This window comes from Eucalyptus grandis, chromosome 2 (genome assembly GCF_016545825.1).
Source record: "Eucalyptus grandis isolate ANBG69807.140 chromosome 2, ASM1654582v1, whole genome shotgun sequence".
Classification (NCBI taxonomy): Eukaryota; Viridiplantae; Streptophyta; class Magnoliopsida; order Myrtales; family Myrtaceae; genus Eucalyptus; species Eucalyptus grandis.
The window spans coordinates 57805929-57950107 of NC_052613.1; the positions used below are offsets into that span (position 1 = coordinate 57805929).

The 144179-nt window shown below is 38.4% G+C and overlaps 5 protein-coding genes, 1 long non-coding RNA gene and 6 pseudogenes across 6 annotated transcripts; 3 read left to right on the plus strand and 9 right to left on the minus strand.

The window, feature by feature from the left end:
- Window positions 1–381: 381 nt before the first annotated feature.
- LOC120290395 (putative disease resistance RPP13-like protein 1) lies at window positions 382–5469 on the minus strand. Its single transcript, XM_039306511.1, has one exon. It carries the CDS (start codon window positions 4895–4897, stop codon window positions 659–661), a length of 4239 nt encoding a protein of 1412 aa, XP_039162445.1. The 5' UTR covers window positions 4898–5469; the 3' UTR covers window positions 382–658.
- A 10784-nt stretch (window positions 5470–16253) lies between these two features.
- LOC120289662 lies at window positions 16254–17968 on the minus strand (annotated as a pseudogene).
- Window positions 17969–18874: 906 nt separating this feature from the next.
- On the plus strand, window positions 18875–22226 carry LOC104429259 (annotated as a pseudogene).
- Window positions 22227–22694: 468 nt separating this feature from the next.
- Window positions 22695–27251, minus strand: LOC104429258 (annotated as a pseudogene).
- On the minus strand, window positions 24414–33076 carry LOC104432250 (putative disease resistance RPP13-like protein 1). The gene is made up of 10 exons (XM_039306449.1): window positions 28377–33076; window positions 27799–28141; window positions 27347–27583; window positions 27125–27245; window positions 26732–26787; window positions 26304–26364; window positions 25485–25610; window positions 25298–25382; window positions 24762–24824; window positions 24414–24670 (listed from the first exon to the last, which is right to left on the minus strand). The coding sequence occupies exon 1, from the start codon at window positions 32849–32851 to the stop codon at window positions 28634–28636; it is 4218 nt and encodes a 1405-aa protein (XP_039162383.1). The 5' UTR covers window positions 32852–33076; the 3' UTR covers window positions 24414–24670; window positions 24762–24824; window positions 25298–25382; window positions 25485–25610; window positions 26304–26364; window positions 26732–26787; window positions 27125–27245; window positions 27347–27583; window positions 27799–28141; window positions 28377–28633.
- A 9291-nt stretch (window positions 33077–42367) lies between these two features.
- Window positions 42368–45042, minus strand: LOC120290379. The gene is made up of 2 exons (XR_005548319.1): window positions 42622–45042; window positions 42368–42534 (listed from the first exon to the last, which is right to left on the minus strand). It is a non-coding gene; the product is annotated as an uncharacterized LOC120290379 (long non-coding RNA).
- Window positions 45043–53199: 8157 nt separating this feature from the next.
- Window positions 53200–55666, minus strand: LOC108956240 (annotated as a pseudogene).
- A 2420-nt stretch (window positions 55667–58086) lies between these two features.
- LOC104432246 lies at window positions 58087–60824 on the plus strand (annotated as a pseudogene).
- Window positions 60825–62054: 1230 nt separating this feature from the next.
- Window positions 62055–97580, plus strand: LOC108957596 (meiotic recombination protein DMC1 homolog). The gene is made up of 8 exons (XM_039307256.1): window positions 62055–62059; window positions 62237–62286; window positions 62644–62704; window positions 62822–62888; window positions 94885–94977; window positions 95058–95126; window positions 95208–95286; window positions 97217–97580. Exons 1-8 carry the CDS (start codon window positions 62055–62057, stop codon window positions 97471–97473), a joined length of 681 nt encoding a protein of 226 aa, XP_039163190.1. The 3' UTR covers window positions 97474–97580.
- On the minus strand, window positions 63811–65228 carry LOC104431173 (annotated as a pseudogene).
- Window positions 65319–103755, minus strand: LOC108953936 (probable ATP-binding protein YheS). Its single transcript, XM_039306450.1, has 5 exons — window positions 103666–103755; window positions 73982–73985; window positions 66922–67048; window positions 66260–66322; window positions 65319–66167 (listed from the first exon to the last, which is right to left on the minus strand). Exons 3-5 carry the CDS (start codon window positions 66937–66939, stop codon window positions 65859–65861), a joined length of 390 nt encoding a protein of 129 aa, XP_039162384.1. The 5' UTR covers window positions 66940–67048; window positions 73982–73985; window positions 103666–103755; the 3' UTR covers window positions 65319–65858.
- A 31434-nt stretch (window positions 103756–135189) lies between these two features.
- On the minus strand, window positions 135190–139213 carry LOC120289756 (structural maintenance of chromosomes flexible hinge domain-containing protein GMI1-like). The gene is made up of 7 exons (XM_039305100.1): window positions 139147–139213; window positions 138515–138570; window positions 138317–138422; window positions 138133–138201; window positions 137074–137160; window positions 136124–136174; window positions 135190–135252 (listed from the first exon to the last, which is right to left on the minus strand). Exons 1-7 carry the CDS (start codon window positions 139210–139212, stop codon window positions 135217–135219), a joined length of 471 nt encoding a protein of 156 aa, XP_039161034.1. The 5' UTR covers window position 139213; the 3' UTR covers window positions 135190–135216.
- Between the last annotated feature and the right edge of the window lie 4966 nt (window positions 139214–144179).

Consider the following 144179-nt stretch of genomic DNA (forward strand, 5'->3'; position numbering starts at 1 on the left):
CAAGATTATCAATTGTCATTACACGCTACTTATACTTTAGGGTTTTCATATTTAGAGCCATGCGTGGTTAGTTTCATGATGCATATAGATTTAGAGTATATTAATCTAGAAAGCACATAGATTTCATTAGGATTTCATAAAGATTGCATGTAGGCTTAGGGTTAACTGCTCTCACATCATATAATATACGTCATGTCACACGGATAGTCTTAGTTTACTCGCATTACATATTTCATATAGTATAATATATATAGGAGTTAGCGTTGCATCATATAATTGTTAGTCATGCAGCTAAGTCATTCGAGTGCTAAGATTTAAATTTATTATTTTGGTTAAAAAATATAAAATAGCACATCATGATTGGATACATTTATAATGTCCCATCTTGCATATAGAATGGAAAATGCACGCACATATAATTTATGGACTTTAGGGACATTTGTCTTTTTGTTAAGTAATGAAAGAAAAAGGACAAAATTGAAATTGAGGAAGCATAATTGATATTGATGCTTTCAAAACCAAAAACTTACTCAAAACCTAGAAAATTGACTGTAGATTGAAGAATCAATTCATTGGATCTGAATGCCATCAATGTAGACGATAGGGATCTCTTCGATGAGGGGCCAATACTCGCCGGTGAGTTTTGAGCATCGAAGTTTCAGAATCTCGCATTTGTATATGTATAGATTTTGGAGGGAAGGAGGGAGGCCATCTTCGGCAAGTACCTCAACTTCGGGCAATCTCTAATCCATAACTGTTGGAGAGAGGAGAGATGGCTGCGAAGACCGCTTGATAGACTTTCCACATTCCTCATATTTCTCAAGTAAAGTTCGGTTAGAGAGGAAGGAAAGAGAAGACTCCATGCATCCTTGTCCTCCCAAGGAAACCACTCCCCCTCTCCCTCCCCTCCCTTGCCAAAGTCGATTTGGAGCAACTCAAGGGATGCCAGCAGGTGTAAGCCCCATTCTCTCATTGGGGACTTCAAATTCTCGCACCCTAAAATTTCAAGGCTCTGTAAATTGGGAGGCAATCCTCCTTCGGGGAAGCATTTAATATTTTGGCAATACCAAATTTGTAGCGAATGGAGGGATGTAAGATTATGCCATTGATTTGGTAGAAACTTTATCTTCGGACACTTACAAAGCGTAAGCTTTGACAGGGTGATGGGAAGGGGAGGGAAGTCATCTATGTCCAATGCTGGACAGTTCCATATTTCCAATTTAGTGAGATGGGAGAGCGTGTGAAGGCACCGGGGTAGGCTTCCTAGTTTCACACAAGTAGAAATATCCAAAGATTTCAACGATTCTACAATGATCTCTTCCAGCGACTCCACTCCTTCACACTCCGAAATATGAAGTGTCTTTAGAGCAGCAAGTCTAGCCTTGGCAAGCGGAAAGAATGTCATAGAATCACATTTACTTATCTTCAGAGATTCAAGTTGTGAAATTAGGTTATTGCTGCTAAGGTCATCTGGAGGAATGGTTTGTCCCATGATTTTTGGACAATTCCGAATGCTCAAATCTCTAAGTGTGTGCATCTTGCTTGGAAGCTTTTCTAAACTCGTGCAATTCTTTAATTCCATCTTTTCAAGGTTGCAGGGCAGCTCTATCTCTCCTTCTCCACCCACAAAAGATGTGAATTGAGGACAGCTTTCGATGGCTAAACTCTGGAGGCAAGTAAGATTTTGAGTTTCATTTCCATCTTGCCATAAGTATGTTAACTTGTCACAACTTATTATTTCAAGCTCCTTTAGCTTGACCAAGCTACTCATAAACCCATGATCAAAGCAAACAAGCTTTGGTAGATGTTGAATTTTGAGAACGGTTAAAGAAGGTATGTTGACCACGATCTTTAAAATCTCTCCTTCTCCAACCACAAAAGATGTGAATTGAGGACAACTTCTGATGGCTAATTCCTGGAGGCAAATAAGATTTCGCGTTCCATCTCCATCTTGCCACAAGTATGTTAGCTTGTCACAGCTTCTTATATGAAGCTCCTTTAGCTTGACCAAATGGCTTATAAACCCCTTATCAAAGCATATGAGCTCCGAAAGATTCTCAATTTTGAGAATGGTTAAGGAAGTTAGGTTGACCAAGCTCTTTAAGATCTCCTTGTTACAATCCCTAAGGTGTAAATCACAGAGAGATGGAAGATGAATGACACTGGTTGAGTTATTCAAATGCGAGCATGAATGAATTTCCAACTTTATGAGATGATCAAGTTGACAAGGCAATGTCCCCATCAACTTTGGACATCTTCGAACAACAAGATGCTGAAGACAGGAGAATGGTACTTCTTCTTCTTGGCCACCAACGTAAATAGACCAATCTTTCCATGCTGACATCTCTTCAAACTTCAAAGTTGTTAAGGATGGGAAAGGCCTTTTAGTCCCACAAAATTCGGAGCCTATCATGCTTACTACATGCAGACCTTCAATAGATAATTCTCTAAGTGAAGGGAGCTGTCCAAGTGATGGCAGCGATCTAACATTAGGACAACCACGCAAGCACAAAGACACTATCTTAGAATAGGATGGACCATTTAACCATGACGGAAATATTCCACCACCATAATATGAGATAGTGAGACTTTCAAGATTAGTATGAGGTCGCAGGGAGTGAAGAACCCGTGCTTCGTGCTCTATATTCCGGAAATTTCCAAAATTTTTATTCCAAGACAAGAATAAGTTACTAAGGCCTTGCTTTCTAAACAAATTAGCATCAATTGCATCTCTAACTTCTTCCACCTTCTGCAATTCAGATATGAAGAATTCTCCTTGAAGATTTTGCAAGTTCTTTAACTCCTTTAACTTTGACCCTTTCTCTGGTTCTACCACAAACTTAGACAAGATAATTATATTCTTCAAATTACCAATACCCAATGGCATCTTTTTTAGACTTGATGTATCTCTAAGGTCAAGAAATTGTAAATTGACCAATTTTGTGATACCTGGAGGCAACATTGAAAGCTTTTGACAACCTCTTAAGATCAAAGCTTGTAATTTGCACAAGGCATCAATTGACTCGGGTAACCTTTCAATATCAGTATAAGAGAAATTGAGATATCGAAGATGATTTAAATCACTAACACATTCCGGTACCTCTATGATGGAACAATAGCATAATGAGAACACCTTCAAGTACTTCAATTTTGTTAGCAAGTCATACAGCACCTTGTTGGAGATAGAGAATTTTCTTGAGCCCCCACCAATCCCATCACGCAATATTATTAAACTTCTTAGTACCTTCATTCCATCATATGCTCTCAAGCATCTTGATGTAACATACCATGATGAGATGAATGATGCATAAAGAGCTTTCTTATCAAGAGAGGCGTCATCTTCCTCATCCACCTGTTGAGACTCCCTAGAAGTAAAGCATATTCCGCCCGCAATCGACTTTGCTAGGTCATTCAAAAGATCGTGCATCAAAAACTTCGATGTGTTAACACTGGATTGTTGCAAAAAGGATCTGGATACTAACTCATCGAAGTAATTCCATCCTAAGCTCAAGATATTCTCCTTTGCTTTTCGTCCATCTAAAAAGCCCTCTGCTATCCATAAGAGTACTAGCTCATGCCTCTCAATTTCATAGTCCTTTGGAAATATTGCGCAATAAGCAAAACATCTCTTCAAATAAGAAGGAAGATGGACATAGCTCAATTTTAAAGCTGGGAGAACCTCATCATTTTTTTCCATCATGGCATCCCATATTCTATTATTTAAGATAGCTTCCCATTCGTCAAGATTTTCTTTGTTTCGTAGGAGACCACCCAATATTTTTGCTGCTAAAGGTAAACCTTTACATTTTTCAGCTAATTTCTTACCTATTGCTTCAAGATATGCATGCCTCCCAAAATTTCTTTCTCCTAGAGCATGATGGGCTAATAAACTTGTACAATTATCAAGGGACAACTCCTTCAAAGGATACGGTGAAGCACCTGTTATGGAAACAACAGAATGGTTGCGCGTTGTGACAATGATCTTGCTTCCCTTAGCCCCCGCTTCAAATGGCTTTAGGAGGGCAGTCCATTCTCCATACTTCTCATTCCAGACATCGTCTAAAATCACGAGAAACTTCTTTTCAGATAAACTGTCCTTCAACTTAACTTGAAGCCCATTAAGATCTTCACCCTCACAGGGTAACCCGGTGACTGACCGCAAAATAGTTTTTGTTATGTTGAGGACATCAAAAAAATCTGAAACACAAACCCATACTCTCCTCTCGAAATAGCTTTTCACCCTGACATGATTATATAGTTGTTGAACCAAGGCCGTCTTTCCAACACCACCCATCCCAACTATGGGGACTATGCTCAAATTGGCATCGGAATTTTGGACGTCACCAATCAATAGTTCAAGTACTTGTGCTTCTTCCTCCTCCCTGCCAAAAAATTGAAGTTCTGGTAGAGAAGTGCTGGGGAGCCTTTTGTTGGTGTAGTGGGATCTGTGCACAACATTCTCTCTCAAGCTTAGGAAAGCCTTCCTGCTAATAATCTCTTCAAACCTACCCTTCATCTCTTGTGACTTAGTTTCAGACATGAGCGAGCACGATCGGCTAAACAAAGAGAACTTCCTTTTCAACTGACCTCCACTTGTGCTGGATTCTGCCTTCGGCTTGGCTTGACCAGCCTCGATCTCAAACTCATGAAGCAAGTCTTCTATGTCATAGGCCAAGTCCCTAACATCATCGAACCATAGCTTCATTAGACGGTCATCACTCAGTTGCTTGTCCTCTGCATCATCTAGCATTGCATTGATTGTTTCTAGCATCCCCTTCAACATATGGAGCGAGGTGGTGTTGATTCTTTCTTGTAGCACATAGTCCAATCCTAAAGAAGTCAACTTGTCGAGTAGGACCTGACAGAAGGAACCCAAAAAAATTTCTCCAATGGCCATGGGTGAATTAGTCACTATAGTCTGCAGAGAACAAGGGTTATGGAGAAGCAAAGTGATAGTGAGTTAATCGAGAGATAAAACTATAAAGTCTAGGAAATCAAGACTTTCACCTACCAAAAATATGCAACAAATGCCAAGACTTTCAAGGATATGCATCAAAGATTAGGCAAATCAAAGTAAAATACTTTTTGACCTCAAGTGCTTTGTTCTGTATTATTTAGAGAATATTCAGAGACCTTACTAGATATCGTGTACCTTCTTTGTTTAGAGAGTGAAGCAAAAGTGAAAGAGCTAATGGGAAAGAAACTTCAATAAAATCTAGGAAGACCAAGACTTTGCAGGACACAAATTGGAGTTTGTTGATTCACTTTTCACATCCCTCGTCTTCTTTCACAATGTGAATGTCTCTTGTTTCTCTACTAGTAGAATTTCCACGCGTTACATGTCTTGATTGAAATTGACAATACTATAATTTTCGTCCAACTCTTTTCTAGTTCATTTATATTGTGATTTTTCATTCATTAATCTAGAATTATGTCAGAGATTTTCATGTATCTTTTCAAAACTAAGTTCTATAAAAGGAAAAAAAAAAAAAGCAAAGAGAAAAACTAAAAAGAAAATAAAGCAAAAAACTAAAAAAGAAAAAAAATGCAAAGATGGGGGCAAGAGAGAGCACCATCGTCTTGTAATATATAAAGATTTACCTCAGATATTTGTAGTTTTCACAATCATATATTTGTTCATGTATATAAACCATAAACTCATGAAGACCAAGACTTTTCGTTATACAACTACAAGTCATCAATGACAGCTTACTTTCTGAGGATAAGTGCACGAGAAATCCGAAAACTTGTCACCAAAGTGCAAATAACTTCTAAAACTTGCAAAAATTGCAATCAAGTTCTAAAATTTGTCAAATTGATTCAATTAAGCTCTTCCATTAACTTCATTCAATTTGACTAATGAAAGAATTTTCCGTTAGCTAAGTTGGATGGAGTTAATGAAAGAGCTCGATTGCACCAATTTGACGAGTTTTAAGATTTGATTGCACTTTTTGTAAGTTTTAGGACTTCTAGTGCACTTATTCCTATTTAATTTGTTTAATAAGAAAAAAACTAACTTTGTCTGTTCGTCCACATTGAAGGAGGAATTGAGGGACTTCTTATATTTTCATAATATACTCAAATTATTTCGGTTAATAATTTTCTTAAACATATGTGAATCTTTACTCCTATAATTGCCAAGTGAAAGCCTATATTGATCACATATTCACCAATAAAGTAGAAAACAAAGACATTGAAATCACTAGGGTATTCAGAATATATGGAGAAAATATGCATGCACTCAAAGTTGATCATTGAAGAAAAATCACCTCTTCGCCTTTGTTTTGGATGGCCATAAGAAAAGGTCCTCTCTTGCATGCACAAGCCAAAAGTCTCAATCTAAAAAAGAGGTCAAAAGGTGATTTTTCGTCATATGACCAACTTAGAGTGCACACAAATTATCATTAAATAATCTATTACTTACTAGTGTTTTGTCAGCATTTTTTGCATCCGTACATTCTCAGTAACCTTATGATTTCAATATCTTTGTTTTACGCGTTATTGGTGAATATGAAATCAATGTAGGCTTTCGTGTGGTAGTTATGTGGTGAAAATTGGTAGCAAAATGCACAACAATGATTTGTTGAAGGTATTGAAGTAGTAGTTGATGATCACAAATCATTTGATAGGAGAATCGTGGTCCTTTGTACGATTTTCTTGTTCATAAGTGTGATGCCTAGAGTATAATTTCTATTAGATTGTACATTGTTAGTTGGTGATGCTTGACCTTTTTCTTGTTGAGCGATGAATAAGAATCCTTGTGAACTCGCACCGACTAAAATAAACATTGAAGATCCAACTAACAATGGCATCCTTTTTTCTATTCTACATTAACAAGTCATCAAAGACAGCTAACTTTGATTGTTCAATAAGAGAATAGAAACATGTCCTTTGGGACAATAAGAAAAAGAGTCAAGTAGACCAATTGAAGCAAGTTGCTTAATTTTACTATGGAAATAGTAAACGACTCACAGATCACCAACTAATCCATCAAGCAAGTTGGTTTGGGCTAACTTTTTATGTTCAAAGGAGCACGATTCTCCCCTCAAGTGATTCACAATCATCAACAACTACTTCAACACCCTTTAGCATATCATTGCCACATAAAAGCCTATACTAAAAGAAAAACCAATAAAAAATTTGTAAGTTATAAATTTTTTATGAAGATATGCATTCCCTCTAAGTTGCTCAGGTGAAGAAATATCACCTCCTATCCGCTGTTTTGGATGGCCACAAGAAAAAGGTCCTCTCTTTCAAATGACAGCCAAAAGTCTTGACCTGGAGAAAAAGGAGAACAATTGATTTATCTAACTCAAGGAAACAATGAACATTAAAACTATCATGTCCTGAACCCCGAGCACACGCACATCCCTCGGCGGTCGACTTAAAAATTTTGCGACATCCTAGGACGTGTCGCCAACCCTTTTCATTTTATGCACATGCGGAAGCAAATTATACAAACTCTGGACAACCATCAAATACAGGGATAGTAGAAAGACATGCAACCAATTTTCCAAAAACACACTTTATATACATACCCGGTTAAACCTACGGGTTTATAAATGTAAGTCAGTCTCAAAAGAAACCCCTAGGCAACCTAACTCCATTAGTAATAGGGCCCACCACGAGATGTCGCATCTCGCGCCCATCAAATCTGCACTTAGCAGATCTCCATGCCATGGCCTTGAAAAAGGTTAGCCCACGATGGGGTGAGAATAAATCTTAGCGAGTTAAACCTTAAGCCCCAACTAGGGCACAAATTCACTCAGAGGCGGCCCAAGCACACATCACAGAGGACTTATCTCGCCTTAGTTCCTTCTTGCATGTCGGCATAGTTCATATCACAGATGCATATAATAAATGCACACATCAATTGGAACTGTCTCACACAGCTCAATCAATCACAGAGGTCCCGATTATAAGGCCAAATCGTTATGACACGTCCCATTCCGTGTCACACAATTTTGTCCTATAATTAGGCGTACTTATCTCAATTAGTCACGCGTTCCAATTGATTACTGCCCACACAAGCACGATCTACCCGACACACAGCAGTCTTCCGGTGTAACCGAGCGTCGTCTCTCACCATTGAGCATGGCAATGTCTACCTCAAGTCGGCATTCCACATAGGAGCATTGGTCCAGCCTCTACTGCGACCGGCATCAATTGTTAGGGGCATTCCACATAGGAGCATCGTCCACCCGATGCACATTGGGTGACAGGGTTTCATAACTAGCACATGACCATCCAATCCCGGCCAAGGACATCATGCATTGCATTGAAATGCGTCAATTAAAATTATGTACTTGGCCTATTTTCTTTGTATTAAAAACGCCCAATGAAAATAATCGTGTGTGGGTACATGGTCAGATTGAACCAGAAAAATTGATATCCTCCATTTTAAAATCCCACTAGTTAATATAGTATCTTAAAACATTTTCGGTGTCAAAACCCAACACCCAGTATTTTCTAATTAAATACTAAAATTTCACATTTGTGAAATAATAATTCAAGAATCAACACCCAGCATCAAATTGCACAAATTAACAATCAATTGCACAAACTAATTGCACCACAACAATCAGCACAAAATTGTAACAACCGGCTATCCTGATATAATTTACACTAATTAATAAATAATAAAATAAATTATATTTAATTAAATAAATAAATTGCTGTTAATTAAACTGAACCACTTAATTAACTTGACCATGCAGGCACATCATCGACCAAATCAACTCTTAGTATCCATCATATATCTAAAACACCAAAATCTCCTTTTAAAAATAAACTTAGTAACCCGTTTTCTTTTGTTCAAACATTCCGAAATAAATTCGTATGGGGTCCCGTATTTGAAATTAACCTGCCAAACTTTGCACGCACCTCGTATAAAACCTCCTCGTTTTATTGAGCAAATAAAACATAGCGTCCAAACCCGACACCATTTTTCTTTTCTAATTTCTTTTCCAACCCCTTCTTTTGAAAACAAACCTTAGCAACCCCTTTTTTGTTTTTGTTCAAATGTTTAGAAATAAATTCGTAGGTGCTCACTTACTTAAAATTAAACTGTCAAACTTTGCATGCACCTAGTTTAAAACCTTATTGTTTTATTGGACAAATAAGTTTTGGAGTCTGGACCCAACAGCTCATGAGTCCAAGAGGTCACCTTTTATAATAATACTAAATAACCAACATAAAGTAATCCATCTCATCACCTCATACCTAAGTTCTCAGCATTCCAAAGTCAGCCAAATCACTAAATACACCTTATCCAGCAAACCGTTCGTCGCCGCCAGCCACCGCCGTAGCTCCTCCGCCCTTTCGACCCGAACCGGCGCCGGATCTACCATTCCTCGGCCTCAAACCGCCATGGACAGCAGCTGAAAAAAAAATGGGTATGCAGCGGACGTTTGGCCCGTTTTGGCCGCCTTCCCGAGCCCGGATGCTCGGCCCGCTTTGAGGAAAGTTGTTCTCCTCGGCGTCCCCGTCGTTTTGGTCCGCTCGACTCGCTAATCCGGTGAGTTTAACTCACTAAACCTCGCTTAGAGGGTTAATTATGCTTTAGGTGTGCTTAGTTTATGTTGATTGTGATTAGGTGGTTAGTTTAATTTATTTAAGTGTGGATTATATTAATGTGTTTAATTAGCTTAAAGTGAGTTTAATTTAAGGCTAAATGAAGGTTTATATTAATATAAGCCTTGATGTGACATAAAGGAATTTACTTTTTATTTATTTAAATGTTTCGAAATTATTTAATAATTTAATAATATATCATTATTCGAAATTATTAAAATATTATAATTTAATTATTTTCGGAATAAATTTAATTATTTGTTTAATTTCCGAAAATTTTGTCGGGACCCTAAATTCCTGCATTTCGTGCCGGTCGCTGCCTTTGTGTGTTCGGATTTTGAAATTGACGATTGGATATTTTAAATTGAGTGTGGATCGTGAAAAATATGGATATTATTATTATATTAATTTTCGGAATAAATTTAATTATTTAATAAATTCTGAAAATTATTTGGGAACCTTATTTTCTTAGAATTTCATGCCGATCGCTGCTGTGCATTTAGAATTTGAACTTGGTGAATGGATGTGGCAAATTGAGTGTTGATTGTGATAAATATGGATTTTATTCATAAAAACCCAAATGTGGGGCTTTGATGCAAAAATTGGATTTTAATGATTATATTAAATAGTGGGGTTTGAAAAAGTGAGATATTGGCTTTTGATTCGAAATTAGCGTGTCCCCACACACATGAGTAATTTATGGAATATTTTACGACACCACGAATAATCACAAAACCACTACTAGCCCTAACCAGCAGAAACCAGTCCACTCACGTGTCTCTAAGTTTAAATCCAGAAACCTAATCAAAAGAGTTCAGAAAATTCTCAAATTTTAATATGTTATAAAGTACACTTAAAAATAATAATTTGTGAAGACACCTTAGCCCAGATATTTCTGGATTAAAAGTAGTAAATCGTCCAAATCGTTACAAAAACTGTGTCTGTTTCCAGAAATTACGTTTTCAAAAACCAGCTTAGTTCGAGATCCAAAACTTATCCATTTGATCTAAAATTTGAATATGTTAAACTAGAAGATATGAAAAATAACTTTCGTGAAGAAACCATTTCAACATTTGAACCATAATAGTTGATAAAAATCCCTCGAATCCCAAAATGTCACTAATTCCAGCAAAAACAGAGGTTCTGTTTTGTTTTTAACGAAGTTGAAACCATATACTTTTGAATCCATAAAATCTTGGGAAAAATATATGTTATAGTTGAGGATGTCTAAAAATTTCTTAAGAAGGAATTAACCTGAAAATCTCAACACATTTTGATCCACAAAAATGGTAAATGGCGAGGGTCCAGTAAACCTGATTCAAATTTTCACTAATTCAACTTGCTTAACACTAATCCTTCTTAGCACTAATCTAACCATGCTAATTAATACTAATCTAACCCACTAAGCACAATTAATAACCTAATTAAGGATTAGAGAGTTAACTTACCGGATTAGCGAGTCGACGGGTCCACGGTGACGGCGGCGCGAAGGCGACCAAGAGCCGAGCCTACTTCGACTCCAACGGAGATCCGACGGTGGTTGAATAGGCCCTACAAGCCCTCAGCCAAGGCTGGTCGGCGCTTGCTGTGGGTTGGTCGGTGAAGGGCTTGGGCTGGTTGCGGGGGCTAGTGTGTGGCCGCGGGACTGAGCTAGAACGGGCAGCTGTTCGGCTGGAGCTGCTGGGCTCGAGGTGAGCTGGGCTGAGGTTGCCGCTGGAGCTGCAGCGGTGGAGGAGCTGCTGGCTCGGCGTGAGCTTGGCTGTGGTGAGTTGATGATGAAGACGTGAGGTGAGGGTGCAGCAGCGTGAGTGGAGAAGATGGGGTGCTGGATGGTGGGTGGGTAAGGCGTGGGGGTGATAAGATGGTGGGGAGGGGTAACGGCAGCAAAGAAAATTGAAGAGAACAGGACCAAAATTCAGGGGAAAGGGAAAACGTGAGGAAAGGAGGGAAATGGAGAAGAAGAAGGGGAAGTGGGCTGTTTGGTTGGCTGAGCAGGGGAGAAAGCGTGCGTGAGAGAAAGAAAGAAAGGGGGGGGGGGGGAAGAAAGTCCAATGCACAACGCAACCAAAGGAAGCCTAGCTCAAAATATCAACCCATCATCACATTAACCCCAAAGTCTTCATCCCCTTAAGTTAATTGGTCCTCCAATCACCATTTAGCTTCAATTTTCACCCCAAATAAGCCAATATGGGCAGCCAAAATAGCTCCTCCTTCTCCCATCCGAATTTCCACTTTTATTTTCCAAATTTTTCGAATCGATTTTTCTATAAAATTCCATACTCGACGGAATTTCTCCTAAAGATAAGATGACATCATAAAAATAAATCGTGACACATTCAAACGTTTGATTCTCAAAACCAAATTCAATTTCGTGGTTAAAATCAACCGAACGCAGTTTTAGTACAACCTAACCTACCGGGTAGCTTTGAGGGATTTTATCGTGTTTGACTCATGGTCGATAATTTCTAATCCACGTTTGTGCATCTTCGACTCATCGGTGACTCTCGATTGTCGTAAAAATCGCAAGATTTCAATTACAAGTACTGAGTACATAATTGACAGAAAATTGGTTTAGTGCCGTTCGACGCAAATTTTACAATCGTATGGAGTCACCCACAATTTCATTACGCCATTCCATCGAATCGACCTATATCGATCACTAATCGATTATAACAGTGCCGTATTGATCCTTGCTAATTATCACGATGGAGCAGTCGATTTTTGATCGAATTCTCAAGTCTGTCGCGTTTTTATACCTTAACAAAAACATAGTCTCTTCGGTCTAACTCAAATTGCTTGTCGTGACAATATACTGATAAGGACTTTTCATTAGGAAGACTAAGACTTTATCGGATATCATGTACTTTTTTTTTTGTCTAGAAAGTGAAGCAACAATGAAAAAGAGCTAATGGGGAAGAAACTTTAATCAATTTCGGAAAGACCTAGACTTTCCAAGGTGCAAATTGGTTTCATTGCTTCACTATTCACATCCCTTTTGTCACGTCCCAATGTCAATGTCTCTTTTTCCATTTCAAGTAGACTTTCCACACGTTATATGGCTTGCTTAAAATTAACAATACTATAAATTAGTATGAAAAGGAAGCTGAGAAGGAACCAAGAACTTCCAGTGGCCGTGGGTGAATCAATCACCGTATTATTGAAGCAAAGTGATAATGAGGTAATGAGAGAGAAAACTTTAAAGTCCTGGAAGATCAAGACTTTCCCCTACCAAAAAGTTTAAACAGAGACCAAGACTTTCAAGGATGCTTCATGTTCACCTACCAAAAAGTTTAAAGACCAAGACTTTCAAAGATGCTTCATGTCCAAAAGTGCTCTGCTCATGTGAAAAAACCATAAACTCAAAAAGACTAAGACTTTACTAGATATCATGTACCTTCCCTTCTATATAGTGAAGCAGAAGCTAAAGAGAGCAAATGAAAAAGATAGACTTATTTCTTTTTTTTCTATTCTAACTCTCAATTCACTTTCAAACTTTTACCTTAGACTTTGCAGGACGCAAATTGGCATTGTTCCTTCACTTCTCACATCCCTCCTCTTCCATCCCTACATGAATGCCTTTGTTTTTCCAATATTAGTGGAATTTCCCCAGGTGTTAAGAGTCATGCTTAAAATTGACTATTACTATATTTTTCGTCTAACTCTTTTCATGCTTAATCTTACTGTGATTTTTCATTCAGTAATCTCTCTTGTACTTGTCTATTAGAATTATTTCTAGATTTCCATGTATCTTTTCAAATTCAAATTTAATAAAAGAGAAAAAAAAAGGAAAAAAAAATAAAATCAAGAATGGGGCAAGAGAGCACATCACCGTCCCACTACCACTGCCGTGCCGTTGCTATCAGCATCGCTGCTTATAGTCACCTTCATAGACAACATTTCCTTGAGATCTATTCTTAGAGTGGTTTAGGAGTTAAAAGAATAATCAGTAAGTAGTCTAAGCTCTCGTTCAGTTTACAACCTGAACTTCTTTTTTTTCAATCAAGAAGCTCAATTTTTCAAAATTGCCTCAATTTGAGGCATTGGTTAAATAACTTGCCATGCTATATGATTTTGCTTATATGACTCGTTACTCAACAAAAGTTAAACATAATAACTGACATGGCTCCTTACCCTATAGATTGAGTGATGAGGAGAGAAAAAAGTTTGTTGAGTTAAACGATCTTAGCGTCTAATATATCTCGGCTGATGTGACAATATCTCAAGGTACCGTATCAGATGTCAATATGACAGTTAGTGATTATTTAATGGTGTTAGTATCATATCAACATTTTTCGTCGCAATTTTACTAGAGCCCTTAACCTATCAAAAAATTGAGGTACTTGACTAAATCAAAAACATAATTTACGGGCTTGATTACAAAAAGAATAATAAGTCAGATACTTGTCCGGCATTGTCCAAGAATTTATCGTGCGATGATTGGTCTAATTTTAAATCTCAAAGGCACTTTTGTTTACGTGAAACTTATTCTACAAATTCATCCTCTCGATTCATTGCTTGGCCTCACTTTAATGATCTCTTTTTAAAGATTTTTCTTTCTTTCATGTGAAAGCATATTAAATAGTTTTGTTAATTTCAAGCTGTTGCAAAAAGATTGCAGTGGCTTTATGTCAAGCCCATTTGAAGACTATAAAGTTCTCAATGTTGATTTCCTTAAGATCTTCTGGTATCATTCAAACATAAAGTATTGCTCTTGCCCCTTTTTCTTGGCCAATTCCATTGCCTTCCCTTTGTTCTATTCATACAAAACTAATCAAGTATGTGCAAGTAGTTTGGCCAAAATCAGGTCGAACCAGTCTGAATACCAGTTCACTCGCTAAACCAACGAAACATACTGTATTCCAAAATTGGATCCACCTAGTTTTAGAGTCCCATGGGTACAGAACTGGGCTTTTGGCTATAGTTGCACGTGGAGGGACTCGAGAACTCAACTCCTTGGATCACCGGCACTTCACTTTACCACCAGGGCCCAACGATTCATATGTCCACGGCCAATCAACGACATTAAAAATCTATAATCGCTTGCTCATGACATCATCACCGGTTTGCCCGTAGTGCAACCGCTTGGACTGCAAACTGGTAACCTAATTGGTTCTCTGACCGGCCCAAGTTTGAAAAAAAGTAGATTTGACTATCTAATATGAATTGGGCCGTAATGCACGCAATGCTTCTGCCATGTAACGGAAGATGATAGTTAAGTGATTATAACTGATAAACATTGATGCTCCTTTCTCCTTAATCGCATGAGATCTGGAAACCTTCATAGTGCTCCAAATGAGGTTGATGCTCAACCTCCATGGCACATTACTCATGTTGTTGCTCTAGTTGGAGCTATGACTGATGCTTGACCTTTCCTTTAAAAAAATTTGTTTTCAACGGTAAGTCTTTGCATTGGCATCGCACAGACCTCAATTTTAGATGCCAATAAATCTTAGTCAAAAGGGAAAAAAATTAACATCTACCGCTCTTAGGAACCTTATATGCTTTTAGAAACTTAGTCAAGCATGGCATGCTATTGAGGGGTTGGAGGACTTTGTCAAGCTTGAGAAGAGATCTAATTGCTGGAAACAAAAGAAATGAAATCTATCAACCATCGGATTTTGTAATAAAGCAAAAACCATAAAATGATGCAGTGCAATACATTTAGCTATAGAGTGGCAGTTTGATCTGTCACATACATTTTGGATATCATGGTTTTCATGAGCACAAGAAGAAATCTAATCGCAACATTTGGTAGCAAATTACTCAACATCATCTCCGGTGAGTTTGTTAAGAATTTTCTCTCGACAAGCTAAAGAAATTTATTGCACAATGGCATCAAGCATATGCTAGCCCATGTAACAAATCATAAAACGCAATTCATGCTATGAGGTATAAGAAATAATGCACTTAGTAATGTCATTTTCACACAACCAAAAGTTGTGGAAAGCCATCTATCATTCAAATTAAAAAAACCAGTCCTGCTATTTTCAAAGGCTCTCCTATTTCTTTCTTCAAAACGAAACAGTAAGCTAATGAAGTGAATCAACCATGAACATACCCCAACATAAACAAGGAGAAATAAAAACTACTTACTGTTTGATGTTGGGTTCCAAAATCCAACAAAAGGAAGTTCTCTAGTAGAACCCAAAAACAGGAGTGTGCCATAGATTCATAGAGAATTTGAACAAAAATTACAAGGCCTATAGGACAGGCAATCGGATAGAAAGCAAATGAAAGTATGCTGCAGAAGGCAGTCTTATATATTATGGACCTGAATATCCATGCACAGTGATGAACAAGGCATTACTGCAAGGTGAGCTCGGCATCGAATTTGTAACAACAAGAGAGAGAATGTTGATCGTCATAGCAGCAGAGGCTATGTTCTCCATGATAGCTACTACGCAGTCATCTCTTTGACCCAACATTGAGATTCAAATGTAAGGTGGCAAATTCATCTTCAGATTAGCAAATTAGTATGGCCACACTCATTAAGTCAGACCAATAACCAAGAATGAACCAGTCACCGTAAATAGACTACTTCTGATGTCCTTGTTGGCACCAAGGAGAGCTGAGAGTTGCCAAAATCATTATCTGCACATTCTTTCTGAATCATTGATTTCATGAGTTCCGATGGCAATATTTAGGACTAACAAGGAATGAGATGGATCAGTCCGCTATTAATTAACTTGGTTTATAGATGTAAGCAGAGTTTGTCTAATTAAATATGTACAAAGACTCAAAACTTTGAACTTGTGAACAAGAAGACTGGAAAGCAAGTTATCTTGACAACTTGAATAAGAACATATGACCTTAAAATGAATCACGAGGCTTGCATTGATTGTCAATTTCATGTATATCCATGAAGGAGCTGTCTCCAACTGCAATATCCTCCAATTCACCGATGGCTTCTATTTGACTAAGCTGCATAGCAACGCCTCCATCCTCAAAGCTACTCTAGAAAATCATTATCTTCCATATCTGATAAGTCCATAAAAGTTTCTATCTTATTCTTCCTGCCCGTACAACCAATAGGGCTTAGGACCTTTTCCTTCCAAATAACCAGCCAGCATTTCTGAATCAGCTCCACACCTTCATAAGCTCTTGTCAAGGACACACTAAACCTCTTCCCCCTCTCAGAGACATAGAAAATGCAATAATGCTTCAACAAGAGTCTCATCAGCTTCTGAGGCATCACAAATTCTTGTTGAAAGTGCCCTATGTGATCAGTTACCGACCTCTTTTCCATTGTGAAGCCAAGTAACTCGTGCATTGCTGCAATGGCTCTCTTATTGAATTCTTTCAATCCAGCTTGAAGGCCACATGCATCAACATAAGGAGATAAGTATAACCTTTTCTATAAGTGCTCAATCTTCCCTCAATATCTATACACCTTCTTGTAACTGGCGGGAAACTTCAAGGGGAAAGATAGGGAAAGCAACCCTGGAGTATGAAAGGCAAATTCCAATACCCCCAATATGGGTTTCTCCAACTCTGTGATCACTCTATGAGCTCGAGATAGCCAACTGCATTTGGAGCTTTAACCACTTTGAAGTGCTGCAGATACTCGTGTAGCCACTTGCTCCTGAAATCAGCTGGCAAAGCAAACTCTCTCGTGAAATGAGCAATTTTATCCACATGAAGCCATTTATCGACCGGCATCATCAACATCCTAGTCATTTATTCAACAGCCATGCTAGAGTGTCCCTTAACCAATCTCTCCTCTTCCTTGAACTAGTCTTCAGCTTCTTCAGTCAATTCAAAACCACAATACCCCTTTTTGATCCTTATACAACTCAAACAGTTTTGGCGACTTCCGAATAAAATCCACTATACCGTTTGGCTTGATTATAGATCCAGCGACCTCACAAGGATTATCATCTCGGAATCCTTCTTCAACATTTCCATCAAAACCAACACCTTCGACACCACTATATGCTTCTCAGTGGCAATTTCGAGATCATGGACCCTATTGTCCTTGCTCCTATCTTGCACTTTCTTGCTGGTGGTCATGAATCTATGCTGCGGCCACGTAAGTAAAACCTCGCCAAAACTCCAGTTTCTTCTCAGGGTAGGCGAACACACTAGGGAGGTGACAAAGCAACCAAACTCTCTTGCCGCGCTCCATTCATTCGAGGAAGCTACGGCTTTACCAATGATTTGAAGATGGGTCATGTCAAGATGGTAATGCGTCGCTCCAAATTCAAGAAACAAGCCCAAGAAAAGCAAATGCCTCTCACTCAGGACAAACATCAAACGGCTTACGTGCAATGGAACAAGGAACAGCGAAAGCCCAAGACAAAAATATTCGAGAAGATCACCGTAAATGCGCGATTACCATCTCTCTCGGATCACTTGATCAGCATCAGTCTTGACTTCGACAGATTGTCGTTTTGGTTTTTGCGTTTCTCGTCGTGAGAGAGACGATATTTTGATTTAAATAATTAAAAGAGCTTGAGGGTCTTATAAATGGCGATATTCTTGTGTTTTTTTTTTTTTAATAATAAAATTTAGGCGTTTGATATTACATCAAAAATCTAATTTAAAATCATAATAAAGTTTAGTAAAAAAAAAAAAAAAATCAAACCATATCGAAACCAAATATTACATTTCATAATTCGTAAGCAGCTGAACGTTTCCTCTCATTATACATACGTTTAAAAACTTACTTAAAAGAACAAATTTTTTACGAAAAATATGAGGAAAAACATGTTAGAGATTACCAATGGTTCTATATTTTAAATCTGATTTGCCAATTTTATAAATTTGAGTCAAAAGGGGTCGATATTAAAATATGCTCCATGTTCCACAAAAGAAAGCACATGCTCCATGTTCATCATCACCTTTTACCAAATCAACGAGTTACAAAACTTTAGGATGTGTGCCACCTAAGTGTAATATAATCAAACCGATCACGAGCAAGTTCTTACCAAGCCATTTCGAATAACTCAATTGTTCGTTGATATTTTCATGATTCAATGAGCAATAAGCGTGGAGTTTGGACATAATGCAATTAAATCAAGTATTGATTTATATATATATATCTACTTTTTTTTTTTTTTTTTTAAGAAGAACTTAATTTGGTCCAATTTAAGAAAATTATAAGTCGGACATGATTAAGATGAATATAAAACTGAGCTAAATAAATAAAAAAAACTGAGTTATTTAATGTGAAATAAAAGAAAAAATCAAACCAATATTTTCCTCTCCCTCTTTAGGAGTGTATCTGACAGATCCATTAAACCTCAATTTATAAGGATCTATCTCCGAATAACGAAAGAAAAAAGAGAAAAGGAAAATAAGCCAAGAGCCATTCTTCCCCGCTTCCCGCCTCTCTCTCTCTCTCTCTAAGATCCCCTCCAATTTCCGATCGTTTCCAATATCCGCAGAAAAATTCAAAAGTCTCTTCTCCTGCGCAGACGCAGCGAACTTCATCGCCGATCGTCAAACTCCATCGTCGTCGAAGATGCTTTCGTCTCTCAACTGAGTTTCGCGATCTCCGCTTGATTTCGGTTCATGTCCTTTTCCGCAGCGCGATCGCCGGCGACGATGACTCTGAGTTTCGTCTCGTGTTCGCTCGTTGATGTTCGGAGCCGAAGAGCAGAAGATCGTGGAAAGAGAGGACGTCGACGACGAAGCATGAGACCTGCTCGAAACGATCGACAAACAAACGTGAGTTACGGAAAAACAGAGTGTAGGCAACGCTCTCTGTTCATGTCATCGCTTTCCTAATGAGTTTCGGTGCGTCCTTTGATTCTGAGATTGATTATCGTGGTTTTCTGATCCGTGTTCCGAAAGTTAAAATTAAGATGCAAATGGTTCGATGAAGCTATGGCCGTGATTATCATGATTTACATCTCGACCTTTCTCTCGACACCTGTCGTGATTTCCTGCACGTACAATAGTTTTTAGTTTTTGTCTTCTGATCATACAAGAGCAATGTTACGTGACATTGGAATTGCACCATTGTATTGGTGACATAGCTGGATTAATAAGGAATATCCTAAGCTAAATTCATCAATAATCACTGTTGGAAAGCTAGATTGTCATTGATCATCTAGGAAATGCTTTTGTCCTGACATTCTACATTCACCAGGAAACATAAGAGTTTAACGCGATGCTGAGTTGAGGAACGTATTCTTATTTGGCCAAGTGAATTGCTTTTTTTTTGTTTATTTTTGTAGCACTTAACTGGAATAAAAGGATTATCTGAGGCAAAAGTTGAAAAGATATGAGATGGTGGCTCCACTCAATTTGAACTTCTATAAGCATCTCGCATTGACTTCCCTTTGTTTTATCAGAATTTTGGCTATATTATTGGAAGTGATGCTCTGCTCAGAGTAAGTTCTTAATTCTGCAAACTTCAAGCTAAAATGGTTCAGAATACCCTTGAAATAAAGCCTGCAAATTAGCAAATCTGTTGCTCAAAGTACTTTCAATGTCTTCGTTTTTCCAGAGAGAGTCGTCGGTTGTTTGCATCAGAACTGGAAGCCCCCTCGATGAGCTTTTAGGCAGTAAAAGACTTTCTTTTGCAGATTCTGTGTCTTATTCTTCATGCATTTCAACAAATACAAATTTCATCGGTTTGGCAATGTTAACGGGTGGTATTGAAACTCCGGCAATTACAGAAGCATTTGGCGAATCTGGGTGAAAATCACAGTCCAACGACGTTACCTTTGATGAACTTTTAGTTGCTTTTGTTAATTAGCTTTCTCAGAAAATGCTGCTGACGTCACTTCAAGTCTGGGAAAACACAGCTGGCATATACCCTATGTGTTACTTCTCAGGTTGGTCTGAATTGGATATTAGGTTTCTGTCTTGAACTTCTGTTGCATTTTTTTTCTCAGATGAACAATGCCAAATAGTAACATAATGATTGAATTTCTATGGAGTATAAAGATGTGGGTGATCTTGGCATCATAATGTGTGTTAGGTGATTCTAGAAGTATGGCACTCATTTTCTGTAATCTGCAGTCAGTATACTGGAACGCATATATAGTGGCTCAAACCAAGCAGGGAAAAGGCCAGAAGAGTTTGTACTATGTCATAACCGAGTAAAAGCCTTAATCATAGTCGGACTCGGACTTGGGTTGATCATTAGTCGAATGTGATGCTTGAAGATACTCTACTTTATTTGCAAATCCTACAACAGTATTTACCCCTGTTTTCAATCATTCTTTATTAATGGTTTGTGGATTCCATGATCGTAAAATATTTTCAGCTGCCAACTCACATGAGAGGAGGAAATGGCAAGGTAGCTTATATCGACGCAAAAGGAAGCAAAAGGAACTTTGTATCCTATTATAATCTGTCTGTATTTTTCTTGACCTTGACAAAGCTGCTTGTGTTTCATAAACGTTGTCTGTCCATGTAAGCGCATGTGCACTTTCTTAACTTGGTACACCTGCATGTCTTAGATAATGTAAGAAATGCTTTCCTATACTGGTGGCAACTCTTACTTTTCTGGCTAGTGTACTTGCTGTAATCTAGTCTTTCCATGAATTTGAAGATCATTTATGCCCGTGCCTCTACTTCTGAGCATCAGTACAACTTGCTTCTTGGTTTGGCTGCCAAAATGTCTGAAGAACCATTCAAATTACTGGTAAGACACTGCTCGAGAATCAAACCCTACAGATTTTCTGAGGTGTGGATAATTGACCTATGGTGAGTGCCTTCTTCAGATTGTCGATTTGGTGATTGCTCTCTTCCAAGCGGATTTTACTGCAAGAGAACTTGCAGAGCCCCAGGTTGATCCTGAAGCCATCAAATCATGCAAGTTGTTATTCTGCAGCTTATCTGATTTGACACTAATGACTTCCAGATTGCAGCAAAAATTGGCACAAATGTCTTACGTTTAATTAAGATAGCTGAGGAATCTAACGTGGCAGTGTTTGTGGCAGTGTACGTGGCCAATCAAGGTACTGCATCACATCTCATTTCTCCCAGGTAGTCCTGCATCCATTCAAAGTTGTTATTCAATTTAGCCCTTTGATGGTTGCACACTGACAAATAGCATTTTAGGGACTGCACTAAGCTCATACTGATTCTTGTAAATCTCAAGAACCAGCTAATTGGTGTAAATTGGTGATGCATACAGTAGCTGCAGTCCATGACATAGGAAAAGGATTTTATTATTTTTAAGACTTTGTCTTTGATTTATTTGTTTCAGTCGTAGCTGATCCAGGCGGAGCTGTGTTATCAGACCCAATGAAACCTGCAGGCGGGCATGTTCGGGCTCATGCAGCCACAACTAGGTTAATGTTTGGGAAAGTCAGAGGGAATCAGTGTGTCTGCAAGGTGTTCGATGCCCCAAACCTACCCGAAGCTGAAGCTAAGTTGAGATAGCTACATAGATAGGTGGAGACCTGATTTAAGCATGATACTGGTAGTATACTTGATGTTGTATGGAGATCCATGAACACGTTGAATTTTTGTGCAGAGTAATTAAACAAAAAGAAGTGGATATGGAGAATTTTTTTTAAGCACGACTAGTAGGTTAGTTGTGCAGCCTGTGCTATGTAGACGGCCCATCTATCAAAACCATCACTTCCTTATGTAAGAAATTTAGCAGGAGAGCTCATATCGATCAAAGATGAGACTGATGTTGAACTTGACAAACATACGTTTTTCAGATAACAACATATGATGAGGACTAAAGAGGTCTTTTACCAGAGATGGCAGGCCTTCATGCATTAAGATTGTATCAAAACATGACATCAAGGTCCTTTTGACTGCTCTTAAAATTGTACGAGTTTACTGCTTTAGCCTTTAATATCTAACGTGCCACAAGGTATCGTGTAAGCTCGATTCCCATATGAGGACCAGCATGCTCCAAGTTTTTATAGTTCACATTTGTCCTCATATAACAATGTCGTACTGGCCTAATTTACAAATGGAGAGAACAATTTCGCAATAGACATCTAAGTAAAAAAAAAAAACATGACAGTGAATGGACTCTGCGTGATGGCTAAATGAAATGCCAGAAAGATATTACTGCACAAAGCATGATCAGGTTCTCTAAAGGCTTGGTGTCATCCCAAACTCTCAACATAGAGTAACCAACCATTAGAGCTGAAAAATTGTCAATGTATGAGAAAGCGTGAAGGCCCTTCAATAGCTAAAGGCCTGTCCAAAAAAAAGGCCACAAACCATACGACTCAGTAGAATGAGGACCGGTTCGCAGCATTCCCAACTCTAGGCATGCTGGACTCCTTAGTCTCTGCACCACTTCAAAATGTAGCGCTGTGCACTCAGCTCGAGCTATTCATGCTAGGAACTGGCTTCACCTCATTCGGTGCATGCTCGTAACTCCTCAAACATTTAGAGCTGGTAAAGAAGCATCCTGAGTTGGAAAAGAAGGCAATGTTGACAGGTGAACGATTTGGCACTAAAATCATTGGAAGAGCAACATTGTAGGTGAAAAGGTACATTTCAATACATGCATACAGGTAAAGAACACCATTTTAACCTTAGATTATAAATTTATGTTCAAAACCAATTTTTCCAAAATGCTGTTACCCAACAAAACATTCTCCTCTGAACTCTGCTTAATACCAGCAGAGCTCATCCATCCTTACTTTTCACATTGCAATGCATGGACCGAACTCCAGTAGAGCCGCATCAACAAACCCAAAAAATAATTACCTTTAGGGAATGGTGCGAAAGACTTCCCAAAGCCAATCTTCATGACTTCTGCATCATCTAAGAGAACAAAACTGCCTCCAGAATCAATTCCACAAAAGGAAGGAACACCTCCATCAGCATCCTGCATGATTCAGAGAATAGAAAGGATTAGGTATAGATCGCAGGTGGAGGGAGAAATTGAGAGCGATATCTTAGAACAAAACCAATGAACATTATTGTAACTCACAGAAGCCAGAAAAATGGTTTTAGAAGAGCTGTCGAAGAGCACAAAACCAAACTTCCTGCTGATGTCTCTCATGACTTGATCAGCAGGGTAGGCCTCCAATCCCTCAGAGTCCAATAAGCTTCTACGATGATAATGACCTCATTAGCGGTTTTATTCCATCCATATTGCTGCTTAAGAAGAGCAACATTGTCTGTGTCCTTGGAACAAGCAGGAGATATCATCAACAACTGCAAACAATCTGGCACAGAGGGTAAGGCCTGTCAAATCTAGATGTGGGATGAGCTGATTGAGAAGAGAAGACAGTACGGCAATTTCCATCAATTAACAATCCAATAAATTTCATTTTCTTGCTTTCAAAATGAACCAGAGACTTGAGTTCCACTATCTCCTTTAGGCTGATATATGGAACCTTTCATGATATCACAACAAAGTCCAACAAAAATCAGTTTGATCGAATCATTGCCTTCCTAAACAATGAAATCACAATTATTTTTCTTTTTTGGTGGTTAAAGCTACCTTTATCAAGAGATGGAGTGGGAATTTGAATAGAAGAAAGATAAACTTTATTCTTTGACCAAGTAATCAGTTTTTAAATGGGTTTCGGCCTACATAGTTCATTCAAAATTTAGCTGTTTCATTCACATATTCAAACCTCTGTTTTCAATTTATCCTTCCATCTATACAATAACCGTTATGGGAAGAAAGAGAGCTTCTTATTTTGAATATTGACCTGAAAATGTTAAAAGGATATTATCTAACCACTTCACATACAGAAATTCACATTGTATTTTGTGGCTCCTACAATATAGTTACTAAAAGCAATTATGTACTTAGAGTCAAAAGTACAAACTTTTTAAGCTAGTGGCAAATGATACTGCATATTCAATGTTAAAAACTTAGGACTCATCCTTCCATGAGCCCTAATCAAAATGACAAACGAGGGGCCGTTGTTACTGTGAGTACATCCTGTATATCAGCAGCAATCCTCTCTTCATCCTTTTTTGCTTTCTCTATGTAACAAAGCCTCATTTTATGTTTTATAAGGTAATGTGATGTGATCCCATTGAACCACTCTTGGCTGATGACAAGAACTAAACTCACCTGATTCGACGAGGACTGAAGTATCTTATTATGATCCTGAAAATTCCCATAGAAAGGCACCACCTTGCCTTGAGAAACCACCCAAAGCTTGTCCCCGCTTCCAGATATTGGATGCTCATCGTGACTAACCTGCAAATCAAGGTGAAAAGATGGCTATTAGCTGTAAAGACAATCCATCATTGGTCAAATTGAAGTATTCTGGCAAAAAAATCAATCTCACCATCAGACACCTTCCTTGGAACAAGACCAGCCCTCGAATGAGCGCCTCAACCGCATCCAAATCCTGCAGTTTGGGATAGTAAAAAACACAGAATCATACTCATCAATCCTTAGACAAGAAACTAGCAATTTACAAAGATAAAACTTTAGTAGTCATAGGTCATTAAAGCAGAACTTAAAGTCCACATTTACATACAAAGAAATTTCCACATTAATCATGTACAAAACCCAATGCTGCCTATAGGATATCGGAAATACTTGGTATTATAGATTACTGCAATACAAAAACACTAATCATGCTAGCATACATGTTCAATTCCCATTATTTTGCCAGTTGGAACAATGAGATTGGTTCTGTTCCATTATAAGTTAGATGTAAGATGGCAGAGGCTCCCTGTTGTGATCACTAATTGGTTCCATTGTATTTTCAATGTAAAGACCAGATTCCTATAAGTTCAATTAGTGCAAGAACAATATTACAAGCTAACTGAAAAAGTCATCGAAGTCGCAAAATGGAGAAAAATGAGTATAACTTACCAGATGATCGGATGGCTCACAAGCAAAACTATGTATGGTTTCTCGAAATTCATCTTGGCAAATGCAACACTGCTTTTCTGACCACCTATTTATATGGGCAAAGCACCATGTTATATGTGCAATAACATCCAAAAAGCCTCAGAGAAAGTACACAGTGAGCTGCAATTTAGATCACAAATTAACTAACCTCTAACAAAGCTTCACAATCTCACATGAAAATTGCTTCAACCAAAAATTTACATATGCAACAGTAGCATAGAGGGAGGAGATGTATCAGACAAGGTTTGCATTTGTCAAAGTGCAAGATTTCCAGCTACACCAAACAAACACAAGTGAGCTTGAAACTTTTGGTCCGGAACTCCCTATAGAAAGAATGCCACATAAGAAGGTATTTTCAAATTAAATAACATAATGTAAGACAAAGTAATATTCCAGAGTAAACGCACACGACTGATACTTTAAAGAACTAAACAGATTTGCCCCAGAGGTCACTGCTGACAACACAATCACAGAAGCAGGTAGCATATCATTTCAATCTCAACCAAACAAGCATGAGTAAATTGGCTAAAATTTTTTTTACAAGCTTTTAATAATAGTTCCTAACCCACCAGAGATCAAGACCCAAGCAGAAGGTGATTTATGGAATATCAACGCCGTCATGAATTGGTGTGGCATTGAAAGGTTGGAGCCATGAGGTGCCCCAGAAATTTATCCCAGATTGACTGGTTAATACTACGAAGGATCATCATCAACAAAAAGAAGGTTTCAATGATAAAGGAAACCATTGAAAAAAAAAAAAAGTGTGTCCCTTTGCTTGGCAATCATATCACAGCATCCACATAACTAATCAATGTTTTTAGATTTTAGAAAAGATTATTCTTATTTAGATCGTATTCACTAGAAGAAAATTCAGAACATCTCAGTGCACCAAATAAAAGTAAATGCTTCTTTCTCCGTTTATTAAATTGCAAAAAGTGAGACTTAACATCGACAGCATTAGCCCCACCTCAACAGCATTCACAAGTGATCCTTCCAAGAGATTTTTCCAATACAGATCACAGTGGTATCTACAAAATAACCACAGTGAATGAGCTTAAGGGCACAAGAAAAAAGAAGTTGGGAAGAGAACATAAAACAAATGCTGAAAATGCAGAGGAATATGATTGTAGAACACTATGATTCTTGATGATTCTCACGCAGAGCATAGTGCATTTTGATTCACAATTTGTTTGGTGGGTCACTCATGTGCAAAAATAAGCACAGTTTTTGGGCATCAAGAAGAGTTCAAGATATGTCATCAATATAGCAAGACGTAGCTTTGTGAACATTTCATTCTACATATATCAATCTTTCCCCTTCAGTGGCTGGTTTGTGAAAAATTTGAACGAGGAAAATCAGTTTGTATCAAGCATCAAATTGAGGAGCTGGCTTCACCTCATTTGGTGGGTGCTCATAACTCCTCAAACCTCCAGAGCTCGTGAAGCAGCATCCTGAGTTGGAAAAGAAGGCAACGTTTTAAGGTGAATGATTTGGCGCTTGAAAACCACTGGAAGAGCAACATTAAAGGTGAAAAAGCACAAATCGAAACATGCATACAGGTAGAGAACACCATTTTAACCATAAATTATAAATTTAGGTTCGGAACCAATTTGTCCAATATGATATTACCCCACAACAAAACATTCTCTCTTTACCAAAAAAACAACATAACATTCTCCTATGAACTCTGCTTAATATCAGCAGAGCTCATCCATCCTTACTTTTCACATTGCAATGCATGGACCAAACTCCAGTGGAGCCGCATTAACAATCCGAAAAAATAATTACCTTTAGGGAATGGTGCAAAAGATTTCCCACGGCCCATCTTCACGACTTCTGCATCATCCAAGAGAACAAGATTGCCTCCAGAATCACTTCCCCAGAAGAAAGCAACACTTCCATCAACATCCTGCATGATTCAGAGAACAGAAAGGATTAGATATAGATTGCAGGCGGAGGGAGAGATTGAGAGCGACATCCCAGAACGAAACCAATGAACATTATCATTACTCATAGAGGCCACAAAAGTGGTTTTAGAAGAGCTGTCGAAGAGCACCAAACCAAACTTCCTGCTGATATCTCTCACAACTTGATCAGCAGGGTAAGGCCTCTGATCCCTCAGAGTTCTATAAGCTTCTATGACGATGATGACCTCATTAGTGGTTCTGTTCCATCCATATTGCTGGTTAAGAAAAGCTACATTCTCCTTGGAACAAGCAGGAGATATCATTGACAACGGCAAACAATCTGCCACAGAGGGTGAGACATGTCAAATCTTGATGTGGGATGAGCTGATCGAGAAGAGAAGACAGTAGCGCAATTCCCGTCAATTAACAATTCAATAAATTTCATTTTCTGGCTTTCAAAGTGAGCTACAGACTTGGGCTAAAATATCAGTTTGTATTACGCATCGAATTGAGGGAGCAGAATTAAAATTGATGCCTTGAAAACCAGAAACTCACCCGAACCCAAGAAAACTTACTGTACATCAAAGAATGAATCGCGGCGGTTAACAAATCTTTTATCATGGCCCGGGTATGATCGATTTTACTTCATTGGATCTGAATGCTATCAATGCTGATGAAAGGGATCTCTTGGAGGGAGGGAGAGAGAGAAAGGGCCATCCTCTGGCAGGTACCCCAACTTTGCATCCATATATGAACAAAAAATTGTTGGGATTGAGGCCAAAACTGAAACAGGGGAGAGTGTTGCCTGCAGAGGAGGCTGAATTACTTGCCGTTCGAAAGAGCCTTGCGGTGGCTAAAGAGAAAATCCGGCCCAAGGCAGTAGCGGACATGGATGCAGCTGTGGCATACAAGAATATCATCATCAACTTCCGCAAGCAGTGCAATCGGAGACTAAAGGAAGCTCTTGCTGGATATTCAAGAAGCCAATTATCAATTTTTCAGCTCTAAATTTCAGTCGTACTTCAACACGAGAAGCAAACGTTTGCGCGCATTGGAAGAAATTACTTCGTAATTAAGCATCAAACTGAAGAACAGAAACACGAAAGCGATGCATTCAAGACGAAAGGACTTACCCGAACCCTTAGAAATCCGACCGTAGATCGAAGGGATGGATCGCGGCAGTTAGCAAATGAAAGCAAAAGTGGGTCGGATTCACTTCATCGGATGTGAGAACCCAATCGATGCGGATGTCAGGGATTTCTCGGATTTCCGGAAATTTATGCGGAGCTTCTTCGTGGAAAGTATCGATTTGTATGGAGCATCGAGTTGAGGAAGCATAATTGGAAATCGATGCTTTCAAAATCATAAACTTACCCGAACCCTAGAAAACTCACTGGAGCAAAAAGCCATCAATGAGGATGAGAGGGATGTCTTGGATGAGGGGCCAATAGTCGCCGGTGTGTTTTGAGCATCGATCTTTCAGATTCTCGCAATCAGATATAAATAATTGTTGGAGGGAGGGAGGGAGGCCATCCTCTGGCAAGTCCCTCAACTTCGGACAATTGACAATCCTTAAATATCGGAGAAAGGAGAGATGGTTGCGAAGGCCACTCGATAGTCTTTCGACGTTCATCATATTTCCCAATATAAGAGAGACAAGAGAGGAAGGAAAGAGAAGACTCCAGGAATCCTCGTCGTCTTCCTTCGAAGGAAAGCACTCCTTGTCTCCGTCCCCTCCCATGCTGCTTCCCTCCATTACCAGTCTCTCGAGGGAAGTGAGCATGGGCAAGCCCCATTCTCTCACTGGCTGCTTCATATCCTTGCACCCCCTAATATGAAACGATCGCAAATTTGGAGGCAAGCCTCCTTCGGGGAAGCATTCGATATTTTCACAATCCCAAATTTGTAGCTCCTGAAGGGACGTAAGACGATGCCACTCCAATGACTTTATCTTCGGACAAGACTCAAGTCGAAGGCACAATAGGGTGACTGGAAGGGGAGGGAAGTCCTCCATCTCCAATGCTGGACACTCCATTATTTCCAAATAAGTGAGATTGTTACAACTATCAATGTTAGAGCTGGCAATAGACTTTATCTTCGGACACCTAAAAAGTGAAAGACGCGACAAGGTGAGGGGAAGGGGAGGCAAGTCCTCCATCTCTAGTGCTGGACAATTATGTATAGATAAATGAGTGAGATGGACGAGCGTGCGAAGGCACTGTGGTAGGCTTCTCAAATTCATACAATCGAAAAAATCTAGAGATTCTAGCGAGTCTACTGTGGTGATCTCTGCTAGAGACTCTACTCCCTTACAATTCGTGATATGAAGTGTCTTAAGAGTAGCAAGTCTATCCTTAGCAAATGGAAAAGATATCCAAGAATCACAACCGCTAATCCACATATATTCAAGCTGCGACATCGAGTTATTGCTACTCGAATCATTTGGAGGAATGGTTAGTCCCATGATTTTTGGACAACCCCAAATGCTCAAACGTTTAAGTGTGTGCATCTTGCTTGGAAGCCTTTCTAAACTCATGCAACCCCCCAAGTCCATCCTTTCAAGGTTGCATGGCAGCTCAATCTCTCCTTCTCCCTCCATAAAAGATTTGAGTTGAGGACAATATTCAATGACTACACTCTGGAGGCAAGAAAGATTTCGCATTCCATCTCCATCTGGCCATAGGTATGTTAGCTTGTAACAGCTACTTATATGAAGCTTCTTTAGCTTGACCAAGTAGCTCATAAATCCATTATCAAAGCAAACAAGCTCCGCAAGATTCTTGATTTTGAGAATGGTTAAAGAAGTTAGGTTGTCCAAACACTTTAAGATCTCCTTGTTACAATCATTAATGTGTAACTCACAAAGAGATGGAAGATGAACCTTATTGGTTGAGTCATTCAAATGCGAGCATGAACAAATTTCTAGCTTTATGAGATGATCTAATCGATGAGGCAATGTCCCCGTCAACTTTGGACATCTTTGGACAACAAGATGCTGAAGACAGGGGAATGGTACTTTTTCTTCTCGACCTCCAGCATAATAAGACCAATCTTTCCATGCCGACATCCGTTCAAACTTCAAAATTGTTAAGGATGGAAAAGGGCTTTTAGTTCCGTAAAATTCTAAGCCTATCATGTGTACTGCACTTAGACCTTCAAGAGATAATTCTTTGAGTGAAGGGAGCTGTCCAAGTGATGGTAGTGAACTAACACGAGGACAGCCAAGCAAGCACAAATACACTATCTTAGAATAGGATGGATCACCTAACCATGACGGGAGTGATTCACCACCATAGTATGAGATAGTGATATTTTTTATATTAGTGTGAGGTCGCAGAGAGTGAAGAACCCGTGCTTCGCGCTCTGTATTTCGGAAATCTCCAAAACCTTCATTCCAATGTAAGAATAAGTCGCTAAGATCTTGCTTTCCAAACAAATTAGCATCGATTGCATCTCTAACTTCTTCCACCTTCTGCAATTCAGATATGAGTAACTCTCCTTGAAGATGTGGCAAGTTCTTTAACTCCTTTAATTGTGACCCTTTCTCTAGTCCTACCACAAACTTGGGCAAGATAATAAGATTCCTCAAATTATTAATACCCAATGGCATCTTTTTGAGACTCCTTGTTTCTCGAATGTCAAGAAATTGTAACCTGACCAATTTTGTGATGCCTAGAGGCAACATAGAAAGCATTTCACAACCTCTTAAGATTAAAGCTTGTAATTTGCACAAGGCACCAATTGACTCGGGTAGCCTTTTGATACCGGTGTATGAGAGATTGAGATATCGGAGATGTTTTAAATCACATACACAATTCGGTACCTCCAAGATGTTACAATGGCATAATGATAACACCCGCAAGTACTTCAAGTTTGTTAGCAAGTCGTGCAGCACCTTTCCAGAAATAAAAATTTCTTTTCTATAATGATCAGATTGAATAGTCGATAGCATTAAACTTCTTAGTACCTTCATTGCAGCATATGCTCTCGAGCTTTTTGATGTAACAAATTGTGAGACACATGATGCATAACGAGCTTTCTCTTCAAAAGAGGCATCATCTTCATCACTCACTACTTGAGACTCCCCAAAGGTAAAGCATGTCACACCCGCAATTGACTTTGCTAGATCATTCAAAAGATCATGCATCAAAAACTTCGATGTGTCAACATTCGATTGTTGAAAAAATGATCTAGATACTAACTCATCGAAGTATTTCCGTCCAAATCTCAAGGTATTCTCTTTTGCTTTTCGTCCATCTAAAAAGCCCTCCGCTCTCCATAAGAGCACCAGCTCATCCCTCTCAAATTCGTAGTCCTTTGGAAAGATTGCGCAATAAGCAAAACATCTCTTCAAATAAGAAGGAAGATGGACATAACTCAATTTCAAAGCTGGAAGAATCTCATCATTTTCTCCTGGTGCCGCATCCCATATATTGTTATTTAAGATAGCTTCCCATTCGTCGAGATTCTCTTTATTCCGTAGGAGACCACCCAATGTCTTCGCTGCCAAAGGTAAACCTCTACATTTTTCAGCTATTTTCTTGCCTACTATTTCCAAATCTGGGCGCGTCTCGAAATTTCTTTCTTCCAAAGCATGATAGGCTAATAAGCTGGTACAATTATCAATGGACAACTCCCTCAAAGGATATGGCGAAGCTCCTGTTATGGAAACGACATGATGGTTGCGCGTCGTGATGATGATCTTGCTTCCCTTAGTCCCCGCTTCAAATGGCTTTAAGAGGGAAGTCCATTCTCCGTACTTCTCATTCCAGACATCATCTAAGACCACAAGAAACTTCTTTCCGGATAGACGATCCTTCAACTCTATTTGAAGCTCGTTAAGATCTTTGTCCTTGCAGGGCTCTCGGGTGACCGATTGCAAAATAGTCTTTGTTATGTCGAGAACATCAAAAACATCTGAAACACATACCCATGCTTTCCTCTCGAAACAATTACTCACTTTGGCATCATTATACAACCGTTGAGCCAAGGCCGTCTTTCCAACACCGCCCATCCCAATGATGGAGACTATGCTCAATGCGCTATCGGCATTTTTGGCTTCATTAATTAGTAGTTTGAGTGTCTCCACTTCTTCCTTCTCCCTACCGAAAAACTGAGGCTCCGGCAGAGAAGTGCTAGGGAGCCTTTTGTTGGTGTAGTGGGATCTGTCCACAACCTTCTCTCTCAAGCTTAAGGGAGCCTTCCTGTTGACAATATCTTCAAACCTGCCTTTGATCTCTTGTAACATAGTTTCAAACACGAGCGAGCGCGGTAGGCTAAAGAAAGGGAACTTCCTTTTCACCTGACCTCTGCTTGTGCTGGATTCTGCCTCCAACTTGGCTTGAGTGGTTTCAAACTCATCGAGAAAGTCTTCCAAGTCATAGGCCAAGTCCCTAACATCATCTAGCCATAGCTTCACTAGACGGTCACCGTTGAGTTGCTTGTCCTCTGCATCATCAAGCACTGCATTGATTGTTTCTAGCATCACCTTACATTGGAGCAGGGTGGTGTTGATTCCTTCCTGTTGCGCATATTCCAATCCCATAGAAGCCAACTTGTCGAGCAGGACCTGAAAGAAGGAACCCAAAAAGATCTCTCCAATGGCCATGGTGAAATTAGGCACTATAGTTTGTAGAGAATAACAAGGGTTGTGAGGAAGCAAAGTGAGAGTGAGCTAATGGAGAAAGAAAACTTTGAAGTCGAGGAAGATCAAGACTTTCAAGGATGCATATCAAAGGTTAGATAAATCAAAGTAAAATGCTTTTGTCTATAAGTGCTCGTTTCACATAAGGAATATCACCAGCGACTTTACTGGATATAATATGCCTTCTTTGTCTAGAGCACTGTGTCTTTTTGACAGAGCACTCTGTCATCCGTTCAATTTTGGGTGCTCTTCACATGCACAGCAGTGGCTGAGGAATGAAAATGAAGTACTTTTTGTCCACAAGTGCTCGTTTCGTAATATTCAGAGAACATCATCAGACTTTAATGGACACCATGTGTTTTTTTTGTCTGGAGGGTGAAGCAAAAGTGGAAAAGAGCTAACGGGACAGAAACATTAATAGATTTCGGGAAGACCAGGACTTGGACCATGTGAATGTCTTGGTTATCATTACTAGTAACACTTTTATGCGTTAGATCAGGATTAATCTCTGTATTTTTCTTCAAATTTTGTTCAATTTGAGGTGTCCGTCAAATATATTGCTATGCTGTAACGATTTTGTTGACATGATTCGTTTACCCTGTAAGTTGGGTGAGAGGAGAAAAAGCGTGTGTTGGCTTAGATAATCTTAGCTTCGATTGCTTTTGTTGACGTGACAACATCTCAATATATCACACCGGACGTCAATATGGACATTTAACAGCTAATTAACAACGCTAGTCACTGTGTCAACCTTTTCAATCTGTAATTTTAACAAAGATCTCACATTTTTCCACATTTGAAAAATTGAGGTAATTGATTGAACAATAAAAAGTTCAGGTACTTTATTGCCAAAGGGACGATAGTTCAAATACTCGTGACGTCATTGTCCCAAAGGGTTTATCACACAATCATTGCTCTAGGTTCAAATCTCACATACTTTTGTTTACGCTATATTTGTTCTACAATTTTATCTTCTCAATTCATTTCTTGGTCTCCCTTTAATAATTTTCTTTTGAAAGATTATTCATTCTCCTTGTGAAAGACAACAGGAGATATTTTTGTTAATTTCACGCGCCAAAATATTTCAAGGGCTACATGTCAACCACAGAAACAGTTCATTTTATTCTAATTCCTAATTTTTAATTACATGTAATCTGAAAATATGAGCGAAATGTCTTCGTTTGTGCGTAGCACGTGTATGAACATTAGTAATCTAATATAATTTCATATTTCATAATTAATTGATCTCATTAATTGAATTCATATCTAAATAGATTTTAGATTAAATCATCTGTTTTTTAAATTAATAACTTTTAGGAAGGGGAAAGTAAATAATTGATGGGGCTCATCAAGGAGGACTGACCAACTTTATATATATATACACACACATACGTACGTACATACTTGTAGAGTACCGATGCTACGCATTGGCTTATGATCAGTGTATGTATTTTTCAAATTGAATCTTTCAACTTAGGAACTCTTGAGCGACAGTTGTATTTATTCACAACTTATCGAATTTTTCCTGTCTTTTTGCTTAGTTCTCTTATGTAAAACTGAAGTGAGTTAATGAGAGAAAAAAACTATTTAGTTCAGGAAGACCAAGACATTCACCTACCAAAAACATTAAACAAAAACCAAGACCAAGGCTTTTTTTTTCTTTGGGCATCCATACATTCTTAGTAACCTTATAATTTCAATGTCTTCGTTTGATGCGTTATTGGTGAATATGTGATCACTATAGGCTTTTACGTGGTAGTTATAGTGCTAAAGATTCACAGCAAGACGGGCAGCAATGATCTCAAGAACCACTTGATAAGAGAATCGTGGTCCTTTGCATGATCTAAGCTCTACATCGTTATGTCCACGAAACCTCGGCACCCCATCATCGAAAACTTTGAAAATCAGCTTTTCTTTGTCGGTATCCTCTGAAGAATTTTATGTACGTCTAGGATCGGTTGAAGCCGCTGATTCCGACTTGGACATCCGGCTCACGAGGGTGGCCATAAAACTTGAAAGGTGGCCTCCTCAAATTTGGAATCTCGAGCTCTCTCGATTAAGTTCCACTCCTTAATCAAGATTTGAGCTACCAAGACTTCCTACTCAATGCACCTTTTCCCGGTGATATAAAATATCACAATCATAATCCTTCAACAATTCCATCCAGTCTCATGTTCAACTCCTTCGAGAGAACAAATACTTGAGACTCCGAGGCAACAGTGAAGATTTGAAACTTTCCCCACACAAGTAGTTCCAAATCTTCAACGCAAATTGATGGTCGAGTTCTAAGTCATCGTCGGATAATTCAATTCATGAGGTCTCAACTAGTATGCAACAACTCGCCATGTTTCAAAGACGCAAATCCCCGAATGACGCATCAATAGATCTCGAATCCTCAGGGACCGGATGGAATCGTCAACACACGGGTGATGCTTTCCTTCAGCTCTTGGAAACTATATTGTCCATCCATATGAACTTCTCATTTTTCTTCGTGAGCTTTATGTACAATCAAAACTTGATCTCACGCACCGATGTCGGTCTCTCCGCCAATTGATCACGGGACTTCTTTTCCTGTTCATAAGGGTGATGCTTACAGCGGTAATCCCGGCAATTCTTTTGGAAAACATCCTGGAAACTCCTCGTACTACCGCAATATCTTCCATTTCAACCATCCTTCAACCGTCGTTATCTACGACGGTCGCTAAACAGCCTCGGCAACCCTCGTCTAACAAACGAGTTGCTTCGGCGAGAGATTAAGGAAATCGAAGGTCCTCCTCGATTCCCGACAAACTCGAAACTCTTTCCTCTAATGGGTCAAACCGAATCGCCTTGCGATAGCAGTCCATTTTAGCTCGTTGATTGGTGAGCCAGTCCATGCCAATTATCAAATCAAAATCATACATGGCTAGGACTAACAAATCAATTTTCCCACTCGCTCACCAATCTCTAACTTGCACCCCGAACATCCCAAAGCAGCAATAACTTTATCTTTCAAGGGTGTAGATATGCAAATTGCCGATTCTAACAATACAGGATTCAATCCTAGCATCCTAACATATTGCTCGGCAATAAAGGAATGGGTTGCTCCCGAATCAAACAAGGCATAAGCAGGTTGGTCGTTGAGCGAGACCGTACCTGTGATCACGCCGGCCAGCCTTCGGCCCGACCTTGGGTAATCGCGTACACGTTGCCCCCGAGCCGGGAGGTCTCGCTGTCCTCCTTGCAAGTGCATCCCAGGGGCATACCCTCCTATCTGTCTCATCGGTGGCGGCGCAACCGAGGTTGTCCTTTTGCTTCTTTGGACAATATCTAGCTATGTGGCCCCGTTGGCCACATTCGAAACATGCACCCGTCCTAGCTGGGCACGGTCCTACCCCATGTCTTCTCCCACAGAAGCGACATGCTCCAACACTATTGGGTACCGGCCTATTAAATCCACTTTTCTTACTGGGCGGGCCTTGGAATCTATTTCCAAACATCGGCCTCTTTCCTTGGCGGATGTTGTCTCTATGAGAGCTAAACCTCGATCCAGATGAGGCGGCTCTATCATTCTGGTCTCTTTCGATCATCTGAGCTCTCTCATAAATGTCATTATAATTTCTCAGATTCAGCAAAATCAATGGGCTCCTCAACTCTGGCTTGAGTCCATCCGAATCTTCACTTTCTATTGCCGGATTCTCAACTAATTCGGGGGCATATTGCGATAGTTGTGGAAACTTCGCCTATTGATCTACAGTCATAGAGCCTTGGCGAAGGCGCTGGAATTCAACCATCTTTATCTCTTTAGCAGTTGCTGAAAAGTATTTCCCGTTGAAGGCCTCAACAAAGGCGTTCCATTCTGGGGCTACACCATCGGGAAATATCGCTCCTTGAGTGGTTCTCCACCAAGTACTCGCAACTCCTTCTAATTGGTAGACTGCGAGGACCACTTTCTCGGTCTCAGAACACATCAATAGTGCAAATGCTTTCTCTAGTCCTTGGATCCACAGAGCAGCAGCTTCGGGGTCTCCTGTCCCAGTAAACTTCGGTGGCTTCAATTTCAAAAACTGTTCCACCAGGCATAGGCATCTCATGAGGCGGAACTTCGGCGAGGCACGGCAGTGCGGCCGCGTCAAGGCTCAAAGCATTGGCAAAGCGGTAGCGGGCAAAGAATAAATGGCAGCAGAAATGCAGCTTGATCCTGCCCGTTGCCCCATCATCTCACGCATAGCATCCAACGCTTGCGTGATCCCAACCGTTCCTTGATCAACTGGGGCTGCTACCCCGGCACCAATGGGACGTGGTGCTGCTCCACTCGCGCTAGCCTCAGCTTGCGCTCTACCTCGGCCACCTCGGGCACCAACTCTTGTCGGTGTACATACTTGTAGAGTACCGATGCTACGCATTGGCTTATGATCAGTGTATGTATTTTTCAAATTGAATCTTTCAACTTAGGAACTCTTGAGCGACAGTTGTATTTATTCACAACTTATCGAATTTTTCCTGTCTTTTTGCTTAGTTCTCTCTTATGTAAAACTGAAGTGAGTTAATGGAGAGAAAAAAACTATTTAGTCCAGGAAGACCAAGTTATTCACCTACCAAAAACATTAAACAAAGACCAAGACCAAGGCTTTTCTTTTTTTTTTTTTTTGGTCATCCGTGCATTCTTAGTAACCTTATAATTTCAATGTCTTCGTTTGATGCGTTATTGGTGAATATGTGATCACTGTAGGCTTTTACGTGGTATTTATAGTGCTAAAGATTCATAGCAAGACAGGCAGCAATGATCTCAAGAACCACTTGATAAGAGAATCGTGGTCCTTTGCATGATTTTCCTGTTCATAAGGGTGATGCCTGACCCTTTTTCTTATCTAGCAATGAATGAAGCTGACCACAATTAATACAACTAACAAATAAGTATCTTTGTGCAACTTGCACCGCTTGAAATATATGTTGATGATCCACCTAACAATGGCATCTTACTTTCTGTTATACAAGTGCAATCAAAGACAATTGACTTTGACTATTCGATAAGGAGAACGGATACATGTGCGTTGGGCTAAACAAGAAGAGGGTTGGGTACACCAACAAATCCATGAAGCAATTTTATTTTTTTAATTTTACTCTAGAAATAGTAAACGATTCACAAATCACCAACTAATCAATCAAGCAAATTGCTTTGAGCTAACTTTTTATGTTCAAAGGACCACAATTCTCCTATCAAGCAATTCACAATCATCAACAACTACTTCAGCACCCTTCAACGGATCATTGCCGCCCATGTTGCCGCAAATTTTTAGCACTATTGTGCCACGTAAAAGCCTATACTTTAAAAATAAAAATAAAAACCAACAAAACATTTGTAAGTTATAAATTTTTTACAAAGATATCCGTATCCTCTAAGTTAGTCATGTGAAGAAATATTGTGAAGAAATATCACCTCTTTCTTCTACTTTGAATGGCCACAAGAAAAGGTTCTCTCTTTCAAACGACAACCAATAGTCTTAATCTGGACAAAAAGGAGAACAATTGATTCTTCTAACTCAAGGACACAATGTGCATCAAAATATAGTCCCTTCGATCTAACTCAAATTGCTAGTCATGATAGTACACTCATGAAGTACTTTTCATCAGGAAAACCAATACTTTATTGGAAGGAAGCAAATTGGCTTCATTACTTCACTTTTCACGTCCCTCTATTTCAATCCCTACGTGAATATCTCTATTTCCATTACTAGTAAAATTATCACTCGTTACATGTCTTGCTTAAAATTAACCATACTATAAATTAGTACAAGATGGAAGCTAAGAAGGAACCCAAAAAGATCTCTCCAAAGGTCATGGCTCAATCGGTCCATGTAGAGAACAACCAAGGGTTATGGTGAAACAAAGTGATGACCAAGACTTTCAAGGATGCTTTCTGTCCACACGTGCTCTATTTATGTAGATAAACCATAAACTCAGGAAGAACAAGATCTTCACTGGACGTCATTTACTTTTTTGTCCAGAAAGTGAAGCAGAAGCGGAAGAGAGCAATTGAAAAAAGACAGAGACTTTGCAAGATGGAAATTGGCATTGTTGCTTCACTTTTCACGTCCCTCTCTTCCATCCCTATGTGAATGCCTTTGTTTTTCCATTACTAGGAGAATTTCCCCACTAAAATTTTCATCAAACTCTTTTTTTTGTGCTTAATCGTACTGTGATTTTGCATTCAGTAATCTCTTTTGCACTTGTCTATTAGAATAATGTCTAGATTTTCATGTATCTTTTCAAATTTATGTTCAATAAAGAAAGAAAAAAAAAGCAAAGAAAAAAATGTATAGAAAAAAACAAGAACTTAAGAAAGGGAGAAAAAAGAAGCAAGAATGATGTTATTCTTAAAGCTGTTTAAGAGTTAAGAATAATGATATCAAACATACCTGACCTCTTGTTTAGCTTATGATCGAGTACCTAAAATCTTTTTTTTTCAATCAAGAACCTCAATTTTTCAAATTTGGCACAATTTGAGGCATCGGTTAAATAAATTGCCATGTTATGTAATTTTGTTGACATGACTCACTTACTCAGTAAAAGTTAAACATAATAATTGATGTGGCTCCTTACCCTATAGATTGAGTAATAAGAAGAGAGAAAGTGGGTTGACTTAGACAATATTATCATCTAATATATCTCAGTTGGCATGGTAGCATATCAAATTTTAAAATTGAATTAGCCGCCATATAATTTATTTATGGATTTTTTGGATAAGTTTTCGTAAAGTCATTTACATATATCAAAAGAATTGAGGTATTAATGATGCTTTCTTCGGACAAGGCTATAGCACTGTCATCCATTTAATTTTGGGTGCTTGTATTGAGGTATTAATGATGCTTTCTTCGGTCAGAGTAATCAAAATAAAATACTGTTTATCCACAAGTGCTTATTTGGTAATATTCAGAGAATCTATCCAAAGACTTCACGGACACCATGTGCTTTTTTGTCTGGAAAGTGAAGCGAAAGAGAAAAAGAGGTAATGGGAAACAAACTTCAATAAATTCCAGGAAGACCAAGACTTTGCAGGACACATATTGAAGTTTGCTGCTTGGCTTTTCACATCCCTCCTCGTGCATCCCCATCAGAACGTCTCTTTTTTCCATTGCTAGTAGAACTTCCATGCGTTATGTCTGGATTAATCTTTATTATTTTTTCTTTTTCCAAATTTGTCTCAATTTGAGGCGTCCATTAAAAAATTGCCACGTTGTAATGAATTTTTTGACATGAATTGCTTACCCTACAAGTTGGGTGATGTAGAGAGAGAGTTTCTATTAGCTTAGACAATCTTAGCATCCAATATCTCTGCTGACATGGCAACATCTCAAGATGCTATATTAGACACCAATATGGACATTTAACAACTATTTAACAGCGTGAGTGTCATGTTAAAATTTTCCATCCACAATATTAACGAAGGCCTCACGTTGACCTATATGAAAAATCAGGTAATTGATTGAACAAAAAAACTTTAGGTACTTGATTATGAAAGGATAATAATTGAAGTACTTGTGATGTCATTGTCCCGACGAGTTTATTATACAATCATTGGTCTAGGCTCAAATCTCAAACATACTTTTGTTTACGTGATATCTATTCTACAAACTCATCCTCTTGGTTCGTTACTCGGTCTCTCTTTAATAGTTTTCTTTTGTAAGATTATTCATTCTTCCATGTAAAAGAAAACAGGAGATAGTTTTGCTAATTTCACGCGCCAAAAGATTTCCATGGCTAAATGTCAAGCACATTGAAAGACTACAATGTTCTCAATGTCGATTTCCTTTAGATTTTCTTCTTGGAATCATTCGATCATTTTTTTGTGGATTATCAAACATTTGATTGAAGAAAAAACTTCTTTATACTTGATTTTCTTTGGTTGGACATCATATTAATAATATTATCATCACATGTAACTGTGCGGGCACATATAATTTAAAACCTTACTATGATTTCTTTACCTATTGCAACTAATTTCCCTAAACAACATTTCTTTGTAAAGAATTTGTTCCAATTCTCTGAGAGACTAATTGATATCCTCTGGAATGGTTGGTCTGACCTACAAGACACAAAATTGATACCAGAAAGAATATATTGGACGCCAATGTAAATAGTTAACGGCTACTTAATAGCATTGATGTCATATAGACATTTTTTTGTTTGCGGTTCAGTGGAGGTCTCGCGTTGATCCACATTCGAAATGTTGAGGTAATAGATTGAATGAAAAAACTTTAGTTACTTGATTGAGAGTTCATAGGTAAGAAATTTCATGCACCTCATGATATGGTTTTATTTCAGTCAATTGAATATTTTTGCCACAGATATAGAATGAAATTGATGATGTTTCTTTTATGGAGTTTTTGTTTCGAACTAGTTGCATCTAAAATCAAATAAGCGCCTCCTCTTGAATGTCTTTCTCTTTTCCTTCTTCAGCCAGATCCCCAATGCTTGAATTAAGGCAAAAATCAAATTATAGACAATTTTTATTTTATATACAAGGCAATTGTTAATTATAATTGTAAAGTTATACACATATGTCAACAGTATTAAAATGCTCTACCATCCGTTTAATTTTGGTGCTCTTCACTGGCATTATGGTCAGTATCGTATATGTTTTCTTCTTTTTTAATAGTCAATAACTTCATGGATACAATAATTTTTTGTTTTGTGAAAAAAGGAAAACAGAAAATCGATATTGCTTGCAGTTGAGACCTCCATGTACCAAATTAGATTAGTGCATTTGTCAATTTTATTTTTCTTATTCAGGCAGTTATATTTGGTTCAATCGTGCCAAATCATGAGGTTTGAGTGACATTTGAAAACAATCAACCATAGAAACAGTTCATTTTATGCTAATTCCTTATTTTTAATTACATGTAATCTGTATATATGTGCGCAATACTCATATTTCTAAGCCTGTGCGAAGCACAGATATATGGACATGAGTAATTATCCCAGAATTTGAATTTCATAATTAAAGGACCTCATTAATCGGGGTCAAATTCAAATGTACTTCAGATTTCATAAACAAGATGTTTACTCGCTAATTGTGTTTCTATTTTTTATTCTTAAATTTAGAAAAAGGAAAAAGAAATAATTAATAGGGCTCGTTATATATATTTGTATTGATACCCATGTATGCATGGGCTTATAATCATCGTGTATGTACTTTTAAAATTAAATCTTTCATTTTAAAACTTCACGAGCAATAATTGAAATTTTCCAGAACTTATTGAATTTTTTTTCTATTTTTCGCTTAGTTCCATCTCATTTAAAGCAAAAGTTAGCTTCATCAATGGCGGGCATTTCACAACGTTCAAGCTCGTCACTGGAAATTTCAGCGAGGGGCTCAACTTTAGCAGCACAAGTGCCGACCGCAAAGTTCAAGCCCTTCTTTTTTACCTTTGACTTCATAGACGCAGTTTTGTCGATCAACCCATTTTGCTTTAGTGTCGCTAGAACAACTTTAAAACATTTAGAAAAAGAAAGGCCACTTGTCTGCCATTATTGGTAGAAGAAGATAGGAGGAAACAAAATAAAGGTGAAGCGTGCAAGCTTGATGGAGATGGTGAGGAAGGGGACCCAAAATTTGGAATAATTTCGCCCTTTTTGCATCAGAATTGCGAAAGGAGTCTTTCCATCTACACACCAAAGGCAACCCATCCAGATAAGAAGGCTAAAATTCCTGGGCGGCAGATGCTTCCGAGCCAGCATTGTATTTACATTACCTTTCCTTTGAGATGAAGCAAGAGACGATGCTGGACCTCTTGGCGAAACATATTTCCTGTACCTTACCTCGGTAGAAAGAAACAACGAATGTCGCATTACTAATGGTACGAGGAAGATAACAGATGCTGTCCTGATTCTGTGAGCTTTTGTTCCAATGGAGGAGGATCTTCCTCAGAGCGAAGCTATACCGAATATGTCAAGTGATGATGTTGCTTCTGCTTATTTGCTAGAGCAGTTCACAAAACAAATGTCATGTTGCAGTGATACGGCAATTTTCAGCAACAATGATTAGCAGATCCCAAGCTGTTCATTCAATCTTCTGATGGCCAAATCCAAAGTCATTACCACTTTCTTCGAGTGCTCCCTCAAGAGGTGGAAGATGTCATAACAATGTTGAATGTCATATTAGTAGACATTTTAGTTATATTTTCTCGAAAAAGTGATGCATGAAATTTAGCCTAATGTGCAATGTAATCTCTGAACTTTAACTCAATGTGCAATGCCATCTTTAAACTTTTAATTTATTCAATTTAGTCCCTAAATTTTTTGCACATGTTTAATTTAATCATTGGATTGTCCCTAAACTTGAACTAATGGAAGAACGGCATTGACCATTTTCATATAAATGAATTAGAAGATAGTTTATTTAATAAAACTAGCAAAAGTGCATACTAGTTGCATTTAAAGATTAACATCCAAAAGATTTTGCAAAATTCAAATTATTAATTCATAAAAAGTTATTTATTTGATATGAGGAAATTGTATCCATGTACATTTACATGGAAAGGGAGAAACATATCAAGATTTGAATTTTTTTGGTAAAATTCTTTAAAAGACAAAAGAAAATTAAATATTTAAGATCGAATTACATGAGAGAATATAACAAAATTATTGATATACATACTAAGCAAGGTGATGCCAATTCCATCACTTTACACATAGTCCAATGCTAGAGAACTCAATTTTGTTGAATAGAACCTGAAAAAAGGAACCAAGAAAGATCTCTTTAATGGCCAAGAGCGAATCGTCCACTGTAGAAGTTATGGCGAAGCAAAGTGATGATGAGCAAATGGAGAGAGAATCATAAAGTCGAAGATTAGGATTTTTTTTTTTTTTTGGTAAAGGTAAAGAATAATATTAGCTTTGGACAAAATACAAAAGATGGCGCCAAAGGCTTACACTCTAAGGAAGACCGAAGAGTGGAAGGGAGCCGTGACAAAAGCCAAAGGCAAGCAGACCAAAAGGAGAAGAACCACAGTTACAACACAAAAAAAGCACAACCACCAGACCTCCGCCAACCATTCGAAAACGAAGAAACGGAGAGATGATGAAGCTTGTAGCAGAAGGAGAGAAGAAGTGGGGAGACTAACGCTCGAGACGATCCGTAAAGATGGAGGGATCAAGATCCCAGCTTCTTTGGAGATGCCTATTTCTTGGAGTGTCCGGAACACTTGTGAATGTAGTCGCTTTATCTTTGACTATCCTCATAAGGTGGTTCTTCAAAGCAGGGACAAACAGTGCTTCCCCTTGGAAAATAATATCATTCCTTTTCTTCCAAATCAAATAACAAAGGCCACCGAAAGAGAACCGCGCAATCCGATGGTAGAAATCCTTACCGGAGAGCAACATGATCGCCCAGGCAAGGTTGTCCATCCATGGCCTCGATTTCCAAGGTAAATTACATCTCGTCGCCCAAAAATAAGCAAGCGTGGCCGAGATACGACAGTTGAAGAACAAGTGATCAATAGAGTCCGGAGTAGCATTATAGTATGCGCAAGTACCGGAGACAATTATGCCAGAATGGATTAGGAATTCCTGGGTGGGTAATCTGTTATTGGTAATCAACCACAAGTTAAATTGATTTCTAGGGACAATATCAGAGTTCCAAATAAAGGAGTCCCAAGAAACTCTTTCCTTCTTTGTTCTAATGAAATCCCATGCAGAGGCAACAGAAAAGGATCCGGATGAGTGATGATTCCAAGTGAAACAATCTGGTGCATCAGTCTAATCCGGGAGAGAGAAACCACAGCTCTCAAGTGAACTCTTAAATGCATGACCGAGGGGGGAGAATAAATCTGCAACAACAGCATGCTTAAGGAGACCCGACAATTCAATGATGGATGTGGGAAATAAAAGATCAAGGGGGCCATCAGCGAGCGATTGATCATGCCATAAAGAAACCGAAAATCCATTACCAATCTTCCAAGCGAAGCAAGACCTAAACTCTGTTCTTAATTGCAATATTTTTTCTAGCCCCAAGAACACGTAGAAGGTGTTGAGGCGATCCAGAAATTGTCCTTTTTTAAGAAATTAGAGTGGATCCATCGACACCACAACAAATCCATTACCAATCTTCCAAGCGAAGCAAGATCTAAACTCTGTTCTTAATTGCAATATTTTTTTCTAGCCCCAAGAACACGAAAAGGATCCAGAAATTGTATTTTTTGTAGTGGATCCATCGACACCACAACGATTCTTTGTCGATGAAAGGATCCATATGTACTTAAGCATGGCCGCTTTATTGCAGTCTTTCAAATTTCTTATGCCAAGCCCACCTTCATTTTTTGGGAGGCATATATATCTTCCCACGCAACCTTAGCCCCACATTTACCAAGTGCGGATCCTTTCCATAAGAATTGTCTCAAGATTGTTTCAATACTAATCAGAACCGACGCCGGTAAGGTAAAGACACTCGACCAATATGATTGAATGGAATGGAGGACTGAACTGATGAGCTGCAATCTTCCAGCATATGATAGAAATCTTTGAGTCCAAGATTGAGCCCTAGCAGTGATCCGATCAATTAGAGCAATACAATGAACTTTCCGAAGTCTAGAAGAGATGATGGGAACCCCGAGGTATCGCACAGGCAAGGTACCTTCTTGGAATCCAAAGGCCAGTTGAATATAATTGCGAAGAGCCAGAGATCCTCCCAACATAAAGATTTCGCTCTTGTTTCTATTCGGGATTAAGCCACTCCATGAAGAGAACATATCAAGGCCATTTTTCATTAAGGTGATAGACGCCCAGTCAGCCCGGCAGAAAAGGAAAAAGTCATCCGCGAAAAAAAGGTGGGTCAGCCGAGTTGCCTTGCACCTCCAATAGGGATTGAATTCCTTAAGAGAAGGTTTGGGAGACTAGAATTCCAGAGAATACCTCCATCACAAGCGTGAACAAATAATGGGACATAGGATCTCCTTGTCGTAGTCCTCTCCCTCCGGCAAAGAATCCATGGAGCTCTCCTTTGATTGAAATGGAATATTTGAAAGTCCGAACACAAGCCATAATCAACCGAACAAAAACATCAGGGAAGCCAAATGTCGTGAGTGTTGATTGAAGAAAATCCCAATCGATAATATCATAAGCTTTTTGGAAATCCACTTTTATCGCACATTTTGGGAGGCGAAGATTAGGACTTTCACCTACTAAAAATATCATTTTCAGACAAGGACTTTCACCTACTAAAGATATCATCTTCTTTTTCTTGTGGAAAGTGAAGCAAAAGTGAAAGAGTGATGGTGGGAAAGAAACTAATAGATTCTAGGAAGACCAAGACTTTGCACGTCTTTTGATTGTGCACATCTTTTGATGGTGAGAAAGAAACTTTAATAAATTTTAGGAAAACCAAGACTTTGGCACATTTTTTTGTTAATGGGAGAGAAACTTCAATAGATGCCAGGAAGATCAAGACTTTGTATGACTTTCTTACCATTACTAGTAGAATTTCAGGTATTACAAAACTTGCTTAAAATTAACAATACCATAATTTTCCTTCAACTCTTTTCAGATTTAATCATTTTGGGATTTTTTTTTCATTCATCAATCTCTAGTATATCTTTTCAAATTTGAGTTCAACAAAAGAAAAGAAGAAAGCAGAGAAAAACTGACAAGAAGAAACAGCAAAAATGTTAAAAAAGGAAATAAAGAAGGAAAGGGGCAAGATAGAGCACCATTGAAGCATGGCCATGGCCGTGTTGTTGCCATTAGCACTGCCACTACCATGACTATTTCCAACTTCGCCTCCTTATAGTGGCCTCCATAGATAACATTTTTCTTGAGATGTTTTTCTTAGCATGGTTTAGAAGTTGAGGATAATGACATCGAAAATTTTTGTGGATTATCAAACATTTGATTGAATATAGATTCTTTCTATGTACTTGATTTTCTGTCGGATGGACATTATGTTAATCTATAATATTATTATCACATGCAATTGTTCGGGCACACAAAATTTAAAACTTTACTAAGTTTTCTTTTATTCAATTGAAGAAATTGGCACATTTATATGTTCCTTATTTATCTGTCGGTTCTACCAATTAAAGCTAACTTACCTAACTAGTCTTTTTTGTAAATAATAGTTTGTACATTTTTTTGAGCCAAAAAATATTCCCTGATTTTCTTCATCATGGATTACTACAAGTCAATCATTAACGATAGTTGTAAAGCCAGGAGATAATTGTCCAAAAATTTATAAACTTATTATATATCGGTCAATTTAATCTTAAATTTTTTAATTTAGCCAATTTAGTTTTAACATGGCTGACCGCCAATTAAGCGATTTCCAACCAAATCCTCTAAAGGTTTAGAAAAGTTTAGGGTTGAATCAATGGATGTACAATAGATTTATGCATTTTTGAATGATTTTTCGTATAGTCATGTCCATATGTCAAAAGTATTAAAGTAATGATGCTATCTGGGATAAGGCTACAGCACTCTGGCAATCATTCAATTTTGGGTGCCTTTCAAATGCACATCAGTGGTGCAATGGAAATGAAGTACTTTTTGTCCGCAAGAGCTCCTTTCATGATATTCGGAGAACATCCCAGACTTTATTGGATACCGTGTGCTTTTTTGTCTGGAAAGTAAAGCAAAAGTGAAAAAGAGTTAACGGGAAAGAAACTTTAATAGATTTCACCAAGACTTTCCCGGACACAAATTGAAGTTTGTTGGTTCACTTTTCTCATCCCTCCCTCCTTACCTATCCCCATGAGAACGTCCCTTTTTTCCATTACTAGTAAAACTTCCATGCGTTATGTCTGGATTAATTTCTAATTTTTTTTCTTTTTTCAAATTTGTCTCAATTTGAGGCGTCCATTAAAAAATTGCCACGTGGTAATGATTTTATTGACATGATTCACTTACCCTACGAATTGGGTGATGTGGAGAGAGTTTGTGTTGGCTTAGACAATCTTAGCATCCAATGTGTCCACTGACTTGGCAACACCTCAAGATGCTATATTGGATACCAATATGGACATTTAACAACTATTTAATAGCGTTAGCGTCATGTAAACATTTTCCATCCACAATATTAATGAGGGCCTCATGTTGACCCACGTGAAAAATTGAGATAATTGATTGAATGAAAAAACTTTAGGAACTGATCGCGAAAGGGGTAATAATTCAAGTACTTGCGATATCATTGTCCCAACGAGTTTATTCATTCTTTCCTGGGAAAGAAAATAGGAGATAGTTTTGTTAATTTCACACGCCAAAAGATTTCAGCGGCTAAATGTCAAGCACATTGGGAGGCTATAAAGTTCTCAATGTCAAATTCCTTTAGATTCTCTTCTTGAATCATCTGGTCATTTGTAGTGGATTATCAAACATTTGATTGAAGAAAAAATTCTTCTTTCTACTTGATTTTCTTTGGTTGGACATCATATTAACAAGATTATCATCACATGTCTGACCCGCAAGAGATAAAATTGATATCACAAAGAATATATCGGAGGCCAACGTAAACAGTTAACAAATACTTGATAGGGTTGGTATCATATAGACATTTTTTGTTCGCAATTCAATGGAGGTATCGTGTTGACCCATATTCGAAATGTCGAGGTAATTAATTGAATGAAAAAAAAAAAAAACTTTAGACACTTGATTGCCAGCACATAGGTAAGAAATTTCATGCACCTGGTGATCTGGTTTTATTTCAGTAATAAATATTTTTGGAAGCCATAGATGTAGAATGAAATTGATGATGTTCCTATTAAGGAGTTTTTGCTTCAACCACTTGCAAATTGAATAAGCGCCTCCTCTGAATGTCTTTCTTTTTTCCTTATTCAGCCAGATCCCAAATGCCTGAAATAAAGCAAAATCAAATTAAGCCAAAAATATTTATATATATATACAACGCAATTGTTAATGATAGTTGTAAACTCGTAAAGTTTTACAAATATTTCCATAGTATTGAAATACTCTGTCATCCATTAATTTTGGTGCTCTTTACTGGCATTATGGTCAGTATTTTATATATTTTCTTCTCTTTTAATAGTCAATAACTTCACGAATTCAATAATTTTTTTTATTTTGTGAAAAAAGAAAAACTGAAAATCGATATTGTTGGCAGTTGAGGCCTCCATGTATCAAATTAGATTAGTGCATTTGTCAATTTTAAATTTTTTATGTAGGCACTTATGTTTGGTCCAAGCATGCCAAGTTATGAGGTTTGAGTGACGTTTGAAAACAATTAACCATACAGTTCATTTTATGCTAATTCATTATTTTGAATTACATGTGATCTGAAAATATGTGCACAATACTCATATGTCTAGGTCGGTGCGTAGCACTGACAGGGACATTAGTAATTTTCATAGATTTTGAATTTCATAATTAAAGGACCTCATTAATTGGGGTTGAATTCAAATATATTTTAGATATCATAAACAAGATGTTTACTCATTTACTAATTCTTTTTCTGTTTTTTATTCATAAATTTTGGAAAAAGGAAAAAGAAATAATTAATAGGGCTCGTTAATGAGTACACATATATATGGATGTATTGATACCCGTTTATCCATGGGTATATAATCATCATGTATTTACTTTTAAATCTTTCATTTTAGGAATTTGTAAGCAATAATTGAAAATTTCCAGAACGTATTGAATTTTTTCTATCTTTTTGCTTAGTTCCATCTTATTTAGAACAAGAGTTAGCTTCATCAACGACTTGTCATTGGAAATTTCAGCGAGGGCTCAGCTTTAAGCGACGACCGCAAAGTTCAAGCCTTCCTTTTTTTCCCTTTTGGCTCCACAAACACAGTTTTGTTGATCAACCCACTTTGCTTTAATGTCGGTAGAACAACTTTTAGAAAAAGGAATGGGTCCCTTGTCTGCCATTATTAGCAGAAGGAGATAAGAAGAAAACAAAACAAAGGTGAAGCGCGCAAGCTTGACGGAGATGGAGATGGAGATGGAGATGGTAAGGAAGGAGACCCGAAATTCGGAATAATTTCGCCCTTTTTTGCATTAGAATTGCGAAAGGAGTCTTTTCATCTACACACCAAAAGCAACCCAACCAGATAAGGCTAAGTTCCTCGGCGGTAGATGTGCATTCTATTTACATTACATTACCTTTCCTTTGAGATGAAGCTAGAAACGATGCTGGACCTCTTGACGAAACATATTTCCTATACCTTACCTTGGTAGAAAGAAACAACGAATGTCGCATTACTAATGGTACAAGGAAGATAATAGATGCTGTCCTAATTCTGTGACCTTTTGTTCCAATGGAGGAGGATCTTCCTTATAGCGAAGCTACACCAAATATGTCAAGTAATGACGTTGCTTCTGCTTATTTGCTAGAGCAGTTCATGAAACAAATGTGATGTTGTAGTGATACGGCAGCTTTCAGAACAATAATCAACAGATTCCTACTAACCGCCGAATCCAAGTCATTACCACTTTCTTGGAGTGCTCTCTCAAGAGGTTGGAACATGTCATAACAATGTTGAATATCACATTAGCAGACATGTTAGCTATATTTTCTTTTAAAAAATGATGCAAATGGTCTTTGAAATTCAGTTCAACATGCAATATAGTCCTTGAACTTTAGCCCGATGTGCAATGTTGCTCTTAAATTTTTAATTTGTTCAATTTGGTTCATAAACTTTTTGCACATGTTTAATTTAGTCATTGGATAATTGGATTGTCCCTAAACTTAAATTAATGAAAGATAGTTTTATTTGACAAAACTAGCAAAAGTGCATACTAGTTGCATGTAAAGAGTAACACCAAATTCAAATTATCAATTCATAAAAAGCTATTTGTACGATATGAGGAAATCGTATTCATGTACGTTTATGTGGAAAGAGAGAAACATATCAAGATTTGAATTTTTTGAGTAAAAATTTTTGTAGACAAAAAAATCAAATATTTAAGATCGAAATATATGAGAGAATATAACAAAATTATTAATGTACATATTAAGCAAGGCGAAGTTGATTCCATTACTTTGCACATAGTCCAATGGCTTGTCGAACAGAACTCGAAAGAAGGAATCGAGAAAGATCTCCCCAATGGTCATGAGCTAATCAGTCCACTGTAGAAGTTATGGCAAAGCAAGGTGATGATGAGCAATGGAAAGAGAACCATAAAGTCCAAGAAGATCAGGCCTTTCACCGACTAAAAATATCATCTTCTGACAAGGGCTTTCACTGACTAGAGACATCATAATCCTTTTTAAGAAAGTGAAGCAAAAGTGAAAGAGTGATGAGTGGAAAAGACACTAATAAATTCCAACAAGACCAAAGCCTTTGCACGTCTTATGATGGTGGGAAAGAAATTATAACAGATTCCGGGAAGATATCGTTTTCTTTGCACGTCTTTTGATGATGGGAAAGAAGCTATAATAGATTCCAAGAAGGCTCAGACTTTGCACGGCTTTTGATGGTGGGAAAGAGATTCCAAAAAGACTCAGACTTTTGCACGTCATTTGATGGTACACAACTTTTGTCGGTGGAAAAGAAACTTTAATAGCTGCCAGGAACATCAAGACTTAATGTCTTTCCTATCATTGCTAGTAAAATTTCCATACACGACAAGTCTTGCTTAATATTAATAATACCATAATTTTCCTCCAACTCATTTTGGGTTTAAACATTTTCGGATTTTTTCATTCATTAATCTCTATTATATCTTTTCAAATTTGAGTTCAATAAAAAAAAAAAAAAAAAAAAAGCAAAGAGAAAAACTAAAAAGAAGAAATGGCAAAAAGTTAAAAAGGGAAGGGGCGGGATAGAGCACCATTGAAGCACGGCCATGTTTGTGTTGTTGCCATTAGCACTCCACTACGGTGATTATTTCCAATTTTACCACCTTACAGTTGCCTTCACAAATAACATCTTTCTTTTAGAAGTTGAGGATAATGACATTGATATTATCCAAACATTTCTTCAGTTTACAATTGAGTACCTATACTTTTCTTTTTTAATAAAGTACCTCATTTTTTTTTTCCAAATTTGACACAATTTGAGGCCTTTGTTAAATAAATTGTCATGTTATATGATTTTGCCAACTAGGTTCACTCACCTTATAGATTGGATGATGCAGAAAGAAGAAGTGTTGACTTAGACGATTATAGTGTAATATACCTAAGTTATATTTAGATGCCATATGTCAAAAAGATTTCAGTGGCTATATGTTAGGCCCATTTAAAGACCATAAAGTTCTCAATGTTGATTTCCTTTAGATTTTCTGCCATAAAGCATTGCTCTTGCCCTTTTTTCTTGGCCAATTCCATTACTTTTCTCTTTGATCTATTCACCCAAAACTAAAAAAGTAGTGCAGATGGTTTGGCAAAAATCAAATTGAACCAGTCTGAACACCAGTTCACTTGCTAAACTAGTGAAACATACTGATTTTCAAAATTGGATCCACTTGGGTTTAGAGTCTAACGGGTACAGAACTGGGCTTTTGGCTACTGTTGAACATGGAGGAACTCGAGCACTCAACTCCACGGATCACCGGCATTTCACTTTACCACATAGGCCAAACGATTCATGGGTTCAATCAACAACATTACATACCTATAATTGTTTGCTCATGGCATCATCACCAATTCACGCGTAGTCCAACCTCTTGGATAGCAAACTAGCAATCTATCTGGTTCTCTGACCGGCCCAAGTTTGAAAACATTGGTGCAAAACTCCAATCCTTTCTTAAAACAAGTAGATATGACTATCTTATATGAATTGAGCCGTAATGCACGCCATACTTTTGTCACGTGACGGAAGATGATAGCAAAGTGATTATAACCGATAAACATTGATGCTCCTCAATCGAATGATATTTGGAAGACCTTTGTAGTGCTCCAGATGGGGTTGATGCTCAACCTCCATGGTACATTACTTCTGGCGTTGCTCTAGTTGAAGCTATGACAGATGCTTGACCTTTCCCTTTAAATTTTTGTATTCAACGGTAAGTCTTAAGAAGAGCATGGCATGCTATCGAGAGGTCTTAGGACTTTGTTAGGCTTAAGAAGAGATATAATCACCGCAATCAAAAGAAATGAAATCCATCAAACATTGGATTTCGTTATAAAGCAAAAACTAGAAAATGTAGTGCAATATATTTAGCTACACGGTGGCAGTTTGATTTGTCACATACACGGTTTTTATGAGCACGAGAAAAAAATATAGTTGCAACATATGGAAGCAAATTACTTGACATCATCTCCAGTGAGTTTGCTAAGAATTTATTGCACAATGGCATCAAGTAGATGCTAGCCCATGTAACAAATCATGAACGCAATTCATCCTATGAGGTATAAGAAAGAATGCACATCAGTAATGTCATTTTCACACAACCAAAAGCTGTGGAAAGCCATTTATCACTGAAATTAAAAAACCAATCTTGCTATTCAGAGGCTCTCCTATTTCTTTCTTCAAAACGAAACAATAAGCTATTGAAATGAATCAACCTTAAACACAGCGCAACATAAACAAGGAGTAACAAAAACTACTTACTATTTGATGTTGGGTTCTAAAGTCCAACAAAAGGAAGTTCTCCACTAGAACCTACAACCAGGAGCTTGTCATAGTTTCATAGAGATTTTGAACAGAAATTACAAGACCTATGGAACATCGGATGGAAAGCCAATGAATGTATGTTGCAAGAGGCAGTCTTGGATATTGTGGACCTGAATATCCATGCATGGTGATGAACAAGGCATTACTGCAAGATGAGCTCGGCATCTAATTTGCAACAACAAGAGAGAGAATGTCGATCATCATAGCAGTAGAGGATATGTTCTCCATGATAGCTACTACCCGATCATCTCTTTGACCCAACAATTGAGATTAAAATGCAGGGTGGCAAGTTCATCTTCAGAATAGCAGATTAGTATGGCAGCACTCAATTATGTTGGACCAATAACTGAGAATGAACCGGTCACTATACATAGACTGCTTCTGATGTCCTTGCTGGCACCAAGACGAGCTGAGAGTTGCCAAAAGCATCATCCGTACATTCTTTTTGAATCATTGATTTCAGGAGTTCCGGTGGCTATGTTTAGGACTAACGAGGAATGAGATGGATCAGTCCGCTATTGGTTAACTTAGTTAATAGATGTAAGCAGAGTTTGTCTGATTAAATCTGTACAAATACTCGAAACTTTGAACCTGTGAAGAAAAAGACTGGAAATCAAGTTATCTTGACAACTCGAATAAGAACTTCTGACCTTTAAATGATTGATGAGGCTTGTATTCACTGTCAATTTCTTGTATATCCTTGAAGGAACTGTCTCAAGCTGCAATATCCTCCAATTCACTGATGGCTTCTATTTGGTCAAGATGCATAGCAATGCCTTCATCCTTAGAGCTTCCTTCTAGAAAATCATTATCTTCCATATCCAATAAGTCCATAAATGTTTCTATCTTTTTCTTCCTCCCTCTGTAACCAATAAGGCTTAGGACCTTTTTTTTCAAAATAACCGGCAGACATTTCTCATTCAGCTCCGCATTTTCATAAGCTCCTGTCAAGAACACGCTAAACCTTTTCTCCTTCTTAGAGACATGGAAATGCCAAAATGCTTCAACATGAGTCTCATCAGCTTCTGAGGCATCACAAATTTTCATTAGAAGTGGTGAGGTGGTTGGTTACCAACCTCTTTTCCATTGTGAAACTCAGTAACTCATGCATCACCGCAATGGCACTCTTATTGAATTGTTTTGATCAAGCTTGAAGGCCACATGCATCGGCATAAGGAGATAAGTAAGACCTTTTCCGAAAATGCTCGATCTTCCCTCCATATCTATCCACCTTCTTGTAACTGGCAGGAAACTTCAAAAGAAAAGATAGGGAAAGCAACCCTGGAGTATGAGAGGCAGATTCTGATACCCCAGTACAGCTTTCTCCAACCCTGTGATAGCCCAAGCAGGAGTCCATTCTACAAGCTCAAGATAATCAACTTCATCTGGAGATTTAATCACTTTGAAGTGCTGCGGATACTCATGTACCCACTTGCTCCTTTAATCAGCTGGCAAACCAAACTCTCTCCTGAAATGAGCAATTTTGTCCAGTAGGAGCTCTTTATCAACCGATATCATCAACATCCGAGTCACATATTCTGCGGCCACGCCAGGGTGTTCCCTAATCAATCTCTCCTCTTCCTTCTTTAGTCATTCCACACCACAATACACCCTTCCGATCCTTATATGACTCGAAACACTTTCGGTGACTTCCGAATAAAATCCACTGTACTGTGTGGCTTGGGCAAATTAATAGGTTTCCGGTATCGACCCATCGACCTCACAGGGATTATCACCTCAGGTTTCTTCTTCAACATTTCCATCAGAACCAACACCTTAGACACCACTTTATGCTTCTCGTCGGCGTTTTCGAGATCATGCGCCCTCTTATTCTTGCTGGTCATGAATCTGAGCTGCAACCAGTTACGTAAAATCTCGCCAAAACTCGAGTTTCTTCTCCAGGTAGGTGAACGCACCAGCAGGATGACGATGCATCCAAACTCTCTTGCCACACTCCATTCATTCGGTTAGGCTACGTTTCTAACAACAAATTGAAGACGGGTCATCTCAAGATGCTAATGCCTTTGCTCCAAATTCAAGAAATAGGCCCAAGAAAATCAAATTGCCTCATTCAGGAGCGACGTCGAACAGCTCACGTGCAACGTAACGAGGAAAAACAGGACCCCAAAACGAAAAATATACGGTAAGATCGCTGTAAATGCACCATTATCGGCATCAGTTTTGACTTCAGCAGAAGCCGGTAAGAAGAACAAGCAAGGCGCGAAGAAGAGCGAACGTGCAGTCTAACTTGTCGTTTTGTTCCGTTAGCATTTGCATTTCTGGTCGTGATAAAAAAATAAAAAATTGAAATTTTAATTCAAATAATTAAAAGCGCTCGATGGTCTTCTAAATGGTGATAATACATGAAAAATCTGATTTGAACTCATCATGAAGTTTAGTAAAAGAAACAAGTTGAAACATATCAAAACCAAACATTGAATTTTGTAATTCGTAGGCAGTTAAAAACATATTCTTGTTATATATAAATCCAAAAGAATTATATCAATATAATAAATTGTTTAGGATGATCTGTGCCAGAGATTACTGATTGTTTTAACTTTTAAGACTGGTTTGCTCGTTCTATAAATTTTAGGCGGAATGATTCAATATTAATTAAAAATTCCAAAATTTCAAGCATTAAAAATTAAAACTTTATGTTATCTTGTAAACCCCCTCCCTCCCCCCCGACTAGGTGCTCCATATAAGTCGCCCTTCATTGAATAATCAAATTGCAAGTTGATTCATATCCTTTAGGAAAAGTGCCAAAAAAGTCCTTAACATTTTGCATTTGTGCCAATTTAGTCATAAACTTTTTTTTTTTTTGCCGATTCAGTCCTAAACCTTTTTACGTTATGCCAATTCAGTCATTTCCGGCCAATTTTGACCAGATTTTGCTGACTGGACACCGGCCGGTTAACGTGGCTTGATCAAGCCGACGTTGACAATTTTTAATATATATACATTTTTTTTTTTTATTTTTATTTTTATTTTTTTTTTGTCTTTTTCCTCCAACCAGTCGCCGAGGTCCGGCGACTGGCCAGAAGCGACGGCCGACAAGGGTGAGGCCGACCTCGCTGGCCACCTCGCCGGCCCTTGCCAGCCATGGGCGAGGCTCGCCCTCACCGAATCTAGTGAGGTCAAGCCTTGCTGGCCATGGGCGAGGCTCGCCCTCGCTGGCCCTCGCCGCCATGGGCAAGGCTCGACCTCGCTAGATCCGGCGAGGGCAAGCCTCACCCACGAGGTGGCCGGCGAGGTCGACCTCACCCTCGTCGGTCGTCACCTCTGGCCTGGCGACCAACGGGAGGAAAAAGACAAATAAAAAATATAAAAATATATATATTATTAAAAATTATTCACGTCAGTGCCGATCAGGCCACGTTAGCCGGCCGGCGTTCAGTCAGCAAAATCCGACCAAAATTGACCAAAAATGACTGAATTGGCACAACGTAAAAATGTTTAGGACTAAATCGGCACCAAAAAAAGGATACAAAAGGTTTATGACTTTTTTGGCACTTTTCCCCATATCCTCTTATGACTTTCTTTGCAAAAGGTGCGGAGTTTGAGAACAATGCAGTTCAACAAAAAATTGATCATAATATCAGTTTCAACCTTACTCGGTTCTGTTTGGGAAAATTAAAAATCGAGTGAGATTGAGGCAAGTACAAAACAAGCCAAAGCTAATTGGGTCATTCGACGCAAAAGAAAGAAAATCAAACCAAATTTAGTCTCTTCCCCTTATAAAAATGGAACTTATAAATTCTTAAAAGTTTTCTATAAGCTAAAACCTCTTTAAAAAAGAAAAGAAAAGAAAAGAAAAATAAATCAAGAGTCTATTTTCTCACTAAAAGAAAAAAAAATCGAATAGCGGATTCCAAACCATTACTCAACTGGAGTTAAAAAATATGAAGAGAAAACATGAAAAGAAAGAGACGGCAATCAAAATTAGAGGAATTCCTTTTATTCTCGATTCTTTTGAACAAGAAGCACCAGGGGTAAGAGAAAATCGTAGTGAAAGATTTGAATGTAAATCTTCAGGGAAAAAAAAAGTGAAATGTCCAACTTAGAGCATATGCAGGATGATGGAAAAGCTGTTCATGTTAAGGCTGGAGCCTGTGCCTCAGTAGAAACCTATTCATTTCAGCTCTCAAGTGAGTTGACGAGCTCTGCAGATTTCAATTCATTTCCTTTTTGTGATGTGATTGCCGAGAATGATACTGAGTTTCCATTTGACTTCCTTTTGAACTTGTCGTGATTTTCTGTGCATACCATAGTTTTAGTTTTTTTTCCTTAATTGACGAGGAGTAATTTCCGCTACTACTTGAATACAACACGTGAAATTCACCTATTTGACGTATGCCTTCTAAATCATGCAAGAGCAATTCGGCCTTTGTTATGTTGCATCACATAGTAATTGCACCATCGGTACATCTATACCATAGCAATAGCATAGATGGATTAATAACGAATCTCCACTTGCAATGGCTTTAGTATGCATACCAAGAAGGTATATCTGATCTTTATTCCTGAGAATTAAGTTGAGGTTGCTTTTTATTTTTTATTTTTTTGGTGTCATTTAACTGGAATAAAAGGATTATCTGAGGCACAAGTTGACAAAATACGTGAAGCAGCTGAAAAATTAGTGGTTAGATTCTAGATTCTTCTTGACCTGAGATGGTGGCTCCAATCCATTTGAACATCTATAAATATCTTTGGAATACCTCAATGAGTTATTGACCCTTGAAATAAAGCCTGCAAATTAGCATGTGTTGCTCAAAGTACTTTTAATGTCTTTATTTCCAGAGAAAGTCAGTTGTTGCATCGCAATTGGAAGCCAAGCCCTCGATGAGCTTTTAGGCGGTAACAGACTTTCTTTAGCAGGCTGCGTGTCTTATTCTTCATGCATTTCAACGAAAGCAAATTTCACTGGTTTGGCGATGTTACACCGGCAGTATTAAAACACTGGCAATTACAGAAGCATTTGGCGAATCAGGGTGAAGATGACAGTCCAAAGACATTACTTTTGATGAACTTTTAGTTGCTTTTGTTAATTAGCTTTCTCAGAAAATGCTGCTAACGTCACTTCAGGCTGGGAAAACATAGCTTGCACATACCCTGTGTGTTACCACTCAGGTTGGTCTGAATTGGATATTAGGTTTCTATCGTTAACTTCTGTTGCCTTCTTTGTTCAGATAAACAATGCCAAATAGTAACATAATGACTGAATTTCTATGAAGAGTAAAGATGTGGGCGATCTTGGCATCAGAACGTGTGTATCGGGTGATTTTGGGAGTATGGCACTCTCATTTTCTGTAATCTGCAGTCAGTATACTGGAACGCATATACAAAACCAAGCAGGAAAAGGCCAGAAGAGTTTGTACTGTGTCATAACCGAGTAAAAGCCTTAATTATTGTCAGACTCGGAGTTGGGTTGATCATTAGTCGAATGTGATGCTTGAAGATACTCCACTTATTTGCAAATCCCACAACAGTATATACCCTTTTTTCAATCGTTCTTTATTAATGGCTTGTGGATTCCATCTTTGTAAAAAAATTTCAGCTGCCGACTCACATGAGAGGAGGAAATGGGAAGGTAGCTTGTATTGACACACAATGAACTTTGTATCCTATGATAATCTGTCTGTATTTTTCTTGACCTTGGCAAAGCTGCTTGTGTTTCATAAACGTCGTCTGTCCATGTAAGCGCATGTGCACTTTCTTAGCTTAGTACACCTGCAGTCACCCTGATTGAATCGTACCAACTGCCGAGAGATTTGGCATGGATCCTGGTGCGGTCCTAGATAATGTAAGCAATGCTTTCTGTACTGGTGGCAACTCTTACTTTTCTGGCTGGTGTACTTGCTGTAATCTAGTCTTTCCATGAATTTGAAGATCATTTATGCCCGTGCCTCTACTTCTGAGCATCAGTACAACTTGCTTCTTGGTTTGGCCGCCAAAATGTCTGAAGAACCATTCAAATTACTGGTAAGGCACTGCTCGAGAATCAAACCCGACAGATTTGAGGTGTGGATGGTTGACCTATGTGAGTGCCTTTTTCAGATTGTGCATTTGGTGATTGTTCTCTTCCGAGTGGATTTTACTGGAAGAGAACTTGCAGAGCGCCAGGTTGATCCTGAAACCATCAAATCATGCAAGTCGTTATTCTGCAGCTTATCTGGTTTGAGACTTATGAATTTCGAATTGCAGCAAAAATCGGCACAAATGCTCTCACGTTTTATTAAGATAGTTAAGAAATCTAACGTGGCAGGGTACATGACCAATTAAGGTACTGCATCACATCTCATTTCTCCCACGTAGTCCTCCATCCATTCAAAGTTCTTATTCAATTTAGCCCTTCGATGATTGCACACTGACATATAGCATTTTGGGGACTGCACTAAGCCCAAACTAATTCTTGTAAATCTCAAGAACCAGCTATTTGGCGCAAACTGGTGAAGCATACAGTAGCTGCAGTCCATGACATAGGAAAAGGATTTTTTTTTTTTTTTAATGACTCTGTCTTTGATTTATTTGTTTCAGTCGTAGCTGATCCAGGCGGAGGTGTGTCATCAGACCCAATGAAACCTGCAGGCGGGCATGTTCTGGCTCGTGCAGCCACGGTTAGGTTGATGTTTAGGAAAGTCAGAAGGGTGCAGCATGTCTCCAAGGTGTTTGATGCCCCAAACCTTTCTGAAGTTGAAGCTATATACTTTTTGTGCCAAATCTTCCTCTGATTATATAATTTATTGAAACTTATCACATCATACTGCAGATACTAAGTAAAATATCTAGAAGTCTATATTAAATCTGTGAGAAAGTTGATACTGCGTCTATATAGGGATTGGTGGATACCCGATTTAAACATGATACTCACAGTATAGTTGATGTTGCCTAGAGATCCATGAACATGTTGAATAAAAATTTTGTGCAGAGGAATTAAACAAAAAGAAGTGGATCTTGATAATTTTCTCAGCAGGACTGGTATATTATTATTAGCTCTACTGTTACGTGGACGATGCACATTTATCAAGACCATCGCTCAATTTTGTCAGAAAATTTAGCAAGAGCTCATCTGTCAATAAGAAGAGACCGAGATTCCATATATGTTGGACTTGACAAACACACGTTTTTTAGATAACACCAGGAGGCATCGCCGATGTGAAGGACTAAAGAAGTCTCTCCAACCAGGAAGGCAGGCGAAATGCTTTTTTTTGTTAATCTGCAATTTGATGTTACTCATCGTATTGACAGCTAGAGGCATATAATGAGCTCCCAAGCACTTCTTCATTTCCTTTCTCTGCAATGGACACTTCATCACCCTTGTCATAGCTTGTCCTTAAGTTTCTTGTGCTCGACAACAAACCATTCATGGAATGACATGAGATACTTTCTCTGTGGTGACCCAAAAGATTAGTCAACTACATTGTCACCTTTGTGTATCAATTGCAAAATATATCGTAAGGATAAAAAGGCCTGTGTATCCTTTCTGCTGCTTCTATTTATGTTTAGCCAATCGGATTTATATAATACAGCCTTATATGCTCTAAGGAACTTAATCGAGCATGGCATGTATGGAAAGGTCATAGGACTTCTTCAGGCTTGAAAAGAGATGTGACCAAAAGAAAGTTATTTAGTGTCATTTCGAATAACTTAGATGAAATGAAATTTATCAACCACGGTATTTTGTCATAAAGAACAAAAACATAAAATTATCCAGTGCAATATGTTTTTAACTACACATAATATCAGTTTGGTTTGAGGCTAACATTTGTGGATATCGTGGTTATTATGAGGCCAAGAAGAAATCTAATCTCAATATTTGAAAGCTAATTACCCAACATCATCTACATTGAGTTCGCAATAATTTTCTCTTGACAAGTACAAGAAGTTTCTTGCAAAATGGCGTCCAGCAGATGCTAGTCCATGTAACAAATCATGAACACAATTTATGCTATCAGTGAGGTATACAAAAGAACTGCCAAAAGCTGAGGAAAGCCATCTATCATTCAAACTAAAGAACGAGTCTTCCTATTTTCAAAGGTGATTTTTAGGACAAATGAGGAATAAGCTGGATCAGCCTACTATTGGTTTAATTTACAGATGCAAATGGGAGTTTGTCTAATTAAATCTATATAGCAGATACTCAAAACTTCAAACTTGTGAAGAAAAAGACTGAAAAAGCAAGTTATCTTGACAGCTCGAACAAGAACATTTGACCTTAAATTGAATCATGAGGCTTTTATGCTTGGTCAATTTCACTAATATCCATGAAGTAGCTGTCTCCACCTGCAATATCCTCCAATTCACTTATGGCTTCAGCTTGTTCAAGCTGCATTGGGACGCCTTCATCCTCAGGGCTACCCTCATGGAAATCATTATCTTCCATGTCTGATGAGTCTGTAAAGGTTTCTATCTTTTTCTTCCTCCCTCTATAACCATTAAGGCTTAGGACCTTTTCCTTCCAAATAATCAGCAGAGATTTCTGAATCAGCTCCGCACCTTCATAAGCTCCTGTCAAGAACACACTAAACCTTTTCCCCCTCTGAGAGACATAGCAAATGCCAAAATGCTTCAACAGGAGTCTCATCAGCTTCTGAGGCATCATGAATTCTTGTCGAAAGTGGATGAGGTGATCGGTTACCAACCTCTTTTCCATTGTGAAGCTAAGTAACTCATGCATCATGGCAGTGGCCCTCTCATCGAATTCTTTCGATCCAGCTTGGAGGCCACATGCGTCAGCATAAGGAGATAAGTAAGACCTTTTGTTAGTTGGTTTTCTCAGAAAATGCTGCTAACGTCACTTCAGGTCTGGGAAAACTCAGCTTGCACATGCCCTGTGTGTTTCTGCTCAGGTTGGTCTGAATTGCATATTAGGTTTCTGGCATTAACTTCTGTTGCATTTTATGTTTCCTAGATGAGCAACGCAAATAGTAACCCAGTGATTGAATTTCTCATAAAGAAATGCAGCTGTGGTTGATCTTGGCATCAGAATGTATGTATCAGGTGATTCTGGGAGAATGGCATTGTCATTTTCTGGAATCTACAGTCAGTACATTGGAATGCATGATATGTAGTGGTTCAAACCAAGTAGGGAAGAGGCTAGGAGAACGTACTTTTGTCATAACCATTAGAAGCCTACAACAAGTATTTCCCCTCTTTCCATCACTCTTTATTTATGGTTTCTGGATTCCATGATCCTAACAATTTTTCCAGTTGCTTACTCACATGAGAGGGGGAATGGCGAGGCAGCTTATGTCGACACAGATGGAACTTTATATCCTAATATAATCTGTCGGTCATTTTCTTAACCTAGAAAAAGCTGCTTTTGTTTCATACTCGGCTTACGTCCATGTAAGTGCACATGCACTTTCTTGACTTTGTACACCTGCAGTTGCCCTGACCGTATTGTACCAATAGCTGAGAGATTTGGTATGGATCCTGGTGCAGTCCTAAATAAAGTAAGCAATGCCTCCTACACTGTTGGCAACTCTTCCTTCTTTTCCGCTAGTGTACTTGCTGTAATCTAGTCTTTCCATGAATTTGTAGATCATTTATGCCCGTGCCCATACTTAAGAGCATCAATACAACTTGCTTCTAGGTTTGGCTGCCACAATGTCTGAAGAACCATTTGAATTATTGGTAAGACAGCTCGAGAATCAAACTGCACATATTTTGTGAGGTGTGGATGGTTGACCTTAGGTGAGCAATATCTTTCAGATTTGTGGATTCTGTGATTGCTCTATTTCAAGTGGAGTTTATTAGAAGGGGAGAACTTGCAGAGCGCCAGGTCCATTGAAACTGTCAAATCATGCTGAGTTGTGATTTTTCAGCTCATCTTGTTTGACACTAATAGATTCCGAATTGCAGCAAAAATTGGCACAAATGCTCTAACGCTTATTTAAGATAGCTGAGGAATTTAATGTGGCAGTGTACATGGACTGCAGCTGCTGTATGCACTAAACCAAACAGTTGGCTCTTGAGATATACAAGAACTAGTATGAGCATAGTGCTATCCCCAAATTGCTATTTTTCAGCGTGCAACCATCAAAAGGCTAAATTGTATAAAATCTTCTAATGGATGCACGACAACATGGGAGAAGCATGTCTGCAAGGTGTTTAATGCCCAAATCTACCTGAAGCTGAAGCTATATCCTTTTTGCACCATATCTTCCTCTAGTTATATACTACATTGGAACTTCCCAGATCATACTACGGAGGCTAAATAAAATATCTAGAAGTCTATGTCAAAATCTCTGAGAAAGTCAACATTAAGTCTACATAGACCTGATTTAAGCATGATATTCACAGTATACTTGATGTTGCATGGAGATCCATGAACATGTATGCGAATTTTGTGCAGAGGAATTAAACAAAAAGAAGTGGATACCAAGAATCTTTCTAATCATTAATGGTAGATTACAGTTACATAATAGACATCTAAGCGAAAAAACATTACATTGAACGAACTCTGCATGATGGCTTCATGAAATGCCAGAAAGATGTTATTGCAAATAGCATGATCAGGTTCTGGAAAAGCTTGGTTTTATAAGCAACAGATACAGCTGCATAAAACAACGTCATCTCAAACTCTCAACATTGAGCAACCGACCACTAGAGCTGAAAATTGTTGATGAGAAAGGGTGACTGGGTCATAAGCAACAGAAGGCCATTCAATAGCTAATGGCCTGGCCAAGAAAGGGCCACAAACCATATGACTAGGTAGTGCGAGGACCAGTTCACAGCACTCCTAACTCTAGGCATGTTAGACTCCTTCTTAGTCTCTGCACCACTTTGAATGTGGCGCCACGCACTCGGCCCAAGCTATCCACCCCAGGAACTCACTTCACCTCATTTGGTGGGTGCTCATAACTCCACAAACCTCCAGAGCTGATGAAGAAGCATCCTGAGTTCAAAAAAAGGCAATGTTCAATGGTGAACGATTTAAGCTACAATGTATGCATGTTTTGAAATGTGCATTTTAACCTACAATGTTGCTCTTCCAATATGATGTTATCCAATAACATAACATTCTCCTATCAGCAGAGCTCATCCCTCCTTACTTTTCACGTTCCAATGCTTGGAGTAAATGCCAGTGACACTGCATTTATGATCTGTGAAGATAATTACCTTTAGGGAATGGTGCAACAGTTTCCCACAGCCCTTGTTTATGACTCCTCCATCGTCTGAGGGAACAAGATCGCCTTCACAATCACTTCCCCAGAAGAAAGGGACACTTCCACCAACATTCTGCATGATTAAGAGGACATAAAGGATTAGACAGATCGTAGGTGGAGGGAGAGACAGAGAGAGATATCCCCAGAATGAAACCATGAAAATTATTGTTACTTACAGCAGCCAGAAAAGTGGTTTCTGAAGGGCTGTCCAAGAGCACAAATGCAAACTTTCCAGTGATGTCTTTCATAACTCGATCGGCAGCATAGGGCCTCCGATCTCTCAGAGTTCTATGAGCTTCTATGACAGCAGTGACCTCATTGGTGGTCTCACTCAATCCATATTGTTGCTTGAGAAGAGCAACACCCTCTGGGTGTCCTTGAAACAAGCAGAAGATGTCATCCACAACAGCAAACGATCCTGCCACAGAGGGTAACAGGTCAAATATCCATACAATAACCAGAAGAAAGAAAGTTTCTTATTTTGAATATTGACCTGAACACGTCGAAAAAGATTATTCTTATTTAGATCATATTCACTAGAAGATAATTCAGAACATATCAATGCACCAAATGATAATGAAAAGCTTGTTTTTTCGAGTTTTTTAATTTGGAAAAATGACCCATATAATTGACTATATTAATCCGACCTCAGCAACGTTCGCATGTGATCCTCCCAAGAGATTTTGTCAATACAGATCACCATAATATCTACAAAACAACTGCAGCGAATGAGCAAGGGCACAAGGAAAAAGATGCTGGGATAATGCAAAGACATACAGAGGTGGGATGTTGTAAAAGAACAAAAGAACATAATATGTAGCACATGATAAAAGAATTATCCCCTAGGTTGCTCCGGCAAATCAAAGGACTCGGTTGTGTAGAATTAAGTTCAAGTAAAAGAAACTTTTCTTTTCATGTCAAAGTTAACAACCTTATCCAAATTTTTTTAAAATATGGAAAATAAATATGTGAATTCATATGTCAACATTGTGCATTTGTGCAAAAGTTTCAAGAGTTTAGGGTTTAAAAAAGGACAAAAAAGAAGAAAATGAAAGTTAATATTAGCGCAAAATAAAAAGCACTTCCGTGTCAAACTTCCAGGGGCACAACAAACGAACCTGTCACTAAGATAAAAATGGGCAAAGGGTCATAAATTATTACCAGGACTGCAATCCAGACTCAGTTTTTTAAGCTGTTGGCAAATGATACTGCATATTCAATGTCAAAAACTTGAGACTCATCCTTCCATGAGCCCTAATCAAAATGACAAACGAGGGCTGCTGTAGTTGTGAGTACATCCTGTATATCAGCAGCAATCCTCTCTTCATCCTTTTTTGTTTTCTCTCTGTAACAAAGCCTCATTCTATGTTTTGTAGGGTGATGTGATGTGATCATGTTAAAACACTCTTGGTTGATGACAAGAGCTAAACTCGCCTGATTCAATGAGGACTGAAGTATCTTCTTATGATCCTGGAAATTCCCATGGAAAGGCGCCACCTTGCCTTGAGAAATCACCCAGAGCTCGTCCACGCTTCCAGATATTAGATGCTCATCATGACTAACCTGCAAATCAAGGTGAAAAGATGGCTGTTAGCTGTAAAGATGATCCATCATTGGTCATATTAAAGTATGTTAGCAAGAAAAATCAATCTCACCATCAGAATTCCTCCTTGGAACAAGACCAGACCTTGAATGAGTGTCTCAACTGCATCCAAACCCTACAGTCAGGGATAATTAAATACACAAAATCATACTCATCTATCCTTAGACAAGAAACTAACAATTCACAAAGATAAAGCTATAGTATTCACTGGTCATTAAAGCAGAACTTAAAGTCCACATTTAAAAACAAAAAGATTTCCACATTTATTATGTGCAAAGCCCAATGTTGCCTATAGGCACAGATATTGGCACTACTTGGTATTATAAATTTCTGTAATTCAGGCTAGCATAACTATTCCATTCCAATATTTAGCAAGTTGGAACAATCACATTGGTTTCCATTCCATTATAAGTTAGATGCATAATGACAGAGGCTCCCTATAGCTGTAATAAACGAATGGTTCTATCATATTTTCGATATAAAGACCAGATTCCGATAAGTACAATTAGTGCAAGACAATGACAAGGTAATTGGAAACACCTCCATGGGAAAACATCAGTGTGTATTACACATCGAATTGGGGGAGCAGAATCAAAATTGATGCCTCGAAAACCAAAAACCTACCTGAACCTAGAAAGCTTACATTGCATCAATGTATGAATCCCGACAGTTAACAAATGAATGCAAAAATATAAAAGAAGTTGGAAGCATTACCTGATTAATAAAAAGCATTCAATGGAGACAAATCTTTTATCGTGGCTATAAATGCTGATGAAAGATATCTCTTGGATGAGAGGCCAATAGTCGCCAGTGACGTTTGAACATCTCGATTTTTCAGAATCTCGATACATCATCTATACCGCATGTCTTTCGGCTACTTCTCGTCCTTGGATCATTGATTCGGGGCTTCGATCACATGTCAGTCTTTCAGGTATATTTTCCTCTTTTTCTCCATCTTCGTCCATAGTTACTCTAGCCAATGGGTCACCTACACATGTTAGGGGAATTGGGACGATTAACCCAAATCCTTCATTACCTTTGTCCTCGGTGCTTTATCTTCCACAACTTCCATTTAACCTAATGTCTTTAGTAAGTTAACCAAAAACTTTCGGTGTTCAGTAACTTTTATCCCGATTCTTGTGTCTTCCAGGATCTGGCTACGAAGAAGACGATTGGTAGAGGACGTGAGGAAGGGGGCTGTATGTACTTGAAGATGTTTCTTCAGTTGCTTGCACAAGTGTTGCGTCCCCACATCAAATCCATTGTCGTCTTGGTCATCCTTCTCTACGTAGTCTTCAAAAGTTAGATTCTAGTTTTCAATCTCTTTCTAGTCTAGAGTGCGAATCATGCCAACTTGGCAAATTACATCGTGTTAGTTATACACCTCGAGTTGTTAAACGATCAGCATCTCCTTTTTTATTAGTTCATTCAGATATTTGGGGTCCATGTCGTGTGGTTTCCAATTCAGGTTTCAAATATTTTGTTACTTTTGTCGATGACTATTCCAGAGTTACTTGGTTATATTTAATGAAAGATCGTTCAGAATTATTTTCTATTTTTCGTGCATTTATATCTGAAATTTATACTCAATTTGGCATGCGTGTTAAAGTTCTGCGTTACGATAATGCTAAGGAGTATTTTTTCACATCCTTTTCTGATTTTATGACTCAACATGGTATGGTCCATGAATCTTCATGTCCTGATACTCCACAACATAATGGTATTGCTGAACGGAAGAATAGGCATTTATTGAAAGTTACTAGATCCATGTTATTTGAGATGAAGGTACCGAAAACCTTTTGGTCTGATGTTGTTCTAACCGCATGTTATCTCATTAATCGCATGCCTTCTTCTATTCTACAAGGTGGTATTCCTTTTTCCACCTTGCTTCCTAGTGAACCACTATTTGTCTTACCACCCCGTATCTTTGGTTGTGTCTGTTTTGTTCGTGATCATCGACCCGGAGTATCAAAACTTGATCCCAAAGCACTCAAGTGTATGTTCATGGGTTATTCCCGCACTCAAAAGGGATATCGCTGTTATTCTCCATTACTGAGAAAATATTTTGTAACATCTGATGTTTCATTTTTTGAATCCACTCCTTATCATAATGTTCCAATTGATGTGTCTGAATTAGATGAAGACTTGTATTTGACAACCATTCGGTCTACTATTCCCAATGTTTCACCAGTATCTACAGAGAAACCACCTCCTCTCCAGGTTTACACACGACGTCATCGTGATGCTACTATCGCTCCCCGCTCCTCATGTCACTACTACGTCGACTTCAGACTCCGAGATCCGCCATTAGCTGTCCCCCTCTTGTATCTCGATCTTGATCTTCCTATTGCTCATCGCAAAGGTACACGTACTAGTACTCAACATTCTATTGCAAATTTTATTTCTCACTCTTCCGTGTCTCCTACATTTCAAGTATTTTTAAGTACTATTGAACAATTTCCTATCCCCAAATCACATTCGAGGCGTTACAAAGTACTGGTTGGAGGACAGCAATGGAAGAAGAATTACAGGCTCTTGAGATTAATCAAACTTGGGACTTAGTACCACTTCCTCTAGGCAAAACTGCTATTGGTTGTCGATGGGTGTATGCTGTAAAAGTTAACCCCGATGGTTCTCTTGCTCGTTTAAAAGCAAGACTTGTTGCAAAAGGGTATGCTCAGGTGTATGGGGTTGACTATCTAGACACATTTTCTCCAGTTGCCAAACTTACTTGTTCGTATTTTGATCTCTCTTGCTGCAACGTATAATTGGCCTTTATTTCAGCTTGATGTTAAGAATGCTTTCTTGAATGGCACTCTTCATGAGGAAGTTTATATGGAGCAACCTCCAGGGTTTGTTGCTCGGGGGAGTCCGGACTAGTTTGCAAATTAAAAAAATCTTTATATGGTTTGAAACAATCTCCACGAGCATGGTTTGGAAGATTTTCTGAGGTTGTATTGTCTTTTGGGCTATCAAGATGTGGAAGTGATCATTCTTTCTTTTATAAACAATCAAGGGAGGCAAGCTATTCTTGATTGTGTATGTTGATGATATTATCATCACGGGAGATGACTTGGTTGGTATAGCTGAGCTAAAAGCCTATCTTCAACAGCAGTTTCAAACTAAGGACTTAGGAAAATTGAAATATTTCCTAGGAATCGAAGTGGCACAATCACAAAAAGGTGTTGTTCTGTCACAGCGAAAATATGTCTTAGATTTGCTCACTGAGACAGGTATGTTGGGATCAAAGCCTCTTGATTCACCCATGGAACAAGGGGTTAATTAGTTGCTGATGGAGGAGAAATTCTTAATAATCCTGAGAGATATAGAAGACTGGTAGGTAAGCTGAATTATCTAACGGTTACTGGTGCGATAATAAAGCTGCTGTGCATATATGAACAAAAATTGTTGGGATTGAGGCCAGACATCTTTACTAAGTCCTTGGGTAATGGGGGAGATGGTTGCTCCAACTTGAGGGGAGTGGGGCTGAATTAGTCTTTACCACTTTTAGGGTTTATTTTTTTCGAAAAGAGCTTTGAACAAAAATTGTGGATTGAAGAGAAAAGCCAGCCCGAAAGAAGGCTGAAGAGAAAAGTGAGTGGACATGGATGCAGCTGTGGCATACAAGAATATCATCATCATCATCATCATCATCATCAACTTTCGCAAGCCAGTGCAATCGGAGACTAAAGGAAGCTCTTGCTGGATATTCAAGCAGCTAATTATCAATTTTTTAGCTCTGAATTTCAGTCGTACTTCAACACAAGAAGCAAACGTCTACGCACATCGGAAGAAATTACTTCGTATCTAGTGTCGAACTGAAGAATAGAGACACGAAATCGATGCATTCAAGACGAAAGGACTCACCTGAACCCGTAGAAATTTGACTGTAGACGTAAGGGATTGAATCGCGGCAGTTATATTTAGGTAGTGCAGAAGATAGTGCTGCACATAGGTTTTTAAATCTATCTACTAACACAATGATAGAATCTAGAGATATAATGTTCTTTGAAAACAAGTTTCTCAGAGATCAAAGCTTGAATGTTTTTGGATCTACAGATATGATTTCAGAATCTCCTGTAGAATCTGAAGCAAGCCCTTTTGACACTAATTCCACACAGTTGGCTATTGAACTAATTCTAGTTAGATTATCTACAAGAGAGAGAATTCCCAAAAGTTTTGGTGAGGACTTTGTTGCTTACCATCTTAAGGATGATCCATTCTCCTATTAGGAAGCAATGAGATCTAAGGAATCTCTATTGTGGGCAGAAGTCATAGATGATGAAATGAGCTCTTTGCTACAGAATCACATTTGACAGCTAGTAAATTTGCCAAAATGGGTTAAAGCTATAGGCTGTAAATGGGTGTTGAAGAAAAAATTGAATTGTGATGGATCAATAGCCAGATACAAAGCATGTTTATTAGCTAAAGGCTATAAACAACAGAGTGGAATAGACTATTTTGATGTCTATTCACCTGTGTGTCATTTATCAACTATAAGAATTCTTCTTGCTTTGACATCTATTGAACACTTTGTAGTGCATCAAATGGATGTAAAAACAGTTTTCTTAAATGGGAATTTAAATGAGAAAATTTACATGGAACAACCGGAAGGATATGTTATAAAATGTCTTGATAACAAAGTTTGTAAATTGAATAAACCTTGTATAGTCTTAAACAAGCACCTAAGATGTGGCATCTTAAATTTGACGAAGTGGTAAAGAGTTATGGCTTTCAGTCTAGTTATTCAGATAAATACATTTACCATCATTCTACGTCAAATAAGATAGTCATTATTTGCTTGTATGTTGATGACATGTTAATTATTGGTTCTGATCATTCTGTAGTGAGTGATGTGAAAGCTATTTTAGCTAAAGAATTTGACATGAAAGATCTTGATATTGCTAATACCATTCTTGGTATGAAAGTAAGCTTTAACCGGCAAGTCATCTCCTTTAGCCAGACTCATTATATTGAGCAGCTACTTTCTACTTGAGGATATAATAAGTGTAAACCAAGTAAAATACCATGTGATTATAATAACAGACTGAGTCCTAATGAAGGGACCGGTATGGATCAATTAAAGTACTCGAAAGTGCTTAATAGTCTCATGTATGCTATGAGTTGCATTAGACTTGACATAGCCTTTACAGTTGGCATGTTGAGTTGTTTTACTAGTAATCCTAGTAAAGAGCATTGTGATGCCCTCGATAGGCTAATGAGATACCTTAAAAGTACTAAAAATTATGCTTTCTATTATTCCGGTTATCCTCCAACTGTGGATGAATATTCTGATGCCTCATGGTGCTCAGATTTGGAAATAGTAAGTCCACTAGTGGATATGTATTCACTTTTGGTGGAGTTGCTATTATTTAGAAATCCAAACGACAGACTTGTATTGCATTGTCGTCTATGGAATCGGAACTTTTTACTTTAGCTTCAGTCAGTGAAGAGGCAGAGTGAACTTTTTACTTTAACTTTTTACTTTAGCTAAAGATTAATTATTTAAGCATATTCTGTGATAATCGAGCAGTTGTCCAAGTCGTCAAGAATGCTCTCTTTAATTCAAAGCGAAGACATGTGTGACTGAGACATGCGTTGTTGAATTATCTGAGAGAACAAGGGGTTATCACCTTGATCGATGTGAGATCGAAGGATAACATAGCTGATACTCTCACCAAAGGTATGCCTAAAGATCGATTATTCAAAACAATGGGGGAATTGGGGTTAAAGACTATATATGCAAGTCTTAACTACCATTTACTTACCTTCTAAATGTGTGTTTTAAATTATCGAATCTTTTTTTATTGGCTACAATGATAAGCACAATTTATATGTTTCATCGATGTTCATAGTTGCTGACTAATTTGACAAGGGTGAGTTATCTCATTCCAAACTTGATGAAGATGACTTTAACCTAATTCAAATGTTCTATCGGGAAAACTTGTGTCATTCCAAACTTAATGATATAATTCAACTAGGTTGGACTATCCTTTTTGGTTAAATGATCTCATTCCAAACTCGATGCTATATTATTTGATTTTAATGAATTAGTAACTGTGACATTTCAAATTGAAACATAGAAATAATTGTTTACATAAGAAACCTGTTGGTCTTGTTCTTAATTGAAACTTGATATTACATGACTAGGTTATTGTAGGTGACTTGACTATTGGTCATGTTATTTAAAACTAGACAATAGTTATTCTTCTACAAATAAACTTAAGTTAATGGCTTTTGTAAATCACATTATTTAGGTCTTGTTCATAATATATAAAACTTGATTGATGCTTATGAACATAATATTATGATGCCTTATGACATCAATATATGTTCTTCTTTGCCTGATGGAATGTTGCTAAGTTTTATTCAAATGATTGAATTCATGATAATATGAAATTCATATTTGACATTCTACAAGGGATGGTAGAGATAGAGGAAAGCTTAATGAGTGGGATCCTGACCAGGATGACCTACTTGATGAATGAGTATATATCATTTAAAGCGTGTAGGGACTTGACAGTTTACCTATTATTGCCTATTTTGATGAAGTCCATTTACTTGAGACTTGCATTTTGCTATTTCTATTTTGTGGACATTATTATGCTTGTTTTTTTATATTTGTAAGGCCTTGAACTATTTTGACTAGCCTACTTATACTTGACTATTATGCATATATTGATTATGTCTAAGACCTACTATTTCCATATCCCGGACCCGGAGTTCAGGAGGAAGATCCTAGAGGAGGGACCGATCACTGTAGCTCGGATGCCCCTTATTTTACAACAATGGAAACCCCTTATGGAGTTGAAGAAGGCTAAGCAAACCTCTGTTCCGGTGTGGATAAGACTCAAGAACCTTCCCCTTGACCTGTGGTCCGCACCGGCGATTAGTGTTATAGCCAGCTCCGTTGGCAAACCCCTTTATGTGGATCAACGAATCGAGGGCACGAGGATGATTTCCTTTGCCAGAGTATGCGTGGAGATCCAAGCTAATCGGCCAAGAGTTTCGACAGTGGAAGTGAATGTTGATGGGGTCACTAGGTCCATTGCTGTGAACTATGAATGGAGGCCCCTTGAATGCTCCAAGTGTGGGGTCTTTGGACATAAATGTGATGTTGGCCCGCCCCCTGTTCGGCCTCTTCCTGCTCCTTTGGACACTACTCGCCCCCTTGACCAACCCGCCGAGACTCCTGAAGACTCGGAGCAAGGCTGGAAGCAAGTGAAGAGCAAGAAGAACAAGGCTCAACCTTTGGAGGGGATGTTACCTAGTCCTAGTGAAGGAGAGAGGTCTTTGAATCTCAAGACTACGGCTGTGGAGAAGAGGCTGCCTGGTACTTATTCACGAAGACCCCCTAGGGGGCCTTTGATTATCTCGGAGCAGGGTGATACTGCTCCAACTACTTCGGCTGAAGCTATCACCACTTCGGTGCCGGTAGACACTGCGGTGCCCCGCCTGGAGGTTGTAGGGGGCACAGACATCTCTTTGTCGGAGGATGACCTCCTCTCCCCTTGCACTTCACCGAAGGCATCTGTAGAGGAGGAGAGGCCTACTGAGACGCCGAAGCATCCTCCTTCGACTACACAGGACAACCTGCTTGCTCTTGCCCCAGATCCTCCTCCTTCGACAATCCGGACAGCTCCGCCTATTACTAGGCGTAGTTCCTCTAAAAGGAGGTAATGCTCTTGCCATCTTCTTTTGTATATATATGTATATAGGTTGCTGGAATATTAGAGGGCTTGGTGCCCCGCTTAAGCAAGCGGAAGTGAGGAACTTCGCTTTGATGAACCGGTTGGCTTTGATCGGGGTAGTTGAGACTAAAATCCCTCATAACCTCTTCAATGCCATTTCTGGGAACTTGATTTCGAATTGGTGCTGGCGGGCTAATTCTGAGTACTCTAATCGAGGTAGGATTTGGGTTGGTTGGGATCCTACTGTAGTTTCCTTTGAAGTTTTGTCGGTCTCGGATCAGATGATTCTTGGGAAGCTTTGCTGGTTGGAGACCGGAGTAGCCTGCTATGTCTCTGTTATTTATGCTGAGCATTCTTTTTCTACTCGCCGACCTCTTTGGGAGGATTTGGTGGCGAGAAGCTATTCTCTGGGCAGACGTGCCTTGGCTTGTTTTGGGAGACTTTAATGCTATAAAGGACCCTCGGACAGATTGGGTGGCTCGACCTTTGGTTGCCGTGCTTCGATGAATTTCGGCAAAGGTCCGGATCAGGCGGAGCTGGATGACCTTCGGTATGTGGGGTTTCGATACACTTGGTCGACCTCTTCAGGGCCCTCTCGGAAAATGAGAAAAATTGATAGAGTCCTGGTAAACCCTTGTTGGAGCCAAGTTTTTTCCTTTTCGGAAGCGTCCTTCCTTGCGCCTGGGATTTCCGACCACTCACCTATGGTGGTAAAGGTGGAGAACCCGATCCGTCGGAAAAGGCCGTTCAAGTTCTTCGACTTCTGGATGCAGCATCCGGATTTCGACTCAATTGTGAAGCAAGTTTGGGAGAATCCGGGTTATGGAGTGCTCATGTTTAGGCTGGTGCGCAAACTAAAGATCTTGAAGGGTCGGCTCAAGCAGTTAAATAGAGATTCCTTCGCCAACATCTCGTAAGGACTTACGAAGCGAGGGAAGCCTTAAAGCAAACTCAAGTGGGCCTCCTCAATGACCCTACCAGCATGGTCCTCGCGGACGGGAGAGAGCTCAATGGGCGTACTTTAGTGGAGCTTAGGTCTCAGGAAGAGTCATTCTTTAGACAGAAAGCTCGTATAAGATGGCTCAAGGAAGGTGACCGGAACACAAAGTTCTTTCACCAGTATGTCAGTAAGAGACATCTGAGAAACAGAATTCTTTCTGTTGTGGATTCCTCAGGTAACCAAATCACTGAGCCTCAATTGGTCCAACAGCATTTTGTGGAGCATTTTCATGATTTCCTTAAGCCAAGGATGGAGCTGGACACCCCTCAGGTATCGGAGATTCGGGAAGTTATCCGCACCCAGCTGAATGATGATCAGATTTCTTTTCTTGCTCGCCCTGTGTCTGATCTGGAGATTCGAGATACTATTTTTTCCCTTGCCAGAGGTAAGGCACCAGGTCCGGATGGCTTCACGGCTGAGTTCTTCAAGGAGAATTGGGATACGGTGGGTCAGCTGGTCACAGAAGCCGTCAAGGACTTTTTCACATCGGGGAGACTACTCAGAGAAATCAATAACACCATTTTGGTCATGGTTCCGAAGGTTCCCAATGCGACTACCGTTGATGATTACAGGCCTATTGCTTGTTGCAACACGGTCTACAAGATTATTACCAAAGTGATAGCGAATAGGGTTGCAGCAGTGCTAAAAGACCTTGTCAATCCGTCTCAGAGTGCCTTCGTCAAGGGACGACGAATTAGGGATAATATTCTCTTGGTGCAGGAACTTTTCTCTAAGTTCCATATCGAACCCTATTCTCCCAAGTGTGCTATCAAAGTCGACTTTAGAAAGGCGTATGATACCGTGGATTGGCGGTTTCTCGAGAGTGTACTACTTGCTTTTCGATTTCCTGATCAATTGGTTCACCTCATCATGACCTGTGTGAGGACTCCTCGGTTTTCCATCGCGTTGAATGGGGAGTTACATGGTTTCTTCCCTAGTGGGCGAGGCTTACGTCAGGGAGACCCCATCTCTCCCTACTTATTCACGTTGGTTATGGAGGTGCTCTCTCGGGATTCTTGGGAGGTGCTCACATACCGGATTTCAGATTCTACCGAGATGTAAGACTACTTGCCTCTCGCACTTGTTTTTCGCGGATGATGTCTTTCTATTTTGCGAGGGCCACCGCCATCCGTGAAGCTTCTCGGGATGGTCTCCATATGTTTTCTTCTTGAGCGGACTTTTCCCAAACCCAAGGAAAAGCGAGGTGTTCATCTCGGGAGGCTTGCCGACCTTGAAAAGTCAAATCCTCCTGGAGCTTGGCTTTGTTGAGGGTAACCTTCCAATCCGTTATCTTGGGGTTCCAATTATCACATCGAGGCCCCGGAAGGCAGATTGCGTTGAACTTGTGAGGCGCATCACCTCCAGGATGCAGTCCTGGACTCATCGGTTTCTTTCTTTTGCTGGCCGACTTCAGCTGATCAGGTCAGTCCTCCATGCCATTCAGGCTTTTTGGGCAAGTGTCTTTATCCTTCCTGCAGCTGTACTGGACCAGATAGAGCGCATTCTTAGACAATTCCTTTGGAAGGGACCCGAGTTGCGTGGGGGTGCCAAAGTCTCATGGGAAGATGTATGCCTTCCTAAAGTGGAGGGAGGTCTTGGTATCCGGAGATTGCGTGAGTGTAATAAGGCGGCCATGCTCAAGCATATCTGGAATCTATTTTCAGATAAAGAATCGTTATGGTGTAAGTGGGTCCACTCGACCTTCTTAAAAACCAAGAACTTTTGGGTAGTTAAAAAGCCAACATGCTGCTCTTGGGCGTGGAAAAAAATTTTACAACTCAGGACAGATTGCCGGCTTCACTTCCACTCGGAGGGTAGGCGATGGATTATCAACGTCACTCGGTTTGACAATTGGCATCCCGGGGTCCTTTGAATTTATATTTCACGGATCCCCTCATCTACGCCCTCCGGTCTCTCTAGGCAAGCTTTGGTTGCCGATCTCTTTCCGAGGATGGACAAGCTATTAGATCGAGATTGAGTCTTGGGGTTCGCCGCTTCCTTCCTTGTTTGGAACCCAAGATCGGTTCCGTAACTAAGTCTAAGATTTATTTTGGGATTTGTATTTTATTAATCTCAGAACAGGTTCATGATAAGAATGATGAGTAAATGATCATTTAGTTTAATATTTTAATACTGAAATACTCTTTGACCGATTCAGGTTGATTGTCTTGGACTGAATGTAGATGGTTTATGTTTGTGTGAACATTACACTGACCACCTTATTGGACTGTGCTGTATGGTGAACATATGAGGAGATTGTTAGATATATTATTAATATAGTCCAAAATAATATGTTCACATACAATCCCAATAGGTGTAAGCATGGTTATTTGGGTCCATATGGGCTGGAGCCCAATAATTTGCATATAAAAACTCTAGGGTTCCCTACGCTGGAGATAACGATGTTGAGCGTTCCAAACTTGATGTCTCTTGATGTAATACTTCAAGCAACTGCTTCTTCTCTCTCAAACCCATAATCTCCAACATAATCATCATTAGACAACTCGTTCCCATCTACATCACATGATATCGGCGAAGGTATTTGAAAACTGAAGAGCTTATTGTGCTTGAATAATAACAAAAAACCAACATAAAAGATACATGTTAATTTCTCTAGCTGAAAATTCATCTACAAAAGTATCAAAGAGACGAACAAAAAGCACAGTTGTCTATTATACCACAGCCTAGCATGTAATAAAAGGTCTGGGTGCAATTCTGATATAGAAACAGAGCATCTTCGAACATAAACTCCATGCACATGCACAAAATAAATCATCAGAAGACTGGTTTTCTAAGCACCTGAAGATTCAAACTCCGCAGGCTATGCATGGAGGCCAGTTCAAGAGGGCCTACTAATGTCAACCTGTTATTGGATCTCGAATCGGGTTCATAAATTTACTACATTATAAGTTTGCCATGAGCTTCCTTGACTTGGCTCATTTTTACCCTCTTCAACATGACAGCGCTTGACCGTATTATCAAATTGAAATTGTTAAATTTTCTTCCTCTAAATAAATCCAAGGTCTTGTTTATTTCCTGCCTGTCAGTTATCGCACAAACAGTGTGTGTGTGTGTGTGTGTTCCCTAGTTTTAAACAGATTAAAATACTTATAGCTAAAACAGTTGTTTTATATCAAATTTGTACTGAAATTTAGAAGTAACTAAAAAATAATTTTATTTTATTTGAAAGATGCAGATCAAATAATGAACTCAAATTGCATTTATCATGTCTTGGTAAAGTAATCATTTAACATTACATTGGCTTAGATCTTATCTGATGTCCATTGATATGTTATTCAATCTTTTTCTTCTTAATAATTTTCTTGGGATAAGTATGATTTTCTATTGATGATATAAATATACGCTTTTGTAAGTATGCATATCTATCTTGTGAAGGCAAAACTTGTCAATCCTTATAACCTATTATTTATGTATGGATAATACTATAGTGCAAAATCTCTTGCTAGACATAATTTTAACATTACATATAATTATCATCTGTAGTCATCAACAAAAATATACTTTTTTTCTTGTTCAAATAACCTAAATAGATATTAAACAGAAAAGGTCAAGAACAAAACACCACTAAACTTCAAACAGATTTGTATAGTTTAACTTATTAATGAATAAAATATACTTTAACGTGTTTAAGTTTATTCAAAATTTTAGTACAAAAGAATTTTTTGCTCTATATTTCCACGATGAATTCCAACCCCTCCCCCCCAACCAAAAAAAAAAAAAAGAAAAAGAAAAAAAAAAAGAACCTAATCCTGGTTCCATCAGTGTTCCCATATAATCTACTTTGGATCATAGTATTCCTAGAACACAATGTTGCCTGAGAATTTAAGAAATAGCCCTCACCTCGGATATTTACACTTCAAAACATGCATCAGAACATGGATTGCTGTTTCAAGCTTACTTTAGTCATCGCTGAATGGGACAGGAGAAAAGGTTAAGATGGTTATCATGCAACACGATATCAGCTACTTTCTACACTCACGAGTAGAGGAGAGTGGAAGGTCGCAATTAAACTGAACCCTCATCAATCTTGATAATGATGGATTATTATAAGGCCAATGCACCATCCCAGACACCATCCGCCACTAATTAAATAACATAAACCAATTAATAAAGAATTTCGAATATGAGTAAATGTCAATAAGAGGTGCCATTTTTGTCGACATGTAATCACAACATTCCAAGGGAAGACTTATAGAAAGATGTACAATTTACTTCTTCCAGTTCAGATAGCATACTTCACCATCCACGAATTTTACAACAACACTGCACGATCTAGAGTCAAAACCGCAACACAAACTTCCTGGAGGCAACTAACTAAAGCAACCATGAAAACTGCTTGCCAAAAGAGCTACACCAGGGTTTGTACACATCATGCCACGTTGAAATAACACATACCAAATGCATCCTGTGTCAAGACAGAGAACAGAAAAATGCCCAGCCTAGAGCACCAAAGCTAAAGGACCGTCAAATGGTCCTCGAAAACCACGCATAAGCCCCAGCAAACTTAGTTCCTTCCTCCTCGGAAGGGAGTAGTAACTTAAAAGACCAAATTTCTCCTCTCGACAGTCCCCAAACACTCGATCTAACTAATTCACAGAACTGCACAATGCACAGGACACATTGTATACGACTCAATGCCAATCAAACAAAAAGAAAAACTTCAAAACTAAACATACCAAACATTAACTCCAACAACATACCTTATTGAGAAATGACAAACGGAGAGCTTGGTCAACCACTTGAGCTGCGCGATCTCGCCGAGCAAAGGAAACACCGAAGGCCGGCGCAGAGCCTTACTGAGCTCGAGCTCTTTCAGCCCTTCCAACTTATGCAACGCCAGCCCATTTAGCCAGGGAGGCGATATCTTCACTTGCATGCACTCCAACCCCACCAAATTCCCCAACTCGTTCGGGAACAAATTCTCCTCGCTCGCGAAGAACTTCGGCGTCTTCAGCCTTCAGCCTCCTTCAGCTTCCCAACCCACTTTGGGAGCAGACAGAACTTGTTCTGATACAAGTAACGGTCCTTAACCGAGGACCCATTCAAGGTCGGGGACAGCAGCGAGTCCTCCAGGTTCTCCCGGACACGTCAAGGCACAAATCGGCGTCCGAAGCGCCGCCGCCCTGGCCGCAGGAGTCGCGGGGCGGAAGAGAACGGAGGCGACGACGACGACGGTGGTGGTCTTTGGTCAAAAGAGGAGACCGGAGCGAACGGGAGCGGGACGGACAAAGAAGAAAGCGATGGCGAGTGCTCTTTGCGAAAAGTCTTAACTACCCTCCACTTTAAACCAGAGTCGCCGCACGCGGTGGTGTAAATTTTGAGTTTGGACGAGGGCGTTCTGGTGAAAGGGGTTTTTTGAATTTTTTTTTTTTTTTTTTCTCCTTGTGTGAAAAGGGGAAGGGGAGGCTACCGTTGGTAAGAAATTTCCCCAAAATTTTGTCGTAGTGCTTAGTGATTACACTTAAGGCTCGGTCCGAGATAGATGAGCCCATCATCTCAGCCCATCGAAAGGCTATAACTAGACAAACCTCTTTATAGCGATATTTGGTTAATAATAATCGCTAATGTGTAAGTTTGTTGCTAATCATTGGACCTGTTAAAAGGATGAGTCCGATTAGATTTTCTTTTGTTTGGTCAGAAGTCCAATTGGATTTGAGTGGATTGAAAATGAGTGGTTCAAATTGATCAATTTAATCCATATTTTGATCCATTTTTATTCAATAGAATTTTGGTGACTTTATATCCAACCCAACCCAAAATCAACTTATACCCAATTCAATTTGGAGTCATATTCTTAGCAATTATTTCCCTTAAATATGGAAAATAACATACTGGAAAAACTAGCCAATCAAAAAAAAAAAAAAATTGTCATAAAATTAAAAACAAATTAAACATGAAAAAAAAAAAGAGCAATAATAAATTACTAAAAAATTCGATGAATTAAGTGTTAGATTACATCTATATCTCTCTTGGTGGAAGAAATTTATCTAATTCAGCATAAGAAACCATGTTTGGAAAGATACATATGATATAAATTTATACTCTCATAAGCAATAAAATATATGAAAAATACTCAAATTGTAAATTATGTAGGGACTGCGTAATTTGATATTCTAACTTCTAGCTTCATGGTGAAGTTACACGATTAAGTCCTTTTATCATTGCCATGGTTAGTATGTCAATGTATGGAATAAGAGACAAGCAATCGATTTAATTCCAAGCATTATAATATACTCCAAAATATGCAAGATTTTATAAATTTTCTATAAGAATTTTTTATTCTTAGTTAGATTATATAAGGAGATTGACTTATGACATACCAAAACCAATATTTCTTCTTATTTCTGTAAGGCATCAGATGGAAAATTTTCAACTCTAGTAAAACCTTTTCCATTTCAAAGATTTTAAACACAATCATTTCCTACACCCAAAAATTCGGTCTAGCCTAAGGACCTTAAACAAAGGCCCCGGAAGCGGAAAACACAAAAAAAAATAGGCCAATGTTGCTTTGGGCCTGAAAGGCCCAACTTATACCACAAGAACGGATGGATGGACCGACAGAGGAAGTGGCACCATCAGACCAAATTACCTTCTTTTGAATAAATAGGTCAAAAGTGTGTTCTTTCTAGACATATCAGAACCCATTATTAGTTATGCTTTATTTTACTAGATCCATTTGAACTATATCCATCCCATTAAGTATGAGTTAAAATATGGATACGTGATCCATCCGGTCGTTTCTACTAATCACATGTACAAGTCAAGGGAAGAAGCCTAAAGTGGATTTGTTAAGGACGAAATGGCATTTTCAGCATTTGAGCTTTAACTTGATAATGCCTTTTTTAAAAATCTTTTTTGGAATAAATGAATAGTACATTGAGTTCTTTTAGAGGATGATAGTGACGGGTTTGGCAAAAGGTGTAGAGAGCGGCTTGAGGAGAATATGGATGCAAAGTTGACAAGATTTTGAAAACTTTGTGAGAGTAGAAAAATAGGAAACCTTGTCAACCAAAAGATCATGGTAGAAAACCGAGCCCTTTTAATGAAGAAGAGGGAGGGCTACGTCCCTTGCAAGCTCAAATCAACTTAGCTCTTTACACTCAGCTGCTGAATTCAACCATTTAAGTGAATTCCAAAGCCCAAAGTAGGACTACGCTTCAAGTAGAGGTGACAATATGGGTCTCAGCGAGTTTGAAATGTACTCACTTTCGTTATATTGCCGAAATTGGAGACTAGGTTGTGTGGGTATCAGTTGGGTCCAAATTGCATTGGATTAGGTATAGGTTGTTGAAATTATATTTCACAAAAATGGGACAATTTGGGTTAAAAGAGTCAATACAAGTCGGACCATTTTCGGTTAGACTCAAATCTTAACTTGATCTACCTGTTTAATAGGTCTAAGTTCAAGAAAGACTACATATACAATTGACTTCATATCAATACTGTTGTTGCACGTGGTTTGCACTAACTTACTATTTTACTATTACATACTAACACATGTATGCGTGTCTTAAGAAAAAAAATGATTGTCGAGCAAGATAAGTGTCTAAAGGTGACAATTAGATTAGGAAAGTTAAGAGCACGTTCTTTTTAGAAATAATATTTTTCTATTTATATTCTCTGGAACAATTTCTGAGTAAAAGAACACGTTTAGTAACTATACAAATTTTTTATTTTCAGAATAGAAAAAGAATATGAATGCTTTTGGTATGACCCACAAATTGTAACGTAGAATTTCTTTTAAATTTTTAAATTGCGATTTTGTCTATTTTTAAGTTAATATCTACAAGATATATATTAACGAAAGCTGTGTATTTCATGGAAATTTTAAGCAAAAATAGAGCTCAAAATCTATTTACCTTAATATTTTCTTTTCACTATTTGCGATTCTAGAGAAACTTTACTTACTAAGGCCTTGCATGTTTTCGTTCCTAAAATCTGTTCCTGGAACAGATTTTTTGTTTTTCTATTCCGGGAACAAAAAAAGAACAGAAACGTGTTTGGTTGCGTTTCGTTCTTTTTTTTATTTTTGTTCCGAACACTAAAAGAACAAAAATGAGAAATAAAAAAAAGTTGTTTCTTGTTCCGAAACAATTTTGAAGAAACGCTTTTCTTCTCTCTCTTCTCTTTTCTTCTTCTTTTCTTCTTCTTTTTTTCTTCTTTTTTTCTTTGGCCGGTCGCCGGCCTCGGCCATGGCCGACGATCGGCCGTCGAGGGTGGCGATGCCGTCGAGGTCGGCGACCTCGCCGGAGCGTCGCTGGCCCTCGGCGAGGCCTCGTCGTGGCCGGGCGAGGCTGCCGCCTCGTCGGCCGATCGATCCGGAGGCCGGCGACCGGCCGAAAGAAGAAAAAATAAAAAAGAAAGGAAAAATGAAAAATAAAATAAAAATATTAAAAAAATTAAAAGAATAAAAAAGAATAAAATTTACTAAACGTGTTTCTATTCATTTTTTATTCCCGAAACAAATTTACCAAACGCATCTTTTCTGGTCAAAAATTGTTCCAAACAATTTTTGAACATAAATGTTACCAAACGCGCCCTAATAAAATAAATCTTATCATTACTAATTTAGTGTCTTTTTTTTTTTATCAAATGGAAAAACCTATCCAGAAGAGTCACGAAAAAGTTATCAAAGAGGGGAAAAACAAAATATCCAGTTAAGAAAAATCATGACTTTTCCTATTTAGATGATCTCATTGAAAACTTGGTTGCTCTATAGTTGTCTTCTGTTAATGTAATCAAAGGACAGTAGCAACATCAACTTGCTGCCTGGCCACTTGTAGGCCCTTTTCTATCACCCGCTAGTCACTCCATCTCTCTCAATTTGTTCATTACAGCCAAAACACGATCGAACGTGGTCGGAATGTTACAGGCACCGAGTAATCTGCTGCTTACTTAGCCTTTGCAAAGCACAACGGCAAGATTGCCTTTACCGGTAAACTTAGTCATGCTTTTCTCATTATGTGATCTTAATCCTTTGTTGTTCTTTTCCTTCGTTTAGGGAAGCTTAGTTGCGCATGATTGGGTCGTTGCACAACAACTTGTATGTGAATCCCTTTATGTCTCTTAATCATTTCCCGGGTCCATGCCCTTTTCGGCTGCATGTTTATTTTCTCCCGCAATAAGATCCTTTCTTCTCTATCATCCATTCAGTTTGCTCTGATTTGTCCCTTCCCTACACATTTTAATGCTTTCTGTTGGGTCTATAGATGATGTTATGCATGTTGTACAGCTGCCCATGCCCAATGCATGATGGCTCATAGTATATCCTCAAGATTCAACTTTAGTTTGAATATCCAGTTGACAGTTTCTATTTTTGAAGACTAATTTGAAGGATTTTACTCTCCATGGACACTCATAACTACTGCTCCACAACATCCCCACGGAGGGTCCTCATGAATTTTTCCGTTCTCCCACAGGATACTTTGATATGACGAGCTTAAGCTTATGGTAAGAGAAGCTCAGCTCTAAAGAGCTGGGAGTTGTGCAGCGCCAAGCTTTGACTTGCAACAGCAGTACGAAGCACTGATATTGTCAAACGCGAAGTTCAGAATGCACTAGACAATCTTTCTTGCATCGCCCACGACATAAAAGGACCTGGAACTTCAGGTATCCCGTACTCTTTGAAGACAACCAGTATGAATGATAAAGATGTCACATTCCATTGCAAGATGGCCTCTACGTGTATTTGTTTATCACACTTGAGCGTTTGTTTACTTCCTGAAAGACTTCGTCATGGGAATCCCGCAAAAAAAAAGATTAAAAAAACAAACAGATGCTGGAGAAGGACGAGAAGATAAGCGAGCCCGAGAACGACCTGCAAGACTCTCGGAAGGAGATGGTTGTCCTGAGAGGGTTACTGCCGGAAGTGTTCCACGAAAGGGACCTGATGTGGGAGGAGGTGAAGCAGCGCAGCGAGAAGAACATGCTCCTGAACTCCAAAGGTCTCCATGTTGAAGAAGAAGATCGACGTCCCTGACAAGGACATACTCTTTAAGGATGGTTAGATAAGGATCTTGAAGGACTCCTTGCTGGAGTGATCGCTTGCGATTGTGAGGCAACCCCGATTCAAACTGTGAATATTATGCTTACATTGCGCCTTTTTGTCTTTTACTGGGGATTGGTTGATTACAAAGAAATTCGGTACATCTTTTTCTTTTCTGGCATCTTAGTCTCGATGACTTAAGGAAGAGCAGTTGCTTCATCAGCAATAGATTGAAATCAAGAATTCACAGTAAAAATGATTGGTTGCTCGACAGAAGGAGCACAAGTAAATCAGTCTGGATGTACATGCATGGACGGCCTTTGCTAATATCAGATCGAACCAGTTTGACATCCGGTTCAATCGCTAAATCAGTGAAACAAACTGGCTTCCAAAATTAGATCCACCCAGTTTTTGAGTCCTACGGGTACAAAAACTGGGCTTCTGGCTGCTGTTGCACATGGAAGGACTCCAGCACTCAAACTCAAAGGACCACCAGCGCTCAGCTTTACCACCAAGGACGATACGATTCATGCGTTAAAAGGGCAATCAACGACATTACCACGAGCACTTCTCGCTTAGGCCAACCGTTTGGACCCACTGAAGCACGAACAGGCAATTTGACTGCGTCTCTGACCGGCCCAAGTTTGAAAATATTGGTGCAAAGCTCCAATCCCGACTTAAAACTCGACGATCAGAAATGAATCGTGTCACGCCCCGAACCTCGAGCACGCGCACATCCCACTGCGGTCGATAGAAATGCGACTTCCCAGAACATGTCGCCGACCCATTCTTTTTAATTACACATGCGGAAGCGGATAAATAATCCCCAGACAAAACTCAATTGGGATAGAAAAGCGGGATCACATTTTTAAAACCAACCACATACTTTTTATACATATCAAACCAGTTCATTTACAGGACTAGGCTATTTACAAAAGATCTATAGAAGATCAGTCCTCAAAAACTAGGCTGTCCTAAGATCAGCTAGACAGGTCCATTCGCCAGCTCTTCAGTCGGGATCGGCGAAGTCAAAAATCCTCTCAGCGACCCTCACTAGTCTACCAAAAAGCTCCGGAGGATCCGCCATCTAGGGACCTGAAATATTATCCCACAACCGGGATGAGACAATGTCTCGGCGAGTCCTACCCTCTAAAACTCAATTAGGAAGAAAATAAGCCCTGTGGTGCTCTAGCCACACAAAGAGAATAGAGGACTTACCTTGCCTCGTCCTTCCCGCACGTCGTGCAACTCATACGTCGATAAATTCATACTATATATCAATTCATATCATCTATCAATTCATACCATCTATTCATCCATTAATAAATCACGGCTCACACAAGCTGATATAGATGGTAGCTCGCACAAGCCGATATATGCATAGATGATAGCTCACACAAGCCGATGTATGGATCGATGCTCTCACAAGCCGACATATATAAACCAATTGCTCGCCAAAGCAGATAATTCAATAATAAACCAACTCATATCTCAATTCAATCAATCAATCAATCCAATCGATTCAAACTGGTCATACAAATCAATTATGGTGCTAAAAGCTAACACCGGGTATTTTCAAGTTAAATACCACAACTTCATCAATTTCACACAATTCCACACTTTTGGAATTATTAACCATAATCATCAATCACTCAATTTCTCAATTTAAACATACAATTAGCACAAACCGACCGCACTGCTGCGATCAGCGCGAAATTCTAACGACCGGCCATCCCGGCAAAATTTTCGAAATTATTAAATAATTAAATTTAATTCCGAAAATTAAATAATTAAATATTATATTATAATAATATAAAATAATAACATAATATTTAAAAATTCGAAATAATTATTTAATTAAAAATAATCAATTAGGGCTTAAATTAGATTACACTAATTTAAACATACAATTAGCCCTAATTAAACATCCATTAAACTAATCATACAACTAATGTAATTTACATTAAAATAATTTAATCTAAGCACCTAAACCTAATTAGACTAATCTAAACACCCCTTAAGCATGATTAACTTGCTAAGCAAGGTTTAGAGGATAAACTCACCGGTTTTGCGTGCCGGTGAGTTCACGACGACCACGACGCCAAGGCGGTCGATAAACCCTGAAGCGGCGACACCAACGGAGGCCGGGAAGGGCTTGAAAACGGGCCACGAAGTCTGGAACTTCTTGTTGTCTTCGCTTCGATCTGATTGAACTGCGAGAGAAGAAACCAGCAACTTCAACGGCGAAACGGGCTGATCGGAGCTTCGGCGAGCGGGTGGTTGGCAACCGGCGGCTCCCGGGGTCAAGGGGATCTTGCTGGTGGTTGGTATGGGTGGAGGTAGGTTAGAAATGGGGAGAAAATGGCTGAAAACCGCGAAACGGGCGGAACAGGCGGAACCAAGCGAGTCCAGACGGTCCGGCGAGCGATGAGGTGCTCCGGAACGGGCTGGATGTCTTCTTCGCGGAGATGGGTGGCTCGTTCTTTGATTCAACCGGGAAGTTAACTTTTTACGCGGATCTTTGGCGAAAGGTCGGCTGGAGCGTAAACGGAATGAGGGGAAAACAGAGGAGGAAATGGGGTCCGATGGGCATGCGACGGTGGAGGGCCGATGCTCGGTTCCTCCGGGTTTTTGCCGAGCTTCTCTCCTTCAACAACAATGGAGAAAGCCTTAGAGAAGAAGCCGCTTAAGAGTAGGGGTCTCATTGGGCTCTCTAGAGCTCAACACTTGCCATCTTCTCATTGGCTTTGCCCCCACCATGACACCACATGACCTCACCACTCTCTCTCCTCCAATCTTCCTCTACAAGCTTGGCAATAGGTGCAAAATGTGGTGTGCCATGGGAGCTACGAATTTTGGACATTCCCCCATTCAATCCATTCAATTCTCTCTTAATTCCAATCAATTGAAGCTCAATTGAAGCTCAAATAAATCGGTCCATGTGTCCTCGGCCTTCTCATGACATTTCCCGTCAAATGATCCAACTCGCATCCTGAAGATTCGATTCAAAACGGCCCTCTGACAATCCCGAACAAAAACGGCCTTACTTTGCTTTTCCGCCAAAATCTCGGTTGGTAGAAAAATCTTCTGAATATGAGTCGACGTTCCTAAAATGAATTGTGACATGCCAGAACCTTCAATTTCTTAATCCGGGTTTAAAATCACGGTTAATTTCAATTTGGCGCGATTTGAGCGTCCTAATCTACTTGGGTAGCTTTTAGGAAATTTTCAGTGCAATTGACCCGTGGTTGATTATTTTCAAGCCACGACATAATCTTCGACACATTAGCGACTTTCGATTGTCTTGAAAATCTCAAGGTTTCAAATACGGACACAGGGTACCCAAAACGATAGAATAATCAGTTCAGTGCCGGTCGACGAGGATATTGAAATCATGTGGAATCACCCACACTCTAATTACATATCTCAGTCGAATCGACCTATTACTAATCTCTGTTCGATTCTGACAGTGTCGTAATGATCCTTGCAGATTTATACGGTCGAGCAGTCGGTTCATGGTCAGATTCTTAAGCCTATTGCATTTAAATTCCTTAACGGCTTCACCTGATAGACTAGTTATCTCGTGAGTGATCAGCTCAAAGAATTGAACTATAAGCGCGTCAATGAAAAGTCCGTCTCATTTAATTGAAAACAGAATCAGAAATTTGGGATGTCACAAATCGAGGTGGAACTTATGCACTAATTTAACTGCATAACTGTAGATGATAGCGTGTTATTATACCCGATAGAGGTTTTGGGTATTGTAGAGTTACCTTCGTGGCATGCTCCTCTTTCTCCTTGAGCAAATGAGGATGCAGGAAAAACCTTCGTAATACTCCAAATGAGGTTGATGCTCAATCTCCAGGGTACATTCCTCCGGTCGTTGCTCTAGTTGGAACTATGAGTTATACTTTGACATTTTACTTAAAATTCTGGTATTAAAACAATCTTAGCTTTGGCATCCCACAAACTTCAATCTAACATGCCAAAAAATCTCAGTTAAGAGGGAAAAAAAGTTTTAACATCTACATCTTCATTTAGTTTACAATCAATACTGACAAAATAGTGCCATAACACCAAAAAATGAAAAAAGGGTCCCACCAACTAAGATAACAGATTACATGAAGAAACGGCGAATTTAGAATTATTTGAGTATGCGCTAAATCAAATAAGGAAACTTAACTCTAATAATCAATCTATCCTCCACAAAAAAGAAGAGAAAGGATCTTTCTAGTTTATTCGACTGAAAAGTGCCATACCCAGGAGTATCATCATCTCTTCCATCGCCTTTTGCATATAATGAGCTCTCAAGCATTTGTTCATTTCCTTTTTCTACAATGGACACTTTGTCCTTCATGTCATAGATGTCCCTAAGTTTCATGTGCTATAAAATGGTGATATTCTTGTGCTTTTATAAAAATGGAGGTGTTCGAAAATCACATGAAAGATCCAATTTAAAATCATGATAAAGTTTAGTAAAAGAAATAAGTTGAATCGTATCGAAACCAAGCATTGCATCTTGTATTTGTAGACAGCTAGACCTCTTCTCATTATATATACGTTCAAAAACTCGTCGAATTACTAATGATTTTAACTTTTAAGCCTAATTTGCTTATTTTTGTAAATTGGAGTTGAAATGGTTCAATTTTAATCAAATTATAGACATTAAATACGCTCCATGTCCGTCATCTATACTAAATCACCTAGTTACAAATTTTAAAATGTGAGCCAATCTAGGTGCAACGCAACCAAATCGGTCATGAGTAAGTGCTTGGCAAGTCATTGTGAATAAGCTTAATTGTTGATTGATATTTTCATGATTTTATGAGCGATAAGTGCGGAGTTTGAGCACAATGCAATTAAACCAAGAATTGACCACAATGCAGATCGATTATTTTCCTTTTCTAAGAAGAAATTTATGCGGTCCAATTTGAAAAATTATAAACCAAGCAAGACGAAAGTGAGTATAAAATTAAGCCAAATCGAACTAAATTATTTAGTGCGAAATAAAAAAAGGTCATACCCAATTTTTCTCACCTCTTTAAGAGTGGATTTAAAAAGATTTTAAGAATTTATTAGATCCATTAAAGCTCAATTTATAATAACAAAACTCCATCAATGTGGCATCCCAAAATTCAAAGCCAAGCCATAAGGGGTGTTAAAGTCTTTAATTAGGTGATAAAAATTTCTATGGCTTATGCTTTAGCCATTAGCCTTTTTAATTAGATGATTTGTGCATATGATTGTGGAAATTTAAATTTGATAGATTAATAATTTATGCTTGGCCATGTACTTTATAAATTAAATTTCAATAACCAAGATGTCCCAAGACTTTGGCCAAGATGAAAATTAAAATTTAAAAAATATTTATTGAAGAAATTCAAAAAAAAAAAAAAAGAGGAAAAAGGGTTAATTTTGGAATGGGCCTTAGGCCCATTGGCCTAAGCCTTTAATGGGCCAAGTCGACCGGCCCAATAGTGGCCCAAGAGAAGTGATCGCCGGCCATAAAGGAGCCCAAGCCCAAGAAGCCCAAATTCAATTCAAAATTCAATAGGACAAGTGGCAAAGGGGAAGGCCATGCATTGGTTGGTTTTTAGGCAATCTCATGATTACTAATCATGAGAAGTTGGGGAAATAAGAAGGAAGAGAGAGAGGGTGGCCAGCCATTTGCTCGCCCAAGGAGAGAGAGAGAGAGAGGTGTGCGAGAGAGAGAGAGAGTTGTGCGAGAGAGGAGGAGCGGCCGAGAGAGAAAAGAGGAGGGAACCGCCGTGTGCCGCCATGTTCGCCGCCCTACGCCGTCGACCGTCCGTCCTAGAGGCAAGTGGGAGTCCTCTAGCTTCTCTTTCATGCTTGTGTGTTGTTTGGATGTTGAATCTTTGAGTGTTTAAGTGAGAAAAACCGAAGCATGGATGATGCATGTTGGAAGGTATGGCTGTTTGTGTTCGGACCGTGTGAGTCAGAAACTTTTTTGAGTTTGCATGTGTGTTTAGAGTCAGATTTTGGCTTCTATTTCTTCATGAGAGTTGTAGCTAACATCTTGAACTACAACATACTGAAATTTCGTGAAAAAGTATGGATATTTGAGGAGTTAAAGTCTTGTTCTACGGAGACCTCAGATCTGGAGAGTTTTTACTGACCTCTTGCTGGATTCGTGGTTGCATGTTGGTTTTTGTTGAGAATCTCACTTCAGTTTCTTCATGAAATTTGTAGGAGACATCTTAAAATACAACATACTCAAATTTTAAGTGAAATGAACAAGTATAGCCTAGTAAATCGACTAGATCTTGAAGATGATGATTCTGGTGATGTATTCCGAGATACCCGAGACTTCAAGGACCTAAATGATGACCCTACTCTGGTTATTTGACTTAGATCTCTTCATGAAACGTGTATAGGATATCTTTATGTATAACATATTAAAATTTCAGAGAAAACTAAAGAGAATAGGTAGGTGAAATCTCAATATTTCGGGGATGTGTGCACTGGACAATGCGGTAATGGATCCAGAAGCTTCGTGAGGTTGTATAAAATAATTTAAAAATAATCTGGCTTGGAGTTCTTATAAAAGTTGTGCGAAAATGTCTTGGCTATCACTCTATAAAATTTCGTAATTTTTGGAGATCGTATGGATATTTTAATCGAATTTCTTCGGAAACTGTGCGTGCTGGTTTTATCCGAATATTATGTGCTGTTTTGTGAAAATTGTGAAATTGTGTGAAATTCAATTTGGCCATGAATTTTTGCATGAAATTGTCATCCTATTGGTTTGTTTAATGATTTCTTGAATTTTTATAATTTTGGGAATTTATGGATATTGAATTTAATATTTATTTATAAAAATAAATAAATAAATAAATAATAAAATAAATATAAAATGGATTATTTTATTGGCCATAAATTCCATTGAATTTATTAATAAATAATTATACATTGTTGTATGTATGACATTGAATTGTGATGCATGTGTGAATGCTATGCCAAGTATAACTTGTTTGATGTCATGCCATATGCCATGTTAAATTGAGATTAAAATAATGGTAAATGTGGATAATGATAAGTGAGGAAGTGGTTGTGGTGGAGGATGAGGCCGGAATGTATAGAGATGCATTACCGGAATTCCCTAGGAGATTCAGGATGCCCAGAATGTGGGGGGCCGGAAGCCTTGTCGGAGGTCTTTGCCCGAAAGGAATGCCTCGCGATGCCAAGATTGGGGTGCGGGATGCCCGGCCAGGGAGTGTAAATGCCGGAAGCCCTGTCGGAGGTTTCTGCCCGAAGGGAATTCCTCGTGATGCTAGTTGAGATGCGCGATGCCCGGAATGTGGGGGGCCGGAAGCCGGTGGCCATGGGATGGCGGAATTTGGGAGCCCTGTCGGAGGTCTTTGCCCGAAGGGATGATGAAATTGATGATTTGAGAAATGGGTGATGTGGTGATCAAATTTAAAGATAAAAGATGAAAATTAACCCATGATATGATATGCATGATGATGATGATGATGATGATGATGATGATGATGATGATGATGATATGTAATGTGAGATAATGATGATCACCCATGATATGATATGCATGATGATGATGATATGTGATGTGAAATAATGATGATATGATATGCATGATGATATGCATGATGATGATGATGATGATGATGATATGTGACGTGAAATAATGATGATATGATATGCATGATGATATGCATGGTGATGATAATGATAATGATATATGATATGACATGTGTAATGTGATGATGTCATGATGATGATGACTTGTATGATGTAATGATGCCATGATGATAATGACATGTAATGTGATGATGTCATGATGATGATGACATGTATGATACGATGATGATGCACATGTATGTGTTATAAATTGATATAATGATGCATGATAGTATGCGCATGGCTTCAAGGTAAGAAATGCCTGCAATGCATGTGTAATTTGCATGATGCATTGAGTTGTTATTGGATTCCTTATCTGCTAAGTGGTTGTACTCACCCCTTTGGGGGCCCACATTTCATATTAGCAGTATGCCGCTTCCTGCCGTCACGCGTGGTGTATTTTACGGTCTACCATCCGATGTAGAGGTCGAGTGTCTTTGAGATAGACTGTCCCTCTATTCCGGACTGACTTTTATTCGAGTACGCTGTCTAGTGATGTACGACGTAGGCCTGGCTGAGGGCGCTGTTATTCAGGAGTTCATATCTGTACATGTTCGTCGGGATGGAGCGATGCGAGGGATGTTGCCGCCGCCACCGCCTGATGCATCGGGTTGGGTGTGAGACCCGTGTGCGACGAGTAGGGGCTGTTTCTTTTTTGGGATAGTTAGCCGACACTGATGATGGGAATTGGTTGCACATGAAATAAGCCAATAGCCATTCTTCCCCACTTCCCGCCTCTATATATAGTATATATATATATAGATTCCCTCCAATTTGCGATCGTTTCCAAAATCCACAATTTTTTTTTGAAAGTCTCTTCTCCTGCGCAGACGCACCGAACTCCATGGCCGATCGTCGCACTCCATCATCGTCGAAGATGCTTTTCAGTTTCAAGATCGACGAAAAAGACCTTCTCGAAGCGATCGACGAATGTAAGTCAGGGCGAAACAAGAGCGTAGGCAACTTCTCTCTGTTCATCTCATCACTTTCGTTTTCTCGTCGATGTTCCGGTGCGTCGTTTGATTCTGAAGTTGATCATCGTGATTTTCTGGTCTCTGTTCTCAAGTTAACTGTATATCTCTTCGAATGTCGATGTTAAGTGACTCTGAATACTGCTGAGTGGATGAGCTCGATTTCGATTTCGGTTTCGGTTGCTCAGTTTAGCTCGATTTTCCTGGAACATCGCCGTGAATCCATTGGTGTTTTTACATCTCGGCCTTTCTCTCGAACTTGTCGCGATTTTCTGCGCGTGCGATAGTTTTTAGTTTTTGTCTTCTGATGATCCAAGAGCAATTCCAGCCTTCGTTATGTTACGTGACATCCACTGGATGCCTTTTTTCCCGTGTATTCGTGACGTAGCTGGATTAATAACGAATATCCTAAGCTAAATTCATCAATAATATCTGTTGGAACGCTAGATTGTCAGTGATGATCTAGGAAATGCTTTTGTCCTGACATTCTACATTCACCGGAAAAATTAGTTTAACACGATGGTTAAGCTCGAGTCTTCGTTGGAGGACAATTCTGGTTCGCTGAAATCCAGCAAAGTGAAGAATAATGTGAAGAGAAAATCAGAGACAAAGATCGAAGAGTATCTCGAGCGTGTAATGCGGAAAGCTGATATATATCAGCTGAGAAGGATCTGAAATTGGAAGGGAAGCTTGCCAAGAAGCTCAAGGTGAAGGATGGAAAGCTACGTGGGTAAGACAACGGAATGCATATGTTATTTTATGGAACTCCTTCTATTCTTCATTCTTTTGAACAAGAAGCACCAGGGGTAAGAGAAAATTGTAGCGAAAGATTTGAAGGTAAATCTTCAGGAGAAAAAAGTGAACCGCAAATTTCAATTCATTTCCTTTTCGTGATGTGATTGCCAAGAATGATTCTGAGTTTCCATTCGACTTCCACTTGAACTTGCTGTGATTTTCTGTGCATACAAGAGTGTAGTTTTCTTTCCTTAAATGACAAGAAGTAATTTTCGCTGCTACTTGAATATGATACGTGTAATTCATCTCTTTGACGTATGTCTTCTAAATCATACAAGAGCAATTTGGCCTTTGTTATGTCACATCACATAGTAATTGCACCATCGGTACATCTATTATCCACGTATTTATGGCATAGATGGATTGATAACGAATCTCCTAAGCTAAATTCGTCAACAATCACTATTGGAACACTTGACATTCTACATTCACCAGAAAATATAGAGTTAAACATGATGGTGGGTTGTTTTTTCTCGTTTGCAGGTATGGTGGCAAGTCTTCCTTCTTTTCTGGCTAATGTACTTGCTGTAATCTAGTCTTTCCATGAATTTGAAGATCATTTATGCCCGTGCCTCTACTTCTGAGCATCAGTACAACTTGCTTCTCAGTTTGGCTGCCAAAATGTCTGAAGAACCATTTAGGTTCCTGGTAAGACAGTGCTCAAGAATCAAACTGCACACATTTTGTAAGGTGTCGATGGTTGACCTTAGCTGAGTAATATCTTTCAGATTGTGGATTCAGTGATCGCTCTCTTTCGAGTGGAATATAATGGAAGGGGAGAACTTGCAGGGCGTCAGGTCGATTCTGAAACCATCAAATCATGCGAGTTGCAAATTTTCAGCTCATCTGGTTTGACACTAATAGATTCCCAATTGCAGCAAAAATTGGCACAAATGCTCTCACGCTTACTTAAGATAGCCAAGGAATTTAATGTGGCAGTGTACATGACCAATCAAGGTACTGCATCACATCTCATTTCTCCCACCTAGTCATGCATCCATTAAAGGATCTTATCCAATTTAGCTCTTTGATGGTTGCACACTGAAAAATAGCAATTTGGGACTACACTAAGCTCATACTAGTTCTCGTAAATCTCAAGAACCAGCTATTTGGCGTAAACTAGTGATGCATACGGTAGCTGCAGTGCATGAGTTAAGCAAAAAGATAACTTTTTTGACAACTTTTTCTTTGATTTCTTTGTTTCAGTGGCATCAAAGAAGCATGCAGGTGGGCATGTTATGGGTCATGCAACTACAATTAGGTTGATGTTTACGAATGGCAAAGGTGAGCAGTGGGTTTGGAAGGTGTTCAAAGCCCCAGACCTACCTAAAGCTGAAGCTATATCCTTTTTGTCTGGATCTTCGTCTAGCTATACACTTTATTGAAATTTACCAGATTACACTGCAGACATTAAACGAAATTTCTAGAAATCTAATATCAATCGGAGAGAAAGTTGATACTAAGTCTATATATGGATAGGTGGAGACCAGAATTTGAGCAGTATACTTGTAGTATACTTACATGCGCCGCCTGTGCTATGGAAACAAAATACCCAACCATTGATGATGCCATACTGCAGATCTTCCTCTAGTTATATACTTCGTTGAAATTTTTCAGACCATACTGCAGAGACCAAGTAAAATATCTGGAAGTCTAGATCAAAATCTGTGAGAAAGTCGATACTTAGTCTACATAGGGATAGGTGGAGACCTGATTTAAGCATGATACTCACTGTATACTTGATGTTGCCTGGAGATCCATGAACATGTTGAATACGAATTTTGTCCAGAGGAATTAAACAAAAAGAAGTAGCTATTGAGAATTTTCCTCAGTAGGACCGGTATGTTATTTTTAGCTGTGCTGTTACGTAGACGATGCACATCTATCAAGACCATCACTTAATTTTATCAAAAAATTTAGGAAGAGCTCATCTGTCAATAAGATGAGACTGAGATATTCCATATATGTTGAACTTGACAAACACATGTTTTTCAGATAACACCAGGAGGCATCACTGATGTGAAGGACTGAAGGAGTCTCTCCAACCAGGAAGGCAGGCGAAGTGCTTTTTTTTTGTTAATCTGCAATTTGATGTTAGTCATCGTATTGACCGCAAGAGGCATATAATGAGCTCCCAAGCACTTGTTCATTTCCTTTCTCTGCAATGGACACTTTGTCACCCTTGTCAGAGCTTGTCCCTAAATTTCATTTGCTCGACGACGAACCATTCATGAATGACATGAGATACTTTCTCTAACTGTGATGGTGACCCAAAAGATTTGTCAACTACAGTCACCTTTGTGTATCGAATGCAATAAATATTGCAAGGGTAAGGCCGAAAGTATCTTTCCTGCTGCTCCTATATATGTTAAGCCAATTGAATGCAAATAATACAGCCTTATATGCTCTTAGGAACTTAATCGAGCATGGCATGTAATTGAAAGGTCATAGGACTTCATAAGAGATGTAACCAAAAGAAAATTATTCAGTGTCATTTTGAATAACCTCAAATGAAATGAAATTTATCAATCACTGTGTTTCGTCATAAAGAAAAAAACATAAAATTATCCAGTGCAATATGTTTTTAACTACACATAATAGCAGATGGGTTTAAGGTCAACAGTTTGTGGATATCATGGTTTTTATGAGCCCGAGAAGAAATCTAGTCACAATATTTGAAAGCTAATTACCCAACATCATCTCCATTGAGTTTGCAATAATTTTCTTTTGATAATTAAAAAACTTTGTTGAACTTTCTTACACAAGAGCAATCTGGCTTTTGTTTATGTTACACGACATTCAAATCGCACCATTGCAGTAGCTGCAGTCCTTGAGTTAAGGAAAAAGATGATTTTTGATGACTTTGTCTTTGATTTATTTGTTTCAGTCGTAGATGATCTAGGCGGTGCTGTGTTCATATCAGACCCAAAGAAACCTGCGGGTGGGGATGTTCTGGCTCATTTAGCCACAATTAGGTTGATATTTAGGAAAGGCAAAGGTGAGCAGCGCGTCTGCAAGGTGTTTAAGGCCCCAAACCTACCGAAAGCTGAAGCTAAGTCGATACTGAGTCTACATATAGATAGGTGGAGACCTGATTTAAGCACGGTGCTCACAGTATACTTGATGGTGTATGGAGATCCATGAACACGTTGAATACAAATTTTGTGCAGAGTAATTAAACAAAAAGAAGTGGATATCCAGAATTTTTTTAAGCAGGACTAGTAGGTTAGTTGTGCAGCCTGTGCTATGTAGACTGCACATCTATCAAAACCATCACTTATGTAAGAAATTTTAGCGAGAGCTCATATGTCAATAGGGTGAGATCGACAAACGCACGTTTTTCAGATAACAACAGGGGCATAGCCGATGAGGACTAAAGAGGTCTCTCCTACCAAGATGGCCAAGCGAAGTTTTTTTTTTTTTTTTTTTGGGTTAATCTGCAGTTTGATTTTAGTCATCGTATTGATAGCTACCTCTATCTTCATGTTAAGTTTGTATCGGCAGGCATCAAGCTCCTTTTGACAGCTTTAAAATTGCACGAGAGGTTACCGCTTTAGCCTTAATATCTAACATCCTATCATTGTCTGTTATTAAAGTTCACATGACCCTTCACAAGGTGTTGTGTAAACTTGATTTCCATATGAGAACCAGCACGCTCCAAGTTATATTGGTTCACATTTGTTCTCATATGACAATATCGTCCTGGTCTGATTTACTAGTAGAGATTCTATGCGGAAAACATTACATTGGATAGACTTTGCATGACGGCTAAATGAAATGCCAGAAAGATATTACTGCACAAAGCATGATCAGGTTCTGTAAAGGCTTGGTTTTATAAGTACATATACAGCTGCATAAAAACAATGTCATCTCAAACTCTCAACATAGAGCAACAGACCATTAGAGCTGAAAAAATTGTCAATGTATGAGAAAGGGTGACTGGGTCATAAGCAACAGAAGGCCATTCAATAGCTAATGGCCTGGCCAAAAAAGGGCCACAATGCATATGACTCGGCAGTGCAAGGACAAGTTCACAGCACTCCCAACTCTAGGCATGCTGGACTCCTTAGTCTCTGCACCACTTCAAATGTAGCGCTTTGCACTCAGCCCGAGCTATTCACCCTAGGAACTGGCTTCACCTCATTCGGTGCATGCTCGTAACTCCTCAAACATTTAGAGCTGGTAAAGAAGCATCCTGAGTTGGAAAAGAAGGCAACATTAACAGGTGAACGATTTGGCACTCAAAAATCATTGGAAGAGCAACATTGTAGGTGAAAAGGCACATTTCAATACATGCATACAGGTAAAGAACACCATTTTAACCTTAGATTATAAATTTATGTTCGAAACCAATTTTTCCAAAATGCTGTTACCCAACAACATAACATTCTCCTCTGAACTCTGCTTAATATCAGCAGAGCTCATCCATCCTTACTTTTCACATTGCAATGCATGGACCAAATTCCAGTGGAGCCGCATCAACAAACTGAAAAAATAATTACCTTTAGGGAATGGTGCGAAAGACTTCCCAAAGCCCATCTTCACGACTTCTGCATCATCTGAGCGAACAAGACTGCCTCCAGAATCAATTCCCCAGAAGGAAGGAAAACTGCCATAACATCCTGAATGATTCAGAGAACAGAAAGGATTAGATATAGATCACAGGTGGAGGGAGAGATTGAGAGCGATATCCCAGAACAAAACCAATGAACATTATTGTTACTCACACAGGCCAGAAAAGGGGTCTTAGAAGAGCTGTCGAAGAGCACAAAACCAAACTTCCTGCTGATGTCTCTCACATGACTTGATCAGCAGGGTAAGGCCTCCGATCCCTCAGAGTTCAATAAGCTTCTACGACGATAATGACCTCATTAGCGGTTTTATTCCATCCATATTGCTGCTTAAGAAGAGCAACATTGTCTATGTGTCCTTGGAACAAGCAGGAGATATCATCAACAACCGCAAACAATCTGTCACAGAGGGTAAGGCATGTCAAATCTCGATGTGGGATGAGCTGATTGAGAAGAGAAGACAGTATGGCAATTTCCATCAATTAACAATCCAATAAATTTCATTTTCTGGCTTTCAAAATGAACCAGAGACTCGAGTTCCACTATCTCCTTTAGGCTGACAAATGGAACCTTTCATGGTATCACAGTAAAGTCCAACAAAAATCAGTTTGATCTAACCGTTGCCTCTCTAAACAATGAAATCACGATTATTTTTTCTTTTTTGGTGGTTAAAGCTACCATTATCAAGAGATGGAGTGGGAATTTGAATAGAAGAAAGATAAACTTTATTCTTTGACCAGGTAATCAGTTTTTAAATGGGTTTTGGCCTACATAGTTCATTCAAAATTTAGCTGTTTCATTCACATATTCAAACCTCCGTTTTCAATTTATCCTTCCATCTATACAATAACCGTTATGGGAAGAAAGAGAGCTTCTTATTTTGAATATTGACCTGAAAATGTTAAAAGGATATTATCTAACCAATTCACATACAGAAATTCACATTGTATTTTGTGGCTCCTACAATATAGTCACTAAAAGCAATTCTGTACTTAGAGTCAAAAGTACAACTTTTTAACCTATTGGCAAGTGATACTGCATATTCAATGTTAAAAACTTAAGACTCATCCTTCCATGAGCCCCAATCAAAATGACAAATGAGGGCCGCTGTTACTGTGAGTACATCCTGTATATCAGCAGCAATCCTCTCTTCATCCTTTTTTGCTTTCTCTCTGTAACAAAGCCTCATTTTATGTTTTATAAGGTAATGTGATGTGATCCCATTGAACCACTCTTGGCTGATGACAAGAACTAAACTCACCTGATTCGACGAGGACTGAAGTATCTTATTATGATCCTGGAAATTCCCACAGAAAGGCGCCACCTTGCCTTGAGAAACCACCCAAAGCTTGTCCATGCTTCCAGATATTGGATGCTCATCGTGACTAACCTGCAAATCAAGGTGAAAAGATGGCTATTAGCTGTAAAGACGATCCATCATTGGTCAAATTGAAGTACTTTGGCAAAAAAATCAATCTCACTGTCGGACATCTTCCTTGGAACAAGACCAGACCTTGAATGAGCGCCTCAACGGCATCCAAATCCTGCAGTTTGGGATAGTAAAAAAACACAGAATCATACTCATCAATCCTTAGACAAGAAACTAGCAATTTACAAAGATAAAACTTTAGTAGTCATAGGTCATTAAAGTAGAACTTAAAGTCCACATTTATAAACAAAGAAATTTCCACATTAATTATGTGCAAAACCCAATGCTGCCTATAGGATATTGGAACTACTTGGTATTATAGATTACTGCAATACAAAAACACCGATCATGCTAGCATACATGTTTGATTCCCAATATTTTGCCAGTTGGAACAATTAGATTGGTTCTGTTCCATTATAAGTTAGATGTAAGATGGCAGAGGCTCCCTGTTGTGATCACTAATTGGTTCCATTGTATTTTCAATGTAAAGACCAGATTCCTATAAGTTCAAATAGTGCAAGAACAATATAACAAGCTAACTGAAAAAGTCATCAAAGTCACAAAATGGAGAAAAATGAGTAAAACTTACCAGATGATCGGATGGCTCGCAAGCAAAACTATGTGAGGTTTCTTGAAAGTTATCTTGGCAAATGCAATGCTGCTTTTCTAACCACCTATTTATATGGGCAAAGCACCATGTTATATGTGCAATAACATCCAAAAAGCCTCAGAGAAAGTACACAGTGAACCGCAATTTAGATTACAAATTAACTCACCTCTAAAAGAGCTTCACGATCTCACACAAAAATTGCTTCAATAAAAAATTTACATATGCAACAGTAGCAGAGAGGGAGGAGATGTATCAGACAAGGTTTGCATTCGTCGAAGTGCAAGATTTCCAGTTACACCAAACAAACACAAGTAAGCTTGAAACTTTTGTTCTGGAACTCCCCACACGAAAAATGCCACATAAGAAGGTATTTTCAGATAAAATAACATAATGTAAGACAAAATAATATTCCACATTAGAGTAAACGCACACGACTGATACTTTAAAGAACTGAATAGATTTGCCCCAGAGGTCATTGTTGACAACACAATCACAGAAGCAGGTAGCATATCATTTCAATCTCAACCAAACAAGCATAAGTAAATTGGCTAAAAATTTCTTGCAAGCTTTTAGTAATAGTTCCTAACCCACCAGCAGATCAAGACCCAAGCAGAAGGTGATTTATGGAATATCAATGCTGTCATGAATTGGTGTGGCATTGAAATGTTGGAGCCATGAGGTGCCCCAAAATTTTATCCCAGATTGACTGGTTAATACTACGAAGGATCATCATCAACAAAAAGAAGGTTCTCAATGATAAAGGAAACCATTGAAAAAAAAAAAAGGAAGTGCATCCCTTTTCTTCGCAATCATATCACAGCATCCACATAACTAATCACTGTTTTTAGATTTTAGAAAAGATTATTCTTATTTAGATCATATTCACTAGAAGAAAATTTAGAACATCTCAATGCACCAAATAAAATTAAACGCTTCTTTTTTCTTTTATTAAATTGCAAAAAGTGACACTTAACATTGACAGCATTAGCCCCACCTCAACAGCATTCGCAAGTGATCCTTCCAAGAGATTTTGCCAATACAGATCACAGTGGTATCCGCAAAACAACCACAATGAATGAGCTTAAGGGCACAAGAAAAAAGATGTTGGGAAGAGAACATACAACAAATGCTGAAAATGCAGAGGAATATGATTGTAGAATGCTATGATTCTTGGTGATTCTCATGCAAAGCATAGTGCATTTTGATTCACAATTTGTTTGGTGGGTCACTCAAGTGCAAAAATAAGCACAGTTTTTGGGCATCAAGAAGAGTTCAAGATATGTCATCAATATAGCAAGATGCAGCTTTGTGAACAGTTCATTCTACATATGTCAATCTTTCACCTTCAGCGGCTGGTTTTCGAAAATTTATGTGAAAAATCTGAATGAGGAAAATCAGTTCGTATCAAGCATTGAATTTAGGAACTGGCTTCACCTCATTCGGTGGGTGCTCATAACTCCTCAAACCTCCAGAGCAGGTGAAGCAGCATCCTGAGTTGGAAAAGAAGGCAATGTTTTAAGGTGAACAATTTGGCACTCGAAAACCATTGGAAGAGCAACATTGTAATTGAAAATGCACAAATCAAAACATGCATACAGGTAAAGACCGCCATTTTAACCATAAATTATAAATTTAGGTTCGGAACCAATTTTTCTAATATGATGTCACCCAACAACATAACATTCTCCTTTGAACTCTGCTTAATATCAGCAGAGCTCATCCATCCTTACTTTTCACATTGCAATGCATGGACCGAACTCCAGTGGAGCCGCATCAACAATCCGAAAAAATAATTACCTTTAGGGAATGGTGCGAAAGATTTCCCACAGCCCATCTTCACGACTTCTGCATCATCCGAGAGAACAAGATTGCCCCCAGAATCACTTCCCGGAAGAAAGAACACTTCCATCAACATCCCGCATGATTCGAGAACGAAAGGATTAGATATAGATTGCAGGTGGAGGGAACGATTGAGAGTGATATCCCAGAACGAAACCAATGAACATTATTATTACTCACAGAGGCCTGAAAAGTGGGTTTTAGAAGAGCTGTCGAAGAGCACAAAACCAAACTTCCTGCTGATGTCTCTCACAACTTGATCAGCAGGGTAAGGCCTCCGATCCCTCAGAGTTCTATAAGCTTCTATGACAATGATGACCTCATTTTCGGTTTTGTTCCATCCATATTGCTGCTTAAGAAGAGCTACATTCTCTATGTGTCCTTGGAACAAGCAGGAGATATCATCGACAACCGCAAACAATCTGCCACAGAGGGTAAGACATGTCAAATCTCGATGTGGGATGAGCTGATCGAGAAGAGAAGACAGTAGTGCAATCCCCGTCAATTAACAATCCAATAAATTTCATTTTCTGGCTTTCAAAATGAGCTAGAGACTCGAATTCCAATATCAGCCTGTATTACACATCGAATTGAGGGAGTAGAATCAAAATTGATGCCTTGAAAACCAAAAAATTCCCCGAACCCAAGAAAACTTACATTACATCAAAGAATGAATCCAGGCAGTTAACAAATGAAAGTGAAATATGAAAGAAGTTGGAAGCATTACCTGAGGAACAAAAAGAAGTCAACGAAGACAAATCTATCATCATGGCTCGGGCATGATCGATTTTACTTCATTGGATCCGAATGCTATCAATGCTGATGAAAGGGATCTCTTGAAGGGGGAGAGAGAGAGGGCCATCCTCTGGCAAGTACCCCAACTTCACATCCATATATGAACAAAAATTTGTTGGGATTGAGGCCAAAACAGAAACAGAGGAGGCTGAATTACTTGTTGTTCGAAAGAGCATTGTAGTAGTGGACATGGATGCAGCTGTGGCATACAAGAATATCATCATCATCATCATCATCATCAACTTTCGCAAGCCAGGGCAATTGGAGACTAAACGAAGCTCTTGCTGGATATTCAAGCAGCTAATTATCAATTTTCAGCTCTGAATTTCAGTCGTACTTCACGAAAAGCAAACGTCTGCGCGCATTGGAAGAAATTACTTCGTATTAAGCATCGAACTAAAGAACAGAGACACGAAATCGATGCATTCAAGACGAAAGGAATTACCTGAACCCTTACAAATCTGACCGTAGATGGAAGGGATTGAATCGCGGCAGTTAGCAAATGAAAGCGAAAGTGGATCGATTTCACTTCATCGGATCTGAGAACCCAATCGATGCGGATGTCGAGGATTTCTCGGATTTCCGGAAATTCATGCGGAGCTTCTTCATGGGAAAGTATCGATTTGTATCGAGCATCGAGCTGAGAGAGCAGAATGGGAAATCGATGCCTTCAAAACCATAAACTTTACCCGAACCCTATAAAACCCGACTGTAGATGGAAGAATCAATTCAGATCGACATTAATGAGATGGAAGGGATCTCTTGGATGAGGGGCCAATAGTCGCCGGTGTGTTTTGAGCATCGATCTTTCAGAATCTCGCATCCCTTATGAACAATCGTTGGAGGGAGGGAGGGAGGCCATCCTCTGGCAAGTCCCTCAACTTCGGGCACCTTTCAATATATAACCATCGAAGAGAGGAGAGATGGTTGCGAAGGCCACTTGATAGTCTTTCCACCTTCCTCATACCAACCAAGCGAAGAGAGGTAAGAGAGGAAGGAAAGAAAAGACTCCAAGCATCCTCGTCGTCTTCTTCCGAAGGAAACCCCACCATGTCTCCCTCCGCTCCCATGCAACCTCCGTCTATAGCAAGATCTAATGAGGGATGTGAGCATGGGCAAGCCCCATTCTCTCATTGGTTGCTTCAAATTATCGCAGCCCAAAATATTAAACAAAAGCAAATTGGGAGGAAAACCTCCTTCGGGGAAGCATTTGATATTTTCACAATCTCTAATTTGTAGCCACTGAAGGGACGTAAGATGATGCCACTCTAATGACTTTATCTTTGGACAAAGGTAAAGATCAAGGTGCGATAGGGTGATGGGAAGGGGAGGGAAGTCCTCCATCTCCAATGCTGGACACTCACTTATTTCCAAATAAGTGAGATTGTTACAACTATCAATGTTGGCAATAGACTTTATCTTCGGACACTCAGAAAGTGAAAGACTCGACAAGGTGAGGGGAAGGGGAGGCAAGTCCTCCATCTCCAGTGTTGGACAATTATGTATCTCCAAATGAGTGAGATGGACGAGCGTGCGAAGGCACTGTGGTAGGCTTCTCAAATTCATACAATTGTCAATATTTAGAGATTCTAGCGAGTCTACTGCGGTGAGCTCTGCTAGTGACTGTACTCCCTTGCAATCCTCAATATAAAGTGTCTTCAGAGCAGCAAGTCTATCGCTAGCAAATGGAAAAGATATCCAAGAATCACAACGATAAATCCACAAATATTCAAGCTGTGACATCGTGTTATTGTTGCTGGGGTCATTTGGAGGAATGGTCAGTCCCATGATTTTTGGACAATTATGAATTCTCAAAATTTTAAGTGTGTGCAACTTGCTTGGAAGCCTTTCTAAGCTCATGCAATTCCGCAATTCCATCATTTCAAGGTTGCACGGTAGTGCTATCTCTCCTTCTCCCTCCATAAAAGATGTGAATCGAGGACATGATTCAATGGCTAATTCTTGGAGGCAATAAAGATTTCGTGTTCCATCTCCATCTTGCCATAAGTATGTTAGCTTGTCACAACTACATATATGAAGCTCCTTTAGCTTGACCAAGTAGCTCATAAATCCATTATCAAAGCAAACAAGCTCCGCAAGATTGTCAATTTTGAGAATGGTTAAAGAAGTTAGGTTGGTCAAGCTCTTTAAGATCTCCTTGTTACAATCCCTAATGTGTAACTCACAGAGAGATGGAAGATGAACCACACTGGTTGAGTCATTCAAATGCGAGCATGAATCAATTTCTAGCTTTATGAGATGGTCTAGTTGACGAGGCAATGTCCCTATCAACTCTGGACATCTTTGGACAACAAGATGCCGAAGACAGGAGAATAATACTTCTTCTCGACCTCTAGCATAATGAGACCAATCTATCCATGCCGACAACCCTTTAAACTTCAAAATTGTTAAGGATGGAAAAGGGCTTTTAGTTCCGTAAAATTCAGAGCCTATCATGCGTACTGCACTTAGACCTTCAAGAGATAATTCTTTGAGTGAAGGGAGCTGTCCAAGTGATGGCAGCGATCCAACATTAGGACAGCCATGCAAGCACAAAGATACCATCTTAAAATAGGATGGATCACCTAACCATGACGGGAGTAATTCACCACCATAGTACGAGATAGTGAGATTTTCAAGATTAGTGTGAGGTCGCAAAAAGCGAAGCACTTGTGCTTGGCGCTCATCATTTCCAAAATCTTTATCCCAAAGCATGATTAAGTTGCTAAGGCCCTGCTTTCTAGACAAATTTGCATCAACTGCATCTCTAACTTTTTCCACCTTTTGCAATTTAGATATGAGTAACTCTCCTTGAAGATGTGGCAAGTTCTTTAACTCGCTTAACAATGACCCTTTCTCTAATCCTACCACAAACTTGGACAAGATAATAAGATTCCTCAAATTACCGATATTCAATGGCATCTTTTTTAGTCTCTTTGTACCTCTAATGTCAAGAAACTGTAAGCTGACCAAATTTGCTATATCTGGAGGCAACATAGAAAGCATTTGACAACCTCTTAAGATCAAAACTTGTAATTTGCACAAGGTGCCAATTGACTCAGGTAGCCTTTTGATATTGGTGTATGAGAGATTGAGATATCGGAGATATTTTAAATCACAGACACAATTCGGTACCTCTGTGATGACACAATGACATAATGTTAACACCCGCAAGTACTTCAAATTTGTTAGCAAGTCGTGCAGAACCTTTCCAGAAATAGAAATTCCATTATGGTATAATTGAACAGACAGCAACATGAAACTTCTTAGTACCTTCATTCCAGCATATGCTCTCAACCTTTTTGATGTAGCAAACTGTGGTGAGACAAAGGATGCATAACGAGCTTTCTCTTTATCATTCACTACTTGAGACTCCCCAAAGATAAAGTATGTCGCATCCGCGATTGACTTTGCTAGGTCATTCAAAAGATCGTGCATCAAAAATTTTGATGTGTTAATGCTGGATTGCTGAAAAAAGGATCGATATACTAACTCATCGAAGCATTTCCGTCCTGACATCAAGATATCTTTTGCTTTTTGTCCATCTAAAAAGCCCTCTGCTATCCATAAGAGTGCCAGCTCATCCCTCTCAAATTCATAGTCTTTTGGAAATATTGCGCAATAAGCAAAACATCTCTTCAAATAAGAAGGAAGATGGACATAGCTCAATTTCAAAGCTGGAAGAACCTCATCTTTTTTTTCCGATGCTACATCCCATATTCTATTATTTAAGATAGCTTCCCATTCATCTAGATTCTCTTTATTATGTAGGAGACCGCCCAATATCTTCGCTGCCAAAGGTAAACCTCTACATTTTTCAGCTATTTTCTTGCCTATTATTTCCAGATGTGGGTGCCTCTCGAAATTTCTTGCTTCCAAAGCATGATAGGCTAATAAGCTGGTACAATTATCATCGGACAACTCCTTCAAAAATATGGCAAAGCTCCCTTTTATGGAAAAACAGAATGGTTGCGTGTCGTGATGATGATCTTGCTTCCTTTAGCCCCCGCTTCAAATGGCTTTAAGAGGGAAGTCCATTCTCCGTACTTCTCATTCCAAACATCATCTAAGACCACAAGGAACTTCTTTCCCAATAGATCATCTTTCAACTTAACTTGAAGCCTGTTAAGATCATTGCCCTCGCAGGACACATCAGTTATTGATTGTAAAATAGTCTTTGTTATGTCGAGAACATCAAAAACATCTGAAACACAAACCCATGCTTTCCTCTCGAAATAGCTATCCATTTTGGGATCATTATACAACCGTTGAGCCAAGGCCGTCTTTCCAACACCGCCCATCCCAACTATGGGGACTATGCTCAGCCAGCATCGGAATTTTTCCAACTTCACCGATCAATAGTTCCAGTAACTCCGCTTCTTCCTTCTCCCTACCGAAAAACCGAGGCTCCGGCAAAGAAGTGCTGGGGAGCCTTTTGTTGGTGTAGTTGGATATGTCCACAACATTCTCTCTCAAGCTTAAGAGAGCCTTCTTCCTAGTGACAATATTTTCAAACCTGCCTTTGATCTCTTGTAACCTTGGTTTCAAACGAGCACGAGTTAGATTGAGTGATCCATCTTGGCCCCAGGAAAAGTCCAAAGAACTTCCTTTTCACCTGACCTTTGCTTGTGCTGGATTCTGCCCCAGACTTAACTTGAGTGGCTTCAATCTTGAACTCATCAAGCAAGTCTTCCATGTCATAGGCCAAGTCCCTAACATCGTCCAGCCACTGCTTCACTAGACGGTTCACCCTTGAGTTGCTTGTCCTCTGCATCATCCAGCACCACGTTGATTGTTTCCAGCATCCCCTTCCACTTATGAGTAAAGGTGTTGGTTCCTTCTCGTTGCGCATATTCCAATCCCAGAGAAAACAACTTGTCGAAGAGGACCTGAAAGAAGGAACCCAAAAGATCTCTCCAATGGCCATGGTGAATCAATCACTATAGTTTGCAGAGAACAACAAGGGCAATGGGAAGCAAATGATAGTGAGCTAATGGAGAGAGAAAACTATGAAAGTTCAGGAAGACCAAGGCTTTTTTCCTGCCTAAAAGGACCGAAGGAAGATGAAGACTTTTAAGGACGATTTCTGTCCACAAGTGCTTGTTTCACCTCCCATTTACATTTTTTCTTTTTTAAGTCAGGCCCATATATTCATACTTTCCACTATCATTTATTTGTTTTTGTAATTTAACCATAAACTAAGGAATACCAAGGCTTTTGTGGACATCATGTTTTTTTTTGTCTAGAAAGTGAAGCAAAAGTCAAAAGGGAAGGCAATAAAATGTCCCTCGTCTTCCATCCTTATGCGAATATCTTGTTTTCCATCACTAGTAGAATTTCCATGCATTACTGTTAAAATTTACAATACTATAATTTTCATCCAACCCTTTTCATGTTCATTTATTTTGTGATATTTCATCATTAATCTCTATTGTACCTGTCTATTAGAATTATGTCTAAATTTTCATATATCTTTTCAAATTTAAGTTCAATAAAAAAAAAAAAAAGCAAAGAGAAAAAGAAAAAGAAAAATACAGCAAGAAAAAAAAATGCCGGAATGGGGAGAGAGAGAGAGCACTACCAGTCTCACGGTCATTGCCCCGCCGCTGGGCCGTCCACTTCCAACGTACCATTTTATAGTCACATTTGTAGACAATATTTTTCGTCAAATGCTTTTCTTAGAGCGGTTTAGGAGTTAGGGATAATGACATAGTAAGCTAAGCTTTTGTTCAGCTTACAATCGAATACCTACACTTCTATTTAGGCGATATTTGTTCTACAAACTCATCCTTTGGATTCATTGCTCGGTTTCACTTAAATTTTTTTGTTTTTTTATATTTTTCATTCTTTCATGTGAAAGAGAATAGGAAATACTTTCAATAATTTCACGCCATTGCAAAAAGATTTTAGCGGCTAAATGTCAAGCACACTTGGAGACTATAAAATTCTCAATGTTAATTTCTTTAAATTATCATCTCGAATAATTTCAATCATAAAATTTGAAAAATAACATATTATTCTTGTCCACTTTTTTGGCCAATTCCATTGCTTTCCCTTTCATCTCCTCGCCCAAATCAACAAAAGTATATGCTCAGATAGTTTGGTGCACACTTCTTTTCTTCCACTCGAAATATTTTAGTGGCTTATCAAACATTTGATTGAAGACAGACTTTTTCTACGTACTTGATTTTTTGTCGGTTGGACATTATGTTAATAAAAAATACTATTACATGTACCGTTCATGCACACATAATTTAAAACTTTACTATGATTTCTTTTATTCATTTGAAGACGTTGGCACATTTATATGTTCTTTGGTTTATCTATCCGGTCTACCAATTACAACTAATCTGCATGATAGTCTTTTTCGTAGATAGCAATTTGTATATTTTTCGTAAACCTATTGGACGACCGCCAATTCAATCCTAAACTTTTCAAATTGATTAAATTTAATTTTAAATTTGTTAATGATTTGATAATGTAGTTCTTCGAGCCAATTTTGACTAAAAAATTGTTGATGTAGATGTTAACCATCCTATGTAGCATGATCATCAATTCAACACTTCAAATAAAAAATGATTATATTGATAAATTGTAAAAAAAAAAAACTTAAGATTAAATTACTTAAATTGAAAAGTTTAGAATTTAATTTGCTATCATATAATATCTTTGATTTTTTAAACAATTTTGTCGGCAAGTCACGTACATATGTCAAAAGCATTGAAGCAGTGATGATGTTTTCCTGGGACTAGGCTACAAGCACTCTGTCATCCATTGAATTTTGGGTGCTTTTCAGATGAACGCTAGTGGTTAGAAGAATCAAAATGATGTACTTTTTGTCCACAAGTGCTTCTTCCGTACTATGCAGAGAACATCTACAGAGACTTTATTGCATATCACGTGCTTTTTTGTCTGGAAAGTGAAGCAAAAGTGAAAGACCTAACAGGAAAGAAACTTTTAAGTTTCCAGGAAGACCAAGACTTTGGCTATGTAAATGTCTTGGTCATCATTACAAGTGCCACTTCCACGAGTTATATTAACATTAATCTATTTTTTTCTTTTTTTCTTTTTCTTTTTTCAAATTTTGCTCAATTTGAGGTGTCCGTCCTATAAATTGCCATGTCTTGACATTGTTCGATTACCCTACAAGTTCGATGATAAGGAGAGAGAGTGTACGTTGGCATAGACAATCTTGGCATAGATTGTTTTTGCTAACGTGACAACATCTCAAGCTACTAAATCGACACCAATATGGATATTTAACAACTATTTAACAGCGCTAGTCACCATATCAACCTTTTACATCTGAAATTATAACAAAGACCTCACTTTAATCCACATTTAAAAAATTGAGGTAATTGATTAAACCATAAAAAGTTCATGTACTTTGTTGCGAAAGGGATAACAATTCAGAAACTCACAATTTCATTGTCCCAAAAAGTTTATCATACAATCATTGGTCTAGGTTAAATCTCACATGTACTTTTGTTTATGCGATATCTTTTCTACAATTTTATCCTCTCAATTCATTGCTTGGTCTCCCTTTAATAATTTTCTTTTGTAAGATTATTCATTCTCTCATGTGAAAGACAATAGGAGATATTTTTGTTAATTTCACACGCCAAAAGATTTCAGGGGCTAATTGTCAAGCACATTGAAAGACTACGAAGTTTGTCAATGTCCATTTTGTTAAATTTCCTTTCGTTTAGACTACTAAGTACTAATGATACCTTGGCACAAAATTAGATTAGTGCATTTGACGCTTTATTTTGTTATGGGTTGTTATATTTGGTTCAAGTATGCCAAGTTCTAAGGTTTGAGTAATATTTGGAAACACTCACTTCAGAAACAGTTCATTTTATTCTAATTCCTAATTTTTAATTACATGTAATTTGAATAAATGCGCCCAATGTCTTCGTCTGTGCGTAGCATGTGTATGAACATTAATAATCTAATTTAATTTCATATTTCATAATCAATTGACCTCACTAATTGGGTTCATATCTAAATAGATTTTTGGATTATATCATCTGTTTTTTCAATTAATAACTTTTAGGAAAGGGAAAGATAATTATTGATAGGGCTGATCATGGAGGACTGACCAACTTATTGAATAACATATATATATATGCGTACGTATTTTATAATTTTTTTCTTAGTTCTATCTTTTTTGAAGCGGAAGTGATCTAATGGAGAGAAGATATTATTTAGTCCAGGAAGACCGAGACATTTACCTACCAAAAACATTAAACAAAGATCAAGCCCAAGCCTTTTTTTTTTTTAATGCATCCATACATTCTCAGTAACCTTATAATTTCAATATCTTCGTTTAATGTGTTATTGGTGAATATGCAATCAATGTAAACTTTTACATGGCAATTACAATGCTAAAGATTTGTAGCAAGAACGGGCAGTAATGATCTTCTAAAGGGTGTTGAGGTAGTAGTTGATGATCAAGAACCACTTGATAGGAGGGTTGTGGTCCTTTGCACAATTTTCCTATTCATATGTGTGATGCCTACAGTATATCTAGTACATTGTATTGTTAGTTGGTGATGCCTGACCCTTTTTCTTGTCTAGCAATGAATAAAGCTGACCATAATTAATACGACTGACAAATAAGCATCTCTGTACCACTTGCACGGACTAAAATAAACGTTGATGATTCACCTAACAATCGCATCTTACTTTCTATTATACATCTGCAAGTCATCAAAGACAACTTATTTTGATTGTTTGGTAAGGAGAGTAGAAACACATGCCTTGTGCTAAATAGAAAAAAGAGTTGGGTACACCAACGAATCCATGAAGCAAGTTTTCTAATTTAACTCTAGAAAAAGTAAATGATTGGCAAATCACCAACTAATCCGTCAAGCAAGCTGCTTTGGGCTAACTCTTTCTATTCAAAGGACCACGATTCTCCTATCAAGTGAGTCACAATCATCACAACTACTTCAGCACCCTTTAATAGGTCATTGCCGCCCATTTTGCTGCGAATTTTTAGCACTATAGCTGCCATGTAAAAACCTATACTAAAAAAAAAAAACAACAACAACAGTATATTTGTAAGTTATAAATTTTTTATGAAGATATGCATGCCCTCGAAGTTGATCATGTGAAGAAATATCATCACTTATCCTCCGTTTTGATGGCCACAAGAAAGGTTCTTTCTTTTAAACAACAACTAAAAATCTTGATCTAGAGAAAAAGGAGAACGGTTGATTTATCTAACTCAAGGACCCAATGTGCATCAAAACATGGTCTCTTCGATCTAACTCAAATTGATGGTCGTCATAATACACTCATAAAGTACTTTTCACAGGGAAGACCAAGACTTTACTGAAGATGCAAATTGGCTTCATTGCTTCACTTTTCACATCCCTCTTCTTCCATCCCTATGTGAATATCTCTATTTCCATTACTTGTAAAATTTCCATGCACTACATGTCTTGCTTAAAATTAACCATACTATAAATTAGTATAAGAAAGAAGCTAAGAAGGAACCCAAAAGATCTCTCCAAAGGCCATGGGTCAATCATAAGAGAACAACCAAGAGTTATGGCGAAGCAAAGTGATAAACCAAGACTTTCAAGGACGCTTTCTATCCACAAGTGCTCTGTTCATGTAGATAAACCACAAACTCAGCAAGACAAAGACTTTACTGGACAGCATGTACTTTTTTGTCTAGAAAGTGAAGCTGAAGCGAAAGAGAGCAATTGAAAAAAGACAACACAATGCAATTGGGCATTGTTGCTCCACTTTTCACATTCCTCCTCTTCCATCCCTACGAGAATGCCTTTGTTTTTCCAGTACTAGGAGAATATCGCCACACGTTTTAGGCCATGCTTAAAATTGACGGTTACTATAATTTTCATCCAACTCTTTTATCGTGCTTAATTGTACTGTGATTTTTTCGTTCAATAATATCTTTTGTACTTCTCTATTAGAATTATGTCTACATTTTCATGTATCTTTTCAAATTTATGTTCAATAAAAAAAGAAAAAAATCAAAGAAAAAATATATAGAAAAAACAACTAGAACTTAAGAAAGGGGAAAAAAAGAAGCAAGAATGATGTTATTCTTGAAGCGATTTAAGAGTTAAGAATAATGATATCGAAAGTGCCTAACCTATTTTTTAGTTTGCGATTGAGTACCTGAACTCTTTTTGTTTTTTTTTTTTTTTCAATCAAGAACCTCAATTTTTCGAATTTGGCTCAATTTGAGGTATCAATTAAATAAATTGACATGTTTTGTAATTTTGCTGACATGACTCGTTTACTCAGCAAAAGTTAAAAATAATAATTGACGTGGCTACTTACCCTTTGATGAGGAGAGAGAAAGTGTGTTGACTTAGATGATATTAGCATCTAATATATCTTGATTGACATGGCAGCATATCAAAGTTTAGGTTTGAATTAGCGGTCATACAATAAATTTATGAATTTTTTAGATAATTTTTCGTAAAGTCATATTCATACAGTAGTAATGATGCTTTCTTGGGACAAGGCTATAGCACTTTGTCATCCATTTAATTTTGGGTGCATTTCAGGCGCACGTCAGTCAGAGGAATCAAAATAAAATACTGTTTCCCCACAAGTGCTTGTTTGGTAATATTAAGAGAATTTCTCCAAAGACTTCATGGATACCATGTGCTTTTTTTTTTTTAGAGAGTGAAGCTAAAGAGAAAAAAGAGGTAATGGGAAAGAAAATTCAATAAATTCCAGAAAGACCAAGACTTAGCAGGACACAAATTGAAGTTTGTTGCTTCGCTTTTCACATCCCTTCTCATGCATCCATGAGAACGTCACTTCTCATGGTTTACTATGTACCCATCATCCTCTCAGATGTGGTTCGGCACTGCTAGCTAAGGGTAATTACTGTTGCTCCGCCAATGATTGTCGATGGGGAGATTTTACTTCGTTTTCTCTTTCTTTCTGATTTCTTCATTCAAAATGAAATTTGCACCCTGTGGTATAGTAAGCAAGAAAAAGCATATTTGGACATAAAATGCAAAGTAATTTCTTATGATTATCTTGACAGAGTAAGTACATAAGATATATCCAAATGTTTGTCGGGGAAGATCAGTTAAGGTGGATTGCATAGATCAAATGCACAAGAAAATAATTGCACTTAGACATCTAATCAGTGGGAACGTATTACACACACTTCCATACATCATGTGCGAGTTGTCCAATATTCACATACGTGACACCTGCACCTGTTGCACAACGTCCATGATTTAATTGAGATTTAGTTCCTCCACATTGGCGCAGTTTGTTAACATTTTATTCCCAGGGACTGTGCTTCATGTTGTGAAACATTTGAAATGTCGAGGTAATCGATTGAACGGAAAAAAAAAAAAACTTTAGATACTTAATTGCCAGCATATTGGTAAGAAATTTCATGCACCTCATTATCTGGTTTTATTCAAGTCAATTTGATTTTCTTTAGGAAGCCACACATATAGAAAGTCTTTTTTTTTTTTTGGTCCAAAGATATAGAATGAAATTGATAAGGCTCCTTTTATGGAGTTTTTGCTTCAACCACTCCCATGCGAAATCGAATAAGCGCCTCCTCTTAAATGTCTTTTTATTTTCCTTATTTAGCCAGATCCCAAATGCTTGAAATAAGGCGCAATCAAATTGTATGTTTTTTTTTCTTTTATAAGCCAAAAAATATTCTCTGATTTTCTTTGTCATGTATTACTACTAGGGGATTATAAATGATAGTTGTAAAGTTATATTCACATGTCAAAAGCATTGAAGATGGGACGAGGCTATAGCACTCTGTCATTCATTTAATTTTGGTGATTTTCACTGGCTATGTGGTGAGTCTTGTATTTGGTTTTTTTTTTTTAAAAAACTTTTAATAGTCAATTAAAATCGACATTGCTTGTACTTGAGGCCTCTACGGACCAAATTAGATTAGTGCATTTGACAATGTTATTTTCTTGTTGGTAATTATATTTGGTGCAAGTATGCCAAGTTCTAAGGTTTAAGTAATATTTGGAAACAATCAACCATAGAAAACAGTTCATTTTATTCTAATTCCTAAGTTTTTGATTATATGTAATCTGAAAATATGTGTGCAATGTCTTCGTATGTGCGTAGCACGTGTGTGAACATTAGTGTTCTAATATAATTTCATATTTCATAACTAATTGACCTGATTAAGTGGGTTCTTATCTAAATAGATCTTAGACTAAATCATCTGTTTTTTAAACGAGGTACAGACACCTAGAGTGCCAAAATTTGGCACGGAGGGACACTTAAGTGCCAAAAATTTGAAAAGTGACACTTAAGTGCTAAAATTGGAGCAAAATGGATCACTTAAGTGCCACTCCGCCAAAATCTGGCCAAAATGCTGACGTAGCAATTTTTCGATGAAGCAAGCGCAAAACGGCGTTGTTTTGTATGTTGATGTGGCCAAAACAACGCCGTTTTGTGCTTTGACGTGGTATAAAAATTAATATAAAAATTAATTAAATTAAATTAAATTAAATTTATTTAAAACATTTTTAAAATAAAATTATAATATAAAAATAAAAAATAAAAAATAAAAAAGGAAAAAGGGGGGAACCAGCGAGGGCCCTACCCTCGCCCGCCTCCCTACCGCCAGGGCCCGGTGACCTCGGCTGACCCTCCCCCTCCGCCGCCAACCCTTCCGGTGGCGGCAACGGGCAGAGCCCTTGTCGATTCCCCCCCCTTTTTCCCTTTTTTTTTTTTAAAAAAAAAAAATTAGTTTTAATTTTTAATATTATAATTTTATTTTTAAATGTTTTAAATTAAAATTTATATTAATTTTTTACCACGTCAACGTAAAATAGCATTGTTTTGGCCATGTCGGCATGCAAAACGACGTTGTTTTGCGCTTGTTTTCTTTGGAAAATTGCCATGTCAGCATTTTGGCCGGAATGGCACTTAAATGATCTATTTTCTTGATTTTGGCATTTAAGTATCACTTTCTAAAATTTTGGCACTTAAGTGTCCGTCCGTACCAAGTTTTGGCACTTGCGTTGTACTTACCCCCTTTTTTAAACTAATAACTTTTAGGAAAGGGAAAGTAAATAATTGATAGGGCTCATCGAGGAGGACTAACCAACTTTATATATATAAGTACAAATGCTACGCATCGGCTTATAATCAGTGTGTACGTATTTTTAAATTGAAATTTTCAATTTAGGAACTCATGAGAAACAGTAGAAATTATCTACAACTTATTGAATTTTTTCTCTCTTTTTGCTTAGTTCTATCTTCTTTAAAGTAGAAGTGAGCTAATGGAAAGAGTAAACTATTTAGCCCAAGAAGACCAAGACTTTATTTTTTCCTTTGTGCATTAAACAAAGCATTAAACAAAGACCAAGGTTTTTTTTTTCCTTTGTGCGTCCATACATTTCCAGTAACCTTATAATTTCAATGTCTTCATTTAATGCATTATTGGTGAATATGCTATCAACGTAGGCATTTGTGTGGCAATTACAATGCTAAAGATTCACAACAAGTTGAGCAACAATGATCTATTGAAGGGTGCTAAGGTAGTAGTTGATGATTGAGAATTGCTCTTGATAGGAGAATTGTTTTCCTTTGCACGATTTTCCTGGTCATAAGTGTGTTGCCTAAAGTATATCTAGTACATTGTACATTGTTAGTTGGCAATGCCTGACCATTGTTTGATGATGAACGAAGATGGCCACAATTAATATGACTAACAAATAAGCATCTTTGTACAACTTGCACCGACTGAAATAAATATTGACGATCCACCTAACAATGACATCTTACTTTCTATTATACATCTACAAGTCATCAAAGACAACTAACATTGACTGTTCGATAAGGAGAATAGAAACACTTGCTTTGGGCTAAACAAGAAAAAGAGTTGGGTACACCAACAAATCCATGAAGCAAATTAAGCAATCTAGAAATAGTAAGGGTGCGTTTGGTTGTGTTTTGTTTAAAAATTGTTAGGGAGCGAGAAATAAAAAAAAGTGTTTACATTCGCTTAACAATTTCTGAACAAAAAAAAACGTGTTTGGTAAACTTGTTCGGGAACAAAAAATAAATAGAAACACGTTTGGTAAATTTGTATAATTTTTTATTTCTTTTATTTTTTAATATTTTTTATTTTATTTTCTATTTTCTTTCTTATTTTTCTTATTTATTTTTCCTTTTTTCTTTTTTCTTCTTTGGCCGGTCGCCGGCCTCGGCATGGCCGGCGACCAGCCGGCGAGGACCGGCGGCCTCGCCCAGCCACGGCGAGCTCGCCGGCCCGGCGAGGCCGAGCTGGCCGTGGCTCGGGCGAGGCTCGGCCTCGCCGGGCCACCGCCGAGCTACGCCGACCTGGCGGTGGCCGGGCAAGGCCGAACCTCACCGGCCGCCGGGCGAGCTCGGCCTCGCCGGCCCCCGTGAGGCCGAGCACGGCCGTGGTTGGGCAGGCTCGGCCTCGCCTTGGCTAGGCGAGCTCGAGCTCGCCCGGATCCAGCAAGGCCGAGCTCGCCCGGCCCGGCGGCGAGGCTCGGCCTCGCCGGGCCACCGCGCCACGGCGCCGACTCGGTGGCAGGCGGTGGCGGCAAGGCCGAGCCTCGCCGGTCCGCCGGGCGAGCTCGGCCTCGCCGCCCCGGTGGGCCGAGCTGGCCGTGGCCGGGCGAGGCTCGGCCTCGCCTTGGCTGGCGAGCTCGAGCTCGCCCGGATCCCGGCCGAAGGCCGAGCTCGCCCGCGGCGGCAAGGCTCGGCCTCGCCGGGCCACCGCCCGGCGACGCCGACCTTTGGCGGTGGCCGGGCAGGCCGAGCCTCGCCGGCGGGCGAGCTCGGCCTCGCCCGGCCACGGCCGAGCTCGGCCTTGCCGGGGGGCGAGCGAGCCTCGCCCGTGGGCCGGGCGAGCCGCCGACCCTCGTCGGCGGTCGCCGCGGTCGCCGGCCATGGCCAAGAGCGGCGACCGGCCAAAAAAAAAAGAAAGAAAAAAGAAGAAGAAAAGAAAAAAAGAAAAAAAAGAAGTATTTCTAGATTTTGTTTGAAACAGCAAAACAACTTTTTGTGTTTTGTTTGTTTTTTTTTGTTCACGGAGCGAAAAGAACAAAAAGGAACAGTAAACGCACAAACGCGTTTCTGTTCCTTTTTGTTCCAGGAACAAAAATACAGAAATTTCTGTTCCTGAGAATAGAAATAGGGTCCAGCCAAACGCACCCTAAATCACCAACTAATCCATCAAGCAAGTTGCTTTGGTCTAACTTTTTCTGTTCAAAGGACCACAATTCTCCTATCAAGTGATTCATGATCATCACCAACTACTTCAACACCCTTCGCCAGATCATTGTTGCCTATTTTGCTATAAATTTTTAGCATTATAGCCGCCACGTAAAAGCCCTTACCAAGAGAAAAAAAGCCAACAAAACATTTGTAAGTTTTAAATTTTTCAGGAAGATATGCATGCCCTCTAAGTTGGTCATGTGAAGAAATATCACTTCTTATCTTATGTTTTGGATGGCCACAAGAAAAGGTCCTCTCTTTCAAAAGACGACGAAGTCTTGCTATGGAGAAAAAGGAGAACAATTGATTTGTCTAACTGAAGGACACAATGTGCATCAAAACATGGCCTTTTCGGTCTAACTCAAATTGCTTGTTGGGATAGTATACTCATAAGGGACTTTTCATCAGGAAGACCAAGACTATACTGGACAAAGTATACTTTTTGTCTAGAAAATGAAGCAGAAGAGAAAGAGAACAATTGAAAATAGACAAACTTTGCAAGATGCAAATTGGCTTTATTGCTTCACTTTTCACGTCCCTCCTCTTTCATCCACATGTGAATGCCTTTATTTTTCCATTACTAGTAGAATTTCCCCACACCTTATTTGCCATGCTTAAAATTGATTGTTACTATAATTTTCGTACAACTCTTTTTTTCATGCTTAATCGAACTATGATTTTTCATTCAGTAATATCTCTTGTACTTGTGTATTAGAATTATGTCTAAATTTTCATGTATCTTTTCAAATTTATGTTCAATAAAAGCAAAAAAAAAAAAGCAAAGAAAAATATGTATAGAAAAAACAACAACTTAAGAAAGGGAAACAAGAAGAAGCAAGAATGATGTTATTCTTAAATCGTTTTAAGAGTTAAGAATAATGATATCTTAAGTAATTGAGCTCTTGTTCAGTTTACGATTGAGTACATGAACTTCTTTTTCTTAAAAAATTCAATCAAGAACCTCATTTGAGGCATCGGTACAATAACTTGTCATATATGTAATTTTGGAGGTTGGGACACCTGGAGTGCCATAACTTGGCACGGAGGGACACTTAAGTGCCATAACTTTAAAATGGTACACTTGAGTGCCAATATCGGAGTAAAATTGGACACTTAAGTGCCACTCCGCGAAAATCCGGCCAAATGACCCGACGTGGCCATTTTCCAACGAGTTTGGTTCAAAACGGCGTCGTTTTGCACGGCGACGTGGCGGAGAAAATGCAAAAACGACGTCGTTTCGTGTCTACATGTAAATAATAATATAAAAATTAATTAAATTAGATTTAAAATTAATTTTATTTAAAATATTCAAAAAAAACTTAAAAATTTAAAAATTTTAAAAAAAAAAGGGGAGGGGGAGGTCGAAGGGGCGGGCGGTGAGCCCTTGCCGCCGCCGCCTCCCCCGCCACCGGGAAGGGCCGGCGCGGAGGGGGAGGGTTGGCCGAGGTCGCGGCCCCGGCCGACCAACGGGAGGGCGCGAGCCCTCGCCCGGATCAGGGGCGAGGGTCGTGGCCCTCACCTAGATCCGAGGTGAGGGTCGCGGCCCTTGCCGCGATCCCGAGGCGGGCGAGGGCATCGGTCGGCCGGGGGCGGCGACCTCGGCCAACCCTCCCCCTCCGTCGCCGGTCCTTCTCGGCGACGGGGGAGGCAGCGGCGGCAAGGGCTCAGCCCTCAACCGCCCCTTCGACCTCCCCTTTTTTTAAATTTTCTTAATTTTTTAAATTTAAAAATTTTCTTAAATTTTTAAATTTTTAAATTTTTTGAATATTTTAAATAAAATTAATTTTAAATCTAAATTTAATTAATTTTTATATTATTTACACGTAGACACGAAACGGCGTCGTTTTTTCATTTCTCCGCCACGTCGGCATGCAAAACGACGCCATTTTGGACCAAACTACGGAAAGTCGCCACGTCAATCGTTTGGCCGGATTTTCGCCGGAGTGGCAAGTGTCCCATTTAACTTTAAAACTGGCACTCAAGTGTGTACCATTTTAAAGTTATGGCACTTAAATGTCCCTCCCGTGCTGCTATGGCACTAGTGCTGTACTCTCGCACTCTGTAATTTTGCTTATATGACTTGCTTACTCAGTAAAAGTATAGTTGACATGACTCCCTACCCTACAGTGATGAGGAGAGAGAAAGTGAGTTGACTTAGACAATATTAGCATCTAATATATCCGATTGACATGGTATATATCAAAGTTCAAAAATGAATTATTCATTATACAATAGATTTTTGGATAATTTTTCGTAAAGTCATATAAATATGTCAAAAATATTGAAGTAGTAATGATGCTCTCTTGGGACAAGGCTATAGGACTCTATCATCCATTTAATTTTGGGTGCTTTTCACGCGCACATCAGTGGTCAGGGGAATCAAAATAAGAAAATCTTCGTTCACAAGTGCTTGTTTGGTAATACTCAAAAAATTTCTCCCAAGGCTTCATGGATACCATGTGCTTTTTTGCCTGGAAAATGAAGCAAAAGAGAAAAAGAGGTAATGGGAAAGAAACTTCAATAAATTTCAGGAAGACGAAGACTTTATTGGACACAAATTGAAATTTTTTGCTTTGCTTTTCACGTCCCTCCTCTTGCATCCCCATGAGAACGTCTATTTTTTCCATTACTAGTATAAATTCAATGCTTTATGTCAAGATTAATCTCTATTACCTTTTCTTTTTCAAATTTGTCTCAATTTGAGGCGTCCATTAAAAAATTTTGTAATGATTTTATGTACACAATTCACTTACCCTATTGATTGGGTGATGTGGAGAGAGAGATTGTGTTGGCTTAGACAATCTTAGCATTCAATGTCTCTACTGATATGACAACATCTCAAGATGCTATATTAGACACCAGTATGGACATTTAACAACTACGTCATGTCAACATTTTCCGTCTGCAAAATTAGCAAAGGCCTCACGTTGACCCACATGAAAAATTAAGATGATTGATTGAACCAAAAAACTTTAGGTACCTGATTGCAAAACGGGTAATAATTCAAGTACTAGCAATATTATTGTCCCAAAAAGTTTATTATACAATCATTGGTCTAGGCTCAAATCTCAAACATACTTTTGTTTACGCGATATTTGTTCTACAACCCATCCTCTCCATTCATTGATTGGTCTCTGTTTAATAATTTTCTTTCGTAAGATTATTCATTCATTCGTATGAAAGAGAACGGAGATAATTTTGTTAATTTCACATGCCAAATAATTTCAATGGCCAAATGTCTAGTACATTGGAAGACTACAAAGTTTCTCAATGTTGATTTCCCTCAGATTTTCTTCTAGTCATTTGATCATAAAAATTCAAGCTTTACACTCGAAATTTTTTAGTGACTTACCAAACTTTTGATTGAAAATAAACTTTTTCTTAGGACTTGATTTTCGTTCAGTTGGACATCATATTGATAATAACATCATCAGATGTAACCGTACAGGCACACATAATTTAAAATCTTACTGATTTCTTTACCAATCATAACTAATTTGCCTAAACAATATTTTTTGTAAATAATTTGTTCCAATTCTTCAAGAGACCAATTGATATCATCTGGAACGGTTGGTTTGACCCGCAAGAGACAAAATTGATTCCATAAGGATCATATCTGAAGCCAATGTAAACAGTTAGTGGCTACTTAATCTTGTTGGTGTCATATAGACAGTTTTCATTTACGATTTCAACAGAGGTCTCACATCGATTTACATTAATAAATGACGAGCTAATTGGTTGAATGAAAAAAAAAAACTTTACATACTTGATTGCCAGCACGTAGGTAAGAAATTTCATGGAGCTCATTATCTAGTTTTATTTCAGTCAATTTGAATAATTCTGGAAGCTATGGATATAGAATGAAATTGATGGGGTTCCTTCTATGTAGTTTTTGCTTCAACCTCTTGCATGCATGTAAAATCGAATAAGCGCCTCCTCTTGAATGTCCTTTTCTTTTCCTTATTCAGCCAGATCCCAAATGCTTGAGATAAGGCACAATCAAATTGTATGTTATTTTTTATAAGCCAAAAAATATTCTCTGATTTTCTTTGTCATGTATTACTACTAGGCGATTATAAATGATAGTTGTAAAGTTATATACACATGTCAAAAATATTGAAGTACTAATGATGCCTTCTTGGGACCAAATTAGATTAGTGCATTTGACGATTTATTTTGTTGTTGGTAATTATATTTGGTTCAAGTATGCCAAGTTCTAAGTTTCGAGTAATATTTGGAAACAATCAACCACTGAAACAGTTCATTTTATTCTAATTCCTAATTTTTATTTACATGTAATCTGAAAATATATGTGCAATGTTAGCACGTGTATGTACATTCGTAATCTAATATAATTTCATATTTTATAGCTAATTGACCTTATTAAGTGGGTTCATATCTATCTAAATAGATTTTAGATTAAATCATGTGTTTTCTAAATTGATGACTTTTAGGAAAGGGAAAGTAAATAATTGATAGAGCCCGTCAAGCAGGACTGACCAACTTTATATATATAGACACATCCGCACAGACACTTTCGTAGAGTACCCATCCTACGCATCGGCTTATAATCAGTGTGTACGTATTTTTTAAATTGAATCTTTCAATTTAGGAACTCATGACCAATAGTTGAAATTGTCCACAACTTATTGAATTTTTTTCTATCTTTTTGCTTAGTTCTATCTTATTTAAAGTAGAAGCAAGATAGGAAGACCGAGACATTCACCTACCAAAAAACATTAAACAAAGATCAAGACCAAGCCTCATTTTTTTTTTTGGGGCATCCGTACAATCTCAATAACCTTATAATTTCAGTGTCTTCATTTAATGCGTTATTGGTGAATATGCGATCAATGTAGGCTTTTAGGTGGCAATTACAGTGCTAAAGATTTGCAGCAAGACGGGGAGCAATGATTTACTGAAGGGTGCTGAGGTAGTAGTTGATAATCAAACCGCTTGATAGGAGAATTGTGGTCCTTTGCATGATTTTCATGTTCATAAGTGTGATGCCTAGAGTATACCTAGTACATTGTGCATTGTTGGTTGGTGATGCCCGACCATTTTTCTTGTCTAGCAATGAATAAAGCTGACCATAATTAATATGACTGACAAATAAGCATCTTTGTACAACTTGCACAGACAAAATAAATGTTGATGATCCACCTAGCAATGCATTGTTAGTTGGTGATGCCCGACCATTTTTCTTGTCTTGCAATGAATAAAGCTGACCATAATTAATACGACTGACAAATTAAACATCTTTGTACAACTTGCACAGACAAAATAAATGTTGATGATCCACCAAACAATTGCATCTTACTTTCTATTATACATCTGTAAGTCATCAAAGACGACTTTGACTGTTTGATAAGGAGAACAAAATAAATAAGAAAAAGAGTTAGGTACACCAATGAATCCATGAAGCAAGTTTTCTAATTTTACTCCGGAAATAGTAAATGATTCACAAATCACCAACTAATCCATCAAGCAAATTGCTTTGAGCTAACTTTTTCTGTTCAAAGGACCAAGATTCTCCTATCAAGTGATTCACAATTATCAACAATTACTTTAGTACCCTTCAGCAAGTCATTGCCACCCATGTTGTTGCAATTATTAGCACTATAACTACTGTGAAAAAGCCCATACTTAAAAGAAAAAGAAGAAAAACCAACAAAACATTTGTAAGTTAAAATTTTTTTTTACGAAGATATGCATGCCCTCAAAGTTGGTCACGTGAAGAAATATCACCTCTTATCCTCTACTTTGGATGGCCACAAGAAAAGGTCCTCCCTTTCAAACGTCAACCAAAAGTCTTGATTTGGAGAAAAAGGAGAACAGTTGATTTATCTAACGCAAAGACACAATGTGCATCAAAATGTGGTCTCTTCGGTCCGACTCAAATTTCTTGTCATGACGGTTTATTCATAAAGGACTTTTCATCGGGAAGACCAAGGCTTTACCGGACATAATGTACTTCTTGTCTAGAAAGTGAAGCATAAGCAAAGGAGAGCAATTGAAAAAAGACAGACTTTGCACGGTGCAAATTGGGTTTATTGCTTAACTTTTCAGGTCCCTCCTTTTCCATCCCTATGCAAATGCCTTTGCTTTTTCATTATTTGTAGAATTTCCCCACGTGTTACATGCCATGCTTAAAATTGACCATTACTATAATTTTCGTCCAACTCGTTTTTCACGCCTAATGATACTATAATTTTTTATTCAGTAATATCTCTTGTACTTATCTATTAGAATTATGTCTAAATTGTCATGCATCTTTTCAAATTTATGTTCAATAAAAGGCAAAAAATAAAAGCAAAGAAAAAATATATATATAGAAAAAACAACGAGAACTTAAGAAAGGGGGGAAGAGCAAGAATGATGGTATTCTCAAAGCGGTTTAAGAAATAAGAATAATGATAGTGTAAGTACCTAAGCTCTTGTATAGTTTACGGTCAAGTACCTAAACTTTTTTTTTTTTAATCAAGAACCTCAATATCTCAAATTTGGCTTAATTTGAGGCATCGGTCAAATAACTTCATGTTATGTAATGTAAAAGTGAAACATAATTGTTGACGTGGCTTCTTATCCTACAAATTGAGTGATGAGGAGAGAGAAAGTGTGTTGACTTAGACGATATTAGCATCTAATCTATCTCAGTTGACATAATAGTTATCAAAGTTTAAAATTGAATTATCCGTTATACAATAAATTTATGGATTTTTGGACAAAATTTCATAAAGTCTATGCATATATAAAAAATATTGAAGTAGTAATGATGCTTTCCTAGGACAAGGCTATAGCACTCTGTAATCCATTTCATTTTGGGTGCTTTTCACGCGCACATTAGTGATCAGAAGGATCAAAATAAAATACTGTTTGTCCATAGGTGCTCGGCTGGTAATATTCTTAGAATTTATCCAAAGACTTTATGGATACCATGTGCTTTTTTTGTCTGGAAAGTGAAGCAAAAGAGAAAAGAGGTACTGGGAAAGAAATTTCAATAAACTCCAGAAAAACCAAGACTTTGTAGGACACAAATTGAAGTTTGTTGCTTCGCTTTTCACATTCCTCCTCATGCATCCACATGATAAAGTCTCTTTTTCCATTTCTAGTAGAACTTCCATGCATTATGTCTGGATTAATTTCTATTGTTTTTTCTTTTTTAAAATTTGTCTCAATTCGAGGTGTCCGTTAAATAATTGCCATGTCGTAATGATTTTATTGACAACATTTTTCTTGAGATGTTTTTCCTTAGAGCGGTTTTGAAATTGAGGATAATGACATCGAAATTATCAAATTTTTTGCTTGTTTGACAATCGAGTACCTAAACTTTTCTTTTTTCAATCAAGTATCTCACTTTTTCAAATTTGATTCAATGTGAGGCATTCGCTAAATGAATTGTCATGTCATATATTTTTGCTAGCACAATTCACTCACCTTGCATATCGAGTGATGTGGAAAGAAAAAAGTATTGACTTAGATAATTGTAGCATCTTACATATCTCAACTGATGTGATAGCATATTAAGATACCGTAGCAAACGCCTATGTGAGCAATTAACGACTATTTAACAACATTAGTATCATATCAACATTTTTTTGTCCGTGATTTAGTAGAGGACTTAACCAATATTTGAAAATTTGAGGTAATTGAGCGAATGAAATAAAATTTAGGTACTTGATTGCAAAATGGGTAATAATTTGGATACTTGTGTGTTGTTATCCAAAAATTTATCATTTTGTTTACGTGATATTTATGAGAAAGAGAATATTATATAGTTTTGTTAATTTCAAGCCATTGCAAATTACAGTGGCTACATGTCGAGCCCATTTGGAGACTATGAAGTTCTCAATGTTGATTTCCTTAAGATTTTCTGCAATCGTTCTATCATAAAGCATTGCTCTTGCCCCTTTTTCTTGGTCAATTCCATTGCTTTCCCTTGGATCTATTCACCCAAAACTCAAAAGTATGGGCAGGTAGTTTGGCCAAAATCAGATCGAACCAGTTTGAACACCGGTTCACTCACTAAACCAGCAAGACATACCTTCCAAAATTGGATCCACCCAGTTTTGGAGTCTCATGGGTACAAAACTAGGCTTTTGACTACTGTTGCATATGGAGGGACTCGAGCACTTAACTCCATGGATCACCGGCATTTCACTTTACCACCAAGGCCGAATGATTCACGTGTTCATGGGCAATCAACAGCATTACATATCTATAAGCGTTTGCTCATGACGTCATCACCAGTTCACCTGTAGTCCAGCACCTTGGACCGCAAAGTGGCAAACTAACTGGTTCTCTGACCGGCTCAATTTCAAAAGCATTGGTGCAAAGCTCCAATCCCTTCTTAAAACAAGTAGATATGACTATCTTATATGAATCGAGTCGTCATGCATGCGATACTTTTGCCACGTAACGGAAGATGACAGCAAGTGGTTATACCTCATAAACATCGATGCTCCTTTTCTCCTTGATCATATGAGATCTGGAAAACCTTCGTAGCGCCCCAAATGAGGTTGATGCTCATCCTTCATGGTCTGTTACTCCTGTCGTTGCTGTAGTTGGAGCTATGGCTAATGCTTGACCTTTCCCTTAAAAATTTCGTATTCCACAATGAGTCTTTGCTTTGGTATCGCACATACTTCGACTTAAGATGCTAATATATCTTAGTCAAGAGGGAAAAAAGTCAACATCTACCACTCTTAGGAACCTTATATGCTCTTAGGAACTTAGTTGAGCATGGCATGTTATTGAGAGGCCGTAGGACCTTGTCAGGCTTAAGAAGAGATCTAATCGTTGTGTTTAAAAGAAATGAAATCTATCAACCATTGGATTTTGTTATAAAGCAAAAACCATAAAATGACGCAGTGCAATATATTTAGCTACACAGTGACAATTTGATTTGTCACATAAGGTTTTGGATGTCATGGTCTTTATGAGCATGAAAAGAAATCAAGTCGCAACATCTGGAAGCAAATTACTCAACATCATCTCCAGTGAGTTTGCTTAGAATTTTCTTTTGATAAGGAAAAGAAATTTATTGCACAATGGCGTCAAGCAGATGCTTGCCCATGTAACAAATCATAAACGCAATTCATGCTATGAGGTATAAGAAAGAATGCACATTAGTAATATCATTTTCACGCAACCAAAAGCTGTGGAGAGCCATCTATCATTTAAATTAAAAAACCAGTCTTGCTATTTTCAAAGGCTCTCCTATTTCTTTCTTCAAAATGAAACACTAAGCTAATGAAATGAATCAACCAAAAACGCAGCCCAACATAAACAAACAGTAATAAAAACTACTTACTGTTTGATGTTGGGTTCTAAAATCTAACAAAAGGAAGTTCTCCAGTAGAACCCAAAAACAGGAGTGTGCCATGGTTTCATGGAGATTTTGAACAGAAATTACAAGACCTATGGAACAGGCAATCAGATAGAAAGCAAATGAAAGTATGTTGCAAAAGGCAGTCTTAGATATTGTGGCCCTGAATGTCCACCCAACAATTGAGATTCAAATGCAAGGTGGCAAATTCATCTTCAGAATAGAATATTGGTATGGCAGCACTCATTAAGTCAGAGCAATAACTGAGAATGAACCGATCACCATACATAGACTGCTTCTGATGTCCTTGCTGGCATGAAGGCGAGCGGAGAGTTGCCAAAAGCATTATCTGCACATTCTTTCGAATCATTGATTTCAGGGAGTTCGAGTGGCAATGTTTAGGACTAGCAAGGAATGAGATGGATCAGTCCGCTACTAGTTGGCTTGGTTTATAGATGTAAGCAGAGCTAGTCTAATTAAATTTGTACAAAAACTCGAAACTTTTAACTCGTGATCCAATAAAATACCTTATGAAAGACTAAGGAACTATGCATGGCAAGTAAAATAATTGCCATTGCGGTGGAAAATACTGAGGACACGACTATGCAATATGTGCACGCTAGTAACGATCACGCACATGATTGAGTATTTTCATTACAAATAGTGCTAGAAACTTCATTCACAATTGGGCTTAAGCACAAGGCTTGAGAGGATGTGCTTTTTACCTCCAATTTGAGTTCTTGTACTATGCACCAGGCTTGTTTGGATGCACTTCGCATGGATGGTGTGCCAACACTTAGCACATGTCCGGGAATAACTATGAGAATGTTGAAAATAATTTCCAGGCATATCAATAGCTAAACAATTAACAAATCTCACGCTCATGCTTGTAAAAATTTAATCCGAATGCGTCAGCCCCCATGGTATGAAATGGACAAAGATTCATCGGAGTGGACATAAAGCATTGTGCCCTCATAGTTTGGCCGGATGATGTCTAAATCCCCACTTTCTATTAGTATATCCTACACAATCAGAAAATCTGAGTTACCACAACAATGCTTGAGATACTACTATATCTCGATAGAGTTAAATTTTAGTAAAGTGTGCAAATCTGAGATGGGCCGGACATATTAAATAGATGCGCATGGCACCTTAATTCTTAGAGTCGTTTTGTCAGATGAAAGGCCTGCCTTCATTTTCTTTACACAAATCAACATGCCGTTACCCATCTTGAATTGCAAATTGACTTTTGGAGTTGATGGGAATGGAATGAGGTTCCCATATTTGTCATAACATGCAACATCTAAAGGTGAAAAGCATGATCCAACCCTGTCAAAATAGCCAACAAATTACATTACAAACTGGAGCTCCACATATACAACAAGAGAGTAAAAGTTGGTACTATCAAAAACTTCTTACCATCCTTACGACTCTAAGATGCTCATTCTTATCATAGCCCAAAAGTTGCCACCTTCCAACCTCAGCGGATGCAAGAACTGTCACTTCTTTTCATAGTTTTTACAGCTTGTCTCATCCCGATCAAAAGTACATGTCAACAAAATTATGTTTGAGAGGTATTACACAATAAAAGAGCATTTGGTGATAAAGTTTGTCCACTGTTTCTTTAGCTGGCCGAAAAGAGTTAAAAGATGCTTGCTTACCATATGCAACAGAAATTTATATATACCCGATTTCTGAAATAGTTCATGAGACTTGTGCTGCAAGGAAAAGATGTATAGACCATGATATCCTCGATGGACGAAGGTACTTGTCCAGCACTGAAAACAAAAAGACAAAAAGAAAATATGAATAGGCTAGTAATATAGACGGAGGACGAGATAAATCTCAATAGTATTCTCGAGTCGCGGTTATTCTAAGGAGAAGGAACACAATATGTAACATCATGCAAAAATCTCCTTAGCTCTTAAACCTTTAGACCAACTGATTTCACCTAGATGCTATAAAATGCTCGAACAAGCTTATATAGGATGCTTCAAGAACTACTTTCTGCAGTCACTGTGAATTGAAGATGGATTTACAAAACCCTAATTAGACACGTACCTCATGAATTCCTAACTCTTCACATTGGTTGGCATCTAGCAAGTCAATTGAAGATGGAGCTTTCAAGCGCTGCTTCTCCAACTGGCACTCCCACTCGAATTTTCCAACAGCTACTAATTGGATTTGGAAGCTCAAGATTGAGTAGAGACCACAAAGAATCGTGATTTTAGACATTATATGACATAAAGAAGTAAAATGACATTCAAATAATCAAATAGATACCTCTCCAGAGTCAATTACTCCGATAGGTATAGATACAGAACTCTGAACCTCCAAGCAAATGTTTCCATCGTGCTTATTGAGGATGCAGCCTTTCTCATCAGGCACCCCTAGTGGCCTTTCACGCAAAATAATGCAGGGACAGCTTGTTAGCAGAATCTTGAGGTATCCAATCGTTGATGAAAACGAAAACACTTCAACCACGAGAAAATCGAAAAGTGACTCACTGCATATGATTCGTGCTTCCCCTCAGAGAAGACGGTCAAATCAATTAACCAATACACTTCATTGAATAGAATAGAGAAACATCGTCACAATGTATAAACTTTTTCTCAATCAAGTTGAGGGATCTTCCGATCCGGAAATCCCCTATGAGCGGATAGACAGCTTAAAACTTGATCCCAAGATTTTTCTCCAAATTAATACATGATCTAATTCTTTCATTTCAATCCTAGTGAGCATAAGTACTTGGTGATGGTTTGAATGCAAAATGCTTCCACCGATCAATGTGGGACACTTCTAAGGAACCTCCTTTTCTGTCCAAGTCTCCTTGGAAAACATAATAAAAATCAAGTCATTGATGGTGAAATAAATTGTCTGAAAAATCATTTGACTACTATGGAATAGGCACCGGTTTGAAACTTAGAGTTACCATAGAAGCTACAATGTCGTACATATTAGATGCAGAGTATCTCTTTATGCTTCGAATCGCATGCTCAAATAAAAATTTATTCTTTTCGTATAAACGTTATCCGTTAGACATACCGAGATAATCTAACATGCCCACAATAAAAGTATCTTTTCGCGAAAGCTCGAAGTAAAAGCAATTAAATAAACGCAGGTATATCATTTCTTACCACCTCCATCTCCTTGAAGTCCTTCAAGCAAAAATATTCCAGAGTAGCATAGACATTCTTCTTGTGCACTCCGCACATGCCTTTGAGAATTTTGATTTTCTGGCCGAGATCTCCAAGACACTCCCTTCCTTTTCATCCGACGGTGCACTCTCACAACTAAGATATAAATTTTTATATTAACTAATTGCACCATGAGCAGCAAAGCAAACAAATAATAGGTAAAACAGGAAGTAGTGTGGTCAAAGAATTTCAAATAATATCAAACATTTTGCGCAAGACAGGAAAAGACTGAATAGCGAACCACTATCATGTGACATAGCAGAACTTCACCGGTAATCCACCGATTATGATATATATCACTTCTACATACCGTTAGATGATACACCAAGTGCCTTCTTGTTTCCGGGGTTGATTATGAAAACAGCTTGGTCCTCGCCGTAACCTCTTCATCATAACGATCATGCATTTGGATAATCCAATCGAATACTCCTTTTCCAGGTTGCAAAGGAGTCAACAACTTCTCTTCTCTGTAGATTTTAACATTTATTCCTAGATAATGGACAAAAATTCATTAAGGACTTTGGAGTGGAAACCACGTAAGTTTAAGTTGAAGATAGTGGAAATATGTACAAGCATGACCTTTTACTCCATCAAGAGGCCCAATTTTTCTAAGAACTTAAATAAATGGGCTGTGGGCGAATCATCATCAAAAGAATGGAGCATTGAGCATCTCTATATGAAAAGTTCCACAAGAAGATGAGCTATTTACATTTCTCAAGCAATTTAGATGATGACTATACGTCCTTCAACCTATTTTTGGTCCTTTGATTTGACAGAATATTGAAATATCAAAACATGCATTCATCTACTAGCTTAAGCTTTGAACAATTGATAGTGATCTTATAAAATCTCACATGGTATCGAGTAGGAGGTCCTAATTCCGAATCTTTTCAAACCCCTATTTGCCTCCCAATGAAATTTTTCATGCTTAATACTCAGCAAAAAGACCAAACTAAGCATGAGGGTGAGTGATAGGATATTAAAATATTAAAACACGCATTTATCTACTAGCTTAAGCTTTTAGAACAATTGATGGTGGCAGTCTTACAAAATCTCACACATAAACTCTTTTGCTAAAGCAAAGTATTTCAAGTAATGAACCACTTACATAAGATAGACATGTTTCGGTTTCGATGTTTTCCAAAAGTACATTATTTACTTATCAAACAAAGTCAGCTCAATGGATACTAGACAAATGAAGAACCAAAAGAAAAGGAAGTAAAGAAGACCTGTCTTTGAAATGTTGATCATCAAACTTTTGTCATTTATCATTAATTGAATTTAAAAATTTATTAAATTATTTTAAGATGTCATAGAAAAGGTACTCATCCTAAAATCTACAAACGGCAACTCAAAACCTTTAAATTTTAGTAAGAACAATATTTTACTGCAAAGGCTTACACTACGTATGCATACATCTTCTAACCTCCTCTCCGCTAGGTAACAGCGATGAGAAAGATTGGAAACATCACTCAACCGCGACAAATAACAGACGAATGACAACATGTTTTGCCCCGAGATATAACACTGAATTCATATGTGCTAATATGACAACATAAAGAGGTCTCAACTCGATCAAACTTATGACAGCCACATTCAAAATGCTACCATTTTATCCATGAAGAAGCCACATTCCTACCAACACACATCAAGAAATTTCAGAAGAATCCCTCTCGGCAACATTCAAAATGCTACCATTTTATCCATAAAGAAGGCACATTCCTACCAACATACATCAAGAAATTTCGGAAGAATCCCTATGGAAAGACATGAATTAGCTGGAGACATTTTTTTTTTTTTTTGTGTTCCTGCTCTGGTTTGCACCTCCAAAACCGCACACTCTGTTTGGCCTTGCTACGAGAAATCTCTAGTTCCTAGTCCATATGTTTTCAGTAGATTGAAGCATTTGAAAGTCTTAAGTTACATAAAAATGTCGAACTGGGACCACTAAGTATTCTAATAATGAAAGCCTGATGGCCCATGAATAGGCAGTAGAGTTCCCCTCACCTTGGAAGGTGTTGGAGAAAATCCAGCATCGGTCTCTGCATCATCAAAATATAAGTAAGACATCTCATGATGTATAGAATTAAAGAAAATGCAGTCCCACTAGATAAGAAAGGTCCTAATAATCAGTGATAACCATACCAATAAAACATTTAACTCTAAAGAAAGATCTCTGAATAAGTGAGCTTTATCTCCTTTCTTATGTCTCTCCATGAATGGAAGCAAACCTGTAGTAGAAAGCAACTATGAGAACATTACTTACCACATTAAAGAGGCAGTGGACGCATCAAATACTTGACAATGGCAGTTTAGCTTAAAATTTTCAATTACATCAAGTTTCTCAGGCAAGACCTTCTCAATGTGCACATGAAATTTTATAAGATAAGCCACAATATGTTTAGTATTTGTGTTTTCTTGTGAATCTTGTGAAATTCCTTCATTTTGGAAGGAAATCTTAAGTTTGATGATATTTCACAATATACAAATGGTCAAAAAACCTTGACTGTTAATAGAGTGAAAATCAGAAAAATACAGGTATAAGCATGTTTTCTTGCAAAATGCTTCTTATTAGCTGACTCACTAGCTTGGAGAAGATGATGTCAACATTTGCATATATGCACTAAAAAGGGAGGATAAGAAATGATCAAAATGCAATTGACGTGGGCAAAGATCTGAAACAAGAAAGTTCATTTTGGTGGTTGTCATAGACATAATGGGTTGCCATGGGCATTTGCTGGATGTAAAAGCACATAGACATAGACTAAAGTTTTGGGCAAGATTACCTACCAAGGAAAGAGGAAGAGCATGATTTGGTGGGGTTACCATTTGAAAATTTACTAGAGTTGATAACATGAGTTGCACTTTGAAGCACAACAACAAAAGTTTTGAAATGTCAGGGATGTCATTTCACCATTGTTCTAACATGCAACGCACACAACTTAGGTTACATGATGTCTTCTATTCCCAGCACAGCAGCCACAACATAGAGGTAAGAAAATGGTCTCATCAAGCCTATAAACCAGCTGGCCAAAAATAAAAAACTTATAAACCAGCCTAAGAAGTTATGCTTAATACCAGCTTTAAACATGACCGGGTTTGCTTAAAATTCATGCGAGGAATGAGCAACGACTGTTTGACCTTTCATATTAGGGCAACTAGAGGCAAGAAATATGGATCCCAAACTCCATCTGTTGAATATTTTAATCAGACTTTTTCCAGGTTTGCAATGCTTGCTTTCTTGATGTATCCATTACATGAGCAATTGCAGTCATAGTCGTCCAACTTCCGAAAGGATAACCATGGGGCCAGGTGTCTAAGCCTCGCTTCTTGGATGGTTTGTGGAAAATGGATTATGCAAGACTACTTGGGCCACTAGATCTAGATAGTGACAAAAAAGAGGTTTAAATATCCATCCGTTAACAGGGGCTGTATACAAAGGATAAAGGCTTGAAGATGATCAATAACAATGTTGTACTATTTTGGAGCAGCATAAGTTTTAAGGACGTTAAATGTGCTATTGCTTCTAGGCATTTAAGCCTGCAACTCACTATCCTTATCTTATGTAATGCAAGGGAGATGCCTGGGCTTTTCTGTTTCATCAGCTTTTTAGTTTGATTATAATATCCAAAAGATCCCAACTCACCCAGCAAGCATCTGGACGGTCGGCCAAGACGTCGGTTGACACTCGACTGAAAGATTCATAGCTTTTCAGCCAGTCTGCATCCATCAGCTTCTAACTTCTCTAAGATTCTCTCAATGTTTTCCTTCCCTGGAGTACTTATATTAAGAACTTCCTCCACAGGAAACTGAAAAGAAAGAAACTATAAGAATATACTGCCATACCTGAACAACAGGAAAGTAGACACACTTCAGGCAAGCATTAGCCTCGTGAATTGCTGTGGAACCTGAAAAGTATTGCAGCTTTATATTAGAGAAAAGCACAATCTAAGTGACATTCTTAGGTAAAACTAGTACTAAAAGCATTGATGCCAACAGATGAAAGAAGGGCCTAAGAAAGATAAAAGGTGGACAACCTAGAATAAAAAGATGATATAACTCTGTCTCCTCTTCTATAAAAAGAATGGGACAGAGAACTTCTGAATACTTACCGAGTATTCTATTTGCGTCAGTGTCCTCTCGCGTGATCGAAAAATGAACTTTGAATTATAAAATCAGGACCATTGCATGAATGCAAGTTGGTAATTGCAACCTCCCCTCCTTCAATTTCAGCTAAATCAATACCATTAACTCCGACAAAGCACAAACTTATTTCACGGTGCAAAAAGCTTGCTTTGAGATCCCATTAAGCCATAATGGGTACTATTTTTCAACAAACCATACACTATGACACGCTCATATCATAAGCGTCTAAATAGCAAACCTTCTCAAATTAGTTTATATATTTGTAGGCATAGCAAGAACACAAAATCCGAAATTGTTAATAAATCTGAGCGACCTAGTTACATAGCTGGATTGTGCCTTTTCTATCCCAATATTAAGAATGTACAAAAACTACCTGTTCATAGTGGACAAAAAGACAAAAGCAATAATGCGTATTATTGTTTCTGCAAACCATACACTATAAAATAGCAAGCCTTCTCAAATTACTTAATATATTTGTAGGCATAGCAAGAACAAGGAAATCTGAAATTGTTTGTAAAGCTGAACAACATAGTTACATAGCTTAATTGAGGCTAGCTAGCTAAAAAAGTAAAAGCATTATGTGGCCATAGGAGTTAATATTAGAGTCCACCGTACTAACGGTGCATTCCATACCTCGAAATGGACTGGTCTGATAGTCCTCCTCAAATTCGACAAACCATCACACTGCAAACATTCAAAATTAATTAGATATAAATCAAATTCAGGCATCCTATGTAATCCTTACAAAAGAAGAAGCAAACTTGCATAACTCTGAAAAACCATTTTACCTACTACTTGCTATCTTAGACATTGCTCTACCTTGATATCCCCAGTAATCCAGAAAGTCAGTAACAGTTATGAATTCACCAGAAGGGAGAACTCATTAGCATAGATTTTAAATCATAGCGAGAGGGAGTAATACTCTAAAAAATATTGACCAAAGCCATACCCCACATTGGCCACAATGCTAACTGAACCCAACTTTGTGGTCAGTAGTAGCATTTATGAACATTGTGCAGTGATGGCATTATAGCATTTATTGCATGTGCCATAGCAGTAACTTTTCATAGGAGCAACACAGTAATTATGATACTGTATTGATATTCTATTTGGCAAAAATCAACAGCAGTGTTTGATTTACTCCAATTTCTGCAGTACTTAAACTTTCCACCACCACAAGTCCAGGTAACGAAGATGACATAACGCAGATCTGTCTGAAAATCTAGCAAAACTCTTTAAAATGTTAGAAAATTGAGACATCATTTTAAATTTCAAAAAGTGATACGACTCCTTCCCAAATTTAGCTGATGAACCCCATAAAGCCAAGAGAAAAAGACCAGCATGACTTTCTCCACTTGTAATGAAATAACATCTCTATAAAAGTCTTGTCGAAGAGTGCCCTGAGGCACTTACTCATACTTGTATGAAATGTTTCAATTTCTAAAGCATTAACTACACATAACAAAAAAAGTAAAACAGTGCATAAAGAATGGTGAACTTTCCCTCAATCTGTAGCTTAACAAGAGCCCTGCAGACACTCTTTAACAAAACCCTAAGCAAAAATAGATATGATTTCAGCAAACCTGAACGTATGGGAAATAGATGTCCTTCAGCTTGCACGAGAGTTGATATAGATTCACGTTTTTCATTCTAGGCTTGAAAATCTCAACCTGTACAGATTTTATACGACAAGAATGCATGAAAACATCACAATGTATTGTCTAGGTATCGAGAATTCAATATTTACCACCTTGTGACAAATCAAGAAATACCTGAAAATTTTACCAGCAGAATGTGTTTGATAATACATAAAAATTCATTAACTACATATATGCCCAAGGCAGTACACGAAAGAAATAAAATATTTGCTTCAAACTTCATAGTAGAAGAGGCTTTCCCCCATCAACAGACACCGACATGCATGAAGGGTATTCTATCAATCTTTATCAACTTCAAACTGTTCAAAGGATTATGTCTCAACTCACAGTAGCCTTAGTTTATGTGTTTCATAATCCTTGTGAGGGTGTTTCATCTCTCGCTCACGTATAGTTCTCAACTCGCCTCATCTTATACACTTTAAATTCTCCCTATCTCCTCCCACTGCCTAACGTCTTCTTTAAATATTTCAATCATATATCTCGAAAAAATATCTATTTTATCGCCACTATATTAAAGTGACATAATAGACAATCTAAAGCCTAGGATTCCCTCAAGAAGATTGACTTTGCCTTGAGAACAAAGTAAAGACATGACCTGAGGAAGTCTTCGACTGGCATAATCAGAGAATCTAGAGCCTAATAGTCACTCAAGACGGCTGACCTATGACTACTTCCAAGTCCTGTGCCGTGGCCAAGCCAAAAACAAATTTATAGAGCAATGGAGGTTACGTAAAACGACATGCTTTCAATGGATGATGCCCGGGTCAGAGCATGACAGATAACATCCTAGACAATGGTTTTTACCAGGTTTGTAGAGATTAGCTGAGTAAAACCTTCCCAGGAGAAAAAAAAACACACATAGGCAAAAATTTAGTTGCAAATATAAAAAGAAAAGACGTGCATATGCACCATGAAATGTCCAATGAGTCAATGCGATTGACACTGAAATACCACAATAGAAAGAATTTATTAAAAGAAGTCTACCTTCGTGAAGCTTCCTTGAGGTGCTCTTGCGCTTTCATTTTCTGAAGGAACCCTGACGCCACCATCAGTCTGAATAAACGACAAAGAAAATGATGACGGATTAAATAAATCTATGTACGGAACCTAAGGAGTCCAGTCGAGAGAAAAATATGACAACAATGAAGAAATCAGTGATCTTGCATACTTTCCAAGAGTGTTGAGAACCAGATCTGCTCAATAGAGCTTCTCTCTTCAGATGTAACGTGTATACTCTTTTAGATTGCATAGTCTTGGAAGAAACCATGGCATGCCTGTAAGTCGTTAAAAGGTAAAGAGGTGTAAATTACCTCCACAAAATATAATGGACTACCAGTTTCTACAACTACAATACTCTGGAATGTACCTTCCCAAATGCATAGAGGCAATTGGTCCTCCAAATCCAAACAAGCCAAAGAAAGGCTGCACCACGCTCAACAAATTATCCAGAAAATAGAAGCAATTTAAACTTTTAGAGATTCAACACGGTTTAATTTTCCCCATTCAAATCCATGTCCAGCACGTGGAAAGGTGAATTGTCAGCTAGTTAGGAACATACTGTTGACTTCTCTCATATAATTCCGACTCATTGAAAACAGAAGTTTGTGTTTGCTTTTTATCGGGGGAGGATAGGGAAAAAATGTTTTTTGTATTTCAACGAAGCTAATGCTGCATGGCGCAATGTTGCTTTGAAAATTAATTCCGCCTATGAGAAGTGGAAGGTATCGGCAACATTTTCAGGAAGAGGAAGTTGATTCTTTAAGAACATTGATTATGCCAGGACATACTTGACAGTGTATGAATATGGCAGCGGAAAAATCGATTCACTCTAATATATTGCAGTCAACCAATCGTTCACATGTGATATTAGCTTGCATCAATTTACATCTCCTGAAAATACCAATGGATTCCTGCAACTAGCAAAAGGACATTTTGCATGTCTTTTTCATGCAGAGACTACAATATTCAATTAATGTCACGTGTTTGAAGAGAAATTACCATTAGATACGGAGGTTTTCCACCTACTGCCTTAACTTTATACTTTCTGTGAAGTGAGGCACCCATCTTTCCCTAGACAAAAAGAATGAACACAAATCCACGAAAAGTTACAAAAGAGAATGAAATCAGAAACCAAGGCTTGCTAGTGGATGGAATTTAATCTTGTAGTTAAGCATATCTGTTTCTAAAAATAAAATAAAAAAGTTCTGTTCTATCAAGTATATTTCTATTAGGAATAACTGGAAAGGATACAGTCAGTTTTCTCCATGAAGAAGCCATCATTTTGCATTTAAGTAGCACCCAGCCTCTTTCTGGAAATAGATAATTGACTCAAGTAATCATCTGAAGACGATGTAACTCCACATTATCAAAGCATGTTCAAAAGTCATGTCGCCAATGTTATTTCTTCGTTTTCAACTAGATAACCAAAATTTACCAGCACAGAATTCTCTCTAAAATTCATGTCCCCTCAAACCAAGATACAGTTTATGGTGTAAGTTGCCATGGACAAGTATTGGGTGCGTGTGTGGAGTTCGGGTTAAATAGGGAAGAAAAAACATTGCTTTAGAGTACTCAATACCACTTTTTGCTATAGGGTTCTCATCACTGTCATCCATTCCAGGGGCCAGTGTCAAAGATGGAGATCTTTTCATCAGATATATCAAGCTGCAATTTCAAAACAATAGTGAGTCAGGCTCCAAAGTTCAAACCCAACAAAATTTCAATAAGAATGCAACTTCTAGCAGAAGCATCAAGATGAAGATTAAAATATAGTTAGCCCATGATCATATGGCATCAAACGCCCATCATGTTGAAGTAAATGCAACAATCTCCATGTGAAACTTATGATTCATAATATGGCTGAAAGATGTCTCATCTGCATCGATGAAGTCCTACGTGGTTCAGACTTAAAAGAAGAGTTTTGCTGGCAATTAGCAAACTGGCAGCGATACTTCAAACAAAGGAAAAGCTTCAATGTTGTTTTTCCATTACTCTCATTTATTGTTCACTAATTTAGTTGAAACAACAAGAATGCATGTTTACAATTGTTCATATTTATCCAGTAAACAAGTCATCAATCACCTCCTGAATTTGCTTAGTATAAAATTTCTATTTGAAAAAGAAAAAGGTTCCTTTTATAGGAGAAGTTCTAAAGATACCAGTTCAACAATAGATCAATGCAAAAAGCATCATCCTTCGTACAGCTTCCACCATAAGCCACAATATGGATTCTAATGTTCCAATATTTCTCAGCCTTAAGCCACAAAAGGTCGATGTTCCAATCCTAATGGTAACGTGACAAGATCAAGAAATCACCTAATCAATCTTTTAGATTTCAGGGGATTAGCCCATACAGCTTGCAAAAGGAATTATCCTGGCAGAAAGGAGCAGCAGTCAGTTTGGCATCAAACAGGGATTATAACTTCAAATCATCAGGACAACTTACTATCAAATCTGCAAGAGCAGTTTCAAAGTATATTCTTCAGGTAGCTCTTCAACATTCCGTGTCAGGCGTTAAATCCCATATTCTGTGAGAGATTTCATATATCAATGCAATCGCTTGAAGAAGCACAGAGAACTGAGAAACTCCATCATAGCATGCGTCATGTGTTCAAAGGCCATGATACACCTCCCCCAAAGGGTACTATCAAAATCACAACAAAGAACTCCTAAAAGGCAGTGAAAGTGATACCCATTATGCAGAAAGGATAAAATACTAACCTCAAAAGTATCAGTTTGTGTTGCCAGAGCCATCCTAATTGGAAAAAGACAATGCATACAAAGAACAGTAAAATAAGTAGAGCCATTAAAGTGAATATACACGCTCTCAGTAAATTAGAAGACAGAGCAAAGCGAACAACATATGACTTTTGCCCAATACTCACGTGAAGACGCAAGATGTGGCGCTTGTGAGGCTTAAAGTTGTCGAAAATAATTCGACTTTTGATCCAGTTGCCATTTGCATCTTCGAGATGCAACTCATTACTCTCCCATGCGATGGGGACGCTTCAACCTTAGCGATGGATCTTGCGCTTTGGCTCGGTGTACCTTTCTTTGGCCATCAGCATGAAATCTCCGGAGGCCATCGTCGGGTTGGGTTCCCATAACGATTCCCAGGGTAGTCCCATTAGGCAACAATATGGTGAATCTATATATCCCTGTCGATATCACCATCCATTCATCGCCTGCTCCGCAGGCCTCTTCCTGATACTCCGCAATTCTGGCTTGGCTCCATCCTTTAGCCAGCCCGAAACCTGTCATGGTGCAAAGAAGAGCAGAGAAGCAACCATCACCCCTCAACACATTTGACTGTAGAGGTTCAAACTGCATGCACGATTTCAGAAAGATCATATTTTCGTGATTTTCCTTTCCCCTACTAACATTCTTTCCGTCTTTTCGTTATCCCACAAACCAAACGAACACGCGTCACCAGGATATTGTAAACACGAGAACATTACGCGAAATTAGCTGATAAAATGATCGCTCAAGCAGGGCTCGAACGCGGGTCGGCAGAAGCGGGTAAGAAGCCAGCCAACCCCTTTCCGGCGTGCGTAACGTCCTCGCCAACCGACTCCCAGCTCCGGCGATAGGAGAAAGTAGTTAAACCCCAGGCACACGTCAGGATCAACGAGCTGCCGATCGAAGCTCAAGCGACACGTTCCCCGCAAGAACGTCGGAAAAAGCCAAAAAAGGCGGAAGGTTGCCTGAGGGCGGAGGCAATGCAGCATAACAGAGGGTAGAGCCCCCGCTCTCCGCCTCCCTCACCCGGCAGCAGCTACAACCGTCGTCCTGCGCGATCTCGACCTCTCTCCCGAGGGTGTCCAGTAAGGACGGAGGAGGAAGAGAGAGAGAGAGTCGCGGCGCTGCAGGAGACGAAGAAGACGAAAAGAAGACGAGAAGATGGAGACGAAGACGACGAAGCGCGACGTTCTCTGCACTCCCCTGCAACCAGATGGTCGTACCTGTACCTGACTGGTGTTGCTGCCGCGCCGATGGAGGACAGGCCCCTTTGAGATCGCGCCACGTGGGACGTGGCAACAGCGACCGGCTTGATGGCATTGAAGCTTTCTCCTGCAAATTTGCCGCTAATGTAACCAGATCAATTACCACCAGTTATGATTATTAGTTCTTTTTTTATCATTTTATTGTGAAATATTCGAAATATCAAAATAAGAATTTAAAATAGATCTTGTTTTAAATTAAAAAATATATATATTAATTTTAAAAAATGAACTAATGTGATTATAGATGTTTCAAATAAGAATCTAACATTATTGACCAGCAAAATATTTTAACTAATTGGCAGCTAAGGCCGGGAGGGTTGCCAACGCCTATACAATGACCTCGCCTCTAGTTGGTGAAAGTCACCAACCTTTGCCGCCGCCCACCGGCAATGGGGTGGTGACTCTATGTTTCTCCTTTTTGCTGTTTTTTTCAAGAAAATAAAAAAGGAAAAGACAAAATTTCAAAAGACAAAATTGCCTTTCATAGCCAATGAGTTCAAACCCTTCTTTGAAATTGATATGGGCACTTCAAGCCTTTATTTGATAAAATAAGGGCATTTCAAGTCCTTATTTGAAATAATGTCTATTTTAATATCTTATTTTAAATTAATATGAGCACTTTGAATCCTTATTTGAGAAAACGATAGCACTGTGGGCCATTGCTTAAAAAAAAAACCCACTTCAAACCCTTATTTGAAAAAAAAAATTGACATTTTAGGTCATTGTTGAGAATTTTCCCTTTTTATTGTGATATAAATTATATATTTTTGTTTTTCTATTAGTTCGGTTTAGTTTGATGGAAGATAAAAACTAATAGATATTACCTTTGAACACATTAATATATTAGTTCGCTTTTATGATCGCGTTTAATTGCAACCCATTAATAGTGCAATCATTCGCCTTCTTATTCGTTTTCTTAAGCAGCGACTCGAGTTGGACCACATGCGATATACTGCATTGTAAGTGGAGAGTCAATGTCGTGACTAGTTTCATACAAAAATAAAGTTAAATGTTTTTTTACGTAGAAAAACAAAAAGTCGCCTCATGGTAAAATCCATCCTCGTAACACCTTTATCTCAAGAGAATTTTGTTATACAAAAAAGTCAAATTTATACGAAGGTAATGTGTACCTGCATTACACTTTTTTTTGGCCGAATACCTACATTACACATTTATCTTAAATTTTTGGGTTAATACCTTGAAAAATCCCAAATTGGTACACATGTGACAAATTTACCCGATTAACCATAAAAACCATAAACTGGTACTTTTATGACAAGTTTACCCCCAAACTAATTTATTCGATCGCAAAAAACTCCAAACTGGTAAATTTATGACAAATATACCCTATACTAAATTGGATTAATATAATAAAAATCACAAAAATTAAATTGACAAACGGAGTGTAAAATCCCAAATTTGTATATTAATCAAAGCATACATATCAACTGGGATTCGCCGGTGGCTACCCTTCCAATATGGAAGGGGGTGAGGTTCAAATCCCCACATTCTCAAGGGGGATGGGGTGGGGACGAGTAAGTTTCGGAGTGGGTTTCGACTCTCACCCAGGCGAGGCAAGGTAAAAGTCTAAGAGTAAGTGTTAGAGTAGGAATAGAGTAGACTCAAAAAAAAAAACTGTCACGTATCATTTAACTTAATAATTTGACAACAAAATTTAATAAAAACTAACAGAGGGTAAATTTGTCACAAATGTACCAATTTGGGGTAAATTTGTCAAATATATACCAGTTTGGGGTTTTTGGTGGTCAAAAAAATAGTTTGGGGTAAATTTGTCACAGGTGTACTAGTTTGGGGTTTTTTAGAGTATTAACCCTAAATTTTTTGTGATACAAAAATTTTCAAACTTATATTCACACGACATTTATCCAAACATTGATTTAACTATGTTGAAAATCCCAACATTAGACTCACGCCACACATTTACTATTCATCAATTTTTTCTTTCATCGCCGCTACCCTTATCATGGCCTTTGCCACCATCCCCGCTAAACCAAGGAATAAAACGAA

What these genes read in the sequence shown, in the direction of transcription:
- LOC120290395 (XM_039306511.1), bottom strand. Translation starts at nt 4,897, where the DNA reads ATGGCCATTGGAGAAATTTTTTTGGGTTCCTTCTGTCAGGTCCTACTC.
- LOC104432250 (XM_039306449.1), bottom strand. Translation starts at nt 32,851, where the DNA reads ATGGCCATTGGAGAGATCTTTTTGGGTTCCTTCTTTCAGGTCCTGCTC.
- LOC108957596 (XM_039307256.1), top strand. An exon ending in GTCGACACAGATGGAACTTT is followed by an intron (nt 62,705 to 62,821) that starts ATATCCTAATAT and finishes GTACACCTGCAG; the next exon opens with TTGCCCTGACCGTATTGTAC. An exon ending in CTGGTGCAGTCCTAAATAAA is followed by an intron (nt 62,889 to 94,884) that starts GTAAGCAATGCC and finishes ATGAATTTGAAG; the next exon opens with ATCATTTATGCCCGTGCCTC.
- LOC108953936 (XM_039306450.1), bottom strand. An exon ending in TCCAAGGAGGAATTCTGATG is followed by an intron (nt 66,168 to 66,259) that starts GTGAGATTGATT and finishes CTTGATTTGCAG; the next exon opens with GTTAGTCATGATGAGCATCT.
- LOC120289756 (XM_039305100.1), bottom strand. Translation starts at nt 139,212, where the DNA reads ATGGGTGCCTCACTTCACAGAAAGTATAAAGTTAAGGCAGTAGGTGGA. An exon ending in GTTCTCAACACTCTTGGAAA is followed by an intron (nt 138,202 to 138,316) that starts GTATGCAAGATC and finishes TCGTTTATTCAG; the next exon opens with ACTGATGGTGGCGTCAGGGT. An exon ending in TCTATTTCCCATACGTTCAG is followed by an intron (nt 136,175 to 137,073) that starts GTTTGCTGAAAT and finishes GAATGTTTGCAG; the next exon opens with TGTGATGGTTTGTCGAATTT.